General features: G+C 37.6%; 15 protein-coding genes across 25 annotated transcripts in view; 5 read left to right on the top strand and 10 right to left on the bottom strand.

Moving 5' to 3' along the window:
- Positions 1-5754, bottom strand: part of LOC107040646 — a 20350-nt gene extending 14596 nt beyond the window's left edge. Inside the window, exon 1 of the mRNA XM_015260811.1 lies at positions 4147-5754. Coding sequence (XP_015116297.1) covers positions 4147-5145 — 999 coding nt within the window. The 5' untranslated portion in view covers positions 5146-5754. The remainder of the gene's footprint in view (positions 1-4146) is intronic.
- A 2570-nt stretch (positions 5755-8324) lies between these two features.
- On the bottom strand, positions 8325-14760 carry LOC107040605 (pancreatic lipase-related protein 2). Its single transcript, XM_015260745.1, has 8 exons — positions 14741-14760; positions 14608-14679; positions 12736-13013; positions 10837-11311; positions 10190-10441; positions 9946-10060; positions 9241-9447; positions 8325-8624 (listed from the first exon to the last, which is right to left on the bottom strand). The coding sequence occupies exons 2-8, from the start codon at positions 14669-14671 to the stop codon at positions 8540-8542; spliced, it is 1476 nt and encodes a 491-aa protein (XP_015116231.1). The 5' UTR covers positions 14672-14679; positions 14741-14760; the 3' UTR covers positions 8325-8539.
- Positions 14761-25841: 11081 nt separating this feature from the next.
- Positions 25842-56944, top strand: LOC107040603 (rho GTPase-activating protein 100F). The gene is made up of 19 exons (XM_015260743.2): positions 25842-26039; positions 31959-32072; positions 32564-32746; positions 33738-33896; positions 34551-34780; positions 35742-36000; positions 40735-40746; positions 42149-42395; positions 43423-43689; positions 43829-43987; positions 44687-44850; positions 47002-47350; positions 48672-48890; positions 49732-50120; positions 52354-52489; positions 53699-53979; positions 54237-54429; positions 55048-55310; positions 56387-56944. The coding sequence occupies exons 1-19, from the start codon at positions 25842-25844 to the stop codon at positions 56687-56689; spliced, it is 4125 nt and encodes a 1374-aa protein (XP_015116229.2). The 3' UTR covers positions 56690-56944.
- Positions 56945-67361: 10417 nt separating this feature from the next.
- On the bottom strand, positions 67362-75915 carry LOC107040650. Of its 4 annotated transcripts, XM_015260822.1 has the most exons (7): positions 75644-75915; positions 72482-74098; positions 72102-72352; positions 69797-70951; positions 69132-69395; positions 68562-68790; positions 67362-68321 (listed from the first exon to the last, which is right to left on the bottom strand). In XM_015260822.1, the coding sequence occupies exons 2-7, from the start codon at positions 73992-73994 to the stop codon at positions 68299-68301; spliced, it is 3435 nt and encodes a 1144-aa protein (XP_015116308.1). In that variant the 5' UTR covers positions 73995-74098; positions 75644-75915; the 3' UTR covers positions 67362-68298. The 4 variants fall into 4 exon arrangements, with proteins under 4 accessions (XP_015116308.1, XP_015116305.1, XP_015116307.1 ...); XM_015260819.1 differs by having other exon boundaries at positions 72102-74098; XM_015260821.1 differs by having other exon boundaries at positions 72102-74098; positions 75769-75915.
- A 1359-nt stretch (positions 75916-77274) lies between these two features.
- On the bottom strand, positions 77275-79693 carry LOC107040658 (solute carrier family 35 member E3). The gene is made up of 5 exons (XM_015260838.2): positions 78738-79693; positions 78129-78281; positions 77942-78024; positions 77494-77632; positions 77275-77389 (listed from the first exon to the last, which is right to left on the bottom strand). Exons 1-5 carry the CDS (start codon positions 79227-79229, stop codon positions 77318-77320), a joined length of 939 nt encoding a protein of 312 aa, XP_015116324.1. The 5' UTR covers positions 79230-79693; the 3' UTR covers positions 77275-77317.
- On the top strand, positions 79525-84080 carry LOC107040655 (serine/threonine-protein kinase pelle). Of its 3 annotated transcripts, none has more exons than XM_015260834.2 (4): positions 79525-79800; positions 81724-82344; positions 82546-82985; positions 83517-84080. In XM_015260834.2, exons 2-4 carry the CDS (start codon positions 81732-81734, stop codon positions 83880-83882), a joined length of 1419 nt encoding a protein of 472 aa, XP_015116320.1. In that variant the 5' UTR covers positions 79525-79800; positions 81724-81731; the 3' UTR covers positions 83883-84080. The 3 variants fall into 3 exon arrangements, with proteins under 3 accessions (XP_015116320.1, XP_015116318.1, XP_015116319.1); XM_015260832.2 differs by lacking the exon at positions 79525-79800 and adding an exon at positions 80179-80722; XM_015260833.2 differs by lacking the exon at positions 79525-79800 and adding an exon at positions 80744-81263.
- LOC107040656 (arginine/serine-rich coiled-coil protein 2) lies at positions 84046-92401 on the bottom strand. Of its 3 annotated transcripts, XM_015260837.2 has the most exons (6): positions 92179-92205; positions 92024-92107; positions 90496-90576; positions 87753-87865; positions 86137-86755; positions 84046-84986 (listed from the first exon to the last, which is right to left on the bottom strand). In XM_015260837.2, the coding sequence occupies exons 3-6, from the start codon at positions 90508-90510 to the stop codon at positions 84687-84689; spliced, it is 1047 nt and encodes a 348-aa protein (XP_015116323.1). In that variant the 5' UTR covers positions 90511-90576; positions 92024-92107; positions 92179-92205; the 3' UTR covers positions 84046-84686. The 3 variants fall into 3 exon arrangements, with proteins under 3 accessions (XP_015116323.1, XP_015116321.1, XP_015116322.1); XM_015260835.2 differs by lacking the exon at positions 92024-92107 and having other exon boundaries at positions 92143-92401; XM_015260836.2 differs by lacking the exon at positions 92024-92107 and having other exon boundaries at positions 92179-92400.
- Positions 92402-94155: 1754 nt separating this feature from the next.
- On the bottom strand, positions 94156-95612 carry LOC107040613. Its single transcript, XM_015260755.1, has 3 exons — positions 95090-95612; positions 94767-94897; positions 94156-94661 (listed from the first exon to the last, which is right to left on the bottom strand). The coding sequence occupies exons 1-3, from the start codon at positions 95165-95167 to the stop codon at positions 94229-94231; spliced, it is 642 nt and encodes a 213-aa protein (XP_015116241.1). The 5' UTR covers positions 95168-95612; the 3' UTR covers positions 94156-94228.
- A 1132-nt stretch (positions 95613-96744) lies between these two features.
- Positions 96745-103206, top strand: LOC107040667 (nuclear pore complex protein Nup160 homolog). The gene is made up of 4 exons (XM_015260852.1): positions 96745-96945; positions 97982-102012; positions 102818-102923; positions 103030-103206. The coding sequence occupies exons 1-4, from the start codon at positions 96861-96863 to the stop codon at positions 103038-103040; spliced, it is 4233 nt and encodes a 1410-aa protein (XP_015116338.1). The 5' UTR covers positions 96745-96860; the 3' UTR covers positions 103041-103206.
- Positions 103207-103894: 688 nt separating this feature from the next.
- On the bottom strand, positions 103895-108363 carry LOC107040666 (endoplasmin). Its single transcript, XM_015260851.1, has 3 exons — positions 108145-108363; positions 106574-107475; positions 103895-106004 (listed from the first exon to the last, which is right to left on the bottom strand). Exons 1-3 carry the CDS (start codon positions 108191-108193, stop codon positions 104574-104576), a joined length of 2382 nt encoding a protein of 793 aa, XP_015116337.1. The 5' UTR covers positions 108194-108363; the 3' UTR covers positions 103895-104573.
- A 1688-nt stretch (positions 108364-110051) lies between these two features.
- LOC107040592 (guanine nucleotide-binding protein-like 3 homolog) lies at positions 110052-113237 on the top strand. Its single transcript, XM_015260730.1, has 4 exons — positions 110052-110185; positions 110629-110730; positions 111172-112273; positions 112680-113237. Exons 1-4 carry the CDS (start codon positions 110167-110169, stop codon positions 113173-113175), a joined length of 1719 nt encoding a protein of 572 aa, XP_015116216.1. The 5' UTR covers positions 110052-110166; the 3' UTR covers positions 113176-113237.
- A 1326-nt stretch (positions 113238-114563) lies between these two features.
- Positions 114564-120543, top strand: LOC107040664 (calcyphosin-like protein). Of its 4 annotated transcripts, none has more exons than XM_015260849.2 (5): positions 114564-114655; positions 117029-117192; positions 119487-119664; positions 119965-120174; positions 120300-120543. In XM_015260849.2, exons 2-5 carry the CDS (start codon positions 117041-117043, stop codon positions 120399-120401), a joined length of 642 nt encoding a protein of 213 aa, XP_015116335.2. In that variant the 5' UTR covers positions 114564-114655; positions 117029-117040; the 3' UTR covers positions 120402-120543. The 4 variants fall into 4 exon arrangements, with proteins under 4 accessions (XP_015116335.2, XP_015116334.2, XP_015116336.1 ...); XM_015260848.2 differs by lacking the exon at positions 114564-114655 and adding an exon at positions 114684-114902; XM_015260850.2 differs by lacking the exon at positions 114564-114655 and adding an exon at positions 116542-116705 and having other exon boundaries at positions 119965-120072.
- An 856-nt stretch (positions 120544-121399) lies between these two features.
- On the bottom strand, positions 121400-128024 carry LOC107040663 (27 kDa glycoprotein). Its single transcript, XM_015260844.1, has 4 exons — positions 127428-128024; positions 125368-125841; positions 122435-122600; positions 121400-121888 (listed from the first exon to the last, which is right to left on the bottom strand). The coding sequence occupies exons 1-4, from the start codon at positions 127462-127464 to the stop codon at positions 121651-121653; spliced, it is 915 nt and encodes a 304-aa protein (XP_015116330.1). The 5' UTR covers positions 127465-128024; the 3' UTR covers positions 121400-121650.
- A 2488-nt stretch (positions 128025-130512) lies between these two features.
- Positions 130513-133385, bottom strand: LOC107040615. Its single transcript, XM_015260757.1, has 4 exons — positions 133201-133385; positions 132866-132946; positions 132248-132498; positions 130513-130810 (listed from the first exon to the last, which is right to left on the bottom strand). The coding sequence occupies exons 1-4, from the start codon at positions 133247-133249 to the stop codon at positions 130706-130708; spliced, it is 486 nt and encodes a 161-aa protein (XP_015116243.1). The 5' UTR covers positions 133250-133385; the 3' UTR covers positions 130513-130705.
- Positions 133386-137706: 4321 nt separating this feature from the next.
- Positions 137707-141539, bottom strand: part of LOC107040582 — a 30317-nt gene continuing 26484 nt past the window's right edge. Inside the window, exon 4 of the mRNA XM_015260718.1 lies at positions 137707-137946. Within this exon, the coding sequence (XP_015116204.1) occupies positions 137707-137946 (240 nt within the window). The remainder of the gene's footprint in view (positions 137947-141539) is intronic.

The raw sequence follows: 141539 nt of genomic DNA, 5'->3' as shown, positions 1-141539 counted from the left end.
AAAGCCTAAATATGGCCCTTTGGCTGGGGGCGCAAAAAAATTTTTTTTTATTTCTGCATTTCTGGGGCAAGTGAGGGGCGCGGTGGCATTAGGCGGGCTAGAGAATACAGAATCAACGTTCACCGGGCGGAAAAATTCGATTTTGGCGAAAGTCGACTTTCCCCCCGAAAAAAGCCTAAATATGGCCCTTTGGCTGGGGGCGCAAAAAAATTTTTTTTTATTTCTGCATTTCTGGGGCAAGTGAGGGGCGCGGTGGCATTAGGCGGGCTAGAGAATACAGAATCAACGTTCACCGGGCGGAAAAATTCGATTTTGGCGAAAGTCGACTTTCCCCCCGAAAAAAGCCTAAATATGGCCCTTTGGCTGGGGGCGCAAAAAAATTTTTTTTTATTTCTGCATTTCTGGGGCAAGTGAGGGGCGCGGTGGCATTAGGCGGGCTAGAGAATACAGAATCAACGTTCACCGGGCGGAAAAATTCGATTTTGGCGAAAGTCGACTTTCCCCCCGAAAAAAGCCTAAATATGGCCCTTTGGCTGGGGGCGCAAAAAAATTTTTTTTTATTTCTGCATTTCTGGGGCAAGTGAGGGGCGCGGTGGCATTAGGCGGGCTAGAGAATACAGAATCAACGTTCACCGGGCGGAAAAATTCGATTTTGGCGAAAGTCGACTTTCCCCCCGAAAAAAGCCTAAATATGGCACTTTGGCTTGGGGTGGAAAAAAAAATATTTTTATTTCTGCATTTCTGGGGTAAGTGAGGGGCGCAGTGACATTAGGCGGGCCAGAAAATACAGAATCAACGTTCACCGGGCGGAAAAATTCGATTTTGGCGAAAGTCGACTTTCCCCCCGAAAAAAGCCTGAATATGGCCCTTTGGCTTCGGGTGAAAAAAACAATTTTTTTATTTCTGTATTTCTGGGGTAAGTGAGGGTCTCAGTGGCATTAGGNAATGTTTTTTCATTTCTGCATTTCTGGGGCAAGTGAGGGGCGCGGTGGCATTAGGCGGGCCAGAAAATACAGAATCGACGTTCACCGGGCGGAAAAATTCGATTTTGGCGAAAGTCGACTTTCCCCCCGAAAAAAGCCTAAATATGGCACTTTGGCTCTGGGTGCAAAAAAACAAATTTTTTATTTCTGTATTTCTGGGGTAAGTGAGGGTCTCAGTGGCATTAGGCGGGCCAGAAAATACAGAATCGCCGTTCACCCGGCGGAAAAATTCGATTATGGCGAAAGTCGACTTTCCCCCCGAAAAAAGCCTAAATATGGCACTTTGGCTGCGGGTGAAAAAAAAATTTTTTTATTTCTGCATTTCTGGGGCAAGGGAGGGGCGCAGTGGCATTAGGCGGACCAGAAAATACAGAATTAACGTTCCCCCGGCGGAAAAATTCGATTATGGCGAAAGTCGACTTTCCCCCCGAAAAAAGCCTAAATATGGCACTTTGGCTGCGGGTGAAAAAAAAATTTTTTTATTTCTGCATTTCTGGGGCAAGGGAGGGGCGCAGTGGCATTAGGCGGACCAGAAAATACAGAATTAACGTTCACCCGGCGGAAAAATTCGATTTTGGCAAAAGTCGACTTTCCCCCCAAAAAAAGCCTGAATATGGCACTTTGGCTGCGGGTGAAAAAAAAATTTTTTTATTTCTGCATTTCTGGGGCAAGTGAGGGTCTCAGTGGCATTAGGCGGGCCAGAAAATACAGAATCAGCGTTCACCCGGCGGAAAAATTCGATTTTGGCGAAAGTCGACTTTCCCCCCGAAAAAACTCTGAATATGGCACTTTGGCTTCGGGTGAAAAAAATTTTTTTTCATTTCTGCATTTCTGGGGCAAGGGAGGGGCGCAGTGGCATTAGGCGGACCAGAAAATACAGAATTAACGTTCACTCGGCGGAAAAATTCGATTTTGGCGAAAGTCGACTTTCCCCCCGAAAAAAGCCTAAATATGGCACTTTGGCTGCGGGTAAAAAAATTTTTTTTTTATTTCTGCATTTCTGGGGCAAGGGAGGGGCGCAGTGGCATTAGGCGGACCAGAAAATACAGAATTAACGTTCACCCGGCGGAAAAATTCGATTTTGGCGAAAGTCGACTTTCCCCCCGAAAAAAGCCTGAATATGGCACTTTGGCTGCGGGTGAAAAAAAAAGAAAATATATTTTCAAGTGTAAAAAAAGATTGATATATTGGAAGCGCAGAGCTAGAAAACACATGGTTCTTGGGTAATAATCGAGTTGGAGGGTTGAAATTTTACCTAGGGTCATACTGAATAAGGTACTAAAACTTATTACAAAATAAGAAAAAAATTGAAAATTTGGCGCCAAATAACTGAATGGTTTTCTGTAGAAAAGCCCATATACCAAACGCATAAGCAGAGCTAAAATGATGAAAAATCAGAAGACAAATATTTTTTGAATAGAAATAAATAAACGGAGAGAATGGCGAAAAGTCTCCGAGACTTGATGAATAAATAAGACAACTCGATTCGATCAATTACACTCAATAAGTTATTGAGTTACGATGTATTGTCCATGATAATCATTGATCTGTGAAGTTAGACAGACTCCAATGACTACAATGATTTGTCGCAGTCCGTTGATTTTAACTTTATAATAACGCATTCCGTAAGTGTGTAAAGAATAACATTGATGACCATTCAACATTGCAATTTACCAGGTGGGAGACGAGAGAAGGGGATACGAGTGACTCGACTGTACTGCAAAATTCTTACCCACGCAATCTATTTTCAAAGTGCCACCTCTATATTACCCATCACCCGTGCTCTCCTTGCTTTTCACGTTATTTTCAAATGTCTCATTTCAAGTTGAAGTCATAAACAAAAAAAACATGTACATACTTCATTTTTCAACCCAAAAATTTATTCCTCTCATTTATGATCCATATATCTGGAAATGGATAGCATGAGTCGATAAAAATAATTTCATCAAATTGCTGGGGAAATGTTTCATGGGTATCATACGAAGGCGAGCCATTGTGCCCCACAAGTTCATAAGTGGGAGTGACAAGTTCGCAAGTAGTATTTCAAATCGAAAAGTTTCTTGACTGTGTACTGAATTAGGTTTCATTAAGTTACTCCCCACCCATGTTCTTGAAATCCAGAATATCAATTCACTCCATGTTTATAAACGAAATTTTGTTTTGTTCGTAATTGCTATATTTGGAGCTGTACAAGCCGGAGGTTAATGAAAATTATTCAATTAAATAACCGGTAAAATCTCCGATGATGAATACAATACGAAAAACTTTTGTCAACAGTTTATCACAGCAGTCTAGGAGTTAGGGGTGAAAAACACTCTAGATAGCTCGAATGATCTTGTTCATATCGTCGTAGATAACGGCCAAGATTGGACTTAGTAAAGGGCTTTTTGAATCGCAATTTTTCCAATTTATGCCCCTTCTCCTCCTACGGAGCTCTGAAAAAACTGGGTACCTCTCACCACGAACCAAAAATTTGTGATTAGATTCTAGAGATAAATCCCTATCTTCGCGAATCTTATCAATGAACATTGATAACAATAAACCTACAATAAAAGTTCTCAAATTCCTAGAAAGAAAAATGGAACAGGCAACAGTAGAGCAAAACTTCAACTAAAACACTGATAAAGTATAATTTGTCAACAAATTGATGGATAAACATTACAAGAAATTTCATGCAAATCGTCTTGTAAATATTTTTACCAAGAGTTGAATCATGAAAAATACTAAGGGACCTTTTTCATGGGCCATAAAATTCTCCACTAAAAAGGTCTTTTGGGAGGTTTTTCTTATAGCATCCCGATCGCCAAAACGATCTCAAAATTGACGAAAATTTACATGAAAAATTAAATATTTATCAATTATGTAGAACTCACAGTAATGATAACTTTTACGAAAAAGATGTCGAAGGATCGTTTTTGTAGTTGCCAAAATTTTCTACAAAAATATCTTTTCGATATGTTTTTCTAAAATAATCCACTGTGAATGCGTTTTCGCAGGTGAAATGCCTTTCAACAATCACCTAAATTCCCCATTGTACAAAGAAAAATGAAGAAACTTTTTTTGCAGTGCGAAAAAATCATCACAAAGCTTCTTCACTGCTCCAGAATACCTGCCAAGTCTATCTTTCCACTGTGCTATTCCTCTGAAATCCACAAAAACTAACCTTATAAACCTCAGAAAAGAATCCAGCTCCAATTTTCTCCATATAAAAATCATCCAATCGATTCAACGACGCCACAGCGTGTCTTAGTGCCTGACAAGAAGCACCGGTCCTCCTTTTGCTGCCGTCACCCTCTCCAACACTCTTCTCCACACACCCCATGGATCCTTCAAGCTCTGTAGGCCTCCAAGGATCACTAGTTCTCTCCCTATCCTTGTAACACCTCTGGGAAGACTGTAATTCAGTCGGCATTTCCGAGTGTGTCAATAGATAATTACTAACACATTCTCTTGCTTCCTCACCCACTCTTCCCCGTAGTTTGTCCTCATCAACCCCTCGACCCCTCCCATCCCTCGTTATGAAATCATTCAATGCACATTGTCCACAATTGGAATTCTTAAAATTCCGTCCCTTGTGATCTTTCTTCGTGTCAGCCAAATAATTTACCACCAAATCACATGGATTCAATTCCCTCTCCTCCTCACCACACTTATCATTCACACCATCACTTGATTTTATTGTCAATGCCGATCTCCGATTTGGCACAGTATTTTTAACAATTAATTTATTCTTAATTCCATCGTTCGATGATTGTCTACTTAAAATGGAAGCACTAGGTGTTGAACTATTTTCTGTCACTATTTCCGTTGTTTTATTATTAATCATTCGGCAATTTGAGTTAGAAGAGCATTTCTGGAGAGCAGAGATTATAACCGGAGGTGATTTTGGCACTTGCTCGTTCAATTGGTTATGCTCGATGTGATGAACATTGTGGATGTCACTGGATTGCGGATTTTGGGTTTCGGGATTGGCTGGAGCCTCGGACACCACTGCTGGAGATTCTCGAGACCTCCAGGGTCTCGCTCTATCGTCTGGCGAGACTATTGTTAAATCATTTGTCTTGGAACATGGAGAACACGCACCGGGCAACTTTTTTGAAGGTTTTTCGGGGCTCTCCGGTGGGCCTGGTGTGTTTGAGGTACCTGACACGTTTGATAACATTGTTTGGAGTGGTTCGGTCAGTGCGGAATACTCGGTGAAGCCCAATCAGTGGTAAATCGCTTGGACTCTGTCATTTTCGATTTCTGATACTATTGCTTTTTTTTCTTGCGGAACAAAACAATTTTTTCTTGCTTTATCTACTTTCTTCTACTTAATAAATTAGTTTATGATGTTTGAGATTTCGACGAGTCATTTATGTAGATGTCACATGAGTGACTTTGTTTATCGGTTTTGGAGTATTGATAATGTATGTTGGGACTCTTCTACAGAGTTAATTACACTTTATTCACTTTGACCCATTTTTAGGAGTCTGGTTGTATGATAACACTTTCACAAGTCTGTCATCGATGTTGTTTGTTTATGGAATTCATTTTTAGGTGGAAATGAGCGTTCTTGATGCATAAACAGTGGAAGACATTGAAAGTAACACTGAGACGTCAAATCAAAATAATCCTGAGATTTTTTTTTATTTTCATGAATATCACTACGATTTTCTTTACACTTTGGAGGGTGAAAAAGTTTTTAGAATTTGGTTAGTTGCTATTAATGAGGAAGGATGACTCTGTGATAATTGTGATCGTAAACGACGGTTTCATCGACAACGCTTGACGGCGGCCATTACAATAGTGCGATATCATGAGATGTAGAAATGCGACGTCTGGCGAGTAAGGGAGCAAACTCCATCCTATTCCCACCTCACGGATCTCTACCGCGATTCGGAATTCTGTGTTTACAAGTTTACCTATTTTATAATTTTGTGCTAAGATAAATTCGGTGCAGTTTTGGCGGAAGTGAATGTTTTAGTTGTTGAATGATATGGGTACAGTGCGGTGATGGAGGGCAATTGAAAGGGAACTTTTGAGGGAGGAATTTACTTGATGAATTTAATTCATGTGTGGTTAAGTTAAAGTAGTGAATAACCTCCAGTTGAGCACGTATGAAAAAATCCCTAAAAAACAAGAACAAATGTTTTCATCACGCTGTGACGAAAAGTGAACTTTTCGGCACGCTCCGCGTGCCTAAAAGTCCAATTTCCGCCACATTGTGATGAAAAATATTGTTCGTAACTCGTGAAAAAATGTTTTTTACACTCGTTACGAAATATACTATTTCATGGTGCAGTTTTTTTTTACAAAATAGTATATTTCGTAACGAGTGCAAAAAAGTGTTTTTATCACGAGTGTTTTTATCGGGAGGTTTATATCACGAGCCGAAAGCGAGTGATATAATCCCACGAGCTAAAAAACATTTTTTCACGAGTTACGAACAATATTTTTCATCACAATGTGGCGGAAATTGGACTTTTAGGCACGCGGAGCGTGCCGAAAAGTTCACTTTTCGTCACAGCGTGATGAAAAAGTTTTGTTTGGTTTTTACTAAAAAGTTGAAATTTAAAAAAGTACAAATAAATGAAAAAAAAAGCCAAGTCACGAATGTCCAATAAATGGACATAGTGTGCAATTAGATTTCTGTAAAAAAATAGTTCTCAACAAAAAAACGATTTGACCGATGGCGGTGGCTGTGTGGTTAGAGTGTGGGATTGGCGTGCGGGAGACCCGGGTTCGATTTTCAATCCTTTTTCTATCAAGAGCTATATGTGTAGAGAATTCCAATAGACTTTTGTAGCGAAATCCCTAAGATTTTTAATTGAAATTAACCATACGTGAGTCGTTGGTGTAATGAGGAAAAATAAATTCAAAAAGGCAAAAAAAAATTACTCACCATTAATAATTTTTGCCTCGAATATTTTATTATGAGAAAAATGAAGAAAAAACGAACAATGAAATTCTTCAGATCGGCATATTTCATTCATTTTAGCATGAAAAAATGTAATAAAAATTGCAATGGATGGCTTATAGCAACATTATATAGTAAAAGTATAATTCAAAATGTGGTGTGATTTGAAATTTGTACGGAAAAAAATAAAATGGTTTTGGGGGTCGTGGAGGGAGAAGTTGGCTGGCATATATAACAGGCAGTCGCGCATTCGTTCCTGGCGACGGGACGCAACTGCGTCCCTTGATACATTAATTTTGTGTGGTTTTTTTGTCTTCAAATTATTTGGACACTCAGTTGTTTGGATGACTCAAAAACAGTCATATGTAGCTCTGTCGACTTGCCAAGCTGAGTGTGTCGCGATGAGCGAGGCAACTCAAGAAATATTATTAATTTACAACCCTTTGAGATTGATTGTAATCTCCGCTCCCTATGTTACTCTGGCGTGATAACAAAGGCGCGATAATTAATGCAGAGACGAGTGGAGGAAATAAATTGAGACATATCATAGATATTGAATCTCATCACATTAAAGAGTGTATGAAAAAAGGTCTGATTGAATTTAGATGAATTTGCTCAAAAGATGAAATTGCTGACGTGTTTACTAAACCTCTCGCTTTTGGCCTACACAAGAATTTAACTGATTAAATAATTAATACGAATAAATGATTGCAATCTGAATTATTTTCTTCTCTCTAATTTAGGCACTAATTAAAAGTAAAGAAAATCTGAGAGAGAAAAGGGAAGATGAAACTGTTACAATATTTTAATAAACTAAAGAAGAGATGAGATGAAATCGATGAAATAAACGATGAGAAGTATATTGAGACGAGACATTCAAATGAGAACAATAGACGTTAAAATGGGAAGAGGATAACACCAGCAGTCGGGATGGAGTGTTGTAAAAGCAGAACGTCTGCTTCTGTTCTCTTACCGACCTCCATAGTTCCTGGTTTCTACATCATGTGGCGATCTATTATAGTTCGTTCGTCCGCTGAGCGTCTATCGAGTATACTAATAAACACCAATAAAGTTTTGTCTAATTTAATCATGTTTTCTGCTGTTTTATTATTATCAATCTGCTTGAAACCCTTCAATATTACATGAAAACACATATAATTACTTCTCACATTATTCTATTATTTACTAATCGTAGAAAGACATTCTTTTCAATTACTTAATAAAAAGTTACACCACAAAATAGTATATTTCGTTACGGTGCGGAAAAGAGTTTTCTCGACTCGCCTTCGGCTCGTGCTATAAACCTCCCACGAGCCAAAAAACACTTTTCCCACGAGTATCGAATAATATTTTTCATCACAATGTGTGGAAAAGGGACGTTTCCACACATTGGAAACGCTTCGCGTGCCTAAAAAGTTACTTTTTCGCACAGCGTGATGAAAAAAATTATTTTCAAACAGGTTCCTAGCCTCTCGCTTCCAACCCCACTCCTACAGCTTTTTCTAGGTGGCGTCTCCCGCTTTTTTTAAAGGACCTCGTAATGCTGATTGAACCTACTCATCTCAGATGATGGGTAAATAGAAGTACTGAATATTGAGGCTGATAGAGCTGCTGGTGCATCGGCATGACCACAGTTTTCTTCGTAATCTACCGTTGATCATACTAATCTACAAAATCCTTCTTTCAACTCAATTGGAATTTCCTTGAGGTCAATCAAAAAGTTCTTTCTGCAGTTCTCCCACCTTGAAAGAATAATCAAAAATTTTATCATAATTTTGTTCATACTTTTTAATTAACACTCCGTTGGTCGCACAAAAATTACGAACGCTATTGGTCGTACCAGCATATATCGACATAATGATAAATTTGAAGGATCCGAAAAAAATCAAGAGTGATTTAGATCGTATACTTGAAGAAGTCCTCTTAGATTTGTCATGTTCAGTGTCACCCTTAATTACATGTTGAAGCTCAAAGTTGCCATGTTTTTCTAAAAATTCGTCTTATACACAGTAGACGGCCGGAGTTGTGGAATAAAAATTAGAAAATGTAACTACTTATGATATTTTTAGCGAATATTCTCATTGTTTCTAGACACTTCAAAATGAGATGTCATATTTGTTCATATTTTTCTGAGGCTTTACTGTAGTGTAATTTAAATAATAGGAAAAAGTGCGGCGCGGAACTCATAGGGCGACTAACGGAGTATCAATTGAACTTCTTTTACGTATAAAACAATTTTTTGAAGAGATAATTCCTTTCGTTGTCCAACCAGTTTGTTGTTTTTACGACTGATTAACTTCCACCATTGAGAATAATTTCAGTACGTGTTTTGATGAATATATTTGTAACTTTGCATACCTGTTGCCTTTTTGATCCTCGATAGCCAATTTATCGATCAATAAAGTGGATATTTGGGGTCGCCGAGTGGTCACAACATCCTGTTCTGCAGCAACGGACTGATACCACATCAGACCATTAATTATCTTTGTATCTTCAATGATTGATCTGAACTTCGATGTTGAAATGGCGCGAAATGTCGTTGACTCGGTATTCCTATCATGAAGACTTGGAACAGAAAATGATCGTCCAATTATTGAATTATTATTTAATTTAAAAGCATTGGAGAATGGATTATGAAATAAGTCAACAAGAAATTTTCAGATTATTTTCCGAACATCAAAATAAAAGGTAAAGAACGTGTGATAAACATATTGGATCCTCCTCTAAGTGTGAATATGTTTGAATGGGTGGAAGGAGCATGTCGTGATTTATCGACCAATATAACCGCGTTATGTAATGCACACGATCACGTTGGATTTTCGATAAATTTCGATAGATTAAATCGCAGTCCTGTTTGGTCAAGATTTCGCGATGCATTGTAGTTTTGATGATGTGCGGACCATCATCAAAGGTATTTCACAAAGTACAGGTGGACTACAGACTTACAGACTTATTCAACATGATTTCCTAGTAGAATTAGGAAATCGAAAAGTAGAACGATGTCAATGCTTCAATTCGCAAGGAAATGGGCGTAATTAAATCCACTACAGTAAAATGACTCACTTTATAGCAATTTTGAAAATTGTTGTGGCATTTGTATTCTCGATTTTTAAATAAAGACTTCCTTCAGTTTTCGGGGCACCTGCTGAGGTTGTCACAGTCGCTCTGAGCGGATCCCCTTGAAAAGTATAAACATTAATAATAGAAAAGTCTCAGACACTCCTTTCCTGAAGACATCATCTTGAGAATAAATAATTTGAATAAAGTTCAGTTTCTTCTATTCAAGAAATGAAATTGACTTGGTTACCGCAAAATAAATCTTCAGCCCTGGTTGCTAGGTAATAAATCCCTCTAGAGCCTTGCTTAGAGCCGTACCCCATTTCCTGCCTGTCAGTAGAATTGTCCATCGGAAAACAAGTACCACTCAAGAAAGCATTGGCCCCTTGGGTACACGGCCAAGCGATGAACTTGCATTCACTCAATTGGCTCTGGACACTCTCCACAAATAATTGCCATGCTCTAAGATGACTACAGGCGATCGCCCTGTCCAAAAGATCCTCTGGAGTTATGAACAGAAAATAAATGACAAACCCCGACGCCCTCCGTTTCTATATATTTTTTATATATTTCATGAAAATTTTGGTAACAAGTGACACATACGGCGTCGGAAATAGTATATTATCGAACGCCGAAGAAATTCTTGATTCAAACGTTACAATTAAATTCATTCCACGTTAATATTCTCGCGACAGGAACAATTCAATTATCATCATCGCGGAATTTCTTGTCCAGATATTATAAAATTTAGAGCAATAAAATGGTGGCTACTGAAGTGTTTTCAATAGTGAATTTCCCTTGGTAATCATAGATACTAATCTTTCTCGAGATATCTCTAAAAAACATGAGGAATTGAAGTGCGTGAAAATTTAAACTGAAAAAAATTCTTAAAATTACCATGGAAATGGCTGTAAATAATGGAATTCTTCACATCAGTGCACCCAGGCTGCTCCCGGCCACCATTTGGAAAGAAATCAACATGCCCAATGGGTCGTAAAAGTCCGAACCCATCTGTAAACACTTCTGAGCCATCAGTATGTATGATATCAACGAAGCGTGCATCAGAGACATCCAGTTTTCTTGATTTCTGTCTAAGTATATGATGACGGAAAAATGGTGATGCTGGATCAAGGCCCGTTATCCGACCTATTAACAGTTTCTTTTCTTTTAACACTTCTGATGCACATCCAGCAACGTGTGCACCGAGACTGAAACCCACGACATGGATGTCATTGGGATTTATACCTAGATTGATAGCATCTAGGAGAATGAGTGCTAGTTGACGTCCAACTAGCTCAGTGTTTGCTACTGCTGTTTGATAACTAGTACCTGCCCCTCTGGTCCAGTCCAGGATTATGACATTAAGGTCTTCCTAAGGGGATTATGGATGTATAAATTAGATTTGTGTTTTCAAAGGAGTGAGGAAAGAATTTGAGAGGAGGTCGATATCAGTGGCGATCGAAAAAATCACTAGAAAATCTACGGAGAAAAAAATGTTTACTTTTTTTTGAGGAAAAAAATTGTAATTTTCAGTAATTTTTACAAAACGACGACAACCAGAGGAGGAATATATGCATTTGACAATGTCCGGTTCTATTCCCGCAGACGTCTAAAGTACCCTAACTCCCCTCTAACTCACCCTAAGTGCCCAGAAATCAATAAAAAACAGGTGTTCTTGCACTTGGACAAGCAGGGGTTCAAGCCTATGCGACAGAAGACATGTACCGTGTCTTTTTGCGTTATTAGTCATTCCATTTTTTTATTTCTGCAAATTCCATTGGTAGTAAGCTTCCGAATGGACCCGTAGCAATTTTCTGTTCTTGTGACAGGCACACAACCGTAACCATATGCTACCGGGTGTTTACAGCAAGATAAATATCTTGCTATCTTGAAGCGTTCCACATTTTTCATTAAAGGAGGGAATTTATATGGCGTTCCACATCTTTGTGACGTCATTGGAAATTAGTTGGATAGAATTTGGATGAGGTAGGAGGGGATCCGGGATTATTCTCAATATGAATTAACAAGAAATATTTACTGAAAAAAATGGATGGTCCAGACCGGGATATGAACCCGGGACCTTCCGATTATGCATCGGGTGCTCTCCCAACTGAGCTATCCGGCTCCTAGCCATTTCTTTATTTCAAATTTCTTGTACATATTGAGCTCCGCCGTCCTTCATACGGCATTCATTTTTCATTAATAACCTTTTAACCTGTCAGTAAACGCGCTCTTTGTAGTATCTCAGTGGCAGGAATTTTGTTGCTCCGTGAAAATCTTTTTTTTGTCAGTGTTAAACAGAACTATTCACCTCGTCTACCTATCCCAAGTGTTTATTCTGTTTGACACTTGTAACTCTCCTGGCCCTTGTAATTACTCGAAAATTTTACTCAATACCTCAAATTTTTCAATTCTACCGCACGCGGTACCATGCCTTCTGGAACTACGAGTTTCAGAAACCATGGTTTCATTTCTCAAACTCAGTAATATTATCTTTGAAACTAGATGCTTTCTTTCTTTATGAAAAATTCTTTTATGTCGCGCCGTGCAATAAGTCGAGTTTTGACATCAAATATTATAGAGCACTCGGTAATAAATTTCGTTTTCAACGAATGTGTGTACAGACCTCGCCTTCGGCTCGGCCTGTAAACTACACATTCGTTGAAAACGAAATTTGTGCCCTTGTACTCTAATGTACTATTAATTATGAAGAAAGCTTTCTGACGACGGTTCTTCAAACTGTGCATTTTATAGCTGATCCTCAAAGTAGAATGAGTATTATAATTCATTGTTTACCAAGTTCAGGAGAGAATTTGCACCCCGGATGCCACCAACATCACTGCCACTGCCTTTGAATCCATGGACAATAACTTTTACGGCCCTTGTTGCATTAAAATGTGACTTTGTAATGGATTTGGCCTCGTCATCGTAGTACAAGACTTCCGGTTCCTCGTGTTTCTCACGAGTTTCTCTGGTGTAGAGTAAAAATTTTGTTTGGATTACACTAGGATCCTCGGGACGACGCTTCAAAGAAATGCTGGGACGCTGGGGGTCGGCGAAGCAGCCCACTAAATCTTTCAACCCAAATATTGTTAAAAATGAAATCACCCAATTGTACCCTTAATTATTTGAACATCACTAGGAATTTGTACAGTTTGCTGATGTTGTGAGGACACTGGAATTAAATGTATAGTATAATTGGTACTTGTTTATTTCTAAATTGAACTGTTAGCAATGATTTTTTTGTATAAGCTGACAAAGCATCGCATGGAGATAATGCGATAATCCCGGTGGCTTGGCGCAGTGGGTAAGTTCGTTGCCTCACATGCGAAAGGTTCCGAATTCAAATCCCGGCCGGGTAGAATGGTGCGATCTAACCGTTTAAAGTCTTGATCATCATCGCAGTATACCCTAACCGGATCGAAGCGATGTGAAATAACGATAAAAAAAAGATAATGTGATAAGGATCCACCCGCCTTAGTGCGCCCAGTCCAAGCGCAGTATTCGAGGTCATGTGACCCTTTCATGTCGGTTTTATTTTGACATTTTTCTCAATTCTAATTTTGACCAATCAGAGTGTAGTATTCGGGGTCACGTGACACGTTTCACACTGTTAAGTTCCCCGGCTGCAGGGAAATTATTGGACTGAGAATTTTCCGGGACTGGATTTTAGCCAATCGCAGCACAGTATTCGAGGACACGATACTCTTTTGTTATCAAATTTTTTCGGAAATTGCACACTAGCTTCTGAAAATTGCATCTGATAATCGTCATCGTGCTGCGCACTCGGGATTTTTATCTGTCGGGAGAATGCATTTATGCATCTCCACTTGAGAGCGGAAAAAGTGAGTTCCTCCGTCAAGTGGGATATGTCGGATTCGGATCTATGATCAATACCGACTAAACTCCAGACCTATTTCTTCTTACCCCATATTTTCCAGGGATCACTTCATGGGGGAGAGAATCTAGCTCAGGGATGGGCAAAGTCCAGGTAGCTCGGAGTAACCTCATAAATATGCATTAGGAACCCCATAAAGTTTATGGCCCTTCCAAGGGGTCTTAGTACGGTGATAGGGTTGCAGGGGGACCGCAGAGTAAATCTTTAAAACTTTGGGTGAACGGGTATAGATATTTTGATTGATTTGGATAGATGCCGCCGACACAAATATTTTGAAAGAAGACAAATTGAAATAAATACAGTAGTTTCTGGGATATTGAGGAAAAATGAAATTTAAACAAGTTGTTACATCTCCGGAACTACTGGACCGCTCGGATTAAAACTGCGCGCCAAAGTTAAACTTAATCGTACCGATCATATGCCAAAATTTTATATTTTTATCGATAAATTTCACTGCAGTTACGCCGCCTTTTCCAAAAATGAATCATTCAAAATCGAAATTGTTACACTCATTCATTCAGACATATTGTGAAAAACCCAGTTTCTTGACGTTTCATCACATTCTACATCATTTCCGAGCAAAATTTGAAAATGGAAAAATCCAACAACATACAAAGCTTTCATTCGGAAGCAAAAAAAAAATAATAATATGGGTTCAAGGGTGCCTAAGATATTTTCACAAAACCATCTTTCTGAATTTCTCATATGTCAGGAATCGCTCTATGAGTATAATAATTTTGTTGTTATTTTAACTTCGGTGGATTACTTACCGAAACATACTTTCGGTTTAAACTCTTGCCTGGGTTTCAGAATTTTTCCACTCTTCCAGTTCATGAATCTCCCTACAAAAGTATCACATAGAGTCATAATTTTTTAAGCCAAAAATTTTCCAGTTTGACTTACCATTTGAGAAATGAATCCCATTTACAACATCGGTCGTAAGAATAATTAGTAATAATAGAACGTGAAAAATTACATTCATCATGTTGAATAGTCCAGGACGCTGAAACTTTTATACATCTCCGTGTTTTCAACAATATTTTCTCCAATATCTCACCTCAAGTACTCAATTAATTCGGACCTAATTGCAAATACACTGACACATCCTTTCAATAGTTTTATTGTACTGCAACTGGTTGTTTCGGTGACAGTTGCAACGTCTTTATACGTACCGTTACAAAATGTACCCGCAGCTGACCATGCTTCTCCATTCTTATGCAATCGTATGTGTATCCATGCATATGTAGAGAAAATTAAAAAAAAACGCTCAGCTGAGGTTTGACTTTCGATAAAATTGCAATGAATCGTCTTCTGGATTTCCATAATAATCAATGAAATGCTTTCTACAATAGAAAAAGGATAATCGTGGGTTAATAATATCGATTTCTAATTCTGAAATGTTGGCGATTATCACAGCATACTAACGAAAAATGTGAAGAATTAAAAAAACTCTGATTATTCACAAAATTTGTCGAAGTTTTTCATCATTTTTCCAATTGCTTTAACACGGAATTTGAATACGTTTTCTCTTAGTATGTCTTTTTACTAGTGATGTAAGTTTTCGAATGATAATTCGAAGTGATTACTTCGACTACAGAGTCAGCGGCCTCTATTATATACCTTTCACCGATGTTCCACACACAAATTAACCCTACTATAGAGTAATACATTGCATTCACGTAATATTACTATTATAGGTGTCTTCTGTGTACATGAAATATGGAAATGTAGCTAACATTTATTTAGTTGAACGGCAGGAGACGAGTTATAGATTTTAAGCAAGATGAATGAGTAATTTATCTTAATGCCGCATTGACTTACTCTCATTCTAGCTCGATAGATGGTGGCGTACTTTGAGTGTTTCTGTTCTGGATCACTTCGGAGTTCAAACTACGGAAAAACCGGGTATACCAGTTTTCAGGTGGAGTTACCTAATTGAGTAGAGGGAATTCGCGTTTTGGCGACGGTCACGAGAGTTTCAGTTTAATGAGCGAGATATTGCAATGAGAAAAATGAAATCGACACATAGTATATATAAACTGTAGAAATTCTGATGTCTCCGTGATTTTACTCTGCTGTTCTTCCTCATACCGATTTGTTATTATCGAGATATGATCCAGGTTCTCCTGCATAGAGAAACGAGCAGGGGTTCGACCCTGTCGGACAGAAGGCATGTGACTGGTCCCTTTTGCATTATTAATCTTTCTTTCTACCAATTCCGTTCGTAGAAATCTCCCGAATTGATTCGTAGTAAATCCCTGTTTATTTGATAGACATACAATCGTAACCACATGCACGGAGAGAAATATTCAATAAAAATTACGTATCTTTTCCGTAATTCCGGAGCGAAATGTGGTTGTAGGAAATTTGACGGAACTGTCACGGAATTTTTCCGGAGCGTTCCTTAATTTTTATCTGAATCTCTTATGAAAAATTACGATACCGTCACTTAAATTTTCTGAGTCGATTCCGTAATCGGTGAGTGAAGTGAGAGTTCTGCAATTTTTACTGAACATTTCTCTCCGTGCATGCTACTTCGTTTTTGCTTCCGAGTGGAACGCGTGTATTTCATCGATTTTTCAATTTCCTAATTTTGATTGCAAATGGTCTAGAATGTTATGAAACGCCAAAAAATTATGTATGTGACAGTTTAGGTTTTTGGTGATTAATTGGTAGAAAATTCGTCATAAATACGGTGAAATTTGCGTAGAAATGCAATCTGAAAAAAATTGTTATCGGTAAATAGATCATCCAGCGCGCGCCAAATGACCTACGCCTAAAATAACCGACTGTCGACCTGAAATTTCCAGCTTTACCCACCTCCACTCCTAGGCCGATCAGCTCCCTTTCCTTTATTGAGTGATCCATACGGAACGATAAGCAGAAAAATTTCATAATTTTACTCATCATTTGAAGAATGAAAGAATCTGAAATTAAAATTTGAAGTTCACAACCTAAAAAACAGATGGAAAAATAGTGAATAAAAAAAGACAAAAATGGAAGGAAAAATTGGAGGGGAGTAATTCAGTAGTAGAAAATTTGCGTATGGGGGCGGTCAATGGTTCACGGTTACTCGAGCATCAATGAAAGGGGATGAAGGGAGGATTTAAAACATAGAAGGTGGTGAAGGAGAAACAAGAAGATATATGGACTCTTGCCAAGAGAAAAATCGTTTGATGCAAAGTTGGCGTGATAGATGGGAAAGGGAGTGCGCACGCATGTGCACTCATACATGAGTGTTGGGGATACGCATGGAGTCATAGTTATTTTCAAGTTGCTAGAAAATTATTTACTCTATTTTTTCCCGCCAGATTTTGGTGGCCGACGAGAAAAGTGAATGTTCCCCGTAGGCGCATATTAATGATTTTTAGAATTGGAGTTGAAGAGTCCGGGGGCGGGGTGAAAGATATGAAAAATTTTTCAACACGTTTTTATTTTCTAATATAAATTTTTGAACTTCAACTAGTTGTTACTGACACTGATTTCTATTCCCTCAAAGTTGAAAAATACTTCCAAGGACACGCCGCTATATTTTTTTCTTTATTTTCTATGATTTTCCTGCAATTCATACTTATTAATTGCTCGTAAGTGGTTGTAATGATGTATAGTATATTTATTAAGATTCTCCTGGGATATACAAGTGACCTCGATGTCAATACAGTCAAAAATTGATTGAAAAAAAACTAACATTAGAGAGGGATTTTGGCATAATGTTGTTTTTGAATAAAAAAATTGAATCCAAAATAAAGATGTGGCAACTCAGTACAGAAATAAACTTTTGCTAACTCTATGCTTCACTCTAAATTGAATTAGGGGAGGGTGGGGTAAAACGGACACTTTAGACTTTTTTAAAATTATTCATAACTCTGAAACAAATTGATCAATTGAGCTCAGTTTAGGCTCGTCCCAAAAGGAAAGAATTGTTCTTTGTATTGAAGAAAAAATTATTAAATTTTATCAACATTTCAACCCCTCATTAACATTTTAAAGAAAGCCAAACGTGTCCGTTTTACCCCAACCTCCCCTACAAATAATTAAAAAAATATAATCTTGAAAGAAACTTCTAACTTGAAAAATTTGAACAAATCGAATCTTGAAACCGCAAATGTTCTCCTCTACAGTCCATTATCACACCGCACTATACCACCGCGCCTTCCATCTCCTTACAACCCTCGATATAACCTCCACCTATTCTTGAGCCTGCGCCCTCATTTCCCGTCAAACATGTCCGCCCTCGGTCGTCGGTAGTTGAGGGATATACATCGCGCGCCTTTCGCTTACTCTTGACTATTAGCAAATTATTGAGTGTTTTTTCATCCAAGAAGCCCTTTCATTTTTATTTGGAACCGGCGTTGTGTTATCCAGTGATAATCGTGAGATATCCTATCATCAAATGTGTATAAATCCTTGTACATAATTTCGTTGTATTGCCAAAGGTGTAGAAAGAATTCAATCCAATCGATAGAGTGCGGAAATACGTTTGATAAGAGGCAGAGGAAAGATTAAATCGTTCGTCTTCATCCCTTTTTATTTCAGGTACGTCACAATACATAACATCATTTTTCATAATCATTAACTATTTGAGAGAAAATTATATAAATTTGATTCAATCTTCAAAACGTTCCCCTATTTTGTCCGTATTTTTTTGTCTATTCCCCTTTTTACCATCAGAAGGAGGAAAAATTCGAATTGCTTCACAGGGGGGTGGGGATTAGCAGAGGGGGTCGGGTACTCGAAGAGCACTGGAGGACCTCTTGTCTTCGACGCCGTCTACTCTTCCTCTACTTCCTCGTTCATTCGACGCACACCCACACCATCCCTTTTCCGTTCTCTTTTTTTACCTCTGCCTCTCCCTTGTCCTGTCTAGTATGAAACTGTCTTCACACATCCAGGAGAGTTTAGGCCCCTCATGAACGCCCGTAATCTGTATTTTTTTATTGAAAGGAGTAGAATTTTTTCTTTGTGTATTTTTCTTCTCTGTAAAGTTGCGAATGAATCATGGATCATTTCGATTTTAAGTTCCGTTAAAGTTCTGGAATTTCCTCGTGGTGGTGAGATGAGGATGGAATAATGCCCCTCGCACTTCTGAAGGCTGGAGGAAGAAGAAAGAGGAGGGAAGAAAAAAAAAGGTTTATCGATCCGTCGGCTGGTCCGGGACATCGGCGTGCACGCCACCACGAAATCGTGGAAGGCTCCTTTGGTGCCTCAGGCGCGCGCTATTCCCCGCCATCCTATAAACTTGGTTATAGCTTTTTTGGAGTTAATAGGTAGAATTTGACAAATTTCCTTCGACTGGACAAGGATTAGGTCTTGGGTTTTAGGAAGAAACTCTTGAGATGATTCTTCATTAGACTTTCGGTTTTATTTCATGATATGGGAATGAAGAACCGGTTTGAGATTTTGGCGCCACATTATTTATTTATTTATTTTTTAATCGTAAATGAAATCACTGAGCGATCCTCGAGGGGTCCGACTTCACCTCGAAGATCGCCCAACAAGCCAAGCGATACAAACTTTTCCTAACTGCTCTACAATACTGCTCCCTCTAACCAGAGGATGAGCTCTACTGCAGCCCAGACTCATGGTGCCTAACTAGACGGAGGGATCCAAGGATGAGAGCCTTCTACATTTGATCAGCTAATATGAAAGCATTACGCCTACAGACCGGGATGGTTTCGACCGCTTCCTTAGCTGTTATGTTACTATCATTATTATTATTTATTTTTATTCGTAAATGAGATCGCTGTCCGATCCTCGAGGGCTCCGACTTCACCTTGAAGACCGCCCAACAAACTAAGCGATACAAACTTCTCCTAATTGCTATGCAATAGTGCTCTCTCTGACTAGAGGGTGAGCTCTACTGCAGTCCAGAATCATGCTGCCTAAGTAGACGAAGGGACCCAAGGATGACAGCCTTCTGCATTTGGCCAGCTAATATGAAGGTATTAAGTCTACAAGTCGGGATGATTTCGAGTGCGTATGTGAAAGACGGTTTCGTTCCCCCCAAAGAGCCAATAATGAGGACAACCAATTTTGCTCTGAAGCCTTGGTTCAGTTGACGTAGCTCAAACAGGAGTGATTGATACTTGAGCCGCTTGTGCTCTTCTTTAGCTGTTATATTGCTTTCAGCCGGAGCCGAGAACTCAATGACAGATGATTTTGTCATCGAAATCAAAGAGGACAATGTCAGGTTTGGTTGCAGCGATAAGCCTAATCGTCGCGAATGAGAAGTCCCAGTAGATCTTACACCTCTCATTCATGACGACGAACTCAATATCTCCTGCAGCATAAAGCAGTACCGGCGTTCTGTCTATTCTATAGGAGTACCGCAAATGATAATACAGTACTCTCAAAGCCGCATTATGACGATGAATATAACTCGTAATTGCATACGTCGGACAAGCCGATAAAAGATGAGTTAGAGTTAGAGTTTTTGGGGACTGTCTACAATCACCGTTCCAGGCACCTGGCCTAATGGAGTCAATCCTAGCCGCTCTGCCTTTGATAGAGGCCACCGTTTACCAAAATGCAATGGGATCTCTTATATTGGCGAATCTATCCACCACTTCCTTGTCGTGCACTGCTTTTTTTCTTTGTTTGTTCTTTTGTAATTTTTTATTTTATTGTCGAAATCGATGGCCGCTGGTTTGTCAAAACTAAGTTTATATACTTTGCCGTAAAACATACCAGGAAGATCAGCTGAAACCCCCATGTCGATAATTAGACCTGCTTTGTCAAGGTTTACCCAGATTAGATTAAATGTGGTGGTACTCTTGGAGCTGGTGTACCTGGCTGGAGAGTCTGAGGTTGTCCTTCCGTTGAGTAGAATTAAACCGTTTTTAAACATGAAATTCGTCAACGCCTCTCCCCTCGGATCCGTAAACTTCGCTAAGTGCTTGGGTTCATAGTTGCGTCTGGTACCCTGGAGATCGTCTGGGCAGAGGTCATCGTTGAATTCCGCCGTTGTAGCATTAATATCACCGCCCGGAATGACGATATCGTCGTTGTATCGAAGTAGAATTATATCCAGTGTCGATTGGAACACGTTTAATGTATATGTTGCTCAGCGAAGATCCTTTCAACTTTGCCTTTTCTGTCATGAGTCTGTCCCTAACTTTGGTATGAGCAAGTTTAACAATGGCGATACGCTACCACGTATCTCAAATCTATTTTTTTTCCATAAAAAATTTCTATCGTCTCTTTATTTAGTTTAGGATTGTCTCCGATTTTATGAAATAAAATTGACAATCATTTACGAAGATACGAGCATGTGGAGCGTGCGTAGTGGGCATAGTGATCTGCGGACACTCACGAACGCTAAAGGCAAGCACGTGTGTACACGGATTCAGCGACGCGACAATGTCGGTGCAGTTTATTAGTACAGTACCCGAAATATTATTTCCGTAATATTTTCTTTACGATTTAAAAGAAACCAACAATTCAAACAGATAACTTCAAATCGAATTAACGTGCTTAAATAAATTATTCAATAAACGTATAAAAAAGGAGTGAGATCACATGGAACAAACAGATCGTGAATCTGTTCAAAAACAGTGGCCGCGGGATCACTAAATTTGGAACAAAGGTGGGAACACACACGGGGCCCTATAGGTTGATGCATTCAAATGTCAATGACTATTGAAAATAAACAATAATAATAATACTCGGATGCATTCGAACGCATAGATAGGGATAGATAGAGGATAGAAATGATAATTTCCGTTCAAGACGTTGAACGTACTTTATCCATTTGCGATTAACTGCAGGTAAAGTTGTAATTATCTCATTGATATTTTCTTCGTCCATTCATTCCTGCTCGTAATTGCGACAGTTGCTCATTTATGATTTTCGTCTTGATTTGTTACAGACAAGTGGGACAGTTTCTACTATTCTCGAGAATGAGAATATAGAATGGTGTGAGGCTTCGAGCGGGGACCTTTCCAGGAGAGATGGTTTTTAGAAGGTATATTAAACGATAGAAAGCTGATGAAGGAATAGCGCTTTGAGATTTAAGTAAAAATTCTTAATCATACGGCGGAAAATCATATGGATTATCACTGTAATTAGTGAGTCTAGGAAATGTGAAATAACTTCGCTTGTAAATAAATAAAATCTGCACAAGACAAGTTTTTTGACGATTCAGTTTACAATTATTGTTCATCAATATACTGAAACAGTTGATACACTCCCATCAAATAATGAAATTCCTGCCACTGGATATTGCAGATAAGAAAACCTGGAAAAATGCTCTGGAGTATAGAACAGGCGCGATATTTTGTTAAAACTACTAGATTCAGGCGTACTTGAAGAATAATCTAATGACCATTCACAACTCATTTTTTTGTTTTTCATAATATATCTCTAGAATTACAGATATATATCGAACCCCCACAAGGGTTCCGAGAAAAATGAGAATAGACCTGTTATTAGTAACAAATCTTATGATAGATGTCGAAATCTCTGGATTGCGAAGCTATTCATGAAATAATCTAGAAAACCAAGTGTAATAAAAGAGATACCACACGGTTGATTTTGTTTTCTGATTTTTCCCTGAGTAGAAATTTCATCGGATTCAAGTTAGGTCCCGACAGGATACGTCCGATGGGAACGCCAGGGTCCTTATGCAATGAACCTGATTGGGTCCTTACTGCAACATCACGTAGCCTCCCTCATAAAGAGATTATCGAGGACCCTCGCTGAAAACTCGATGACCTTTTTCATAGTTTGAAAAGATTGAAAAACGTTAATAAAAATTTAACCGCGAAACGCTATAAACCTACAATAAAACAATAACGAAATATCAAAAGTAGCATGGGAAGTCAAATTAAGAAAAAGAAATGATTCCCGTATCCGGTATTCGGACCCGTGATTTGTTTATTTTCGTACACTCTTCCACTCGGCTATCACACCATTTCTGACAACATTATTTCAATTTCTTCCGTATAAGCAATCCGCCCTGCATTTCATACATATCTTCATAATAATGAACTGCGGTGTTATTGATAATCATGCCCACCATTCTCAATTGATCACTGATTCATCCGGTGGTTCCGATGATTTCTAAGGATGTGCAAATCCTTTAGCCGTTTTTCCTGCGGAAATCCTTTTCTTCACATTAAATTAAATATGGAAGCTTCCATTTAACTCCACGCGATCTTAAGTCTTCGAAAATTTTGCAAGGATTTTATTATTTGAACTCTAAAGGTTTAAATTTGATCTTTTTTAAACCGTTACGAAACATTTAGAAAATCTAAAAAAAGACGAAGACTATTTTTGGAAATTTTTTTTATAAAATACGTTTCGTGATTCGATGATAAATAATTCAAAACCGTGTCAAATTCATAGCTTACTTCCATGTATTGAACGCTTCTTTTACATCGAATGGGAGTTTGAGAATTAGAGGTCCCCCCGACCGTAGAGTACCTGACAAACAACCGCTCATGCCATCGTCTAACATACCCCATCAAGCTTGATATTTTTCATAGCTTGATATATTTCATAACGTATCAGGAGAATCCGACGATGACCTGACAAGGTCCCAGTCCGGTTTATTCTTTCTCACTTGAATTTTTCGACTGGATTCTTTTCGTCACTTTTGTACACGAAATCAGGGTTATTCTTGGCACTTACCCATACCACACTGAGGGGATAAAGCCACTTGGATTAGAAGAAAAATGATGCATTGGAGTACCCCAACAACATTTCTGATCGGGTCCTTGACGAATCCCGAAAATTTTTATCAAGTGAAATTCCTACTAAAATTTAAGGGAGTTGCATCATTAAAAAGTCAATTATTTCATTCATTTTTTCATGAAATTATTAGAAAATCAATGAAAACTGTAAATAGAATGTCAATTATTCCATGAGAATTCAGAGGATTTAGAAAAATTTAGGTGAAAATTCTAGTTATTCTGGCTCGAAATCTTCCTGTTCAATTGAAAATTTAAGTAAGTTGTAAAATTTTTGTTTTAGATGTACACAAACCTTACGAATTCCCTTGAATTCAACCTAAAACCTGAAATTCCACAACCATTTTTTCCTTAAATCAAATTCGATATTACTTTCATGGTCTCATGGAACTTACTATCAGAGATTGACCGAAAAACCCAATTTCATTTTAACAGTGCATACATGTTTTAATTATAACGTGTTCGCGATTTTCAATGGAAAAGAAGAAAAACAAAGTATGGAATACATTTTTTAGTCGTTCGTTTCTTACCTTTTCCTTTTTTTTGGCAGACATTCCGGACGAGCAATTCGTGATGAGGGAGGGTTCTTTGTTCGAGTTTTTTTAACGCGCAATCGGAGAACAAAAGAGATAAGAATTAAAAGAGAATGAGAAAATTGAAAAGAAAAAAAAGGTGGGAATGTAGTACACTGGTGTCATATGAATAGGACTAATGGAAATTTAATTGAACCTCAGCAGAATCATTTATATGATTGAAGGAACTAATTCAGTGAGTGCTCATCAATGTTTCAAGAGTAGAAAAGGGATGCCTAAGTCAGGCATATGTTTCCATGACTTTCGTATACCTAGGAGTATAAGTCAAGTGCACCGAGTAAAAAATTGTAGAATAATGACTGCACTAGCTCGGAAAAATTGATTGAGCATTGCAGGATTTTTCTTCAATTTCTATGACTATTTCCTTGTTCAGAATTTCGACGACTAGAATCATTGCATTCGGGAGTAACATGGTGTTATTTCGATAATTTTCGATTATAGCCTATTATCCATGGCAACGAAGAAAATATTCGCAAACAATCCGTTTGGTTGAAATTCTGCAGAAGGAAATAGTCCGCCAAATACCAGTAGAGCTTCAAAAAGAATCGGGTATTTCCTTCAAGCTTCCCTGGATACAAACGAGCGTATCAAGTTTCGCGTGAAAAATCCCCCGCGTAAGCGCTCGGGATTTTTTAACCTGCAAAACTTGACACACTCATTTATTTGCAACGAAGCTATCGGGAAATAGCCGATCATTTTGGAGCTCTTATGGTATTGTAACTGATTATTGCTTCCGAATGGAAGGTTCCCGATAAAAATTTTCAGTGTATCGGATCTCTCCAAGACTGAGAGACTAAAATCAGTCTGCCTGGATCTTCTGTAACCGATTTCGCGTCTCGGAGACTCGTTGGTGAGAGTTGAATCGCTCTGAATCTTCGCCAACACGGTAGAGGCTGGAGTCTTTCATTGAAAATAGGGACTTAGAATTTTCAGGACTAATAGTATGGAAAGGGGGGTTCCCAATTTGTTTGGTTGCAAATTCTAAATGCACAACCTCCCCTCCCCCCTAATTTTTCAGTAAAAATTCGCTATCTCGTTTAGTTTCAGAGATATCCTCGAAAAACTCATCGACGAGCTAATTTAACTACGGAAGGACTGTACATCGAGAATTCAGTACAACCTCCTCCCCCCGCTCCCATGCACCCTGTCCCACACAAAGATCCCGTTATGTAAAACCCCATTGCCGAAGTCCCACAGTCCGAAATTGGCTTGAATCAAAGCGAAAAATCGATTTGCATCAGACCGAAATATTGGCTTGAATCAGACCGAAAAATCGACTTGAATCAAGTTGCTATTTACTATACCTGAAACAGGCAAAAATTTCGACGTTAATCACTCCGTTTTTTCGGTTTGATTCACGCCGATTTTTCGATTTGATTCAGACTGATGTCGGCTTGACATGATGTTGATACGTGAAATAAACCACTTTTCAACTTATATCAAACCCGGAATCCGGATTGGCGTAATCCGAGTCACTCGATTTGAATCAAGCCGGAAATCGATTAGAATCAAGTCGACGTCGAATTGAATCAGCACTTTTTTTATTACTCTGACTTTCCAATGCCTCCAATCGTTTCCCAAGCCATTGCCTGTTCAAGTTGAAAGATTGAATTGGAACATAGTTTGGAGCCTTCCTGTTGGTATTAATCAACAATTTGTCAGTGGATCTTCAGTGATTGATGATTAATTTATTAAAGGCAGTGGGCATGACGGACCGAACTAATGCAGTGGCGAAAACACGTGCGCATCAAGTACGGTGGTCGAGTTGGTGTCGGTCAAGGACAAACCGAGCAGGGCCAGCTGCAGGTGCGCGTTGTGCAGCTGCACGGGGAAAGGGGTGGCCGGCTGAGCTACGTCTGTCATCAACCTCAGCCTCGCACCGACAGCCCGACAATCATGCTCTGCTGTGGCCGAAGAAAAGTAAGTAATCATTCATCTTAATTTGTAGTTGTGTCCAACTGCTTCACCGAAAATAAGTTGAAACTCCTTTTTTCTGATTCAATTTTAATTTTTCCTGTTCCTTTTTCTTGGAAAATACTCTGTTCAAATAATAATGTCAAGAGGACTCTTACGTAGATAAATGAGTTTTAAGAGAATTTCCTGTAACACTGTTCACAGGTCTAGGCTGAAAAGACAATAAGAAAACTTAAAATAAGCAATTTTCAAATGAAAAAGTATTTTTGAAATTCTTCTCTAAATATAATATTTCCAGCGAGAAATATGATATCATAAGTTACTTGATGCTTTGGCTTTTGTTTCTTTTCGGGCGATTGAGTCTACACTGTTTGTATGAATAACAGTCGATGGACATTATAGCTTTCTAAGGCAGGGATGGGCCATGTCCGGGTAGCTCACAACTACTGCAATAAAACTAATTAGGAAGAGTTATAAAGTTTACATTCCTTTCAATTATAGGAGTCCCCTGTGATCATAGTGGGGGTAACGAAGTGAGTGTAGGAGGGATAGCTTAAGGGAAATTCGAATGTGGATATTTTATTATGTCTCCACGTTTCATGACCCCTAGAATCATTCTACGACGTTTTTTGAGGGGGATATGTGTGTGTGCATTTTTTTCTGAGGGTTTTGGAAAGAATGCCTAACGCACAATAGTGGACTTTTATCATACCCTGTGCCGGACCTGCCCCGGCTAAAAACCTCACCTTGAAATTCTTCTAACCTTTGATTCCCTCGCAGGACCACCGTTAATTATTACTATTTGCTCATCAACATTGTTTTGTCTCATGTACGTCCCCCTGCCCTAGTAAGATGTTGGGTGTAAGCAGGAGCTTGCAATAGGTTCCTCGTTCATTCTGCAGCTTTGCTCTTGCGTCCTTCTGAGCTCCTTCATGAGTTCTGCCGCGAAATTGCTTTTTACGCCCCAGACTGCATGCGATGACAGCATTGCTTCCTCCAAGTTCCCAGGCAATACCTTCCTTCCCAGGGCAGACTCCCAAGTATTCCGGATCTCACTAAAGCGGGAACATATGGAGAATACGTGCTCCGTGTCTTCGTCGGCTTTTATACAGATCGGGCACTACGGAGAATGCTCATGTTTGAATTTGTGAAGATACGCCCGGAAACACCCATGTCCCGAAAGCATCTGTGTCAGAGAGTAATTGACTTCTCCATGGTTGTGATTTAGCCAGACATCCACCTGTAGAATCAGACGGTGAGTCCATCTCCCTTTGGTAGAGGTGCCCCACTCCAGCTACCATCGTTGTAAGCTCACACGCCTCTCCTCTGCGCTGAGTTCTTCTGCGCCCAGTGTTTCCAATTTCCTTCGCCGATACAGAGACATTCGCTCTTCGCCTAATACTTCTATAGAAAGCATTCCAGCAATAACGCACACAGCATCCTCGGACACCGTACGGTATGCATTCGCAACTCGCAGACCACTCAGTCGACAGACCGGTGCAACCTTCCGCCGTGACTCCGGGTGATCACCCCAGATGATGCTCGTCTTCTCTGCTTAAGTCCTCCTATGTTGGGCATAAGGCGTGATAAAGTGAATCTGACTCCAGACGTCTTGGTACCCAAGTACTCAGTTTGCTGCTTGAAGTTTAGTCGGGCGTCGATCATCACCCTCAGGTATCGTATGAACGGCTGTGAAGTGATTCCGCAAGACCCGATCTGTAGCGTGATTGTCTTAGTTTTCTTCCTACTAGTGATCAGCACAGCCTTTGTCTTATGCTCCGTCAGCTTCAGGCCTACTGTGTTCATCGAATGGCTGATCGTCTCGAAGGTCATGTGGGTGAGTTTGATCTCCTCCAGATATTTCCCACGCTGACTACAGCCATGTCATCTGCAAAAGCCACGAGTTTAGTCTCCCGCTGTAATTCCAACTTCAGCAGCCCGTCATACATGATGTTCCACAACAAGGGAGCAAATACTGAGCCTTGAGGTACACGTCCGGTGGTTTTTTTCCCTTTCGGGAATAGTACTAGTCTCTGCTACTTCCACATGACAGGGAAGGTGCCCTCCCTTAGACACTCGTTGTATACGTTCACGAAAAGCTTCGGCATCGCATGGATAGCTGACTTCAGCGCGATATTGGGGATTCCATCTAGACCAGGGACCTTGGTGTTACCCACTCTATTACAAGCTTCCATCAACTCTTCCTTGATGATTGGTGGAACCACCATCTCTTCCCCTTGTTCGCCTGTGCGATGAAGCTCCGGTTGTTGCGGGAACAACACCGTGACATTTTTTTTTAATAGCACAGGGCAATAGCATTGGAGATGGCACTGATTGACTTTTAAGTCTCGACATCACTACCTTCTATGGTCTACCCCACGGATCGCCTTTTTTTACTGCCCTTGATAGCTTTGCAGAGTTTCCAGCGTGCTTTTTTATATCTCATACACAACTCCTCATAGTGGTACAATTTTGGCGAGAAAACGAATCCAACCGATGGTTTTTTTGCAGATGTTTTCATCAATATGTCACACGAGGACGAAGTGTTCGAAATTGCATACAAATATTCGCCCCTTTTTCACTCCCTTAGAGGATGAATTTCCAAAAACCCTTCCTTAGTGGGCGCATAAACTCATCCACGTAGCTCTAGTAGTTCGGCCTGAGCGTTAATACCTAAGTCAGGTGAAAACGGGCTTCTCCTTTATATATAAAATTAAGTTCTTTATATAATAAGCTAAGTTATGCCGAGAAAAACGGTGACAATAAACATTACATTTTTTTTTTAAAGGGATTGGTGAAGAGAAAATGTGAATTTCAGAGTGGGAGATCGCATTGAAGCGTTGAGAAATTGAAAAATGTCTAATAACTCCGGTAAAATGTTACTGAAGCGTACTTAAAATACATGATTTTTACAGTTGGAAATACTCTGCGAAATCATATATAACGATTCCCATTGATTTAGAAGACTCGATTTTAAGAACATGAATAATGATGCCTAGTAAAAGACACCAATCTTGTACTGAAGAAGGCAAAAATATGATAATAGTTCTAATTGAGTGATTCTGATGATTCGATTTTTTTTTACATTTCTGTGAACTCATCGATTCAACTATGTAAATTTCACAAAAAAAAACTATGAATAATTGAAGGATTTGCATGTAAAATGTGAATATATGCTATTAAGTGCTGAGCTTAATACGAGTTCAGTCCCTTCCCAGTGCAAGTTAGTTTGGCCGGCAATTATTTTTGCATAGGCCCAATTTCTGTGTTTACAAACATTGTAAAAATGCAGGATGAGCCGAATACCTTTACTCGAAAATCTATCAATTTTCTTTCACATTTTTCTCGGTATTCAATTGGCCGGGTTATCTTTATTAAACAAGAAACTTATGAAATTCCATTTTTTTATACATGAGCCATTCTAATGATCCCACAAATTCGAAAAGAGTTAGATCTTTATTCTTCATAATCTGATAATTTCACTTCTCATGGAAATACATTACCTGCCAAAAAACCATTCATATCCATGAATGCCCCGCAATCCGCCTACGGCAGTGTATCCTCAAGGGCCACCTCACCCGGTCCTTTACTCATGCGCCATCATCACAATCATCTGCCCTCTCCCACTCCGCCAAAACGACCGTGTGTACGCTTGCGTGTACGCCATTACTACGACTCCACTTCTGAACACCAATGTCTGACATCACGGTTACCATTACTACTCAAACGCTACATCTGAATCATGGAGAATACAGAGAATTCTCTCTGATCCGAATGCCAACTACCCTTTATAATCTCCAAACAGAATTCGGCAGGAAAATCACTCGATATTAACCTGAAGAACCTAATAATTCGGACTTTCGAATCTTGTTGAATACAAAATCAGTGACGAAGGTGTGAAATAATTCAAGTGGAAAAATGTAACTTTTTTCAGGAGAACCGAAAAACTTATTAAGGTTATCTTGGCAGTCTATTTTAATGGAAATCTAATTTTTGAAAAAAGCTACTTGGATCGTTTTACCTTTCTTTCTCTCCCTTATTTTTTTTAGCTGCAAAAAGGATCTCTTGGTTTTTTTTCATGATGTGTGATTTAAAAAAAAAATATGAAATATTTTTTATTAGAAATTCTTTTCTATCAGAAACAAAACCAAGATTTTCATATTGAAGAATTTGAACTCTTTCAAATTCATTCAGTGGACAGAAAAACAATTCCTCCTTTCTAACCACGCGTCGACCGTTATTGAAATACATGCTTAAGTAGTGGAATTTTCCCTGTGGAATTTCCTGATCATAAAAAAAATCGATCCACCTCTTTTCTCCATAAGTTCAACGTTTGTAGGAATGGCTATTGAATGACCGACTCGTGACAGGGTTAATAATGCAATCGATGAGTTCTTGTCGGGAAGAGGGGGGGGGGGCAGTCCGCTCGTTGGAGTCGTACCACGCGGCAGAGGGGGTTAACGTAGAGTGAGTGGGGTCGGTTTGCCGGGTCGTTGAAGGTATACGATACGGTTTGTAGATTCGGTAACGGCAGAGAGAGAAAACGTGGTGTGCAAGATGACGTCACTAGCCGGTCGATAGTGAGTACCTGTACTCGAGTTATTGTGTGAGGTTATATACACATGTATAGTATGTAAGAAGACGCCTCTCAGCTCTTAATGCTAGGGTACGATAGGAAAAAAATATGGAAATTTAGAAAGACCTCGTAGTGGAAAATAATTTGTTGGGTAGGCAGACGTGGGGGCAGTGTTTTTTCTTCTTTTTTGAGGGCTTCCCGCCATATTAGAAAATGTGGAGGGGTAGTTAGCACGATGTGCGAACGAGCTACATCAGGTTGCTTCTTCTCTCGAAAGGTAAACTATTGATTCTCACTGATGTTCACAAAGGTTTTGTACTCTTTTCTCGGATTTCTAGTAAAGTTTCGTGGGATGATTTGCGCTGTCTAAGGTTTGTGATGGTTTTCTTCCGGATGGGGACGTTTCTTTGAACTTGTAAGGGGATAACAGATATATACTAGTGGTGGTATGAGGAGTGGTGGAGGGCCGAGGCCGCGTGGTGGTAGCGATTCCTGTGCAGAATGAAGAGTGGTATGCATACCATCATTCCATGGCTATGTGGAGGTTTGATGGAATATTTGACCGAGGTTTATGAGTTTCGGTATTCGTTATAACGAAAACAATGAAAACTATATTAGGTATTCAGTTGGGATCAAGGGAAAATTGGAAAAATAATACAACGTTCGTTAACTTGGCATAGCTGCGACGTTTCGCTGAATATTTTAGCTTCTTCAGGTTCTGGGAAGAAATTACTAAACCAATAAAATACCTGTCTGTGGAACTCCCAATACAACTTCAAACCGAAGATCGAAAAGGTGAAAAATAATACCTTAACATTATCGACGTTTTCATCCACATATTAACTAAAGAGATCATGCAGAAGACATCACTTTATGTTAGGTATAGAATTCAGTATAATTTTTCTTGGTTCTAGGTTTGGGTGGGAATTGAAATATCAAGGAAAATATTATCGTTAATCATACAATCATTTGGAAACCTAGTGACATTAAGGAAGCCTGGCAGGATTTTTCTCTAGTAGCGGAGTCAATTTTCTAAAGAAAATAATCAAGTTTATTACTTCTATTGCCAGTTGAGTGGATTTTTTAATATATGATTATTTTTAAAAATTTTGTAGAGGGAGAAAATATATGGGATCACTTTTCCGGTTCAGAATTAATGATAAATAATTACATTGTCTTCTGCATACGAAATACAGCTGCGCATGTACACATTTAAATTTATCTCTCGTAAATTTCTTCGGTTTATATTAGCACTACGGTGCATTAAGCATGCATTTATGCAAATTGGTTTTAATTGAAATGTTGAAAGTAATGAATGTAACGAGAGTTTTTGTTTTGTTCGTTCGCAGGAGGGTCGGGGAGAAGTAACAGACATAAGTGCAAGTCCTGGACGTCAAGCACCTGCCAACCAATTACGCCCCAAGGAGCCACCTCCCATGGTCATCCAAGGGGATTTCAGAAAGGTAGACAACATTTTAGAATAATTGCCTCTTATTTTCCCAGAAAAAAATTCTTCGTCGATTTTTCCGGAAAAATTGAGTTCAATCAGTACAGTGGTGCAATAGCTGAGTGATTGCTGAAATGAATAATTTCTAGTGATATCTCGTATTACTGACATAATCCGATGATTGAACTAATGAATACTATTTTTGTTTAACGAATTATCATCCCGGATCTGAGTAATTTAGTCGAAGATGCCTAGAGATTTATTTATTAACTAAGAAAAGAGCCTACAGAAAAATCCTCTGATAATTTCTTTTATCATTGGCATTATAGTACATTCCCAAGACAGTACAAAGTTTTACAAATCGAATGAGGTTTGTCGACTCTAACCCATCGTTCCACTACTCATCCTGAGAACTCATTAATGTTATTTTTAACAATAAAATAGACAATCTTGTTCTACACATCAATAATATACAAACTGCATAATTAAATAAAGCGAATTTCACAGGTAAGCGGGATAAGTACAGAGATCTTCAAGCAGATCGAGACAGTAGAGAACGACCATGACGCCTCGACAGCCGCTGCCCTCGAGGCCGTTGAGAGACGTGGTGAAATGGTGGTGCGTGTTATTGAGCCCCGACAAATGGGTAGACAGGCAGTGGAGGCTGCCAAGAAGTTCATGACGTTACAGGTAAATCTTGTTAATTGCTTAGGATTCTTTAACCTCCATAATTCTTGACCGTCTGCCAACTTGTGACTTTATCTACTTGATCACAAATTTATCAATTTTTAAAAATTTATTTTCTAACGTCGTTTGCCGCAAAGGGGTTGCAAGGGCCAGGCAAGGACCAGGGAAGACAATCTCGTAAAAGATCCCTCCACAAATTTGTGGGCTACTCACTAATAACTAAATGCAACAAACTTATAATTCGGAGGAACTAGTTAGAAAATACTAGGTGGCGCTCTACAAAGTCGCGTTCTCGGATTATCAAAAATAAGGGTGCCAATCCGCTAACATTTTCACAAGGAGCTTCGCACTCCATGCACAACTAGTTGGTGAAATTTACCAAATAATTTGCTCTGTGTAGTCTGAATTATAATTGTCAGAATCCAATTTGTACAGAGTATTCTCCATTTTTTGTGGCCCCCTTTGGTACATCTCATGCGTTGGTGAGAAGATACACAAATTTCCGAGGTTTTATTTTCCGTGTAGCTCCATTGCAGATAAAACTGATATTGTCAAGTTTCGCTAGTTAACAATTTCTAGCGAGCAGCGCGCGGACTCTTCCAGCAATAGATGACAAAATTGTTGGTTTTCACGAAAATTTGAAGGAAATATCCGATCAATTGTGAAACTCGAGGGGTATTTGAGAAATTATTTTTCACGGGCGTATTTTGGTCTGTGAGGATGCAGTATTCAAAGTCGCGTTACAATTTCATGAGTTCACCGAGAACAAATGAATAACTACTCTGGAATAGCTAGTAATGTCTAGAGGCCAGTGTACAATATCGGATATAAAACTTCCTGAAACATATCACATGACGCGAAATACTGCTTTGCAATTGACCGAAATGCGTACGGGAAAAATCATCGACGATATTTGGAAACGGCTCTTATGAAAATCTCATTAAAAACGATAATAATGCAGATAAATAACTTTAACGTACTTTGAATGTCACAGGATTCTAAGCATCCAGTTCACTTTGTCGAGATAATAAAGCGGCCCGGTCAGACACTGGGTCTATACATTCGAGAAGGAAATGGCGTTGATCGCAATGACGGCGTATTCATATCAAGAATAGCACTGGAATCTGCTGTATACAGCAGCGGTTGTCTGAAGGTTATATACTGTTAGAAAATTCTTAAAATTTCAGTCACAGCTTCATGTAAATTTTCGATGTTGTGAGATTGAATTCAATTTCGAATGAAAGCGTCCATTTAATTTCTGATTCATCTCGAAAATTCAAGAAAATTGGATTTTTCATGTTGAACAATCATTGATTTTTTAATGAAAGTTTGAATTTTCAAACTCATCGTAAACATTGAACATCTCATACAATTCAATTTTCAATAGATTGAGAATTCAGAAAAGTTATTGCCTGAATTTTCAAAATTTTTACGGTTTTTTAGTGCCATATTCAAAAAATTAACTGATTCGTCAATAAATAAATATACCATTTCATGTAACTTTGTTAAAGTGAAAAATTTCAACCTATTTCACTTGAAACTTCTAGAGTTATTTTCTAACAGTGAATTTAACATTTTGAACACTGGATAATTGAAAAAATGCCATCACTCATTTTAAATTGAGGAGGAAAAAAATCCAATATTCTTTTACGATTTTTTATGCTGAGAAGATCAAATAATTTTGATACAAAAAAGGCAAAGTGGTCTGCAGTCGTAAAATTGTGATTATCCTTTTATTGACCATTATCCTTTTTTATTAAGTAATTTCACTGATTTCGATACATTTTCTACTGGTTTATTACGGCAGGTGGGGGATGAGATTTTAGCAGTAAATCTTGTTGACGTGACGCACATGAGTTTAGACGATGTTGTCATTATCATGTCAATACCGAGGCGATTAGTTTTGGCTACACGACATGGCTCCCATCAGCCGGTTTCACACAGTCGGCAGACTGAGCACAAGGCACCACCAGTTGTCGTTATTAAACGGGAACTTAATGAGGATGAGAGTGATCACGCAACGGGTAATCATATAAGGTAAATTTTTCGTTATTTTCAGAATCTTAATATTCGGAAAATAATTTGAAACTTCTGAAATTTTTTAAGCGTTCTCAACTGTTTCATAGAAAAAAATGTTAATTGCTAATTTAATGGATTTGTTGCTATTATGTGAACATATTAATTGTAAATTGACTTCCTCTCCACCACAGAAATAGTATACACACACCCAAAGCCCCTGAGTAGCTAAACGAATTTTACATTTATACCTACACACAAGCATCATTCACTCCACCACTGGTAACTGCCAAGATAAAACTTTTCAATAGGCGATTTGTCCGAATTTGGAACACCTTTGTCACTATTTCTCATTTAATTTTGATGGCATATAAGATACTTTTTTAAGGAGTTATTTTATACCTGTAAGGTCCAAAAACCAAAAATTACTTTTACTGCCAATAGATAAACTTTATAAAAAAAAAATTTATATATATACCGGGGTAACCTGCGATCACTGAAACTAGGCAGTAGCCAGTTGGGTTAGTAAAAGGATGGATTACTGAAAGGCAACACGGTGGACCGACCGGGAGGAAACATCTGGAGAACCGCTGAACCGCTTTTTTTTATAATTGTTGCATTCATGAATAACTACATTAATATAATCAATTATTTTTCAACCATAAAATTGAAACAGTTATCAGAGATTAATTAATGATTGAGATACGTAAGACACGCGGAGTCTCTCGTCGAGAGACGCTCGGTAGCAATCTCTCGACAGTCTTGTCGCGGCTCTCACGCAGTCTTTCAAAAGTACGGCTACTGGCGCTAAGCCATTCTTCTCTCTCATAGACGCAGACGCGAGTCTTGCAGACCCGAGAAATATGTCCTCACGAGAGATCAATCCCTTCCTCTCCTTCATTCCGCTGCAAAAATCTTGAATTTTCTGAACCTTTCAGCACGGATTCACATTCTTATTCCTCTTTTCTTCTATTCAATTAAGGGACAGTAATAGACGGAGAGGTGATGGCAGAGAAATGCTGCCATCTCGGTCACGACTAGGTCTTACCGGTTTGGGCTCGAGCCAAGATCTGGGCTCAAGTAATGGTGATCTCTACTACAACTCAAGACCGGAAGTCGGGTGGTCTTACCAGCCTCCACCTCCACCCGTCATCACTAATCAGCCAAAACCCTCGTCTACCCAACACTTTCAACCTTACGAACGTGGCTATCCAAAGACATTGGAGAGTTTGGCTGAGAAAGTAAGCAGATTTACTACCTCATTTTACTCTAAAGAACATGAAATTCGCATTACTCACGTCGTGATCAATGCAGAATTAAATTTTTATCAGGGGAGAATCAACCAGTGAATCATTTCACTTACTTCTCGTCGATATCTTTCCAATATTGAAATGGAGGTGGGAGGGTTGAAACGAGTTGAGTTGGATAGCCAGGAAAATTTCCGATGGAAAAATCCAGTAAGGCGATGCCCTTTCCTCTAATACTTGAAGTGATATGGAATAAATAGGTTTCCGTGACGAAAACATTCATCCGCGATGTCCCACGAACTGTTCAAGTGAAATAGATCCATAAGGTGGATTTTAAATTGAAAATTCCATCTGTGAAGTCCGCAATGGTATAGATTTATAATCATGAAATGATTGATCTTTGAAAGGCATAAAGTGGAATTTGAGGAAAAAATACCTTTTGAGAAATTATAGGGTAATAGGGAATGTAAACTTGGTGATGTGAGGTGTAATGAGATTAGTTGCAGATGGTTGTACTGAAAAACTCTTATTTCACAAGTAGTGATTGAAATGTCCATCATCTATTCCTAATTTAGGGGTAAAAGTAATAGGATCGATTCTTCATATCTTGCCATGTAAATATGGAAATTTCAAACACTATTAGAAACTCTTTTATGCGACTGAAATAATTTCAATCAAAAAATATCTTTTTAGATTTTCTATTAAATTCGCTCGATTTCCAGATTTTTGAAGAAGTAACAAAAAGATAAAGTTTTGGCGATTACGGTTATTCGAAAACGTGATAATCCTATTCTAAAAAGAACATACACTTAAAGTCGATAATTATCGAAATCTCGCAAGTCTGTCACGCTTATTTCTCATTGGTTTCAGTCGTTTGAGGCGGCAAATTTAATTCATGATTAATTTAATTTTGAGATTTTCAATTATGATTGTTACAATTACAGCGCGCTGTAGCGCGCGTTGGGTCTCGTGGATATTAAATAGACGACATAGGGGCTGTCCATAAATTTCGTAAGACGGTCAGGTGCAAGGGGAGGGTGAACTATCTCTTACGATGTTTTACGTGGAGGATGAAGGAGTCCTTAAGAATCTTACGTAAGATTTCGACGTGGTCGAAGACAAGAAAACTGGGGATATTGTTAAGTGGGTGAAGGAAAACGATGTTTCTGTCGATTCCAGAAGCGTCGCAGCCTTGATTGAACAAACAATACGAGACGTCACTGCAGCTACTTCTCTCTGGGACGTTCCATACTACTTCGATCAAATCGAAAGACTTTTTCAAACTTCAAGAAAAATTTAAAAAGTTGTTAATTTTATTCCATGCATGCCTCGGATGGTTACTAACAAATCAATTTTTTTTCCGCTATGCAAAATCTAAACTTTTAGGTTGGCCCAGGTGAGTTATTTAAAAAAAAATTATGATTCGATAAATATCAATTTTGATGCAATTAAGTTGAGACGATTAAACCGATGGTTTCAGCTACGCACATAGTTACCGCAATAACGACACCGGGTTGCTCGAAAATGTAACGACAGCGCTCTCATTCAAATGGTGACATAGGAGCGAAACCCAAGTTGTAACTAGATAGTCAGCTGTTGTAAACGAAAAGCGAATTCCGGAAATGACGTCACTGTTCGTTTACTATCGTAAAAGTTAGGAAAAGGGCCACTTTATGCACAAAAATCGGTAAACTAAAAGGGACTTTTCCAAGCAAGTGTTTCAAAAAAGGTCATTTGATCTACTAGTTTTCGAGATATTGAGAAAAGGAAATTTTCTCGAGCGAAGTGAAGTAAAATTCAATAAAAAGTGTCAATCGTCACGTGAATTCTACGATCTGTTCCGTATAGAAACAATTACTCATCCGCCCGACGCCTCACGGCTAGCCATGAGTCACCGTGAGAGGGAGATTTTAACAACACGTTCCGTAATTTTTCCGGAACTTTTCGTAAAAATTCTTAAACATCCAAGAATTTTCATGTTCTGAGGCATAATAAGTCTTGAAGTTTCTGTTAGATTTTACAACTTCCAGAAAAATTACGTGACTTTTTCGTATTTTTTCGGTGACAGACCCGAAAATTTACTGAACGTTTCAGATTTATTCTCTTATATTCCTATAGAAATTTATTGAAAACAATTCTCGCTTGCGGATTACGTGAAATGTTCCGTAATTTTTCTTGAATATTTCTCTCCCTGTACCACAAAAAATAGGATGTGTTACACGTGCATGTGAAAAAGTGGAACTTTACGCACTAGTAACACAATATACTATCCCGCAATCGTATCGAAATATACTATTTTACGATCTGTAGGTGAGTCATCAATACTTTACTAGGTGCTATTAGGAAACTCTGATTTTCAGTGAACGACCTGCCCTGATCTTACGTAAGATCTTGAGAGAGGGAGGGTGTCGCCAAAATCTTACTATTTGTTATGTGCGGGAGGGGGGAGGGTAAAAATCGTCTTAGGTAATCTATGGACGACCCCAGACCTTCAGTAAATTAATGTCAAACTGAACTAATTGGACCTCATCTGTGTGGTCATCTTCTTTTTACACTAACAAAATCCCACAATGTATCCCCCCCCCCAAGATCCATCCATAGTTAGAATTGGAGTTGGTTTAATCATGCATTGATCGCAGGCTTGGCTTCAACTAGATGTCCTAGACGATGTTGATAAAGAGCACCCTTTAACAATTCTGTCTGCACCGTTCAACACCATTGTTTTCCCAGTGTTTCAATACGGTGACACCCAATCTATCGATTCAATCAGAACTTGTATTTCCACAGTTGACTAAATCAAATAATAATCATGAATATTATCCTCATTTTTTTCAACGAATATTTTAGCTGTGTGCACTTGGAGTCGAAGTTTGATAAATCGATTGTTTTTCTTATAGTATCGATTGTACTCAGTGAGTACCTGAAAGTACTACATTCATTTTCAGTTGTACCCCGCACCCCTAGACGTAAGGGGTGCGGGAAAAATCGTGCAAATAAAACCTATTCCATTCGATTCCTGAGGAAATTTGGGTTCCCTATAGGCAGATGGACGGCGCAGAATTGCGTTTTTTCACTTCCTACACTCTATACAAGATTAATTAAATTATTATTTTTTGGCCATTTCGTTTTTTGCGATTATCTCGGAAACTATGAGAGATAGAGCCTTAAAACCTATTCCATTCGATTCCTGAGGAAATTTGGGTTCCCTGTAGGCAGACGGACGGCGCAGAATTGCGTTTTTGCACTTCCTACACCCTAAACAAGATAAATTAAATTTTTTTTTTTTGGCCATTTCGTTTTTCGCGATTATCTCGGAAACTATGAGGGATAGAGCCTTAAAAGCCGATTTGGGGTCCCTATAGGAAGATGGACGGCTCAGAATTGCGTTTTACCACTTCCTACACTCTATACAAGATAAATTAAATTATTTTTTTTGGCCATTTCGGTTTTCGCGATTATCTCGGAAACTATGAGAGATAAAGCCTTAAAACCTATTCCATTCGATTCCTGAGGAAATTTGGGTTTCCTATAGGTAGATGGACGGCTCAGAATTGCGTTTTTCCGCTTCCTACACCCTATAAAAGGTAAATTAAATTAATTTTTTTGCGATTTCGTTTTTCGCGATTATCTCGGAAACTATGAGAGATAGAGCCTTAAAACCAATTTTGGGTTCCCTATAGGATGGCTCAGAATTACGTTTTTCCACGTCCTACACCCTATACAAGATAAATTAAATTAATTTTTTTTGGCGATCTCGTTTTTCGCGATTATCTCGGAAAAATTCAGAAAAACGTTTGTATCATTTTTCTCAATAATCTACGACTGTTTTTGAAGCTCTGAATGGTTTGTACTTGGTCTCATTATCATGTACAGTAAATTGTTCCATTTGTACTGCGATGGGAGTGGAAGTACGGAAGATGAGACGTTTGTACCCACATCGAAACTTCACGAACTACATATGGAATCCATTACGATGATTTTACGGTTGATAAAAATGGAATCAGGTGATTTGATGAGAATAATAATAATAATAATAATAATAATGAATAATTTTCGTTGGTACAAACGAGTACTAACGATTTAGAAGCTATCTGTATGTTTTCCTGGCGTCCTTCATACATTTAAGATTTTAGAAGCGGGTAAAGTATTGAAGGGGTTGATAAATGAAATGGAAAAATAGAGTACATAGAAGTCCTATCCATGCTGAATCTTTGCTCATGAAAATTTTTTCCGTACCTTCATTTTCGACGCTGCACGATTTTTCCCGCACCCCTTACGTCTAGGGATGTGGGATACAAACGAAAATGAATGTGGTACATTTAGGTACTCACTGAGTACAATCGATACTATAAGAAAAAAAATCGATTTATCAAACTGCCACTCCAAGTTCACACAGCTGAATGTTTTATCTAATACCGTGAGTTAAAAGCCTCTCCATTGATTTATTGATTAATAATTAGTCATTGAAATGTGAAACTTTTGAAACAATTCATTCCATTTCATTTGAATTCATCTATTGTTCAAAAGTGATTGGATTTATATCGCTTTTTTGTTGAAATTAAAAAAAAAGATTCCCTCTTGTTTCCCGAGGACTTATAAGTGAATTGATTAATTGGAAATTTAAATTATCTCAACTGATTTGAATACATTCGTGCTTACACGTAAATAACGAGATTTAATAAACTAATTCTCGGTGTCCTCAATGAATGCTACATTTTTATTATCCAGGATTTCACAAAGGTAAATAATGAAAAACAAAAAATCAATAAATTAAAAAAAAATGCTTGATAAAAAATAACTAGACCTCGTTCAACCGTATGTTATTTATAATCTTGAATATTTGTTTAAAAATGATATCACGATAAATATTGTTAATCGACCGTTGTGTGGCGTGTCACCCTGATTTTTTATGTGAGCCAGATGCTTTCTCTTTTTTTTACGTTTTGAATGAACAGTTTTCATTGAAGTTTTTTCATGTATATTTCATAATTTGAGTTCACTGCATCGTTTTCTATCCTCTGTGGCATTCTCTGTGCTAATGAGTATTTTCGGTGGTGATACGATGAACATTGAGGAATCGAATAATAGTAAATTCGTTGAAACGAGTTGTCTGAAGTAAAGAATTTTCATTAATTATGCGATTATAATTGAGGATGAGCGGTTGGAAAAACCTTTAAAAACCTTCTTTTCCAGAAAATTTTCGCCCTTGGAGAAAAATTCTTTGAAAAAGATCTAGCGTTAACACTGGAGAAAAGGCGCAACTTGATGGCCGAGTAAAAATTCTAGTGTTAACATTTATTTAGAAATTTTATTTGGAAGCAAGTTAATTTTCCACCTATTATATATAAAAATTTTCCGGAAAATTCCCCAAATAACCAGAAATTTTACTCAACAGCCCTAGAGTATTTTATAGCCGGTAAGATTGTGCTATTTTCCTCGTACTAGTACTAGGATTTTGCTAGAGAATTCCTTTCTTGTGTAGCTGCGACAGACTACCCATTACTCAAATCATTTAACAATCAATCGTCTACGTATACTCGGTTCATCATCCTACTACATCGGTATTACCCCATTACTACAGTAACGTTTTATAGGAATGCAACATTGAAGTGTCTAATCTTTGCCATGTCAATTCCTGAGTAAATTTACACCCGTAAAATTGGAATTTGTAAGGTATAATTTCACGAAAAGTTCAACACTCGGAAAAATATTAAAAATAAAAAAAAATTCCATTACAAAGTTTTTCTCGTAATTCCGTTTCTATTGAAATAATCCGAAATATTTAAAAGCTATTTTCGTGCGCAGAGTACGTACTCCATAATAAGAAATGAACGATGTTGATTTAAAAAATGTGTATTAAATATCAAAGATTCGATCCAGTTTAGCTTCAATCTCGCGGGTAAGCAATTTCATGTGCAAATAACAAATATCGAAAAGGCGTTTCTTGGCAGATAAAATTGCGTATGAAAATATACTTTCCTACTTATCTTCAACACTACCTAGATGATTCAACAGTCGAAAATTAAAGCGGAAATCAATTTCGTGGAAAAATACCATCGAAAATACTCACAAATCCTTAGATAACTTTTCATGAATTCTTTGGATCGAGAAAGAGATGTTTAAATTAAGCCTCATGATATAGGTTCACTCATTCTACACGGGTCCAGTGATGCCGACAAATGGTAGCCGAAGGATGTCGGCAGGTACTGGAATGCAGTCAGTAGGACCACGTCTCACAGGTCAATCGCAAGGCTACGGCTATTCCCAGCACACATCGAGTGGAAGAATTATACCAAGAAGTGGATCAGATCAGCATTTACCAAGAGTAGATTATACGAGCATCACAACCCCTGCGCGCCACACACTTCTGAGATCGAGTTTAAAAACAGGTGAATCAATATCCCATCTAGAGACGATAAATAAAGATCTCACGTTGAGGTTGGTAGAAAGTGAGAATGCATTCTATGAATTTTCTATTTCGAAAATACCGTCAGCAATTCCGTTTCCGCTGCTTCAATAGGACCATTATTTCGCAGATATTTTGCGGCGATCGGAGCTTTTTCAATAAACGTGCAGGACAGATTTCAGATGTTTGTTTCGGCATGATCTGTTTGAGAGGGACGTTCGAATTTTTTCGAAACCCGACCTGAGCAGCGCAGTATATTTTTGAATCGAAAGTCGTCCGTGACGAACGTGTTGTATTTGTATCGATTTTCCATAGTTATCACAGATGAACAGGTATGAAAAAATCGTATAGAAATTTTCTATACGGATTGCGTATAGGATTTCTATAGGATTTTCTTATATGATATTCGGATATTTTATACGGATACTTTTTATACAAATTATTTCTATACGGTTTCTATAGGTTTGATCCTATACGACTCACTGCCACATGTGTAGAAACATTTCGTATATAGTTGCGGCATTTCTGTACGTTTTTCTCTGGAGCGCTTAAACATCTTTCGTATGAAAACAAAAATTTATAATATGTATAAAAATAATTCGTACAGAAAATATTCATATCGAAATATCCGAATATCATATACAGAAATCCTATAGAATTTCTATACGCAATCCGTATAGAAAATATCTATACGATTTTTTCAGACGTGAATGTGTCTCCAAGAGATGTATTATGTTTTTACAATTTTTTCTTTTTTTTCCTTAATAGTGAATGTTTGGACGTTTAGGAAAGAAAAGCCGTTGTGTAGGGTTGGTTCACTCCGCACAGAGAAATCTACCCTTGTCTCATCATCTCAAAAAAATATTGTACGATGCAGTAGACATCATTTATTTTCAGTGTTGTACGAACGATATCAGATCTCAGAAGCTTCCGGATTTCAAATGCAACAATAGATGCGGGAAATGGGTCGTTGGAGAAATCAGCCAACAATTCAATTTTGAATCCTCCAGGTTCTTCAGCTTTGAGGTACAGTGGCAGATATGGCGCACAGACAGACGGTACATCAACAGCTCAGAGAGGTCAAAGTCAATTTGGCACCCTCACAAGGCGGCATCGTCCATCGCTTGACTATGCGTCGGACACCGAAGCAACATGTTCAAGCTCACCAAGGTCGGCTTACTACTACTACCGACAGAATATGAGAGATCCGCCACCGAGTAGTGCAGTATCGCATCTAGCCACCCTCTCACGAACGCAGATTGGTCAGAGTTCAGCTGGTAAAATTCCTGAATTATTCATTTTAAATTATCAACTCTTTGCATAATTAATGCGGGGGAAAATTAATCTCTTTAATTGAGAAATTTCATTGTATTAATTCGAGACTAATTATGAAAGTATTTTGATTTTCTTATCAAGGTCTCAGAACAAATTCACTTCCGAGAAGTGGTAGGGCATTGCCGCAGCAGCCCAGTCTTAGGGCAGGTCTTATTACTGTCGCTTCTGGGCTTATTGATCAGGAGGACAGCGATGGCGCATTATCGGCACCCGAATTGCCTTCTATAAGAAGGGACAGAGGTAAATTTAAAAACTTGAGATGAAGATTATCAATTTTTAAAAATCAGTGAATTAAAAACCATTGAGCCATAGCGATCTTCCAGAGAGATTTCATAAGTGGAATTGGAAATTTTCGAATTAATTATGCAAAGCCTATATCAACTAAGGTTATCGAAGTTCCATGGTGAATAAGAAAATTCAAGATTCCTCGAAATGGATTATATGCCCTACATATTTGTCCCTGTAATTTTTCATGGCCCAAACTTCCGAAGAATTCATTTTAGATTTTTGGAAATGATTCAGTTGATTTCCGCATAATAAAACTAGTAAATAAGTATGTATTGCTCCTTTCCACCCAAATCGCACGGTTCTGTCAAGATTTCTGGCTAATTATTGATCAGCTTGATGAATAAATATTCAGCACATAGGATATCGATTTCGATCTATTTTTACCAGTATTTACCACTATTGGAACCATTGCACCCTCTATAATTGTCTCAAAATTACATTTCTACCATCTCTGAATATTACGCACATGAGTAAGAAAGAAAACAGACACTAGTACGCGATTGGTCGGTCGGTCGATTTGCGAGCACTTTTTGGGGGGTGTCCCGCAGCTCTAGATAAAGGGGCTATCCAGGAACTTGTAAGACTAGGAGAGGGGCAAGAGGAATCCCTGCTCCAATATCCACTGCCATCAAATTCACGTCTAATTTTCAGGGAGAATACCTTCCTCACCGAGTGTATTCACTTCTGACGAGTATCGGGCGTGGTTGAGTCGTACCCCCAGCACCAGTGCGCTTTACGAGCAAATTAGAGCGACAACTAACAGGCCACCGAGATACACGTACAGCGCAGAAAATATTCATGCAGCTGTCAATCAAGTAAGGTTTCAGAAAGTAGCTCATGAAAGCATACTAAACTCAGAACACTGAGAAATATCTGATCCTCGTTCAAGGGCGCGGGGCTTAACTCAAGGCATTGTGCCCGTAAATACACTCAAAGTCCTGCGACTTTGATTTATAGCAATTTCCAAAAAACAGGTGCTTGAATCAAAGTCAACAGAATCTTGGTTTCAAAGGCCTGCGAATTTTACTCATTTTTTGGAAAAACCCGAAAAAATTGAAAGAAAAATATCTCAGCCTAGTATTGATTGAGGGTGAAGGTAGAATACTCTGAGACCACTCTCAGGAATTCTTCAATGACACCCATGCCCTGTATCACTAGCGGCATACACCGGAGAGTTGCTTTTTCTTTGATGTTGAAGGGCGCGCAGTATGCGTCTGTCGTTGATTTATTCCATTAACCCTTTGTTACTCGCGTCCACGGCAATGCGACGGTGAAATTCCATTTTTTAATATAACTTCCGAAAAAAACTCATTAAAAAATATGAAAAAAATTGTCTGTCTGACTCATTTTATCTAAAAGCATATTTTGCAATTTCTGACAAAGGTCAAAGCCCCTGATTAGATAGAATTCACTCTTATTCAAACTGGAAATGAAAAATACGGCGGCGTGCCGCGACGCGACTGATCGTGTGGAAATATTCATGGAATCATGGAAGTGTTTTACACGGCATTGTCACCTGTGGCTACCTGGATATCAGAATAGTGGAAAGACCTCCGCGCGACTCCAATCTTCGAATGAATTGGGGCAACGGCGCCCTCAGATTTACCTTTCCTTCAATTTAACTTCGGAATATGTGGTAGGTTGCACGGTGAAATGAAGTCAATTGATATACTGTATTTACCGTACAAATACGGTACTGTCAAAGTACGGGTGAGTACTAATAGCAACAGCCAGTGTTTCGTTTCCTATAGACTCAACGTCATTCCAAATTTCTCCTTTTGATTTCATATACGGAACGATAGGACAATGAAGTTTCATAAAATAATGTTTTTACATTCTCTTCGCAATGATCTAAGAAATCATCTGCAAAATATTCACGTACTTGAAAAAAGTCATGTACTCCCCCCGCCCCCCTCAATATTACTATCTAAGAATGTGTGGCAATCACGCCTAGGAAAGTTTTTTTTTTAATATCCGAGGAACGTTAACAGCGTGAACCTACCGATGAGGTGGCGGTGTAGTGTCTCGCTGCATCCCACCACAAGGGCTCGCGTTGACCAGCGTCGACCGGGACGCACAAACACCTGCCCGAGTCGAATACTTGACAAGTTCTACTTAGTTCTTTCCGTTCAGAACTGGATAGGTCTTGGGGCTTCTGAGACCTTTCTCCCGTCGCTTAAAATATTGGAATCAACGTTCACCCGGCTTAAAAGTTCGATTTTGGCGAAAGTCAACTTTCCCCTTGGAAAAACCAAAGATCTGCCACTTTGGCCCCTGGTGAAAAAAATTTTTTTTCAGTTTTCCCTTTTTCCACACACTTTAGAGAGTGCTGATAGCCCGTCGCTGAAGTGGTTGGGATCAATGTTCACGCGGCTAAAAAATTCGATTTTGGCGGAAGTCGACTCGCCCCTGGAAAAACGGAAAATCTGACTCTTTGAAAATCTAAAAAAAAAACTTTTTTAGTTTTCCCTTTTTCCACATACTTTTGAGAGTTCTGAATAGCCCGTCGCTTAAATAGTTGGAATCAACGTTCACCCGGCTAAAAAATTCGATTTTGGCGAAATTTGACTTTCCCCCTGGAAAAATCCAAGATCTGACCCTTTGGCCCTCGTGACCGTTGTGACTCTTTGACCGACCTTCCCCCTGAAAAAATCCAAGATCTGACACTTTGGCCCCCGGTGAAAAAATTTTTTTTTCAGTTTTCACTTTTTCCACATACTTTTGATAGTTCTGAATAGCCCGTCGCTTAAATAGTTGTAATCAACGTTCACCCGGCTAAAAAATTAGATTTTGGCGGACGTCGACTCGCCCCTGGAAAAACGGAAAATCTGACCCTTTGAAAATCTAAAAAAAAAAACTTTTTCAGTTTTCACTTTTTCCACATACTTTTGACAGTTCTGAATAGTCCGTCATTGTTGATGCACAGTAATTAAATAATTTAAATTGCATCCCTTTTTGCTTATTAGGCGGATTATGGGAGTTATGGTGGGTACCGACCACTGTCAAGTACTCTCGATCGTCTATCAACGAGATCAGCATCAGCACAACAGGTTAATCTTGCTAATTTGCGTGCTTCCACGGCAATAAGCTCAACGGGTCATCGGCCAGTTCCTGGACCGAGGCCAGCATCAGTTGCTTCCAGTGCTAGATCAGCATTAGCTAGTCAAAAATCATCACTAAGCGCTGCAGCTAGTCAGCGCGCTAGTTCAGTGAGGAGAATCAGAAATTTATTAGAGTTGGAGCAGACTAGAAATATACCCACACCAACGCCAACGAGAACTCAGGATCAAAGACTGCTAGATATTAATCCTGCAGGTGAATCTCTTCAGCTCGGTGGTAATGATGAATTTTAGTAGTTAATTTGATAATTTACAATCCTAATTTTGTAATGCATCATTGTGAATGTATGATAGAGAGTGCAATTGAAATTGAAGACAGTTATCTCTTAATTTAGAAGCTATTCAATCAAATTAGTCGAAGAAAAAGTCGTGGAATACCATCATAGGTGAAAAAATAATTACGAAGAGAAGTGGTGGAATGGTTTCAAATGCCGTTGACTTTCCCAACTTTCATTCGTCCAACTGAAAGTTTGTGACATCATCAAATAATTTTTATAATTTTTTGGTTTTTTGGAATTCATATTCATTCAAATTTTTATTATCATTTAACTCTAGATTCGTCACTCTATGGGGGAAACGCTGCGGCGCTTCGTTTTTTGAATTGCCATTGACTGGCTAGCCGGAAAAATTAAATAATTGTCTTTTACAATTGAAGTGTGTAAAAAATTATCAAAGTTTTCCAAAAAATATAATTCTTGAAATTCATAAAGAAAACAAATAGTTTTCAACAGATTTATCTTTCCGCATGTTAAATGAAATCGCCCGTTACGCGACGTTGTCGGAAACTGGCTGAAAGTACTCGAGCAGTGTCGAGTGAATTTGGCACCTCGAGAGACAAAATAACACTGCGACGAATTTCCGCGGACGTGACCAAAGTTCCACGGTCATGTATGGTGACCAGACTACGGTTATTGGGTCCATCAACAGGCGATTCAAATTTGGCCTTTCTAACGGCTCACGAAATATTTCGCGAGTATAGAGTACTTAAGGGACCCCTCAATCCTCAACTATTAATTGCATCAATTATATGATTGAAAACGTAAAAGTTTTACCATGTAACGTATCATGGTCCACTCCCATAGGCAAGAGTTTGAATAACAAAACTAATTTCTAGATACCAATTGGGTATCGAAGTTAGTTGAGAATATTCTTGCAGGGCCTCTGCTATAGAACATTGTATGAGGTACGACACCTACTGAACTTCAGACAGATGGTTCCACGCAACGAACCTTTCAGAAAATAATGATAAATTTCGAAGTTCTTGTGGTATTATGAGTGCTAATAGATGATGCAATGGAAGAATCATGAAGCGAACGTTTCGTAGACAAAAATGGTGGGCTACCAAAAAATTCTTTAGGCGTTTTACGTAAAAGTTCTTTTTCCCGAATTTTGGCATTATTTGAAAATATAAACGTGATGTGCCATTTCACCACTGTACTAGTAAATTTCTAGATAATACAATTTTTTTGCTAAAGTACTCACCGCCTTAGAGTGATGTTTGGTTATGAATTTTTCAGAGTTCCTCAAATATAAGATAGAGAAGCCACCAACTGTCGGGACACCAAGCTCATCGAGTTCCTTATTGAGTTCTCTCGGTGAAACTGCTGGTAGTGATTTTTCAAATGGCGTCAGCGGTTTACTCTGGGTCCATTTGCTCGCTGGCCGTGGATTACGTTCTACCACATCATCCTCAGCGGCCACAACGCCCTCCACACCATCTGGTCAGCCTAGTTTGGGTAAAATTTCTTTCATTTTACTTTCCGCAAACACATTAAAATTTACTGTGGAGCGTGCGAATAGATACTGCCATAGAAAATTAAAGAAAGATTGAATGGAAGAAACGAATTAAGTCGAAAAATCTGGAATAAATAATCAAAAATTGGTGGAAATGATGAATCTGAACTGTTTGCTTTGATGGTTAATTCGAAAGATGTTCTATCATGTGACAAACAAATGAGTTGAATGGAATTGAAAATGCAAAAATTCAGTGGATATGCAAAGGATTCTTTGCATATTTGGAAAAAAATAATGAAATCCCCCCCAAAAGAAACAAAAAAAAATGTTTTTGTAAAAAACTGCGGCAATAAAATTTTGTTGGATTCTTACAGAGAAGTAGAAATTACAAAAAAATGCTGTAATAAAACTCAAGTCAACTCGTCAACTTTAGTTTCTTCAATTAAAAAAAATGGGGCGGCGGTAAAAACCTCACCCCATTGATGAAATATGAACCCTCTACATATGAGCCCGTCCAATACATAACCCACCCATGTATAACCGTGTAGAGTCGACTTGAATAAAGCCCAAGAATCGACTTAAATCAAGCCGAAAAACCCACTTGAATCTAATCGATCTCAATCTGAATCACGTCAAAAAATCGATTTGAATCAGACCAGTATGCCGGTTTGCATCTCACCGAATCAAGCTTAATTCATACTGACGATCTGACGTGAAATAATTCGATTTCCAGCATGATTCAGTCCGACTTGATTCAAACCGACTTTTTGGTTTTAGTCAGGTCGATTGCATTGGATGTATGCATCAATAAAAAGCCACTCCTATTTATATCTGTTCGAGCAGGTAGTTGCGGTCTAAGAGATTTATATTGCGTACTCGAGTGTGACCGAGTCCACAAAGCACGAACAGTGGTGCGTACTGGTGATCTAATGTTCGATTGGGATGAGACATTTGAACTTGATTTAGTGGGGAATCGGCAACTCGATTTACTTGTTTACTCTTGGGATCCACAACACCGACACAAACTATGCTACAAAGGTTCTGTCCACCTTGCAACGCTTCTTAAAGAGTCCCCAGTTCATCAATTGGCGCTCAAAGTCGAACCACGGGGTACCATTTACCTCAGACTCAGATATACTGATGCCCACCAGACGTTCAAACGACGTGGATTGCCCGTTATTTCTTTAGCCACAAGAGTCGCACCACTTTTTGGTGTTGACCTCGATACAGTGGTGAGTATTATCCACATTTTCAATTTCAGCAATGAAATGACTGACAAATACGAGATAGTTTGGAGGTATTATCAAGGTATAAAAGATGTGATAGATCAGTTGGATTGAACCATAATGAACGCAATCAATTTGGAATAGTGAAAATATGCCACTCCACAGATATTCATGAGTTATTTCTTGGAATTGAAAACTGGTAGTCAAAAAGTTCCATTCATTGTGTTTTTTTTGTCCACCGGAGCGAAATTGATGGAGTCATACTTAAATGATGAGTTAAAGGAGCCATGTAGCCTTACCATCTCAGCCGAAACTGCAGTTTTTTATGTTCAATCAAATTTTGTTGTCCAAAACTAGTTTGTCTTTTCCATTACTGAGACATTTGACGTCAACTCAGTCACCCTGAATTTGTTTGATTCTGAGAATCCTGAATTGGTATGCTTACTCTCAAGTAGTTCAGAAGTACATACTTTCTTTGAAGTTTTGCTCCTTCAACATCAGTTGCTTGCTTTAAGTACCCCGAAAAAGTTGTGTGTTATTATTGTCCATCGAAGAAAAAATAAATCAATTGATTTTCTTCTGACCCTTACGTAACGGTGACATTAAAAAAATTAAAAAACTCAAAATCAGCTATTATTTATCGTCATGGTACCGTCGTATTTTTATTCGCAAATTACATGAAAAAACTAAAAATAAATTGTTGATTCATCAACATCTATCAATGTATTCAGAAGATATGATTTTTCAAAGATTTCAGCTTTTGTCATATGTCGTAGACAAACAATGGATATTAAGGGACCGAAAATTTAAAGACCGTATGTACTTATGAAGTTGTTGACCGTGAGCATACCAATTCAGGATTCTGAGAAATAAAAAAATTCAGTGTGGCTGAGTTGACCTGGAATGTTCCTACTATGAAACTCACACGAAACAATAAACCACTCGTAAAATAATCGACAACAGCAACAGTATTAGTCACACGGGTATCGTATGACTCCGTCGGTTGTCCAAACTAACCAGGCGTTTAGTCTGGTTAGTACTTGGATGGGTGTTCGCTTAGCCCTACCCATTCGTGTGAAACTGCTGCCTACAGACGCGAATAGAGAGACCTGCGGTACCCATGGAGTCAATGTGATCTATCATCCAGGAGTACAATTAGGCTCATAAGAAAACGCCACCTAGGATCTAAGGCGCCCGGGCACTCACACACACACACAACCAAATTTTGGGTTTGTGTAGGCGCGTATATGAGCGCCTTAGAGCAACTATATTGACGAAAAACAGCGCCCTCAACGGTATTTGGCGAGTCCAATAAGACCCCCCAATGTCACCTGGCTGTACGACTGGGGTTCCCCGTAGTTTCTCTTGCAATCTTAGTCTGAATGGGATGCAGTTGGGTAAAATATTTTCTGTCATAACGGCTACAGGCAGTAGCGTCCGCGAAATATTGCCTTACGGTCGGAATGACAAAAAAGAGTAAGGCAGTCCATGGTAACGCAGATGTACGGGAAAAATATGAAGAGAAGAATAGGAGAGCCATAAAGGCTGATGCGAAGGGGCACTTATGAAACCATAAAGGTAGTACGAATGGAAACATTAATTGAAAAACAAAATATTCAATAATATCGACTCACTCGGGCATCAGTCAGATATCTACTGAAGGGCATATTTTCAGTACAGCTATATTGGAGACCGTATTACGCACCCCGCAAATTTTTAGTCTTTTTTTTTTACATAACATGAAGATTTTGGGCCCTGTGGCTTGGCGCAGTGGGTGAGTTCGTTGCCTCACATGCGAAAGGTTCAGAGTTCGAATTGCGACCGGGTGCGATCTAACTATTTAAAGTCTTGATCATCATCGCGGTGTACCCTAACGGGGTCCAAGCGATGTAAAATAACGATAAAAAAAATAAATAAAGATTTTGGAAATATTTTCATCATCCAAAACGACTTGATTAAAACAGGATTGTCTAGTTGGAATTCTATGAAATATATCGTTTGGGCTCAATCGAGTAATTTTACAACGATTTTTACCCAGGTTATATTCAGTCCCCTTAGATGTTTGTACGGTATAAATTATAATCTGATAATCTTCTATTTGGGACCTAGAAATGATTAATTAATAATTAATTTATACCTTGTAACCATCTAAAGTGACCGAACATGGTCTGGCTAAAATCGCAAATTAACGAAGCAGTCGTGTGAATATCGTGAATATTCGCTTTTTTCATTCATCCAGGTAAGTCGAGAAAACAAGACTGGTGGAGTTCCTGGGGGAGTTTCTACAGCACTGGCGATGGCTGGAGCTCAGAATGTTCCAATAATTGTATGGAGATGTGTAGAGGAAGTGGAAAGAAGAGGCTTGGACATAATTGGTAAATTGACGGATACAAAGCATACCAAAATGAGCTATTTTTTATCACCGAGAACTTGAAAACTGTTGTCTTTTTTACAAAGCCCACTGAGCAATTCCATGTCAAATCCGAAATTTAAAAAAGGCCATGTTGCCGATTGTCTTGCCGATTTTTTTCTTTGAAGAAGTATATGAGACTAAGCTCTCATGAAATGTTTGGAGCGATTCGATTTTTTTTTCAACGAGTTATGATTTTTCAAAAAATTTCCCTTTTTTCATTTCAATTTTGATTGTTTGAGAAAAAGGCGAAATAAATTTCAAATTAAATGGGGAGGCTGGAAATTCACACATAGCTTTCCACGGGTCTCATGTAATTTCTGTCAAAATTTAGTCCAGGAGTGTTTTCACGCCCACTTTGCCTATTTTTACTGGACTATAATACTCGGGCGGATTTACGACTCCTTTCACGACGAGACGATTCGAGAACCCGAAGCAATGGGTCAAGTGTCGCCTCGCTCATTGTAACACGTTCAGGTGGACTGTTATATGTTCTCAATTGAAATATGGCTTGAAATACCTCTTTTTTTCAGTTATTGCTAGTCATTTTTTTTTTTCGTTGTCATTTACGCGTTGTTCCCAGAAACGAATTTTTCGAACAAAAATCATCCGTTTAACGAAGGAAGACTGCAAAATAATGACTGTCCGTTGGTCCAAATAATGGTACTTATGTCCCCAAGTTACTCCTAAAATTTCAGATAAAAAAAATAAAGTTTTCGAGTAATTGCAGATGGAAAAAAATTTGATTTCGCCATAACAGCTCTAAAAATTGAATAAATTGAGTTCAATTGCGCTCGGTTTGAAGTTTTTTCAATTACTTTCCAATGTGTGAGAACGAAAATTCTATTCCTAATGATTAAATTCATTTATTTCACCTGTTTCTCAAAGAATCAAAATTCATGTGGAAAAAGTGAATTTTTTTGAAAAATCATAACTTTTTCGAAACAAAAATTGGCAGGGCAATCGAAAACGTAGCATTTTTTTCATTTCGGATTTGGAATTGGGTTATATGTTTTCGAAGTCCCTTTTCTTGCTGTTTAGAATAACGTCAAAAATTTACTGGAATCTCATTACTAGCTCAGAAGATATTGTATAATTGAGAGGGTCATCTTGTATTTTTGTTCTCCCATCTTCTACTTTGAGTAGCTGTAGTAGTAAAAAGAATCTTTTGCAGGCTTATATAGACTCTGCGGATCAGCAACGAAAAAAAGAATCCTCCGGGAAGCGTTCGAACGCAATGCAAGATCGGTCGACCTATCACCTGATAATGTCCCAGATATTAATGTCATAACTGGGGTACTGAAGGATTATTTAAGAGAATTGCCAGAACCGCTTTTCACCAAGTGCCTCTACCAAATGATGGTCGACGCCTTGGCAGTTTGTTTGCCGGACGATCCTCAGGGAAATGCTAAACTTATGTTTAGTATTCTTGATTGCCTGCCTAAAGTTAATAGGGTGAGTAAATAAAAATTAAAGAAATATTTCATACAAGAATGGTAAAACGTGTATATAATGTGAATTGTTCATCATCTCAGTGTTGAATGAAGACGAAATAAATTGTTACAATACCTCAGAAGAAGTTCACAATAACTCAATTCGTTTCTATTTTGCCGTTCCATGGAATTGATTTCTTAGATTATGAATGGCAAATTTGATCAATCTTCCTCAGGTTACAACTAAAGGAGAAATTATAGTGTCGATTTTCCTTCCAGTGTACACTCATCTACCTATTAGATCACCTCGCTTTGGTCATCTCTCAATGCAATAAAATGTCACCAGCAAACTTGGCAGTTTGTTTTGGTCCAGTTCTAATGCTGCATGCCGAAGATGCGAGTCCTCCTCTCGACTTCCAACAGCCAATAGCAGTCCTCAAATATCTACTAGAAATATGGCCAGTTAAGTCAGGTAATGTTTTCGACGAAATTCTCATGACTTATCTTATTCCTTCAATTAATTACTTGAAAGTCTTAATTTTAAAATGAGCTCTTTGAATTTACTGTATTAAAGAAACACGCAGGGGTTCGAGCTTATCCGACTGAAAGCATGTCACCATTACTTTTTCCGTTATTAGTCTTTTTCTTTGGGATAAAAGCTTTGCATTTGATGGATTTTTATATTTTCTAAATGATAAGAAATGCTACAGAATGTTATGAAATATGAAGACATAATTTTTATTAACAAAATATCTATACAGTGTTCCCAAGGTTCCTTGGGAACAAATCTATACAGATGGGTCCCTGGCAGAAACCGATGCCATGACGGTAGTCCTTTTTCTGTGAAGATTTCTAAAAAAATTTCGAAAAATTCGCGAACACATCTGGACATACATACACACATTTTCGAAAAATATATCTTCACGTTTCATGATATTATACGTTATTTCCAAGTAAAATTAGAAGATCGTCAAAATCAACGATCACAAAGCTTCCATTCGGAAACAATAGCAAAACTCTATCGCCCCAATCAAATCATTAGTTGATAGAATTCAAGAACTGAGTAATCAGCTATGTATTTCACAGACAGTTCGGAAGATTTCTTCAATCGGTTCAACAATTACTCGAGTTTCGCAAGTAGGACTGGCCAATCATCAGCTCCAGCAGTCTCATCAATCCTCCCCTCAGTCATCTCATCAATTGCCCCCTCATCAGCCCACATTGCCGCGAGCCGGACTGCTCTGGCAGCAGCAACCCTCACTTCATCATCAACCCCCCACGTCAACCACAACAGGAGACACCAACCCATTCGGTATTACCATTCGTCCACCGCCGCCGGTCAAGCCACGTCAGGTATTTTATGCTTATCTTCAACTCTCATCAATCATTATTATTCATATTCAAATTGAAATTTTGATTAAGTGAAATTAGAAGAAATGGACAGTTATTTTTCCATTGATAACTATGAATCTATCAGGTTGAATTTGCATTGGCGAGTAAAATTTAGTATTTTTGACTTAATCACAAAATTAATTTGAATAATTGCATTGTTCATAAATTTATCCATTTCTGCATGATTACCATTGATTCATATCATCTGATTGATTTTCAAGCATTTAGCCATAATATTAATGCACTGTTTTTCTCTATTTTTGACAATAATATCTTGGACGCAATTGCTCTTGATTTCTTTGATGTTGAAATCGGGTATTCATTTTCAGTTTCATTCTATAATTTATTCTTCATTATCTACAATTGTGATCATTCACTTAAAAACAAGCAAAAAACAGATGTAGCGTCATCAATTTTTAATTGCCATTCTTTTCATTTTTTTTCGCACTTTATTCAGAGCAAACGCAAATTGCCGACTGTTCCAAATCGCTGACAGCACAGAGACAACGCTTCTCGCACAGGTACAATCCTTCTTGTTTTTTGTTCTTCAATTGAATTCTCTGAATTTCAATTTCGATTATCCTTCGATTAATTAGTAGTATGAGTCGTTTTCGAGTTATATTCATCATTGGCAGAACGGAAAGAGTACAATTGTGTCTATATTTTCATTTTATTTTTTTTCATTTGCAATTCATGTATCACGAACCATCAATACATAAGATTAACACGGTTCACATTGTTGAAGATTCATTTTGAACAGTCAGTATCGGAGTGATAAAATATTACAAACACTTTTCTATACGAAATTCCCCGTTATAAGGAACCCCCTGAATAATTTTCCCTAGTATCACTCATTGTTATGATGCAATCATTATTAACAGGAAGTAAATCAATTTGAACTATTTTTTATCACTTTTCTAGTAAATTATCTAGAAAATTCCTTTAAAATGAAACTTTAACAATGTAATAGTAAACATGACGCTAAAAAATACTGATTACATATCTCAAGAGAAGGAAATGGCATAATTTGTCGACAGGTGATAGTATCATCCCCAGGTTCACCTAGCAGCGAGGAGTCTGCTTCACCTGAGCCTATAAATAAGGCTAATCGTAATGGTATTAGTTTTGAAAATGGTGGGGAAGTCACAACCCTATCAGTGACAATACCAATAACAACATCAACAACGGTAACTCCTACGACAATGGAGCAGATAACTCCAACAAGCAGTATTGATACTGAGGAAGGTAATATGAGACAGCTTGACGAGGGTGAAAGAGGGATGGAAGCTGATGTCGAAGCCAGTGATGATGACCTCATTTCGAAAAGGAATAAATCATAATGCCGCGACAAGTTCTCATCAAAAGAGAACATAAAAGAGAAAGATATGTATTAACAAAGAAATCCGGGCAATCTATAACCAATATTGATATTTAATATATTTACCAGTAATCATTATGAATTACCATAATCATTAATAATAGCTGTGAAAATCGCAAAGAAGTGGTCATCAATACAGATTAAAGTCATATCAATGGACCCCGAAATAAATATACTCTTTTCGAATGATTACTCAAATCTTAAATCACTGATTAAATGGAACAGTAATTAAATTTTTCAATTTTTTAAAGTATTTTTTGCATATACTGAAAATTTCGTAAGCATAGCTTTTCGCAAATTCATTATTTATTCTCACGTTTTACAATGAATTTTTGATCGTTTATATAAATATATACAGTGTATTTTTAAACTACCAATAAATCTCGCGTCCAGAGATAGATTTGAGTCCTCTGAATGCGGGAAAAATGCGAAAAACATCGATAATTCTATAGTTTTTGAATTGTTAATATATAATAATGACCAGTTGGAAGTGTGTATTTTACTTGCTTTCATTTCGAGGATTCACAAACTCATATCGCTAAATCACATGAAACTCTCCCTTTATCATCTAGTGAAGTGTACCATACTTACCTTCACGTCACTAGCCTTTCTTTCTCTACCCATTTTGTTGCGGCAAAAAAGACGCTCCTAATTGTTCTATACTAAACGGTAATAATTTAAAAAATATTGAATTAATCATTTTTTTACTTTCTCCTGTATTCAGGGGACTCAAATCTATCACTGGATGCAATATTTATTAGTAGTTCGAAAACATCCTGCATATCAATAAATATAAATACATACATATACACATACATATACATATATATATATATATATATATATATATATATATATATATGTGTGTGTATGCGTATATGGGGGAATATTTTTTTATTTGAAAATTAAATGAACGTCCGCGATCTTTGAAAAAATATAAATTGATCCCTATCGCACTTTTTTAAATACCTTTACAAACCAATCTCATATTGAAACAAGTCTCCTCAAAATTAAATAGTATCTTTGACAATTTTTCTGAAAATTTTTGTATTATTTTTTTTTTACTGACAATTTTTGCAATTATGGAAGAAAGTGTTGTATACATATTGCCAAAATGATGAATGGTGATGATGTTTTTTCACCTCTTCAGGAGAATCTCACTGTTTTTAAAATCTTCTCCTTTATTATTAATTATTGATGATCAATTTTGGCAATCGGATTATGGTCAATCATCATCCCGATCAGTATTTGGAATTATTTCTTTCACCAAATAACTGTCAAATGTACCGACCGTAATGGTTGGGTGAGTTAATTGTTGCCCCGGGAGACATCCGAGTGCAGCTGCGTTTAGCGCGGTTAGTACTTGGATGGGTGACCGCTTAGGAACACCTTCACCCAAAAACTTCGGAAGGTAGGCACGGTGTAGCGGCCTAATGTACCACTCTAGTCAGTGTGACAGAAGAGCACATTAGGGCTCTGCACAATTGGCCGGCTGTACGACTGGGCTTTTCCATGGTTTCTCGTGCAGTCCCAGCCCGAATGGGGTACAGTTAAAAGTAAGACGGCCCATGGTAACGCAGAAAAAATCAGAAGAGAGAACTGGGAGAGGAAGGCAGACAAATGGGGAGCCTATAAAACCGTAATGGTAGTAGAAAAGAAATATGAATAAAAAAACTCAAATGTCGTGATACTCTACTTGGCTGCATCCGAATGTCAAAAATAATCATCCGAATACCACTCGACCTTCAAAATTAATTGAATTCTCCTCAAGTTTCCCTGCAAATAAATGAGTGTGTACATTTTGCAGAAAAATCTCTCGGGATTTTTAGTCTACAAAACGCAACGAAGGTTTCGAGAAATATTCGTTAATTGTGGAGGTCTCGGGCCATTACTATTAAATACAGGTACAACGCTGTTAGACATTTTCTGAAAAATCATTCTGAGGAGCTGAATCAATAATTTTGTGAAATTATTAAAATTGTTTCGACTAATTTATAGTTTTTGCAAAATAGGAGCTAATATGTTATTTATCGAGGATAAATTTGAAAACTAATGTATTCCCTACTGCAGATATTCCGTATTTTCGTACTATTCAAGATACCTCGAAGGTTCGTTACTACAAATAATTATTCAAGTATTTCGTGCACTTCAGAAATTTCTGACAGCGTTCTGCGTAAAAAAATGCCATTTATTAGATAGGCACGTAGCAAAATCGTTGACTGCAAAATTAGGAAAAGTAGTTGAAAAAATTAATAAAAATGCAAACGAAATGAACGAAAAAATATTAACGATCTTAGCTGATCCAACGAACCAAAGGAGAGACGTTTAAACATAAAAAAAAACCTACGACCTCGCACGAAATATAAAAGAGCGATTCCACTAAATACAGACATGATATAATGTCTCAAAATTGTTGGTACTATTGATATTTCCTGACCGTATTTCGTGGCGTTTTGCAGGTCCCTCGACACGAAAATTAATATACACACCTCGCCATGGAAAACATATCCCCCTCTATTTCGAGATCGATTTCCTTTCTCCTTTTTACGATAGGAGGATGAAATAAAAATAATACTAAAACTTTGGAGGCAATATTGTAGGTCGGTATTTGGTGAAACCGCTCAAAAACATGATACAAAAAGTACTAAAGAAACAAGGGTATAAGGCGATATAGAAAATGGTCGATTCTATTCAATAAACGAGGACAACTGATCTATACATATTATATATATGTAGAATAGTGCAATATACATTTGCTTTTTGATAACAATTATTAAATGTTGAGAAATTCGATAAACTCCGTTACACAATGAATAAAATAACGGAAAGAAAATATTGAAAGGTGAATCGGGAGGAAAATATACAATGGTCAAGATTTATATAACTCTATAATACATGTATATAAAATATGTACGATGAGAATAGAGAAACAAACGACAAAAACCATAAAGAGGGAAACAACATTCGAATACAAAATAGTTGAAAGAATCACTATCGTTGAGTATTTAACGTTAGACGTATGTGTGAAATCACCGAAATGATAATAAAAATATTATATTCTAAGAACAAAGAAATGTTTTACCATTGACCGTAATAGCCAGTATTATTATGCGTTCTAAGTAACAAATAACAAAGAAATTCATTTACCTATGAAACATCACTAATGAAAAATGAATTATCAAACATCAACAATTGTAAAATGAATTAAAATTCGCACAGTTAGTTAGTTAATGCAGAAGAACAAGATAGGAATAAGACGTTATAGTAGATAAAATGTCATTGTATAACCAGTGTATATTATTATTATTTTGTAGCAGATGACATTTATTATGGTGAAACAAGTTGTAAATGTCTCTTCTCAAGTGTGTGCGGGTTGGAAACGTTATGCCTATTGTTTCTTACTTGTCATAGTTAGGCTTCAACTAAATTTCTTTTCACTACAGAGTCTCGAATGTAATGAGTATTTCAGTAATTTAGCAATTGATTGAGATGAAGATGATGGGCTTTTTCTATAGGTTCAGATATGGATTGAAATCAGAAAATTAATTGTGAGCAACTGGAAAAATGCTATCATCGAGTAATTTCATTCTATTGCAAAATTTTGAAATCACTTCCCAACTTGACATAATATAAATAATTAACAATGATTGATAAAAAAAAGGATGAATAACGTATATACGAGAACGTACACTGCCCCTACGTCATAAATTTACTGTGACTATTCAATTCATAAACGTAAAATTATATTCGACTGCGGAACGATGTTCTTTGATTATGCCTTTTGATACGATCCTATTTTTTTCATAATAAAATGGGAATATAGTCGAGTACATACCTTCAATTTGGTTAAAAAAATTGGATCAAAAATTACTAGAAAGCCAAAGTCACGTTACATTGAAAAAGAAAACAAATGATCAATTGAGTGAAGACATGAGAGTGGAACAAGAACAAGTTAACGATAAAATTCGGACATGGTTAAAGACCCGATCGCCTCGTGCTATATTTCCTTCCCGGTAGGGGAGAATGGCGAGACTCATCCATTCAAAGTCTTGGTCAACGTCGCGAATCCAAGCGGAAAAAGTAGTCAGAGCGATGTGAAATCGCATTAAAAACAGCTAATCAAAGTGGACCGACAAAATGCTGGACAGATAACACAATGGAACTGCCATCAGAACGTAAATAATGAATAATTAATCTCTCATTTACGAGAAAAAATGCCGTTATGAAAACTCCTTAAGACATCATATTCGAATGAAAAACGTACATATTTCTGGAAAAAAATACAAATATAACTTTTGAATAATGAAGCGCTACTCGGATCGAATCAATTTTGTTGCACGTCATAAATCAATCCATATTTGATAAATTTTCAAAAATTAACGAAAGTTATGCATTTATTGCATTTTTTTAAGTTTAAAATTCTAAACAGTGCCAGTATATAGGTAATTGAAACAATTAAATGACTAGTAATAATTGACAATATGAAATTTCCTCCTCATTCGTCCATAAATTTTGATCTTGTACTGATGATTTTTCGTGAAAGGCTTTTTCGAGCTTAAACTCGTAATATTTTTAACGTATGCAAGGTGTCCCAAAACTCATCATAGATGTGGTAACGGTAGTTCAGGGAGGGGTCATTGAAAGACTAAAACTGTAATAAAATTTTCATCCCCCCATGGTATTATGAGTAAGCAATAAAAAATAACTGCCATCAAACGTTTTTCTCGATGGAGAAATTACATCCCCTTTCTCATTCAAGGCGGAGTGATGATTGCATTGAATTTCCAATCGATCACAATCAATTTTATCCCTTAATATTACATGAGAGTAGAGATATGAATTTTGACGTCGACTCTAATTTTCAGGTTCACATTGCGTGTTGGAATGAAATGATTTTTATGCCGCGGTGAAATTCATTGCGCGTTTGCTCGCTAGGCCATGATGATAAAAAATTATTGTTTTTCAGATCATTGTGCATTAAATGGTCAATTGATTACCATCATTTCCGTTTCTCCAGCCCAAGTAAGAGGGGAGATATAAATTTTCAAAACGATGATTCACGGTGGATTTGCGCTTTGTTGCCGAATAACGCCTTAGTAAAGCGCCGAAAACCAAAATGTTATTAGTTTTCGTCTACAAATAATCCCCCGGAGCTACCCTCACGATATATACCCTGAGTTTAGAAACACGCTGCATAATAATATACGATGGACCACGTTTGTCATACGCCACCATAAAAAAAAAAACAATGCAAGAATGAGAATAGTATTAGCAATGAGTGAAGAGCAAGTCAAGTAATTCAAAAATAAGTAATTAAACACCAAAGGAACTATTCTAATAAAGTCATGAAAAATTAAAGTAAATTAAAAAAAATATTGTACATGTTTCTCATCAAAATAAGATATGAAAATAATTAAATCGCTTTCATTAGAAAATGCCGCGGTACCGGCAAGTACAGCGTCTCGCAGAAATGAATTTTTCCACATTCGAAGGGCTAAATAATAAAATTTATGAATTAATGAAATCATATGCTTGAGTAAAAGACTATTATAAATGCTACGTTTAATGTTTATATAACAATATACATGTCGTGGAAAAAAAATCCATGATATCCAGCTTTTTATACGTGTCTGTTTCCTGCAATCAAAACACTTATTTTCCAAAATACATATCTCCGAATTTTATCGATTGCAATCGTGTTTTGAAAAACTGAATGATTAAATCATTGGAATAAATCGGAGTGTATCGTGAATGCAAAAATAATGACTGGTGAATGATGATGGTTGATGAGAGACGAACAATTTATAATTGAGTGAAGAATCATTAATTGATTATCATAAATAATTGCCCATTCTTATTAAGACATGTGGGAATGAATTGGAAAATGTAATATGGATTACATATCGATGATTGTAACTGGAAGTTATCGAGGAAATTTGAAGCTTGGGGAAATTAAGAATGTACAATTCTCAGTAATAAGGCGAATGAATGAAAAATTCGCATACACAATTAATGGATATTCGACTACAAGTCCGGTAATTATTCCCATTGCTATGAATCCTCGTACGTTTTTAAATTTCTTCATTCAACAAACGGGAAAAAAATAACACAGACTATGGGAATATTCGGATGATTTGAGAGAGAGCTTGAAATTCGTATGCTGCGGTTGATTTTAGGAATGTTTAACCCTACATTGGTCGCCATATACGAGAAACGTCCCGCGCGTCGTTTTTCATTAAGAGGAAACCGCGGTGAAGTTTGTCTTCACTCGGCCTTGAGAGCCGTTGGAATATTGGGGTCATTGGACGACTTTTGATATATAAAGGAATATATTAAAAAGTAAAAAAAAATGTCGGACCTGTCCCGTTTTGCCCCGCATATGAACCAAAAATGTAATTTTTCACGTTTTTAGCGTAAAAATGCTCTTTGCACCACAGTTTTCATCTAATTCCAACTTTTTTTTAAAGGTTCGTTATACTTCAACGAACAAACCCAAGTTAGTCCCAAGTATTCGTTTTACTTCGTTTTGATCGGCTAACCGGAGAAATAAAAAAAAAACAAAATAAAAACAATTGGAGTATCAAAACAATGGTAGCTGTTTTTAGAACAACGTAAGTCTCGAAATTCTTAAAGAAAGAAACTTGTTTTCAGCAGATGAATTATCGTTTCCCATATTAAATGAATTTGACCATTACGCGATGTTGCCAGAGACTCACTAAATGCGCCCGGGCAGTGTAGAATGAATTCGGCAACGCAGGAGCATGAATAAAATGGCGGATAATCCCGCGCAGGTGACCAGTCGCAGGTCGAGTATGGTGACCAGACTACTTAGGGTTAAAAATAGCAGTAGATGTCACATTCGTTAGACATAGAATATCCTACATATCATAGAAGAGAGGTGAAATGAATAAATTGATTAAAATGCGCAATAATACAGCCCTACTGCTGATATTTTTTTCCCAGCTTTAGCCACTTGAATGAATCGAACGCTTTAAATGGAGAGGGAAACAAATTGAAGAATTATTTTGGACGAAGAGTATTAAATTTGATGTAATAATTTACAAACGCGGGCCTACAGTGAAATTCCACTAAGCCAACATCATTATTCAATCGCTGAATTATCGTACTCATCAATAACTAACATATCTGAACTAATCAAGGCTCAACCTTGACTTATGTTTGTAATTTTGTTCACTAGAAAAGAATCGGCACCAGACAATTATGAATGACAATAATTAACACACCCGCAGCCCATTCCATTCATTTGAATTTCCATGATGAAACACATTCAGTGAATTAAGAATACGAATAACTCTTTTCCTATAAGCAATTGGAAAAAAATTATTTCATCATCTTACTTCGCGACATTTAAAGAAATTATCTTACGCCATTCGTTGCTTCACGACACTGAGAATTTATTAACAGATAAAACAGCGCGAGAATGAATAGATTACTAGAATCGGCAATGAAAAGTAGGGCCTAATAATTAAGATGAATCGGGATTGAAAATAATTTAACCTAATGAGAGAGAGTAATTTTCATAGAAAGAATATGGGCGAGAGATCGACAAGCCACTTAATGCGCAGAACTGCATAATAAACTTCATAAATCCATGTATAATATATCACATTAAGTATCCGCATCATATTCACACTATCATCGTCATTACCATGAAGTACGCAAATAAAAGCGCATGATCATGTATGATCAAAGGTTTGAAACTAATGATAAACAGAATAATATAAATTTAATGGGATGCAAGGGGCAACCGGTCTATACCCATTGAAAAAAAAACGAATCATTAAAAGTAATAGATAATTGGACAATACTGGTCTCCTGTTCGCATCACGTGTCGTATCAATTTAGTATTAGTGGCAAATTTGTGACGAATGAATGAGTAGTAAAAAAATCAAGTAAATTAAATCAATGCAATATAATTACAATATGCTTCGACAGAGAGGAAAATTCAAGTTGTAATTCCTCGACGAAATGAAAACATAATAATGAACAAAGTATGAATAATCGTGGCGATGAAAAACGAATTATCGATATAATCGAACGGAAAACTGCTAATAGTAATATGTTAGGATGATATGAATTGATTGTAAGTTATGAGATTCAAATCAATTGTACAATGATTGCGTGTAGCACATATGAAGTGATTCAAATGTGAGAATGGAAATAAAATTTTAAAAAAATATGCGACAAGCCAACGGTAGCAGAGATATATATATCTATTAGTATTTAAAAACCAATTGCATTTCCATGAAAAAAAAACATTGAGAAAGAGAACAAAATGAAGGGAAAATGCTGCCGCATATGGGTGGTGTTATTAGTCAGTACCAATGTAATGTAACGAAAGAATTAACATATTTAAAAAACTGGGCTAAGGAAATGTGAAAATCGATCCACCGATCGCTCCGAATTGAATAAAAAATAATAAAAAATTAAAGTGATTAACGGGAGTTCATCAGTAGAAGGAAAAAAATATAAAATGTCAGAAATTCAAGAAGAACACTGACGAGATGGATAGGAATACTTTAGAATAAAATATAGTCATCCGCGAGGAATAATAACATGACAGAAGAGTGGAAATGAGAAAGACCTTAGAAACTCAAACAATTATGGAATCTAAAATGCTTGGCATTGCATAAACAGACAAAATGAATAAATAATGCAATGGGATGTTTAGAGACGATGACGAGTGCTCTTACAATTAGTCGATTATGTCATTATGTGTAGTAACTAGTGCCGCGTGAAATAATAACCAGTAAATGAAAAAATACGTGAAACGAAAATAATAATAAATTTGAATAAAAGATATAGTTAATATCGTTGTTTCGTTGATTGTTTTTCATAGAATTTATTGAATACCGTCTCCACGTCTCGTACGAATTGATTGGCAGATCGTTGGCGCGAGAAAAATAAAAAATGTGTATCAAGAGGACACTGAGCGCATAATAGGAATTTGGGAAACGGTGCTACTTGATGTAATTAAATAAATATTAACATTAGATGTATTTGTAAAAAAATCGATTGGAATAGAGTCACAAGCTAATTAATTAGATGATTCTGATTATCTGAATTGATAATCGTCCAATCTTCACAAAAATCGGTCAATTTTAATGCGCATACCGACTTATCCGTAAGAAAAAGAATTTATCGCTAGTGAATAAAGATGAATGAACTTACAAAAATATAATATGGTAGTCAATTTGTCAAATAATTAATTGAAACTCGTTTCGATCCGTAATTAAATAATTATATTGCAATTGTTATTCCTTTATTGAAAAAATTTTATTGAAATGAAATGTCTGAAAATAGCTTTAGATGACCTTATAAGTACATTGTTCGATTGAAAATGAAAACGAAAATGAGACTCGGGTCAAAAAGAATTATATCCACTCTATTTATTTTCCTTCGAAAAATAATGAATAACCTGCGTCCTTTATTGTAAAGATGAATAGTGATTTCAGTGCAATTATTTTGATGCTCCAAATGAAAAGAAATCTGACAGAAGAAAAAAGATGTAATGCAAACTCGTCACGAGACGCGGCAGCGGGCGCCATATGAGTATTTTTCTAAGTTGCAAAGTATAATAAATTATTGAAGTTGCATTAATCGTTAGTAGACTAACACTAAAAACAAAAACTATAATGATATATGTATGTATATACATACATATATATATATAGTTTTTGTTATATTTATAGTTTAGGAAAAGAATGTTAAAAGTAAAGCTAAATGAAGAGAATAATGTTTGATTACTTCCAGAACGCTCGGTGGATTGATTTTGAGAATTGAATAATATAATTATTAATTAAATGCGAATGGAAAGATTAATGAAAATAAAATGAGAAAAAGAAATATCCGCGAGTTTGCGGGAGTGCAGGACACGGAAGGATTAAAATGTTGAAGAGACCGTGACCTATGGTCACATTAAAAGAAACTTAGCAATGAGCATAATCGTGAATGTGCAAATATGCGAGATAAATAACCGCAGGCGTATATATATGAATCATATATATTGAAAATTACGAGAGAGAGAGAGAAGGGGACACGAGGAAGTCTATCATTCACCTCATCTATAATATACGATGTCATAATAATATGCTGCCATAACATATAAATGTCTACACTAAGGAGTATAAGATAAAGTAAATATGTTACAATGAGTATTGCTATTCATTTTATTTGTAGAATTTCTTAATTTCCTTATTTTTCGCTACTTGAGGCCTTTTTGGCTCCAGAAGTATTCATGTAGCTCTCAATATGAAACAAAAATCCTGATCAACTTCTGCGGTTTGGAGTGGTTAAGTGAAAATGAGGGTCATTTATTCTTATTACTCACAACAGTAATGTGGTATAATATCCCACTCAATTGATTTGACATAAAAAATTGAAAATTACCAGTAAATTCTTAGTCAGTGCTTATATCACCAGGTCCGAAAAACCCCGATTCTACCTTCGCTTTGCTCGGTTAGATTGCAGTTTTCAGGCCCAATGACATATAGTACATTACATGCCCCCACCTTGGAAAACAGATCACCGTCTCCCACGTGCAAGATTGCCTCCCGAGCCGAAGGCAAGGATGGCAAGCACTTGGGGGAGGGTGAGGGTAATATTTCAAATAGTTGAGAATAAGAAAATTTTCATTTATTTGTTCTTTGTTTTAGTTTTTCGAAGGCGATATGGAGAAATATAGGAATATATTCTTTTTTCGTTTCTTTTAGAAATTGGAATATTGATTTGGGATTCCTTCTCCCTTTTATTGGAGGTTACATGGGCCAGTGGCAGGATGGAAAAAACATTTGGATCTCATGCAACGTTGGATCTAAACATGAACTCATTTCCGGACATGAAAATAAGTTGAGATTTAATACTGAGCTTACATCTAAATGGAGTTCAAAATATATATTCATGAAAAATGAAACATATGCCACCATACTCTAGGCTGAGGCACGCCTAGCGCGCCCCATACGCTAGTTTTATAAAAAAATATGTACAAACATGCCTCGATCCTTACAGACAATCAGAATAACTGGGAAGGTCAAGTATTCAACCCTGAGGGTCAAACGAATAAAATTAAAACTACGTATTGATCCTTGCGATTACTCTGCCAGTGACTTCCATTTGACCCTTGAGAACGTTTCACACTTTTGGGATTATTCTGCTCGACTCTCCCGTCTGACTTTACCAACGTTTGACACTTAGGATAATTTTCAAAGTGGAAGTCGAGCTCTTCCGTCTTTTCACATTTCATTTTATGTCTCTTAGTGCAGCTAAAATATGTGGGATATCCATTTTACCCGATTTATTTATAACATTGTAAGATATCCATTATACTTCGTGTTGACTTTATTCTTCCTTTCACTCTACGTTGACCGAATAGGCTTCAAACTGGAGTCTTATATGTGAAAAAACATTGAAACATTCAAATAATCGTAATTACAGTCTTAACTGGCAGACATAAATTTATTATTATGACTTATTACAAAAAGTCATAACCTCGATTATCCGCTTTTCAAGTTGATTTCACTGTTGTTTAGTGATTTCTCTCTATTATTCATCTCAGAAGTTGAAAATGAATTTACCTGTGAACAGAAAAAATTATAAAACTGTTTAAAGCGGATTTTATGTTCTTGCGTATTCCAAAATACATTATTAGCGAAATGGTACAACGTTATTGGGATAACATTACATTTTTGTTGAAAAGGGAATTATTCTGGTAATCAAAGACAAACTGAGAAAATTTCACCAATAAACGATAAGTGACGAATCGAATAGTGATTTGTTTACCACTTCACACAGTCTTATTTTATCGTTATTCTCACCGAAGGTTTTCTTTTTCGTCTTCTTCGATAACAAATTCTCCTCATTTAGTTTACGAAATTCTGCAACCCTCTGTTTAAACAATTTGATATCATAGCTTTCACCGACAGTCGTTCCTTCCACTGATGCAATGTAATCAGTGATGAATGAGTTGAACATTATTGTTTCTACGAACCACTCGAGGAAAAATTGTACTGTTTTTGACGTACAGGCTTTCACGAATGACTCTTTCTGCAATGAACAAAAATAAATCATTAATTATCACTTTCTGGTTCATTTAAGAGATGAAGGCAATGGGAGCGGACGCGTGCATAGGAAAATTGTGAAGACTTCGTGATTATATTTTAGAAATTACATTAATATCTTGAGAGAATAAGTGGTTTTACTACAAATAATTATAGCTCTTTTGCGCCCTTACTGCGGCAATGAGTGGCGCAAGAAAAAACCTATCAGATTTTTCGCTTGGAATGAAGGTTGCAACAAATAGTATCTTTTCACACTTCTTCTTAGAGTCGATAAATACTGATATTTGCACGTTTCTGTACGATTCATCAGAAAGAAAATCATTTTACCTGAAGAATGATCTTTCCATCCTGTTGCGTGGCTAGATGAGTCTCCAGATGAGCACAAGTCTCGACAAAGACCCTGAGAAAAGCCTCAGATACCAAGAAATTTCTGATAACATCTCCATGCTCAGTGTTATTAGTAACAAGTTGCAGAGCTGAACGAATACCTTCTTGTAGTCTCTTGGGAAGGATTGATCCTTCATCTCCAACAGCAGTGAGGACCTTCGAAGTGTCCAAATCAACTACGATGCCATCCTGAATTGATCCCACCTGGAAAATAAAGAACCAAATGTTTTGATATGTGATAGTAACATTATGATATATGATAGTACTATGATATGAAAAAATAGAAGAAGAGAATAGTGAAATAAGAATTTAAAAAACGAGAACCCACTCAAAAGCAAATTGCTAATTTATTAGCAACAATTACCATACTCATTTATTTAAAAAATGCCATTGTCCAGTTGTTTTCATTTTAAGGTCCTGATTCTCAGAGCTCGTATTTGCCGTAGATACGGGTCAGGACACATTTTTTTAAAGCAGGTATACATCTAAACAAATGTCTCCCAGTGGTCATTTTCAAATTGCAGGATTTTTGGAACTCATTGGTGTTTCCTCTTGAAGAATTAACTTTTTCTATTGAATCTACATAAAGCCAATTTTACCCTCACCTGTGCATTGCTCCCACCCTTCTCCTTCAAAATCCCAATCACAAACGGCGGAGGCGCCCCGAGAATCTCCTGCAATCCCTCAATATCCGGTAGCACCGGAATAAAGGTATGGGGCCACCTAAATGGATACAATAGACTTTGGAGAGCTTCCACACAAGTGCTCAGTTTACTCAATTTTCCTCCCAGCAACACAACTTTCCTCTCCAGCAACAGACTTCCGAACAAGAAAATCAAAACCTTGTTGTTGACAGCATCGAACAGCTGGCTCATATCTCTCTCTTCCAACCTTGGATCTGCAGTTCTCATAATCAAACTCTCATAGCCCTCTCCCTCCCTCAATCCCCGACCGCCCTCTTTGACAACCGCTTTCAGCCTTTCGCCCTCATTATCCTTCTTGTTATTATTAATAACGAAATTTGAAAGTGCCTCAAATTGCTCCTCCTTAATCATCCTGAGACTGTTTCCAGGTTTCGGCATCGAACTGTTATACAATTCCTCAATAAAACCTCTTCGATTCTTATCGGAAAGCCCATGCCTGCCCTCCAACTCTTGAAGAACTTTATGATAGAACCCGCTGGCCCGGTGTTTAGTAATTAAACAATAGGTTAGAGGTAAAACAGGCCCGCCTTCTGGTTTAACTCTAATGCAGTACCCAAATCTTCTGTTCCCTTTTTCGTCCATCAAACACAGCGAATGGAATTGATTATGATTGGAATCATCAGGGGGCCAATCCTGTGCATCTGGAAAGCAAAAATTTTCTATCCACGCTGGTACTTCAGCGTAAATTGGATACTTATCCTTGACGTAAGGAACTTTAGTGCTCAGATTCAGCTCAACTAGGAGACAAACGTCGAACAAACGATCTGTTTCTCTTCTGAGACTTAGTTCGTTGTTCGGGGCGTACTTTGTCGATACTTTTCGCACATAATATTTACGTTTTTCTGTGAGGGAACGGTGGAGTTTTTCCTTAGATAGCTTGTGGGTGTTCTCATGGTTCTTAAAGAGGCGGAGTTTGTCGCTGAATGTCGTCAGCTCTTCGGTCAGGGAGAGGGTTGAAGCGAGACTGTCCGTGTCGGAGGACGTCGACGACTCGGTTGATGGCTCCGTCGATGACATGGGGAATTTTCCGAAAGCTTGGTTCAAGAGCTGCTCTGCCTGAAATGAGGAATGAAAGATTGAAACAGTTTAGTGTGAAAACGTAATTTCTTACATTTATCAGAATTTATTTGTTGATATCTCCTCATGTACATGAATGAAAAGCATTTCCCTAAGTTTTAAGGCTTTCGCGGTCATGATTAATCACTGGTTGTGGGTGCACCGAGGCGATTTTTACACTGCTCTCTGCAGTAGAACTTCAGCTTAGACCAGAGAAGGGCACAGAACGCTCATCGAGTGATCGTTGCTCGCGGACCCAATTAGCTCGGTTACAATAGGTTGAATAGGCCCCTTTGTACCAGGCGTAGGACTTCTACGACCCCCTTTATGGGGCGCCCTCTGACTCACTTAGCCCGGGAAGGAGTAGGGGTAGTGTGATACTCCGTAAAATTGAAACTTCTAGAATATGTACTTTGTTTTTTAAGAGCCTTTTTAAGTTAAAACTCTTGAGTTGAAAAAAATTATTAATAGCATTTACTGTGAGGAATTGAAGTAGATATACATGAACATGTTTTTTTTTGTAATTAAAAAAAAAAGTATGCCTAACGCAGGGATGGGCAAAGTCCAGGTAGCTTGGAGTAACCGCGTAAGCTTGTATTAGGAAGCCCATAAACTTTATTGGCCTTCCAGTGATAGGGGTCTAGTACGATCATAGTGGGGGTAGCAGTGGGGGCCGCAGTGGCAATGGAGTGGGGAATGTTCAAACTCCATAATAATTATTTTGCTTTTTTCATGCAATTATGTGGTTATGAAATGGCTTTCCATACCCACATGATACAAGAATATTTAATGGAAAAATCTCACATCTTCTGAAAAAAGTTTAATTGAATTTGGAAAGTAATTTTAAATAAAAAAAGGTCTTTAAAATTTGTTTACATCACTAGTTTATGGAATAAACTTCTAAAAACATTATATCTTCACGTTTAATGACATTCTACATAATTTCCAGGTAAAATTAGAAGATCGCCAAAATCCATTACAAAACTTCCATGCGGACGCAAAAACAAAAAAAAGTAGAACATAGTACATAAGAGTCGCATAAGCAAGGAATAAATCATAAAGTTTGTAACTATTAAACATCAAGTAAAAAATACATCATAAGGCCGACCAATCGGGAGAAACTAAACAAAAATCAAATAAAAAAAATTACCAAATAATGCACCTCTGCACTCTGGATCCTTCCACCTGTTTCTCCCCCCACCACCACTTCCTCCTGTTTCTTGTTTCCCTCATCGCACCAGCTTCTTGAGAGATAATTACACTTCGCACTCGAGAGATTTCCAAGCCCAGTGATATCAGTTCCGGAATTCGTATCGAATGAGAAAGGTTCAGCGTAAACTCTTTCCTCATTCCTTCTGTCTCCACTGTCTCTTCTTCTGCCCTCCAAGAATGTCGAAAGTTCTGTAGAAAGCCTTCTATCATCAGGACTGAGCGATTCTTTATAATATCCACTTGAGTTGAAAATATTCTCAATAGAGAAACTCAGAGAATCCTCTGACTTCGACTTTATATTAATTAACAAATCCTCACCAAAATAATGTTGAAATGTTGGTTGTTCATAAACAGTGCAACTAGCACAGTTCAAATATGGCAGACAATCAAATGTCGAATGTTTTCTACTTTTCGATTTATCAAATTTCCCCAACTTCCTATCACCCTCTGTCGTCCTTGATAATCGATTACTAAAGAATGATTTTTTATCATTTTTCTCAACGCTGTTTTTTATATTTAAATCACTCTGCGATTTGTTAGAATCGAACCCAATTGAGATTTCACTCCTGTCTCGTCTTGGCATTATTACTTTAGGTCCCAATGCCTTCTGATGTTGAATTAGGACGGTTTCTAATTTTTCCAGCATCTTTTGCGAATTTCTAGGTTTATGTGTTGATTCACTTTGATGAGTTAGAGAACAAAAATTCATGGGGATTTTTGGTTCTTTCAATTTATTCAATTCATTCTGTTCATTCTCTTGTTCTCTCGTTTTGTCCGAAGTTGTTGGAAACTTCGGAAAGTCCTTGCAAGACGAGAAATCGTCATCACTTGTGCTGGTGGAAGAGAATGAATTTTTAGGAACTGAATCAGTTATGTCACTTTCTGTTGTTTGTAAAACGAATTTCAACGGTTTACTACGGGATTTGGGGGAGACAAAAACGGGAAGGTCTGGATGGCTTCTTTGGACCAAGGGTGAGTGTGCGAACGTCCTGGGGGGCTTTTTCGGAGGTGGACCAGAAGGTAAGGGAGATTGGAGTGCTGCCTTGAGGCTTTCTGTTAGTTCTAACGATAAAGAAATGTTCTTTGAGGATTTCCTCCGAGATAACTCTTCCCTCACATCTACGTTTTTCTGTACGGCTTCTTGGGAACTTCTAAAAATGTTGTCTGGTGATTTTGAAGGTTTCACCACTCGCGTGTATTCAACTCCATTCATCAGAAACTTTTCTATCTCTGAAGAATCGATGTTTTCACAATTTTCGATTTTTTTGTTTTGAACGAGAGAAGAAAAATCAATTTCATCTCTTGATTCATTTGTATCTTTTGATTCCTCTTCAGTTCTCAGGGGGTAAATGTTTTTGTGACGTGAGATTACAGTTGTTCTCACTGTATTTTCCATTATTTTTGCTGATATTTCTCTTTCTTTTGATTTTTTTTCGTTTGATTCGTTGAAATTCGAATTCGATATGTAGAAATTTGTTTTTTTCTTCACACTTCCTATTTGTCCATATTCGGCAGTTTCTTCAAATATTTTCACAGTCTTGTGAACGAGAGAAGGCGATTTTTCAATGGAGGGGGAATGGAGATGCTTTACGCGAGAGAGCTTGTCACCTCTGAACGCTGGAGTCCGTTTGATGTTCTTAGAAGGATTAGAAAGCTGACGAGTGACATTGAGCTTGAGATTCTTCTTCACTTTCACTGGTGAGGCACTTAGAGATCGACGGAGTATGTCCTTTTGGTCAGGGTTGGAAGGAGCTAGATCACACATCGTGCCCTCGAATTTTTTTTTAATGAGGGTGACTTTTGCACCGTTTTCCGAGGGAATGTGTGACATTTGGAAAGATTTTTAGGAGATTCTACTCAAAAAAGGATTAAGGAGTTCGTTGAGATAGGGAGCGCCTGGTGCAGCTGACTTGAATGTTTTTTTCATGCATTTTACTGAAAAAATAAAAAGCAAAATTTTCTTAACGAAGTAACAGAACAGTTGTTCCTCAGGAAAATGAGAAAATTAGAAAAATGCGAAAAGAAATAAATCGAAATGGAAAAAAGTCGGTAACAAAAATTGTTGTAATACTCAACTGGAAATTGTGTAAATTTTAAAATAAGAATGAGAAAATAATGCTTCTTCAGTGGAATGAATTCATAAACAGAGAAAAGAAAAAAATTGACCGAGCATATCATAACATGTGATTTTAAGGGGATATATTAATAAGATCTATTTTGTCAGAAATTCCCTTAATCCAATGATAGATTCTTCTGCCGCTTTCACATGAAGCTGAATCTAGCGAAAGATTCGACAGCAGAAGAGTTGTCTTAGGCGACTCTAGGAGCGTACAGATGTTTTTAAGTAATGTACAAACTCTTTCGAAGTTGAAAAACATTTGCACATATGATTATTTGACTCTCCTACACTTAAATATCCTCTAAATTCAATTTAGAGGATATTTAAGTGTGAGGATATTTAAATATCCTCTAAATCCAATTTTCCGCTGACGAATATTCTGCTAGTTTCAGCTTCATCTCTTTCACCTACAATTACGCAAATTGAGACGAAAATCCTTGCTTCCAAGATGATACTGAATCACTCTTAAAAATGAAAACAAGTTTTTTTTGCTTTGAAATGAAAAAAAGTTTCTTCCCCATTGATATTTGTGTTTCATCGATTTAGTACTAAAGTGAAACACGTAACAAATCAAAGTTAACATTTCAATTGCTAATTGTGATTCGGTATCTGTAAATTGGGTAATTCTCTTTGCAACGATTCAAGCAACAAATTGGGAGGTATCTGCAAGGATACCAAAAAGACTGTCTAATATCCGCCTCCAAATTTATCTTCGCAGAAAAGTTACCTTAAATAACCCGAAAGTTATCTTGTGGCTGCAAAATACCGTTCTGTGCTGACATTACTCAGCCTTTTTGATATACTAGCAGATACCTTTCGCGAGTGTGCTCCTTGTTTATATAATTCTATTCCTCGAATCTAATTCTCTTCTTAATTCATGATGAGAATGAAACCAAAAATCTTCAATCCAGAAATAACATTTCAAATTGAAAATTTACAGAAAATAATTTTAAAATGCTCGAAACGTGCTTGAGAGCCACTGTTTTTCTCCACACCAGCTGTTCGATCTATTCACCAACGTCCACTCAATTCTGTGGCATTGTTTGCTAAGGTTAAGTTGCGTTTCAAAATCCAAAACTTGAAACTCATCAATTGTCATGGAAAAAATCTAATTAAAGAATTGCTATTTCCGATTTGTTTACTCATCGCTGAATCAGCCGCGTATTAACGCCCACGCCTTAATGACGAGCATCGATAACGGGTGTCAATAAACCCGATTACCGCCTGCAGTCTTCAAAATATTTTGTTCCAAACGTCTAACAATTTTTTCGCAAGAATTTTAAAAAATCAATCGAATTACGTATCATTTTTAACGGGGTTTGAAGTAAAGGTTAGAATGTAAAACTTGATCGAATTCGTACTTACAGACTGATTTTGCTCGTGGATCACGATCCGGTCGTTTTCACTTGCACATTCACTGGGAAATAAAACATAAACCACTGACGACTACCAGACAAAATTATGTTTCACTTATTAAACAAATTACATTTTTCTCCACCTGAGTTATTGGAGAGTAATTTCTGATAATGACGGGCATCCACCAAGCCACATGAATTGAATACTATTTTCGTGAACAATAAGTGCATTTACTGCGCTTCTTTAAAGGAAAGCAGAAGAACAATCGTGCACGAGTTCTGCCAAGCTACTGCTCGACACTGTGTTGAGTGCATGCAACAAGTTTCTATGCGATCCACATGTAAGGGTATCTAAGAGGTCATGAGAGAATTTTTGTTACTTTTTATTCCTATGCTACTCATATTGATTCTTGCAATATTTCTCTCATTTTTTTTTCAATTTTCTCTATGAGGGAGTAGTCCATCTGCTGCGCACTGTTTATATAAACGGAAAATTTTCATTCATCAATTAATTCATTTATTTTTTATTCCCGTCAGTAGGCGCGCTCACAAAAATTTTCGTAATGAGGTATAGGTAACATACCTTAAAATTGTAAATATTGAAAGAAAGCATTTTCATATGCCTTAAGTAATTATCTCGCTTCCTCCTGGGGCAAGAAAATCTCCCCCAGAGTGCACCAATAAATTGATTTTTATTAATAATATTTTATTTCAATAAATTAGGAGTCAAGATTAATTCTCTCATCGCGCGTCTAAAGTCAGTGGAGAGATACGTTCTAGCATTGGGTACGCTGATCAGTCGTGGGGACTAGAGTGAGAAGACCAGAGTACGAACCTCTCTCTCTGTATCTAGTACACTGAATTCTGCCAAAGAAGTAACCTCGATCGGAGTGGTGGGGAGCACGCGCACAAGTGGGGATTTGGATAGAGTGGGGGTATACGACTGAGGTTACTCCTTTGGCAGGAAGCACCTTACGCACTTTACGGGAGGATTCTCCCTTTTGCGCGCTTAAAGAACGGCGGAGAATCGCGGGCCTCCTGACGGGTCAAATAAACGGACAGTATTGTATACATTTATATCACATAAAAAATTATCGTCGAAATCTTTTCAATTATGACAAAATATTCGTTTGTCTGTTATCTCGGTCGAGTTCGAAGGTAGTTCGAGGTGGGCCAGAAGGTAAGAGAGATTGGAGTGCTGCCTTGAGGCTTTCTGTTAGTTCTCAACAGGTTCATGGTAAACTGTTGGTCTATTCCATAAAAACTGAAAATTATGTATCATATCGTTATGAATAAAATAGAAAGAAAAATTCAGTATTTTTATTTTATCAATGTCGATTCTGAGAAATGACCCCCGGAGTAAGCGCGTGGTGGTGGATACAGTCGCATTCTCTGCATTCACTTCTCCAACAGCCCCTTGAGTGTGACTCTAACGGGAGTCTACTGTAGTGATCTTTCGGAGGACGCGCTTCGTACAATTACGATTGAACTTCATTTGGTAAGCCCCATCAATTAAACGAACTTGGCAAGTTCGATCAATTGCACGAACTTACCAAGTGAAAGTCAATCGTTCAATTAAAATTCAATCAACTGAGAATCGAAAGGTGGAATAAGAGTTTTCAATACATTCTCCGTAAAAAAAATTTATTCATGAGCACTTGAGGTTTGCAATTAATTGTATTATATTTTGTGAACGAGTGGTTTTCCCTCTTCCAGGCCGGAGTCCGATACAGTCGATCGATTATCCTTCATCTGGAACAATTGATGAAACATTCAACAATAGTTTTTGGGCTCATGGTATCTATGAAAATCCCAAGGACATAAGGAATGTTATGTTATTTAATAACTGAATTTACCTTCACATGTGCGTATAAAATGATCCCTCCTAATGTCAAGGCAATTCCAGTCGCCTGATTAAAAGCCAGCGATTCGTGAAAAATCATAGCTCCTCCCAATAATAAAAGACAAAATTTGCAATGTCCTACCATATTATACCTGCATTTTTAATTGAGGAAAAAACAAGGAAAAAACATGGTGTAAAATATTATTGAGAATATTCAATAGAAATTTTGTTAATGAAAAGTTCCATGTGAATTGATTGATTCAAATTCTCAAAAAATCGCAATTTCAGACGCTCAACAATAACATGAGGCTCCGAAACCCGCCCATTTTCGGCGTGCTATTCGAAATATGAAATCACGGATTAAAATGCGATAATTCCACGATTAAGAAATGTATATCGCAATTTTTTGAATTTTGGAATGCTTCAATTCCGTAAATAGTGTTCTAGTTATTGAAGGATACGTTAATGGTGATGTATACCCAATGATCCAATAGGATGTGAGGTTCACGAAAAAAGCAACAATGCTTGATAAAAGCACCATTAGCTGAAAGAGACAACAAGTTTCTCAATTATTATAAATTAAAATTTACTAATTAACATTCTTGAGATGGAAAAATTCTAAAAACTTGGTGAAAAAAATATCCTTACAATGTCCAAACTAGTCCAATGGTGAGTGATAGTGTTACCAACGGGTTCCAAAATTGGTATTATAACAAACAGCATTACAGCAGAAATGGGAGCTTGGTAATATAATAGTTGCATGGGATCCATTTGAAATTCCTTTTGCTTTCTATTCACCCACTAAAAATCCAATAAGCATTATCAAACAATTGGAACACACTGAACTGAATCCTTAATGATACATATAGAGACAATCCCTTAGACCAATGGTAGACAACAAGGAATATTAGGAATATTAGCACATATATATCTGAATTTCGTAAGTGTATGTACGACAATCAAAATACTATTTTCATAAATGTAAAGTCTGCAGAATAGGCACGCTTGGAATTTTCTCCTCAAACAGCTCGTTGCTGACATAAGTACATTGATAACATAGATATTACTTTTGATTGAGTGAATCAGAAATTCATTGTTTAATTATTTCAGTAACGAAACATCCCACATCAAACTGGCATGAGACCTTCTGCGAAACAGAAAATATCTTACAAGATATACTTCTTTTGCTTCATTTTCTATACCCTGTTTCGTTTGAGATATATACAAAATTGACAACTTTTTAAAAAATAATCTCACAACTTGATAAAGTGATGTGATGATCACTCCTAGTCCCGCATAAATTGTTCCCCTGATATTAAACTGCAGATCGTAATAAAAGTTGATGATAACGCCCAAAACAATCGGTATCAGGGTTAATTTGACCATCACACTAAAATGTTTTTCATAGAAACACATCTGGATGACGATGACACAAGGCGTAGTCAGCATCTTGGCTACCTGATATGTTCCAATAGTATTATATGCCAAGCTCAAATTTGTCAGCACCACAAATCCACAGAAACTTGTGGCAATTAAAATCATGTCCTTGGCTGCTACACTTTTCACACAAAACACATCGAATTTCTCACATATTAACAAACCGAGAAAAGTTACAGCAAAATGGATCATAGACAAAGTTATGTTTGGAAATCCAATATGAAGATAAATCCATTTGTTTAATAACACAATAATGATAGAAAATATTATGTTCAGTATTAAATAAAATACTGTCTTTGTTTTCTTATGCATTATGAAGAACTTGACTCATATATTTGCATAACTGAAAAATATAAAAAAATGACATTCTTTATTCTGCAGTCAACTTATCAATCTATTGCAGTTGCATTATTGAAAGTGCGTTCACTGTTTTCTAACATTTCCAATTACAATTTCCTTTTGAATTTGTATGGTTCTTTAAATTATTTATGAATTGTTTCATGATAAAAAATTCCTTCATATTTTTGATCGCTAAAATCCCCAAATTTGTTGGGATTTTTATATACTGCTTGCATGATTTTCCATTTTTTAAGTTGGATTTGAAATAATTTTTGATTGTTTGCTGATCACGTCCCGGGATTCAATTATCATTTATCATTTTTCTAGATTCTTGACACTTAGGGACGGTTTCTCTACGTTCCCTTTGCGTTGGAGACCCTTTACACTAGTCGATTTGTCAATTCGGCCATTCGGCTGAAGGTTATGAAGAATTAGAGTTTTTCGGCCAATTCACAAACTAATGGCGCCCTGTTACGATCGACTCTTCAATTAGAGAGTTTTTGAAAATATGAAACAGATGGCAGCAGGACGTTACCACTCCCAGGTACTTAGCCGACATCAGTCACTAATTAGAAAAACGACCTTATGTACTCAATTATACATCGTTAGTACAATGGACATTTTTTTTTGTATATTTACCCATTAATTTAAAAAAATTAATGAAGTTTTTGCATGATGCTAGCTGACAACAATGAAAAATCGATCGATTGACCTAAATTAATGGTCAATTTGAAAAGAAATCGTTTATATATTAAGAATTTCATGTTTTTATCATTTGTACATTCATTGTTATTTAGTTAAGCTACTGTAAAAAATTATGATCTATCCCCACCCCCAGTATAAGTGGTTCCTGTTTTACCGGGACGCTATAAATGCATGCGATACCTGACGGGCGTTGACCGAACTAAAAAATACGTACATCAAAAACAACATTGTAATCGATCATTATCATCCTAAAAACACGCGAGGAAAATTAAAATTTGTGACAAACAGTTGCGGTTGCGGTTTTACCACAACCGGTGCCGTGAACCAAATTGAAACCATTCGTCGACCATTTGACACGGCCAGCGCCGCCATCGGTGAATAGCGAGCTCAATACCTCGTTACTTTCGGGTTTCAAAAGTAACAATATAACAGTAACGAATGATTACTACGCGCATATCTTTAGTTGTTATGTGAACGCCCGTGCGCCTTAGAGCCTAGGTGGCGTTTTCTTATTTAGCGAGCCCAATAGGAGAATGAGGAAGGATAAGGATATAATAATTGCAAATCAATATGGTGGTTTATTATTGTTTTTATCGGTCGAAGGACCTGTTGCAGTGCAGTTGTTCATTACAAAAAACATTTAGGAATGTCTCAATCCCTAGATGATACTAATATCATTTATGTCTACGACTTACCGTTTTTTGAACGAGACGAATTGTGTAAATTATTAAACCAGAATAATGCGTGGGAGGAACTTGCTGGTAAGAATCTTTTCCTCATCATTTTTCCAAGAAATACTGAGTGACAGTTAATGTGGAATTCTGAATGGAATGGTTGTAAAGTTCAATATGAAAATTCTAGATAAATTTTGACAAATTCGAAGAAAACATTTTTCGTAGAAAATAAATGATCGTCCTTAGAATATTTTTTATATCCGGCTATATCTCACAGGTTTGACTGTATTACCCCCTTTCTGCCAATTTTCATGTTTTTTTTTCATTTTTCTGGTAAGCTGTTGACCATATTGATGTGAAATAATATACCGTTCTCGTGGTTTACCATGATTCAATGATTTACGAAGTTTCATCTTTTTTTTTGCGTTCTGCTTCCAAATGGAAGCTTTGTAATTAGTTGATTTTTTGAGATATGATATTTTTAGAAAACGAGCGCCGGTGTAGCCGCAACGTTGATAGTATCAAAACTTGGTACCTATTAAACGGCGCTTTTTTCCGGTATTTTTGAAAAACGTAAAAATTATGTTCAAAAACGTAATATGCGAACGAAGTAAAATCAATAAAAAGGGTAAGTCGGAACTGAAATTGTCCGAAGCGCCACATAAATTTTACAATTTGTTCCGTAAAGATTAACCACCTGTCTGATGACTCACCGCCGTGGAAACAAGAACTTGTTCCGTAATTTTTCCGCAACGATTGAGAAATTTTACGGAATGGAACGTAGAAATAACTCACCACCTTCATAAAAATTGTTGAACGTTCAAGAATTTTTTTATTTCGGAGGCATAATAAGTCGGGAAGTTTCTGCAAGATTTTACCTCTTCGGGAGAAATTACGTGACAACTTCGTACTTTTTTTCGATGATGAATGTGAGAATTTCCTGAACGTTTTAGATTTCTTCTCTTCCATTCCTATCAAAATCGCCAGGAAATGATTCCCCATTACGAATTACGTGACTTGTTCCTTAATTTTTACTGAATATTTCTCTCCGTGTACTTTCTTGATTAATATACAATTGATTCACTCAGGGAAATGGATGAAGTACCCTCATTCAACAATATCATCCCTCCAAGAGGAGAAAAACCCAACGGATCACCTCTTAGATCTGTGGGGTCGCCACAATCACAAAATATCCGAATTATTCGGTTTATTATCTCAAATGCAACATTACCGTGCCATGTTGATACTCAAACCCTTCGTGGATACAAAGTACCACGTGTTGATCGATCGAGGTGAGGGGAACGTGAAGGCCGTCCTGGCCAGAAGAAAAAACCCCCAAAAAGATTCGAAAATTGAGGCGCAGAATTTCAACCAAATCACTTCCCAACTCCCTGTCGAGCAAAAAATCATCCGGAATTACAAAGGGGCTAAGGATAGCATTAAGATCATCAACAAGTCGGAAATGCTCTGCCCACCTCAAACAGCACCCAGCAATTCCAATAATCTACTGGTGGTTACCCCCGGAGCAGGCTCGAGAGTATCTCCTCTTCCAGAACGCGCTGGAACATGCTCGTTGCGGGGAAATGGATTTTCCTTTGGTAAGGAAACTACATTGCCCCAAATTTCGTATCAGGACCTCAGTATCGCAACTGGTGGATGGAATCCGCAGTTAGTGCTAGGGAGAGGAGGATTCGGGACTGTTTTCAGAGGTAAAATTTAAATAAACCTATTTATTGGTTGATTATTAATTGCGTGAGGTGTGAGATCCATTGCCAATGTAAGATCGATGCAGCGATTAAGATCGAAAATGTAAGACTACTTTAGGGTCTAATCAAACACTAATAATTTTCAAAAATTTATGACCGGAAAAGAGTGATCAAATAAAAAGACATTTTTTATTGTATTTCCAGGACTTTGGAAAAATACTGAAGTTGCAATAAAAAAAATCGAGAGGAAAGGTCCAGAAACTGACGAGAGCTACATGCAGCAGCTCCAACAACTATTAAGGGAACTAACCATTTTGAATTCCCGTCCTCATGAGAATATTTTGTCTCTCTATGCTTTCAGCATGGGTGGAGATGCACCTTGTCTCGTGTATCAATTTATGGCAAATGGATCTTTAGCTGATAGATTGCAGTTGAGGCACGGCACGCAGCCTCTAACGTGGCTAGAGAGGCATGAGATTGCTAAGGGAACGGCGAGGGGACTGCAGTATTTGCACGAGATTGGAGAAAAACCCTTAATTCATGGCGATATCAAGAGTGCTAATATTTTATTGGATAAAAATTTCGAACCCAGAATTGGAGACTTTGGACTTGCTAGGGAGGGCTCTAAGGAGGATTCGATAAAGGTAAATTATTTTACATGGATCCAGGTACAATTTCTGTGGTGAATTGATAAACTAGGTTACGTGCATTTTTTCCAAAAATGCGTTTTTTATCGTGAAATCTTTTCCCAACCATTTGTGGAAACAATTTGGCAAAAAAAAAAAGTTTTCCAAAAATGCACTTATTCTAGTTTACCAATTTACCACAGACTTTATAAGGTGTTGAATGATTCACAGAATTTCGCAAAGAGACAATCTAATAGCACATTAGAGTAGTAGGCCTGCCCTCACATTCGTTGAACTCGGAATTTATGCCTCTGTGGTTATAAGATTGTCTAATATGTGGAAATTTTTTTTTTGAGAGTAAGATAGGTAGCACCAGTGGGTTGATTTTCACTCGTAAAATCCTCATGGATATAAATGTGATGGAATTATTTTCCTTTAAAGTCATATTGAACTCATAAAGAGAATGTTAATTCAATTAGGCACGTTCCAATTATTTTTCGAGAATGATAGAATAAATCGTTTCAACTTCTAATGCCAATTTACTTTTAGATCAGCAAAATTCAAGGAACAAGGCCCTATCTTCCTGACGAATTTCTGATGAATAAGACATTATCTAGAAAAATCGATACTTACTCATATGGTATCGTAATGTTTGAACTGGCCACTGGGCTCCCAATTTACGATCAATCACGATCTGATCACAAATACTTGAAAGACTTAGTTAATCACTGGTTCGAGAAAAACTGGGACTTGTCGCAGTTGATGGACAGAAAGGCTGGAGTGGCTAACAAAGAGGTCTACAATCATTTAATTCTCGTTGGAAACTGGTGCTCAAACGGACTAGCTAAGCATAGGCCAGAAATGGCTGCTGTCTTCGAAAAATTGAATTTCAATATTTTATATCAAAGAAAGTAACAAAGAAACAAGCAAAGCTGATCAAACATCTTTATGCAAATGTGAATTTTTCTATGAATCATTTTTAATTGAATTGATGAAAGGATCATTTAATCAACTGGAAATAAATTGTTCCCGTCGGCTGTAGTACATTGTAAAATAAAACTCTAATTGTAAACGATTATAGTAAATAAATTTTCAAATTTATAATAAGATTATATGGAGAATCTACAAAAGGTGTTTCATTATTATTCATTTATTTAATAGCTTTTATATGTTCCGTAAGCTCATTGCCCACATAACTGTCATTTAGCAGTAAAAGTGAAGTATTCAAATCACACTCACGCATAAATTCTACCCCTCGTGTATTTTGCTCTCAATTGTCTTAAATTGCGTACGGGTAGGATAAAATACATCGAGGTTCAAGGTGAAATTATTGTTACTTGTAACTCATTAATAAGTGATTTCATGGCAGAGTATCAGTACAAATTTTTATCTGGAAATTGAATTCCTCATGTCTTATTAATGAGATAAGTTTATATTCAGGATTGAGATACATAAAGTAGAACAATTTTTCCAATTTCCATTCGACGAAATTGTATCATCTTTCAATGCTGTTTTTGACATCATAAGTATAAAATATCCATTCACATCAAAAACTCGAAAATTGTATTTACCTGTTCTGCTTCACTTTTGAATTTACAAAGTTCCCCAATGACATTTTCAGTCAGCTCATTTAAACACTTTCTTCAAAACATTTCAAACATTTTTTCTCACTCATTTCACTAATTATAATTTATCAATTAATGAAATAGTTATTGATATCTATCGAGGGAATTGATAACCCCCACTTGCATACCCCAGCCCCACACCCCTCTGGGTATGAGTAGTTGCCCTAGCCACTTCGTATTGTTGTTCCATATTAGTAAACATTTCCTCTTGTTTCTTGAGAATATCTGGTTTGGAACCTGTGGTCTGAGGAACAGAGGAAGCATCACCTTTTATCCCCATGAGTCTCTTAAACTTCGCCGTCATCTTCCCATCCTGATCGTGAGTGAAGGTCGTGCCCACCCAGGTATTTGACCCAGTAACAGTTGTCGCTTTTTGTCCTTCATCTGGCTTTGACTAAACGTATTACAACAAAATCAGGAATTTTTAATGAATTAATCTGTGGATGATGGGAGAATGAAAGTACAGCATTTCTAAAACTGTACTTTTATTCTCTTTTATTCAATAGTATATCTCTAACCTAGGGAGGAGGTAAAATAAAGGAGTCGTACCCACGTGGCGATGGTGGTAAGCACGTGGGTAAGAGTCCTTTATTTTACCATCCGTGGTTAGAACCGGATTTTGTGCCCGCCGTGACGAAAAGATGATTATTCGAACGTGGTAATGATAGGATAGAACGGGGTAGAAAAGGATTTTTAGGTTGAAAATAACTCAATTCATACATTCGGCCAAATAAGTTAATTCCTAACTGAAGTTGGTTCCCCCATTGAGCTCACACGGTGTAGCTTCACATGGGACAGACTTTATTTCACCGAGTGTATGTTTACTGAATTACATCAGTGTTTCCGTCTTGCTTGGAGACCCTCATCAGAACAATACCCTACATTTACTATCCTATAATTAGCTGGAGATACAAAAGGAACAGTTAAAATAAGAGCTCAGCACTTACAAGAGATAGACTAGGTTGTGAAATGACAGATTTCAACTGTGTTTGTTTCCCATCATTGGGAGATCACAGAAATGTGAATAGAAGACATGTTCCTGGTGGGGATGCTCATGTTTAAAAATAAATACAATGTAAAACAGTATCAGTAACAAAAAATGTAAATCAGAAAACGCCGGAGTTCATTTGTAATAAATTAGATTCGTTATGAAAATAAATCTTCCACAAATTTTCGGGTAAGATGCGTGCTGTTTGCCGAGATAATTCAAGAATTACAAAAGATAGATCACATCAATTTATCATTAAAGTCACCTTCTGCTGGATGCACGATTTTATTGGGAAATGTTAGGGGACTTTTTTATCCCACAAATTTGTGGTGAACCTTTTTGAACCGTCGTGACCTTTACGGCCATTAGGGTTACTGGAGTCTTTAGGGTCATAGAGACTACAACGAGCACAGAAATCAAAACGGTCAAAATATCCTGTTTGATACTGTTATGAGTGATGGCGACGTTAAGATAAAATTCCAACTAATTGGCACCAAGACAATTTAACAATAACGATAATCTTAATACACATGGAATTTTTAATTTCTAAAATTACCTTATTCGCCCAAAGGAGTTTTCGTTTCTGTATTTGTTCAGCGTACTTCCCTTGAGTGGCAGTAGCCAGAGGATTGTAAAAACTTTGCTCCATGTTACTAGGTGTCACAGGATTACCCTCAGGAGTTTTCAGCTCGATCCCCAGCTTCTCCAGTTGTGCCAGTTTATTCCTTCCTTTTTCTTCTCTGTAAGACATCGATCTGAATGGAACAGCGGGTGGTCTGTCCTTCGATCTAGATCTTGATCTGATTCTCTCCCTATCCTTTTCTTTATGATGTGAGGATCTGTCGTCCCTGTGGCGATCCTTTCGATCAGTTCTCGAATGTCTTCTGTCCCTCTCTCTTTTCCTGTTTCGTCTACTATCTCTGTGATGATCTTTATGATAGTCTTTGTCACTTCTGTCGCGTTCATCTCGTCTCGACTCATCTCTTTTCGAACTCCTGCGATCGTCTTCACGTGGTCGACGATCGTCATCACGAGACTTTCGGTCTCTGTAGTCCCTGGAGTCTGTATCACGTCTTCTTTCGTCTGTTTCACGTCGGGAACGTTCCTCCTGGCGAGAACGATCCGATTTTTCACGCTTTGAATCATCCCTGGAAGTATGGTGATCAGGTGTTCGCCTGTAACAGGATTACCTTTCTGCAGGGATCGACCACACAGATTTTCATTATTATTTGGATCTTTCAGGGGCTCTTGTGGTAATTAGGTGAACGGTCAAGTGTGGGCGGAGGAGGTGGAAGTTCATGTTTTGCGTTTTCTAAAGTATTGTATAAACCACGAGTGAAGTTAGGCGACAAGTTCGTATGCAGTCTTTGAAAATCAGGAAAAACTAATCGGTGATCTTCACGTTGTTGTTCAGTAGTAATACCTCGAGAATTTCATAATAAACGGATATTTCCCGATAGCTCCGTTGTAGACAAGCGAGAGCAACATGATTATTTGTTTGCAGGGAAAGTTGAAGGAAATATCTCATTATTTTTTCAATGTAAATTTCAGTCAATAGAATTGCACCATTTGACGTGACGTTGTCCAACTCACATGGTTTTTAACAGAATGTTTTTTTAAATAATTTTTTCTGGTAGTGGATGTATATAAAACAAAAAAAAATTCAGTTGCGCGAGCCTCTCGTCGAAACTGGTATTCGGGTGGGAAAGATAATCTTCAGAATACCACTTGAGCTCGTGATTTTCTAAACTGAAAAACTCGACTCCTTTGTTTGTTGGAAACAAACAAAGGAGTCGTGAGGTTTACAAAATACCTCAAAATGTTTTTCATGTTTTCCAGGGTAGTTGAGAAAAGTGATGAAAAGTTGTAACAGGCGGAGGGGGTTATCTGAGGTTATCTCCTGATCATTTTTCCTAATATTGCCTGTTATTGACAGGCAATGTTAGGAAAACTAAACTAAACAGGCCAACTAAACAATCACTTCACCTTAAATTCAACCAATATTCTCTAATTGACAATCAATTGATCTCAAGGAAACAATTTTTCGTGATGGTTCCATCATCTCAACAATTGGTCAGTCGTGTTCGGAGGAAAAAAGATTGTGATGTACTATTTTTTTTCCTCATCAAGATTCGTATTCCAAAATGACGAAACTTGAAGAAATCACCATACCTATGCTCCGGTGAGCTTCTCCCCCTGGCACTCCTTCCAGACACGTGAAAGTCTTGTGGGCTTCTGCCTCTCTCACTCCCAGAGTTCTCAGTAGAATTGTTGTTGTTGCTGTCCTAAAGAAACGAGAATAAATCTAATCAAACTAACTGCAATGACAATAACAACGACCAAAAAACACTTGAAATGCGCGAAAACCTCCCAAAACCCAAGTGGAACGGTTCATGGTAGCAACTGGGATTTTAAAAAGAAACTTTTGTTCTCGTAAGTCTCGTCTTATTACCTGATTAACAATCTCATTGGAGACTAACAGGGATCGAACGGGGGCTATTTGCATACTTACACATTTTCCGATTTGCATATTCGAGTCCGACATACCTTTTTTTTATCATTCCGGCCGTCATACGACCGTCATGACAAAAATAATGTTCGTCGCATGGCCGCAAAAAATTTTTTTGCCTTATATGATTGCAGCAAACTCATTTGACAGAAAACTTTCATTCGGCGTAGTGATGAGAAATACTATTTAAAATATGTGTCTCAAAACTTTAATTATTTGGCAGATATATACCTCCTCCCTTGCCTGGACCTTTAAGCCATGATTGATTCCATTTTGACAACAATTTTTTAAGTGATCATTAAAAATCGATGTTTGCAAAAATGTAAAATTTTTTAGAATCTTTACCGAAAATTAAAATTTGGTGAGTGTCAATAGATTGTGCTGTTCAAGTCCATATTCATGAATGAAATCATGAAATACAAAAGATCTTCTTTAACCCTAGTCTGGTCACCTGACGGGAAAATGCGACTTTAGTCACCTTCGCGGGAGAGTGCCGCCGTGTTATTTAGGCTCCAGCATTGCCGAATCCACTCTACACTTCCCGGGCGCGTTTACCGATTCCCAGCAACGTCGCGCAACAGGCAATTTCATTTAACACGGGAAAAAATTGTTCACCTGTTGGAAATAATTTTTTTTCTCCCAGAATTAAGGATACAATATTGAAAAAAAAAATACTAGAATTTTCCAGATACTTCAATTGACGAATTCAATTTTTCTCAAATTTTTCCGGTCAACCAGTCAATGGCAAGATGAACCAGTCGACGGCAATTCCCTCGCATGGTGATCAGTCTAGGGTTAAGGAAATTTTGGGGGAAAAATATACCACACACGATACACACACCATCTAAAAATCGCATATTCGGACTTTTTAGACCATATTTAGTTATCCTAACACAAAAAATTCGAAACTTAAATTTGAATGATTACAAAACTTCCATTCGGAAACAAAAAACATTGAAAATTGATACATCTTTGAGTAACGTGTAATTAATCCCGTTTAATTATAAAATGATTCTGTATTGGCAGTTATGCACGAATGTATGAATTATGATTGCGATAGAATCTGCTAGTTTGAGTAGAATCAGTGCAAATACAAATGTTAACATTTTTTACCTACTCACACATTGCCATCAGTAAAGTAACTCTGCGCAAATTATTGTACGTGGGAATGAACTTAATTCATTTCAGAAGGAAAATTATCGACTTTTGAATCGCCTCCAATGTGTAATTGTGGAAATTTCGATGTGCGACACTGCACATCTGAAAATGGGAAAGTATACAAAATAGCCTCGAAACATTTCCCCAATGACCAAATTGGTTAATTCAAATTTCGGTTAATTCTCGTTTTTTAATCGTTTTAAACAATGTTTTCTGCATTTACTGATTATACTTTCTTTTGGGACTTTTTGTTAGTGTTACCTTGCTGCTGTCTTCCTCTACTCACCTATGGCGCTTCATTAGGACTTGGGGGGTAGAGCTTGAGTTATGACCCTCGCAACAGCATTGACCATTTGCCGAAGTTGCGCAGATATTGTATTCATGTATTACCAACAGAGGCTACGTGTTAATATTTTCTCACGAAATGGCAACCATTCCCATTTACTTATTGATATAAGCGATTTTATACATTCTTTGCTGGTGCTTTCTATGTTTAAAGAGGGTAATTTTTTAACGATTTTCAGAGGTAATGTTTGGTTCATTCAATAATGATGATTAACGTACAAGGGATGAGTCAAAAATTCAGGCACAAATCGATTTGTGAATATTTTTGGAAAGAACGGTTTTTGCCAGGTAAAATACCTTCGCAAATAAAATATGAGGTGAAAAATAGAGAGAAGGCGAGGAGTGGCCAACCACACGAGTAAAAAACCCCATCGCAGAAGCCCGGGACAAAATTTTTTTGTAGTGATTTTCAAGTTTTCAAGTTAGGGAAGTATGCAATACCAATTCTCAGACGAGAAATCGTGAGAAGCAGTACAGAAAAGGTACTTTTCTGTATTTTCTCCTTAATCGACTATATGCGATAATTCAAATAATAATGTATTGAATTTAAAAAAATGTTCCTTCTTTTTGCCACTTGACGTTGAAACCCGAATTAAGTGAAACTATCGGTTGAATAATGTCAACTTCGCTTCAGTGATTACGTTGAAATATTCCCATATCCCTCAACTTTATATCGATTCATAAATGAAAGAACAATGAATTCTATGAACAAAAAATAGTCAATTCAAAATGAACACAAAAAACCTCATTACTACTATTGCCTCAGTATATTTCCTAACACTCTTCCCCCAACCCTATTCCATCAGTTTCGATTAGGATATCACTTAAACTATACTCCTGAGCTTAATGACTACAATAAACAAGAAAAAGTATTTCTCAGTGTTCCATGCATTATGTTCATACCTCACTCATGTCCATTTGAACTGGGTCATAATTCACGTCGCTAGCTCTTCTCTCTGTAACTTCAATTCTCGTCTGGGGTGTCTGTAAGGCCAAACATCATCAATTAATTCCTGAAATAGATTAATATACTCCAAAATGAATAGAGTCTCTATTCCCACACTCCACAGTAAAATTTACCGTAGGTATACGGGAAATTTTCCCGCGGATTTAAAATACTTTCTACCGTGGATATAAGGTAGATGGGCAAGTGCATTGGGTCCCTTTTTACCGTGGATATAAGATAGGTGCATATGAGGTATTCCACGCCAAATGAGTCAACCGCTGACCCTCACCCTTTTGGAAATTGATGGCGATTTTTTGTGCGATTGGGGAGGTTGAAAAACTATATCTCAAATTTTTTTAGACTTTTTCGGCAGCCCAGTTCGGAGATATGATTTGTGTTTCGTTTTTCCGGTTTTTTTCAATAACTCGAGTTCTATCCATCCGATTTTGATATATTAAGCGTCAAAATTTTTCATTTTTTACTACCCATAAGAAAATAGTTTTAGTGAATTTTTTTTTTCGATCTCTAGATGCGCATAATAACGACTTTTCGAATAAAAAAGTTGAAAAACTTGAATTTTGCAAATTACATCACCTATGATTTGTTTAATTTACATTTATTCATTCAACTCATATCCATGGTAGAAATTACCTTAAATCGACGGGAAAACGTCCGGTGTATCCAGGCTAAAAGTTACCGTGGGACGTGTGAATAGACACTATCAAATAAATAAACAATGGCTGCTATCTTTTTTTCTTTTCCCAGTAATTGTGAGAAAAAAAAAACTTATTGTCGATTGAAACTGCCCTCAGACTAGTTTTTGATTTATATCTGAACACTCTCTTAGAGGGTTGAGAAGATAACAGAGGAGTTTGAAATTTCTGCACAGTGAATTTTGTAGATACTTCTAAAAGTTGTAGATTCATGATGTTTTTTACGTCACAATATAAAAGAAAGAAATTCCTCTTTAATTCTTTCGCAATTCACTCATTACTGAAATGATTCATGAATTAACGTCAATATGTGTGTGAAATTACGAATTAATACTAAAGGCGAGTTTTCGGTTCAATTTAATCACAGCTAATCTGTTGTTAAAGTTAAGACCCCTTACCACTGAACCTAACCAATCAAGGATCTTAATCCGGAGTTAACTTTAACCGAGTTCAAACCGTGGTTAGCTAAACCAAAAACTGGCCCTAAATACGTAATTATCAGGAAAATGAGTAAGCAGTATTACAACCAAATAGCAGGAGGCCCTATTGCAGATCGCTAAATCCCAGCAAAAGAATGACTTGATAATTTCCTTCAGGACGAAATGGTAGGCAAGAAAAATAGACCAGGAAAAAATGGCCCACTCAAGCAAAACATGGTAAAACCCACCGAACTTAGAAGTTTCCCTTGGCCTATTTTTTCCATGGTCTATTTTTTGCGGGATTCGGACGAAATATGACAAGACATTGAACTGATTCCCTGAGAGCAACTCACATTGACTAAATTCACGAATCCTTTGGTCCTGTACTTATCTTCAACTATTTACGATTGATTAATTCTGTGCAAGCGTCGTCGAGCCTTGAAATTTTCGATACATTGCCAGTAATACTCACTTGTGAATGTTTTATGGATTGCAATGATGCAGTTACCTTCGTATCCTCTGAATTGTCACTGTTTTCACCATCACTTCCATAATTGATTAATGAATCCATGTGGATTTAAAAAAAAATTCGACGTGTTTTTTAATAGAATTCGTTCTTGCTTTATTATTCGTTATATTGTACTATGTACATTCTGCGGTGGTATTTTTATGGCATTATTCTTTGTTTAATCATTGCGCCTGAAGAGGGCTACCCAAAGGGATAGACCATGGTGAATAGAGGCAAGGAGGCTGAACAGGCTGAAGTGAGGGTAACTTTTGTGGATAGATTCTAAATTGTAATTTTGTACAGCTGGCATGAGGGCGCTACTATCTAGATTGTCGGTAAAAACCGCTGGGTTTCGATATAGGAAGTTCCCGCTAGGGACACTCTAGTGTCTTTCCTAGAGATATTTAATACTCCAGAATTTCTTAACCTGTCGAATGCCTTACTCATGTTCACTCCTTTCCAGTTCTTTACATCGTGCTACAAACACGTGGCCGAAGTTGTAATTTACAATTTTCAAGTGAATTACTGAGCTAAACACGTGAGTATCGTATAGAAATCCTTCCTAAGTATTTAATAATTATATTTTCCATTATTTTGATAGTTATTTGTCTACGGGAAGCTTAGAATTTCGACCCGGGAGTGCCCGAGAGTCACAGCTTCCCGGACAATTTCGTTTTCAACAATTTCTAAATTTCATTGACCATTTCTATTGATTTTATTTGCAGTCCTTAACATTTCAGCTAATTACGATGTTGAGGAATTGTCTCGTTCATTTTGGTGATCGACTCGGAGGTTTGTCAAGTAGATGCTCAAACATAACCTAATGACGAATGTCATGAAATTCTCGAAGCATTTGAGGGATTGAAATGAAAGTTCTAGGCAATTTTTGCATTTACTTGTGCAATACTTGAGATCGTATCTGAGAGTTCGAGGCAGAATTTTTTAGAGCTTAGTATTTTTCAACTTGATGAAATAGACTAAAAACTCCAAGATAGAATATTTCTGCTTGGAATCCAAGGTTTCTGTTTACTTGGTCCTCTATGAAGGAATATTTCCAGGGGTGCGGGGAGTATATTTCGTGTTGGAATTAATTTTTTGAAGGTTATTCCATTATGGAGACTTTATTTATTTGATGGTTATGATTTTGTAGAAAAGACTATTTCTGTTTTTTTAATAGTTATGAAAATTCTCAAAATAAAAGTTCTCAGGACATTTTCCTCTAAACCTTGTCTCGAAAATATCGACGAATCCAAAATGAATTAATCAATTTCATCAATGCTTTTCACTATAAAATACATTGGTAAAATAATACAATCTATCGATGCAAATAATTCACTTGTTTACTCTATTTATTTGTTGCAGAATGCCACTGGCAAAAGACTTCCTGCATCCCAGTCCAGCTGAAGAGAAGAGGAAGCACAAGCTGAAGCGACTGGTACAAAAGCCAAACAGTTATTTCATGGATGTCAAATGCCCAGGATGCTACGCAATTAAGACCATCTTCTCGCATGCCCAGAGGCCCGTCGAATGCGACGGTTGCCGCACCATTCTCTGCACCCCAACAGGAGGCAAAGCTCGTCTCACCGAGGGATGTTCGTTCAGGAGGAAGGTCCAGTGCTAAATAAAATGTCAAAACACTTTTCATTAAAACAATAAAAAAATCAGAGAAATTCACAAAAAATATGGGATATTTATTTTAGAAATGTATCATTTCATGTTTTAATTCCCTTTTCAAATTTTTTGCTATTTTATCTTCGTGCCGATAACCATTCCAAATATTTCAATAATTATGCGGCTATAATTATGATGTGAACAATACATGGTGTCTTCAGTCTAGAAATGAAAGATTTTGGAAAAAACGGCCTCTGCCTTCCGAGGATATATATAAAAAATTCGATAGTTGTGGTTCATCACGTTAATATTATTAAAAAAATGGTAAATACGGAACAAAATTTCGCATGTTTCTCTTCTGTCAACTTTTATTTTTCATGTTTACAACTAATTACATTTTTTAATTTTTACATTTGACGCAATTAATGACGGAATCATTTCATATACTTTCCAATTTTTCAAGTATTTTTTTCAGAATTAAAGTTCCATCATTTAGTTTCTGGTACTTGAACACTTCTCGAGGCCCTGAAGAATTTTTTGAACGGATCAATTGAAATGTTTTTTTATTTTCCTTTTCTAGGTTCCAAATTTGATCAAAATACAAATGATAGGATGATTTTTCAAAGTTCTGTGGGGTAACTGACGCCAACAGGTGAAAGTTCGAATGTCTCTTCGAGACATTGGAGCAGGCGTTCATCGTATCGTGAAGGATTGCACACAATTTTGCAATGTGAATATTCAGTATTTGTTCAGTTACTTTCGGGTGATTGATGTAGGTGTCTAGTTGGTCGACTAAAAGGACTCCTGGACGTGTGTGGTGAGAGTGAAGGTCGACAAGAAGCTCAATCAATGCTTCATAATCCTTCAAATACCTTTTAAATTAAATATTCAAGTCAAAAAATATCTTTTCAGACATAAAGACAATTTTCCAACTGCAGAAAAAACATAAATGATAAAACTCATGATTTTATATTTACATAAATTTGACCATTCGAAATGACTCCACCACGAGGGCATCTCTGTCATGATATTTTGCGGGAATTGAGTCAAGGGGGGTCGGTGTGATGTAGAGAACGTAACGTCCTTCCAGAGCCCAGTGCATCGCCGCCTATGAATGAAGTCAATAATAATTTCTTTTTATTGTTATTTTTCCATCGCTACAGGGTATACTGCGATGATGATCAAGACTTTAAATGGTTAGATTGCACCATTCTACCATTCTATAATGCAATAATAAAAAAAAACGACATCATCATCGTGAACGAAGCATGTTCAAAACAATAAATCGTTTTGTAATCACCTCGAATGTAAAAAACTGCGTGAGATCATAAGTTCCAGACAGCAATGTAGATTTCGTCGCATTTTTTACACGAAACATCCTCAAAATTGCAAGAATTTCTAACTTTTCTTTCCCTCAATCAATTCATAACTTCCGGGGAGTTCTATTATTCAATTTTTAGTAAAATAACGCACTCAGGACAAAACCGGAAGCCCCAGCGTGAATTACGATAGTTCAAAAACAATGTGGGAAATTCGATAAAATATCAAAAATAAAGATTCTGGAATTGTAACCAGTGATTTTTTCTATCTCTAATTGTTGATGTGCCAGATGTTTATCAAGAAGACGAAATGCTACCGCATCCTAAGTTGGAGATTTCAACTCAGCAGAATTGTTGTACCAAACCGTCGCAGTCCAGCAAAAGTAATCATTTATCAATATGGATGAATATCCAAGATGAAATAAATATCTTTCTGTTCCAAATAGGATTCCTATTAAAAAGAGAGCACTATCATGGCGGCCACCACAAGTGTCAGTATATAGATATCAAGGTCTTCCATACAGGTCTGGAAATTCCTCTGGTGGGGGAAGGCTTTTTCTTAACGGCGTGTATTTCACTTGGCGGTCGCTAGAGGCGCAACGTGACGAGCGGATTTTCGTTTAAAAAGCGCGGTCAGGGTTTTACCCATGAAGAATAGAGAAGAATAGGTCGGAATACCTCTCAGTCAATGAAAAATATACTGTCGGACTGACAATTCCATTCCCTTCGTTTTCAGAGGTGGGAGATATGGATGTGCGTGGAGATTAGCCAAAGTGGGGGTAGCTACGAAGGGAATGGATTCGTCAGTTTGCTTATACGTTCCCCATGAACTAAATAGTCGTTAAATACGGTGTGAAAACAATGCCCAAAAAAAGGGTGAAATGTCCAGTCGTGGAGTGGAAAACAGGTGAAACTGACACAAAAAAAAATATACTTGAATTGAGTATAAAATATACTTTAATCAAGTATATTATTCTTGATGCGAGTATATAATATACTTGATTCAAGTATATTTCATACTCAATTCAAGTATTTTTTTTTCCGTGGATGTGTTTGTGAAGAGAGCTTGTTTTAAAGTACCACACAATATTCAGAAAAGAAGAGAATGGGAAAAATCCATCCGGAAATGGAAGAGAGGAACCAATTTAAGGATTTCCCATATAATTTGTGAGACATTTCTGACCAATAATGAAATAAATGTTTGTCTAATGAGTTGTCATTTCAAATCTCCACATTTCGGCTCTTTTCATCCACAATTTGAGAATTTATCAAATACCGCTGTTAGAATGAGGCATTAAAGACGAGAGAGATATTCGAAAGACAGCTCATATTATCATGAGCTTCCTCTTCAATATAATTCTTAGTTTTTAGATTTTTAATTGTTTTCGGTCTCCGTTGTTCTTAATCACAAAAAATTGACATATATGGAGTCTTGAAAACATGCGCAAGCGTGGTTCTGAACCTCCGAAGGCGCAAACGCGAATGTGCCGCTAGCCGTCGCGCGTCAAGCGGCAACTGCTGGTACTACGAAACTGTCGCCGTTAAGGGAGCCATCCCCACCACCAAAAATTAGGTGGAGTTCCAGAGCTGTATTTACGACCGTGGGTCTGTATTATATATATGTCTATGGCTCCGAGCAACGGACGATGCCAAAGTGTTCGTCTATTCTGTTTATGTTTATTACATGTTCAAGTGAATAGTAACGTTTTTAATTTGATGAACGATATTTGAGTGATTTAGCAAATATTTATAATGATTGAGTTCCCTTTGGGGTATCGGGAGGTAATACCTGATCAAACGCAGCCAGAGAAATGGAAGGAGATCACTCTCGATACCGGTAAATCATTTTGAATAATATAACCTCATGTGGAGGATATGTAGCTGATAGATTGTGGACTCGGTACTAAACATCCGAAGCTATTAAGGATATCAAGTACTTCGTTCAAGTGAACAATTTTTTTTCAAGCAAGATTGCAGTTTTGCCGAACATTTTGGCATTCCCATACTTTGTTGGATTTTTCATTGGTGAACACATTTTTTTGTAGATGGTTGAATTTGTTTACTTTGGTTTTATTAGAGAAGAAAAAAACATGTGACCGCATCCGTTAATTCTGTATACGAAGAATTGCCATTGAATGTTAAAACTTTTCCTGTATTCTCCATCGGAAAGTTCAGTTCAAAACAAAAAAAGATCGCAACCGGAGCTCTCTAACGCAATTATTGACGGAGATATCGAGGATTGGTTTTTTTTTTCGTTTTGAAATTTTTTTTCTTTCAATTCTAATTAAGCGCTGCTATTGACAACAAAAGAAATATTCAAAGATATAGATTTTGGGAGAAATTTTGTCCACTCTTCGAAAAAATCGTCGTTTTTTTATATATCCAGGAATTTTGGTATATAAAACTAAAAGATAATTTCAGTCTCCCATTTGAGATCGTTCCCCATTTTCTCTCAGCTTTTTCTTTTGTTGGAAAATCAGAGATAATGGAACTTGAGTCAAACAATCATAATTTTGAGCCTAAACCGTTACATGCAATTGTTCAAAGACCTAATTTAGTACAAAATGTTTTTCTTCGGGACATATAAAGCACATTATTAACACATTATTAACCGCCACTCGAAACCCCCTGATGTTGACCGTGTTTCGCCGACTTCACGTGGGTCATGTCGTCTCCACTACTATTTTCGTCCAACTCTCTTCTCCTCCAGCTCGCAGTCGAACCAATGCTCACTGATTGAATTTCTCCAAGGCTAATAAATTTTATGAGCTATAAGAAAGCACTCCATTTTTTTAAGCTCAATGTGCCTTAATTTTCCGACAAATATTTTATACACAAACTAATCTTCATATGTTCCCATAATTAATTCCTAGGTGGAAGTCAGAGTACCCTCCAAGACATTAAAGTCCCGGAGCGCGCAGGTGGCTACTCCTACAAAGACTCCTACAAGTACCACACTCGTAATCGCTTCATCTACTGGAGAATCTCTCACGACATCCTTGAGCTAATCGAGCACTCCTTGGACATCAATCTGGTGGGCTGCAAGGTTCGCTACAAGTTCACGGACACACCTATATTAGACGGCATCACGATTCACGAGACGATCAACTCAGTCATCATCCTGATAGCGACAGTCTCCAGTGTGCACAAGTTAACCTTCCCTCACCCGGACAAAATCCACAAGCAGGACCATCTGCTCGGCTCCCACCCCAAACTTTCAATTCAGTCAATTCTGGGAGAAGCATCTACCCAAAATGCTCGAGATCCTCACTCATTTCACATAATCTCTACTCCAGGCACCACAAATACACCAGTATCTCATGCAGCCGCTTCTTGGCTCTTACTCCCCCACGAAGAAGCAGTATTCGCTCTCGCCTACTCCTCAGGAAGTATTCTAGTCCTACGACTAGATTCAATAACAGGATTAGTCCACACAAGTGAATTAAAACAAGACTCAATCGTGCCTCGATTCCTTTCTGGTATCGCAACGGCTTTCAGGGGCAAAGGTACTGAAGGACAAGTTGCTATGTCTCTTGTTATCCACAATTTTGGTAATGATACGTACCTTTTTGCACTCTGTCGCGAAGGGAACGTGAGAATGTGGTCGTGCAACAAGAACCAATGTGTTGCTGTCGCTGATGTTGCCATTGACAATCGTTTAGCTTCTCAGGGAACTCATGGACATATGTTAAGGAAGGTCCTGGGGAATGATAGTGACCTGTATTTAGGGACGTATTTGAAGTTTATTAATGGATGTGAGTTCAGTATTTTGAAGCCAGTGGAGGATGCCGGGCTATTCAAGTTCATTAGGGTGTGCACGCTGTTTGCTCCTGATCAACATTTAGTGGATTTTGAGTTCACGACAACGAGATTATGGGCGGTTTGGAGAATCACTGAGGTGGATAAGGTCGCAGTTACTCATGCTCAACTGCCTTTGAATGGAGCACAGGTGAATTCTGAATGGGAAACAGCAGTGCTGGAGCAGCTCCCCGACCGCGACTACATTCTCACGGATACAGGTACAGATCCCCGTCAATCCTATATAAACTACATCTTCCACCCCGGCCAATTCTCCCTCGCTGATATCACGCGAGCCCTGAGCATCTACCGTAGATCGAATCTTCTCTCCGATGTCACTCTCTCCCCAGCAGTTCTCAAAGAACGAGTGTGTATGGCGGTGGAGGCTGAGATTCAGTCGGAAGTTATGGACTACGAGATGACAGATGAAGACTATCTGGAAATCGCCAACAGGTGCTGGTGGAAGTTCTATTCTTGTGTGATTCAATACCATATAAATGGCAGTAGACCCATCGGCCTACTTCTCCTCCCCTCAGTCTATGGAGCTGCATTATTGAAGAAAGCGTCTTTCTCCTTATTGAGACCAATGGAAGCTCTGGAGCACCTGATGTTGTCCAACGAGAAATGCTATGCCGCGAGATTCAAGACAACTCCGATTCTTTCTGATGATGAAGATACATGTCAAGATCTTATTGCGTTGATGAGTGCTCTGGTAATGCTTGAGGAACAACTGTCAGAAGAAATTAAAACTGGAATTGAAAAGGATTTGTATCATTTGAAGAGTCCAGACATTGTTATTGAGGATTTATTTTCAAGGTTGTCGTTGGAACCTGATGATCCTCTCTCAGATTTTGACTTTCAAATGGAACTGCATCATAAACTGCAGAATGTGAAGGACCCATCAGCTGCAATGGCGATGTTGCTGGAGGCTTTGACGTACGATCTTGGACAACCTGATAAAATGAAACTAGATAATGAGCCTGAAGCATCGAGATTAATGCTAAACCTTGGACATTTGTTTTCGAGTCAATTGGGTATTTCCACGATTGCTGAGAGTGTGGCCCAGATTGCATTAGTGAGGTTTTCGATCTGCAGGGATCTATTAATTCTACAAAGAATTGTTCTGAGCAGGTCTGAGGCTTTCGACTCCAGAATGTTACATTCAATCAAATCATCTCTGGCACCACGAACTGTGGTGTTAACGCAAGCGTATTATGTGGTCACATGGATCAGTGAGAGCACGGCATCTCCGACACCCCCACAAGCACTGCTGGAGACCAGTGTGCAGCGGCTAGGGGTGTTGAGGCTGACAGATACGAGGAGGAATATGAGTAGGCAACAGCGAACCATGAGTTTGCTGGAGTTGTTCGTGCAGAGCGGAGGAGCAAAACATGCACACACCTTGATGGCCAACACCCTCGACCTTTCTCCCACGTCTGTCGTCCCTTGGCACTTTAGCCTCCTTACTCAAGTAACCCTCGTCGCCCAACTTGTCTGGCCTATTTCCGGCAACTTCGTTTTTCCAGAATGGCTTCTCTCCTCTTGTCAATTCCTCCTGGTTCAAGCTTATGTCCGGCTGCTCTCAACCTGGTGCGAATGGAATTCTGCCTCTCGTCGCTTCATTCTCGCCATCGCTCTACTGGAAATGGGCGAGCCACTCAAAGCCTGCGACCACATCCTCAGGGCCTCGAGTGGTATCCTTACCGATAATTTCCTTGTCTCCACCATACTAGACTCACCAATGCCCACAGAGTCTCAGGCTCTTGTCTGCTATTATTTGAAAGCCATAGAACTCTTCTCCCAACATAACGCTGCAGACTGCATAATTGAATTGGCAGAGACTGCTATCATAGTAGCTGATAAAGAAGATCAGAACCTTCCAACTCTTCATTCTATTATCTTTACTCAACATTTGAACCTTGGACATCATAGAGAGGCTTATCACTGCCTCAACTCGAACCCAGATGCTGCAAGACGGAGTGATTGCCTTCGCCAACTTGTCGTGACTCTCTTTGAAAGGAAAAAACTCATCGATCTTGTCTCGTTTCCTTATGTAGACATGTACGAAGACCTTGAGAGGATTGTAATGGGACGGGCTAGAAGTGTGGACTTGATGGAGAACAATTACTACAACTTTTTGTACAGTTTTCATATCAATAAGGGGAACATGAGGAAAGCAGCCTCTGTGATGTACGAGCAGGCGATGCGACTAGGTCAGGAGTCTCACTCGGTTGAAATTATCTCTAAGCAAGCTCAATGCCTGCTGGCTTGTATTAATGCCCTCAGTCTTGTTAGTGAGAAGTATCGGTGGATTGTGAGACCTGTGGTGGAGCAGAGTTATCCGAAGGAAGTCAATCCGAAGAAGAAGAGAAGTGTTGATGGGAGAGAAGTGCTGCATTACAAGGTGAAAAAATTTGTGGAAGTACTGGAAATCAAGGACATCAAGAAAGAATACTGGTTAGTCGATGCTAGATTGGAGCTATCAAAGATGAATTCAGAGATACACACAGTGGCACGAGCGGAACCTTCAGAACTCATCGCAGTTCTAGCTAATATTGGTTTATATATAACAGCTCTCCACCTCTGCAAAGAGTTCAGGATTTCCAAGTCACCAGTACTGGAGACACTGACTTCACAATGTCTAAGATTAAGTCAGAATGAGGATAATGATGCCTGGGATTGGTTAATTCAGAACGATGTATATGATATCGTTGGCTGTGGGAGTAATGTTGCTGATGTCTCTTGGAGACTTTTGGAAAGATTGACGTTGGATCATGAAGAGGGGGAGAGCAGTGAATTGCATAAAGCGGTAGCGAAAAAACTTTTGCATTTAGGCGCATTTATACCGCAGTGGCTGATGGGGTCATACAAAAAGAGGAATGCCGCTGAACTATTGAGGATTATCGTTGGGAGTGGGAGATTGCTAGAGGCTTGTGATCTTGCTGTAGATTATATCAATGCTGTCCTTGGAGAGGGTATGGAGTACTTTGGATTAAAGCAGCCAATCGTGGCCACAGGTGCCCCTGTCTGGCTACCACTGAATACCATTGAGCTGCTTTTAATGGAACTTGAGCATGCAAAGAGGGAAGACAACGTTTATGTTGAGGTTAGTGATGCTAAATGATCAAATTTGATTCATAGCTTTATAGACTATTTTTTAGAAAAAGTTGGGACAGCTTATATCTGCAACATCTAAAAGAACTATTATACCAAATTTAATTTACTCATTAATACTTAGGGGAGGTTGGGGTAAAACGGACACTTGACTTTTTTTTAAATGCTAATGAGGGGTTGAAATGTTGATAAAATTTTTTTTTTTTTCAATATGAAGAACAATTCTTTCCCTTTGTGACGAGCTTAAACTGAGCTCAATTGATCAATTTGTTTCTGAGTTATAAATAGTTTTAAAAAAGTCTAGTGTCCGTTTTACCCCACCCTCCCCTAAATGACCCGAAATTTAGAAAACAAGACGAAATTCGCAGACATTAAGTATCATTGTCTCAATAAAAACTGTAGGATTATTGGGAAGTATTCTTCATTTTCAATCATAGTTCAACCAAAAGGAATAGTAAATATTTAATCTAGGGAGGTGAAATGAAGAAGTCGTGGCCACGTGCGAAATTGGTAAACACGTGGGTACGAGTCCTTTATTTTACCTTTCGGTGTTAGAACCGAATTTTCCACCTTGGCTCGGGCGCAACATCAGATTTGCACTTTATAAAGTCAAATGTGCACTTTGCACCATTCGGGACGAAAAAGGAATTTTAGTCCGATTATATAAATACTGAATATATGCTCCAAATAAGATTAAAAAAATGCGGTGTACACTACATATCTCGAGTTGTTAATGATGGTTGAAAAAAAAACATTTAGATGGGCGTAAAATAATGAAGACTTTTTTATTTGTATAGAGCTATGGACGGCTCAAGAAAACACTTGATCAGTATGTTCAAACAATGGTGAGGGTTTCTGAAGACATGGTGCGATTCAAAGTTAGTAAATTAGAAATTAAACACAGTAAGTACTCAATTGATTTACTTAGAAACGCCAATTCCATGTGACATTCATTCTGAATGCATCAGCATGTTAAACGATACTGATAATATTCGTTCATTCATTTCAGAGGACACTTGACTGCCGTAATTGGTCCAGAATTCCGCAAAAAAAACTTGAGAATTTAATAAATTAAATTTGTTTGTTTTTTTCCTTTTTGTACACTTGTAAAGCTAAACATGTTATCCATACAAGAACAAAGAACCTTTTTTATAAATAAATAAATAATAAATAATCTGAAACAAAAGTCAGAATGTTATCATATTTTTCAACTAATAACGAATGACTTCGATCTCCCCAGTGGGGATCTGGTGATAACAAAACGCTGAGTATTATTATAGTGATATACTTGTTTAAATAATTTGATACTTTTTTTTCGATACTTCAAATCGGAAAAACTTTTGACACCAGTCAATGTAGAGAAAAATGCCACAATTATTTTGCATCATTCTGTGCGTCAACTGTCAGGACCAGTGCTGGTCCAAAACACTAAAATACAGTTGACGCATGCTATTTCAATAGGCCAAAATAATTTTTTCTTGATTTTTGCATATGTTGTAGAAAAGGTTCAAAAATGTACAGAAACGTGAGCAAAAAAATAGAATAAAAATTGCACAAGTATAAGAAACCAAATTTGATGTCATCAGATAAGTAATTGTTTATAGCCCCCCTTTTCACACGTGTAACGTATACTATTTTTTGAAATTCGTGTTTGAAAAAGACTCATAATTTTTTTCAACTATTAAACGGAAACTACTCTTCAACGGAAATTTTTTTTAATTAAATTATTTTGGGATTGCGGTATGTTAAAAGAAAGATTTTGTTAAAACTTGTTTTTGGAAATTATATTTTATTGAAGAAAAATTATTTTCAAATAATCTACGCCTTTTCCCTTCAAAAATATTGGCATGAAATTAAAATAAAAAATGATGAACTTCAATTTTGAACTTCTCTTTTTTATTTGATACAAATTAGAATAGCATTTACATACAACTCTGATACATTCCTTACAATTTCATATTCACAGGGCACGGAAGAGCTCCACACATACAATTTTCCAAGGAATTCTCCATCTCTTGAGAAATAAATCTTGTAAACTCAATTTGAACACTTGAAATGCAAAAATTCTCCGTCTGGAAATTTAAAAAATTGAAAAACCATGAAAATTCAATTTTAATGGCAATTGAACCAGAGATATAGAACTACTAAAACTAGTTCTTTAGCGATACAAAAATCGCTGCTGGGAATTAGTCTGCAGCGATTTTCAGTTTGGTAATCGAGTGGCGGAACTTATTTATAGATCTCGTGAATGAATTATTAGGCGAAGAAATCTCAAAATCCTTTGGGAGTCTTTTTTTCTGTTCACAGAACAGGAGGTCCTGTGATCTTTCTTCATCAAGCCCCTTATTGGCGAAATGACTGAATGATTAATAAAAAATATCCACCAAGTATAGAATATCTTGAATATTCACTTATATTGAGAGAGAATATCGAAAGTTGCAGAAATTCCCGATCAAAAATGTCTCTTTGAAATTTCTCATCTCACTACTTTCTGCAATATTCCAACTTAAACAATTTGCTACAGAGTTTATCACTCATTACCCCCTCAACTCTTCACAGTTCATCATGTTCATCATCTTTACTCTCTTCCCCCTCAGCATCTACGTCCTCTTCCGCAACAGTTTCTTCACTTTCTCCTCCCAGAACCTCATCATCCTCTTCCTCTTCAGGCACCTCATCTAATGGAATTCCTAGCGTCTTCCTCATCAGCAATTCGACACTCTCAGCAAAACTGGCAGTCTCTCTCAGCATGTACCCACTTCTCAGTGTGGCAGTTTTGAACATCATCAGTGCAATATCTTTCGCTGTAGCATCTTCCGTATCAACCTCAACACGCCTCAACAGCTCCTTAATCAGTGGATGCCTGGGGTTAATTTCCAAAGTCTTCTTTTGGTTTAAGTAGTAAGTTTTCTGCGGATCATCAGCCTTTTGATGTGCATTGGAAATTGCCAGTCTCTCCATATTCCCAGTCCAACCGAACATGCTAGCCACCAGCGCACAGGGGGACTCCGTCAATCGTTCAGAAATGAGCACTTTGTTAATGTGATCACTTAAAACAGTATTCAACCACTTCGTTAGCGGTTCAAACGCAGACTTCAACTCCTCCATCTTCTCTTTGCCCTTGTCACTATCATCGAATACAAATCCTTCCTTAGCTACATTCTGGAATTTCTTTCCTTCAAATAAGGGGATAGCCGAAATTGCGTATTCATCAACCGCCTCAGTCAGATAGAGAACTTCGTGTCCCGTTTTGTCCAATCTCTCAACGAACGGCGACTTCTTCACTTCGTCTTCAGAACTTCCAGCAATGTAGAAGATCGCTTTCTGTTTTGGCTTCATTCTGGCAACGTAGTCGTTCAGATTCGTTAGATTCTTTTTCGAGGATTTAAATTGAAGGAGTTTGGAGAGTCTTGCACGATTTTGAGGATCTTCAATCACTCCCAGTTTGATGTTGGTACTGTACTCCTTCCAGAAGGTATCGTAGTCCTCCTTGGGTAGCTTCTTTATCATATCTAGAACCTTCCGGACAAGTTTTTTCTTGATCACTTTGATTAGCTTGTGTTGTTGAAGGTTTTCTCTTGAGACGTTAAGAGGGAGGTCATCTGAGTCAACTATTCCGCGAATGAAAGAGAGGTAGTTTAGCATCATGTCATTGATCTTATCGGTGATGAAGACTCTGCGGACGTAGAGCTTAATATTGTCCGCCTTGGTTCCGTATTTGTTGAAGCTTTCACTTGGTTGAACTTTTGGGATGAAGAGAAGAGCCTTGAAAGAAACTTCGCCTTCAGCAACAAAGTGAACCTTAGCGAGTGGCTCTTGTGTGTCTCCAGTCAGGGTCTTATAGAAGTCGGTGTAGCTAGATTCCGTAACCTGAGAGGGTTTCAGAGTCCATATAGGTTTCGAATCATTTAAGAGTTCCCAGTCCCAGAGGGTTTTTGAGATCGTCTTTTTCTTCTTTTCGGACTCGTCAGATGCTTCTTCAACCTGGAATAATGAAAGAGTTACTATTATAGGACAGAACGATCGTAGCGGTATATTAATTGAACTGTGAAATGATGGCAAACGATTTCAGCTGATTGTTTCAAGTTTTCTTGCATGTGAAGTAATTTTTGAATCTGTAAAACTTGACACCCTCATTTGTTTGCATCAAAGTTATCGGCAAATATGCGATAATTTTAAAGCTCTTCAAGTATTACGATTGAGAACTTTTGATAATTCGACTGGCAATTTTTCATGTTGATATAAAGATGAAAAACAAAAGATTTCCTGGTCGAGTGAGCCCCTCATTGAAACTGACAGATGGATTTTGTCTCACAGTGCAATTCCCTTGGCCGAAATTTGGATGGAAAAATTCTCTTCCGAATACCTCTAGAACTTCAAAATTAATCAAGTATTTTCCTCAAGGTTCCCTGCATACAAACGAACTCGTCTACGAATTAACAGGGAAATCCCTGACAATTGTGAAGCTCTTGGGGTATTACATACGAGAATTTCTAAGATAAAAACGTGAATATCCCGTAAACTAAAATCGGCAAAGTCAAATAATTACAAACCTCAACATCTTCATCCTCATTTTTATCCTTAATATCCTTAATTTCCTCGGTTTTCTCTTCAGATTTCTCGACTTCGTCTTGTTCAACTTCAATGGTCTTGCTGCTCCACAGGTAAATTTTGAAGTTAATGAACTGCGAGTACTTTTTAATCAACTCCCTGATCGTTTCTTGCTCGGAGAAATCATGAGCTTCTTCCTTTAGATGCAGAGAGATTGTTGTTCCTCGTTTCAATGAGTCTCCCCTTGGGTCTTCAACAATACTATAACTACCACTATCAGATTCCCAGATATATTGCTTATCATCATTATGCTTCGTAGTGACAACAATTTTATTTGCAACTAAGAACCCTGAGTAAAACCCTACACCAAATTGTCCGATCATGTCATTCATGTCTTGACCATTCTCTTTGTTCTGCATTTTCCCTAAAAATTCAGCTGTTCCTGACTTGGCAATTGTTCCCAAATTGTTGATGAGATCTGACTTCGTCATTCCAATACCAGAGTCTGTAATGTGGAGGATTTTATTCTCAGAATCTGCTTTTATCCAGATTGCGAGCTCCGGATTTGCATCCAAAACAGTTGTATCAGTCAGGGACAAAAGACGAATCTTGTCAAGGGCGTCTGATGCATTGGAGATCAGTTCTCTGAGGAAGATCTCCTTATTTTGATAGAGGGAGTTGATGATCAACTTCATCATTCTATTGACTTCGGTTTGAAAGGTGAATTTTTCCGCTTTCTCGCGAAGTTGTTGAATCTGCGAGGGGTTCAGCCCATCGATATTGATGGCCTCGCTCTCTCGTTGGACTGCTTCATCATCGGTACGGGACGCCTCGCGGGAGGAACCCAGGTTGTTATCGACGGTGGGGACATCGTCCTCTTCATTAAGTTTCGCTTGTGCTAATCCTGGAATTGAATTGTGATGGTTATTAGTGAAAATTGTCGAAAAATGACAGAATTTCCAAGTTTTTAGGAAATTTTTATGGGTTCGGGGGTTCTCTGGGGTTTTGAGAAGAATTGCATCGGGGAGCGTTGTGTGGACTGCGAAGATCTCTTGATATTTTCAGATGGAATTAAACTTCTGAGATAATCACGTAATGATCACATCAGTTTGATAATGAGTACAGTGGTTACTCCCTAACATTTCGCTTTCCTAATATTTTGAAAGTGTTTTTAATTAATATTGAGGAAATAAACTATTTCAACTGGAATCATTGGAAACAAATTGTTGTTGGACATTTCCTCATCTACAAAAATATTTTCCATTCTCTCTTCACATCCCTTACTCCCAAGTTAATCACTCCCAATTTACAAATTTTGATTGAAAAAACTCCTCGTACTTGTTGCAATAATCTGAAGTTCATCACCCATGTGAGACCTTCATGAAACGAAAAAAAAATTCCACAGATACAAAAAAATTAGTAGAAAACAAACGACAAATATAATGAACTCCGATTAAATTTATCAGTGTTTTCCATTTTATTTTTATTATTCATGATTAAAAATTTTGGAGTAAATTTCAGATCATCTACTCTGATCAGAAAATTCTTCATAATTGCCCTCGAGATTACTTACCAGAAAGAAGTAGAAAAGCAAGTGCAAAATGAATAATGAAATTCTTCATTGTAATTAAATAAACATCGACTGAAACATCTATCGAATTTGTTCTACTTCACACGAGGATTTAACACTTCCTCGGACACGTCTGGCGATCTCTATATACTCAGTATTTTCCGGCAACTGACGGCGATGTTTTATGCTACGGCGTGTCAGATTGAGATGTAAACGTGTCGATTGCCTGGTAACCAATGGGACACGACCACGCAGTCTGCGTGGACCAATAAAAACCCCTCTGGTGGATTTCACACTCCAAATGGCGGAATTCTATTGGTACAGACCATATTCGTGGAAAGTGCAGATAAACAAAAATGGATTTTTTTTTTGTAAAAAACACAAATTGTTAATGTTCATTTTCGATTACGGTCAAGAGCTTACTATTGAATAATTCATCAAATAATCAAATAATAGGGAGTTTTTCGGCCAATTCACGAACTAATGGTGTGAGGTCGCCCACAACTTTTCAATGGATCAGACACAGAGAGCATGTATATGATCATCTTTGTTCAATGCCTTTGGTAAATGGAGTGGGTGCGCCTCTGCTGCCATCTGTTTCAATTTTGCAAAAATTCCCAATTTCAAAGAGGTGTAGAAGATGGGCTTCTTTGCTAAAAGATCTTCCGCCGCTTCAAATTATCTGAGGGCGGATTCATTCAATTATTTTGAGTGCGTTTCGGAATCAACTACCGTAGCTGCAGTCAAGCAAAATTGGATAGGGTTGCAGTACTGTTACTGCGATTACCTCGATTGCGAACCGGGCCCATTATGAACAATTAGAAATGAGTAGTAGTCATTTAAAAACCAAACTTCGNGTAGGCAAATAATAGACAATGATTGACTATAAAAATAATTTGATAGATTGAATTTTTTTTTAAATGAATTTTCAAAAAATTGTCATTAAAGATAGCCCCTCTTTTTTTAAAATTTAATGATAGAAACTTCTACTTGGGCTCATTCTACTGTTAATATACTACCTATAAACTCTGTCAATTGGGGACGCTAAGGTATGATACAGGGAGGTATGGTGAAGCTTTGATGTCGCCGACACCGAAACAGGGGACAAGTTCCAACGNTTACCTCGATTGCGAACCGGGCCCATTATGAACAATTAGAAATGAGTAGTAGTCATTTAAAAACCAAACTTCGAAATACTCAAGAGGGTCAATTGGCCTACATGAATATAATTTTTTTTCTGTACTGCTTCTCACGATTTCTCGTCTGGGAATTGGTATTGCATACTTCGCAAACTCGAAAACTTGAAAATCACTAGAAAAAAATCTTGTCCCCCGCTTTCGCCTTATAACGTTTAAATGTTTATAGATTGTTAAAAAATGACCATTCACATGGAATGAATTACACATTTTTCTGGAAATGATTAATTCCAGAAAAAAATATCATAAGATCTTTTTTGTGGCTGGATAAATTTCTGACAAAGACAGTCTTTTGACATTTTCTCTCAGAATTCCCGCCGGGACTGCTGCTGCCGAGTTGCCGGCAGCTCTAAAAAGTTAGCCCCTAATTATTAAAAATTAATTATTTTGACCGTGGGAATCCATTGATAGGCGAATGATAGACAATGATTGACTATAAAAATAATTTGATAGATTGAATTAAAAAAAAATGAATTTTCAACAAATTGTCATTAAAGACAGCCCCTCTTTTTTTTAAATTTAATGATAGAAACTTCTACTTGGGCTCAATCTACGCGGAATGATTTGATAGACATTGATAGACACTGAATCAAAGTCTCGCCCGGCCGTCAGATTCGACCGTGGCGCCATCCCTCCGTTGGAGTGATACTATTTTTGGCTTGGGATCGCCTGAACCCCGAGATCTGAGCCTCTACTTTAGTCTATCCTCTTTGGTGGTCGAGGCGGAACACGTGAACCCTTGCAGGTTATGTTGAAGTTTATATTTTCCATGAAAAGTTGCCGAGTTCATGGATATTAGTTGTAAATATTTTGAAGAGCATACAAGGAAATGGCGAAGTTTTGTTTAAGTAAGTTAATCAATATTGCATCAATTATTGAGTGAATATGTTTGAAAACGGGAGCATTGTTGATAAATTATTGTTAACCCCTCACGTACTGGGTCGATGCATGGTATCGACCCATGGGAATGTGAACGATTGTTATCAAAATTGATTACTTTCAAATCTATGGAAAATAACTTTATCAGATAAACAAAATTGGAAACCGGAATACTGCACCTTCCATTAGGTACCGAATTCATAATTTTCCATTCATTCGAAATAATCGAAGTCGAGTCGTATTGAGCACACACTTCGCTTGATAATAGAAGGGTCCGGCCTCGAGGAGTTAAAATTAAATATTTTTGAGGGGTTTCTATTGATTTTGTTACACGATCAGAAAATTTGCAATAATTTATTATGTCAACTTCTTGAGTTGTATGAGATTATCATACTAATCATTGTCATTACAGAGAAGGGGAGTAAAAGGGTTGAGGCTCGTAAGAGGTACAAGATTGAGAAGAAAGTGCGGGAGCATAACAGGAAGAAGCGGAAGGAAGCGAAAAACTCGAAGAGTAATGAGAAAATTTTGTTTTGATTCTCGTTAATTGTTGTTGTTGGATGATCTCAGCACTAAATGATGTTAGAAAGAAGCTATGAACAGAGCTTCTTGGTATAAAATGTTTCAAGCTACACGAAAGCTTTTTTGATATTTATTTGTAAAACCACTCAATTTTCTGGATAATCACCTATATTTATAATTTAAATATCAATAAATTGATAATTAAATATCCCCTTCCACTGTTGAATTATGCCATTAATGACTGATGCTAAAAAAAAATCATCGAGACATTTTTTGTAGCCAAGAACATTTCCTATAGAGAAGGATTGTTGAAGCTTCTTCTTGGAATCATTGATGCTGCAGATAATTTTCTGATTAATCATCACAATTCGTTTAACTTCACTGCAAAATTCACCCATCTCATTAAACACTGAATTCAAAAAATGTTTTGCAGAGAAGCCAAAAATGATGAAGATTCCCAATCAGTGCCCCTTCAAAGAAGAAATCCTTCAGGAAGTCGAAGTCCTGAAGAAGCAAAATGCGTTGGAAAAGGAAAAACGTCGCGATGCAGCCCAAGAAGCCAAGAAGGCCAAGCTCACCCACACAAATCTCCACACTTTAGTGTCTTCCGCAGAAGCTAAGGCCCAAGCCCACAATCCCGAAACCCATTGCACCTCTTCCACCTCTCCAACCCCCCATGTCCTCCGAGAAGAAAATTCTCTGAAAGCCTATTACAAGGAATTCAAAAAGGTTCTGGACTCTGCAGATGTCATTCTGGAAGTCGTCGACGCTCGAGATCCCCTTGGAACTCGGTGCAAACAGGTGGAAGAGGAAGTTCTATCAAAGGCCAACAAGAAGCTTGTGATAGTCCTCAACAAAGCTGATTTGGTTCCGAGAGAGAATTTAGATGGATGGTTGAAGTATTTACGAGGGAGTTTACCTGCAGTTGCGTTCAAAGCCTCTACACAAGAGCAATCGAAGAAGATAGGACGAAGAAAATTAGGGTTTAAACGAGAGGATATGATTCAGAATAGTACTTGCTTTGGTGCTGAGCTATTATTATCTCTGCTTGGAAATTACTGCAGAAATGCTGGGGGAGTTAAACAGAGTATCAGAGTGGGTATCGTAGGCCTTCCTAACGTTGGCAAGTCCAGCATCATAAATTCCTTGAAGAGGAGCAAGGCTTGTAATGTTGGAAGTACTCCCGGAATCACAAAAACAATGCAAACTGTTCAGTTAGATTCGAAAATTAAGTTGTTGGACTCTCCTGGGATTGTTTTTGCTGATGGAGGGGACGGAGATGATTTTTCTGTTGCTTTGAAGAACGCTGTGAAGATTCAGGCTCTAAAGGATCCGTTCACTCCAGCCACTGCAATTCTGAAAAGAATCTCGAAGAAGCAGATTATGGAACTGTATGACATGCATGATTTCGAGACTCCTGAAGAGTTTTTTGCAAAAAAGGCTGAGAGAATGGGAATGTTCAAAAAGGGGGGAGTGGCTGATGTCACCGCGGCAGCGAGGAGTGTACTGAATGACTGGAATTCTGGAAAGATTAGGTGAGTCGGTTTTTGGAAATCCTTTTTTGTAGGAATTTAAATTTTATGATAGTAATGACATATTGTAGTGTCCAACATATTATTATTCACTTAGTTTATTACTAGATCATCGGGTGTTTACTGATTTGAGCATGACCAATAACGTTAAAATCATTTTCTTTCATGTCAAATTTTTTCACAAAAGTTTTTTCACCATAACGTTCATGATTCATCTAATTTTATCATATACATTTTTCTTGGATCGACGCCTTACGTATATCTATTTTACGTCAGAAAAAAAGCGCACATTTATTTAGTGAAAATGAATGATTTATTCACCGTAAATCGATTCAGTTTTCTAATGATTGTTCTGCTCATAACGAATCTAGTCATATATTCCTTTTGCTTTATGTTTCCATCTTTCAAGGTATTACACAGTTCCTCCAGAGTTACCATCTGGGCAAGTATCAGCTTCAATTATAACGAAAGACTGCGAAGAGTTCGATATCGAAAAATTTGCATCAGAAGAAAAGATGATGCTGGATAATGTAACTGAGGACGCTTCTACAAGGATTCCAGTTATTGATCCCCTGATTATTGATAGTACAGGTCCAGTAGATTCAGCAATGGAGATTGAAGTAAAAAAGAAAGAATTCAAGCTCCAAAAACTGAATGAAAGACGAAATACACAATTAGCAAACGAAGCAAAAAAAGATTACAGTTCGAGGAAGAAGAAGGTGGAGCCAGTATTTGAGATCGAGGGGAATCAAAAACTGAATAAACTCAATAAACTTCATTTCAAAAAACAGAAAAAGGAGAAGGTCAAGAGGGAGAAGGCGGCAGGAAAATTGGCAGATCAGTTTGGAGCTGTCGATTTGGCTACTGGAGATGAATATAATTTCGAAACTGATTTCAATATGTGAGCAAGATCGAGACAGATTTATTGTAAAGCAATGATAAATAAAGTTCACAAAGTGTTTCAAAACTCGAGGGAATTATTTTGAGACTAAATGGGGATGTGGGGTATGTGGAGACCGTTTATGTGGTATAATAGAGATCTATGATACCTTACATTAGTCTAATTACATTTAATCCTGAGATGACCACTAATTCACCTCTCTCACACACTCACACCTGAGGACTACACATACACCTCAGGTGTCGTAATCACTCCCGCTAGAACAAAAAAGGTGACACCAATTTTTTAATAGAGGATTTTCAAAATTTTTGAAATTTTCTACCCTGGACAAATTTTAAAAAATCCCCCCCCCCCCCTTTTTTTCAATAAAAATTCGTTATCTCCCTTAGTTTCGGAGATATTTTTGAAAAACCCCAACGATAAGGCATCCTTTCACAAAACACCTCTCTTTGCAAAACCCCCACCTTTTACAAGCTCTCTTCGGATACCACTACTCCTCTTTTTGCAAAATTCCCGTTCGAAAAAATTTTTTAGATTAAAAAAAATATTTTTTCTAAAAATTTTTTAGATTTAAAAAAATATTTTTTCTAAAAAATTCCCTATCTTTTCTCTTAAATTTTTCACAATACATATGGATGAGAGTAATTTTAGTTTAGATTCTTATCTTCTCACCGACAGACCGATCACGAGCTTTACTTTTTAGAACTTTTCCATACAGTTTGATATAGTGATAACCCCATTTTATCCACTGACCTGCGTCGACGGTGATAAGGTCAGGGTACTTTTGGACACACAAACGGAGATGACTAATAAAATAATCGAAAAGGGATGTGTAGAATTTAGTCTAAGTACGAAGACTCGTTAATTCGTTCACAATAATATTTCAATTCTCTCACGTGAATAATATAGGGTAAAATAATGGTTGGATCACCGTCCGGGAGATAAAAGTAGGAAAAATGTCACTGTGAGGGAAGAAACGACCACGGGGGATTTCACTCAACTTCTATAACTCATCCTTCCATTTAGTGTGGGCAGGCTGTATTTCTTCGGCGGGGGCATCCGAAGTTATTCGGGCTCTGGTTCTAGTTCTAGGCGTTCTTGGTCTTCGGAATCCGGCAATCAGCAGCCTCTACTTTGGTGTACGGAAAGGGGGTGGGGGACAGCGGGGGAATCTGAGGTAACCAATGGTAGCGGTTTAGGGGGAAAATGTGTGGTGCTCGAATCACATCGTCACAGAATCTAGCAAACTTGGGCAATAAAAAAGGACTTGTTCATTTTTTCTATATAACGCATATTTATCGAGTTATGATGCTGTAAACAATTACCTAATGACATATTAAATTGTTTTTTGCATAGCTTGTATAAAAAAAAAATTTCCTGGCGTTTACAGACTTTTCTTGATCTCTTATGGAACATATTCAAAACCCAGGAAAAAAAATATTGCCCTATTGAAATAGTGTGGAATGCCTCGTACGTGAATACAGGTAACAAACGTTATATCTGCTCAACATTTTGCTATAGTAGATTCCATACGAGTAAATTGCCTACAACTGAGGTAAATGTTGTCACTCCTCACCGGACATTTTGCCGAGTCACATCAGACACACCCGGCATATTCCGCACCCACCTGCGTTATCATTTCCTTGAAATCATCTCTGAAGTTTCCATCAGCTTCACTCATTATCTACCGTTTTTTGTCAAAGTTATCAACCTGCTGTGAAACCGATCTCGGTGAGTCCTTCATTAATTTTTGAATTCGCCTTTATCAGTCAATAAATAATGATTCCCTTCGCCTACTAATAAAACAAAGTAGATTATTTTTCGTGAGAAATAAAAGTTCACAAAAAAATTATTTCAAGCTTGAACTGTAATTGCATTCGTATTTCACGTACAGTGTATGATATTGATAGATAAAAAAGGGTATCATCGACGAATGCGAGTTAATAATCCAGACCGAAGGCGAAGATTTTAATAACCTTGGTCCAAGAATCCCTTTTTTACTCGGTATTATCAGCCCAAAAACTGTTCTTTTTGCTGAGCGTAACAAGTTAAAACATGAGATATCACCGCAGGGAAATATCACATTTTTTAATCTCAGTATTCTGCAAATATCTTAAAAACCCATTAAATCGAGCGAAAATTATCAGTAGACATTTATTTTAAGAAATAAAATTTACATAGTGCCGGTTACAATAAGCCCTGCTTACGAAATAAATTCTGCGAATAAATTTACGTCTCTTCGATATATGAAAAATCATTAATGGAATTCACAGCAGAGCTGACATCCCAACTCCACCATGCTATGTCATTATCAATGTGATTGAACAAAGTAAAAGATGCCTCGCAGCAGTAATTTTATTTTATGAAAACCAAAATTCCAATGAAAGTCTCAATTTCGCCTCGCAGGCCCCTATTACAAACTAACTTATTCCGCATTTCTAAATGGACGCACAACTTCGAAAAATTCTACTCTCATTTGACGCTTGACGGCATCACAATTGCACTGTCGCATATATTTTATCCACGGGAACTATAAAATGGAGCATAAACTTGAAGAGCGAGTGATATACTGAAACATAAAAATATCATTGATGATTGTTCAGACTAGGGGACCAGAGAGTTTGTATATGTACTCTACAGAATGGATGTAAACGAGTTGAGAACGATCGATTGGCCGATGATTTATGCATGCTAGCCTTAGTTGAATACATAGGGCATTCGCGGCTGTTTCTACCTCCTCCCTAGATCGATTACGGATACATTGGGTTACATCACTGTATTTCCATGTTACACGCGACGACTAATGTTTCATTATTTATTTCTGTTTTTAATGCAGATAACGTAGGAAAATAAGAAATAAATTAAATATTTTGATAATGAGCGGCTTCGGCAGCAGATTCCACTACACATGTTTCCGATAGGGAATCTTCTTTTCGTGTCACGGGACCTGAAAAACCCCATTTTCGTGGCGCTGCGCGCCAAGAAATTGGCGTTTTCCAGGTCCCTCGACACGAAAATTAATATACACACCTCACCATGGAAAACATATCACCGTCCCCCACGTGCAAGATTCCGAGCCGAAGGCGAGGATGGCAAGCACGTGGGGGAGGGTGATATGTTTTCCAAGGCTCGGGCATGTAATGTACTATTTCGTGTCACGGGACCTGAAATAGTATATTTCATTACGAGTGCGGAAAGAAGTTTTTTAGCTCGTGGGAGGTTTATAGCACGAGCCAAAGGCGGGGCCTTCGGCTCGGAAGGTAATCTTGCACGTGGGGGACGGTGATCTGTTTTTCAAGGCTCGGGCATGTAATGTACTATTTCCGTCCTGATCTTCTCTTTTCCTCGTCCGGGGATTGACTTAAGATTATTTCCATCCTAAATCTTATATATGATGAAAAAAGAATTAAAATAGGTAAATGAATATATATATGGTCATAAGGGTCCCAAGGGTCTCACGGTACACCAAGGCTACAAGGATCAAGAGGGTCAAAATCCCTCATTGGATTATAAGTTTATATGTATATTGTCAAGGTAATTCAGTGATACAGAATATTGTACACATTTCATAATCGATTCTCCAAATAATTTTTTATTAAGAAAATAATGATTTTTGTTACTATCATCAATATCATGAACATTTGTTTATGATGAGCAGTATCATGGAAAATTTTATATTCAAGCCTCGGGTTTTTCCATTCATAATACGAGAACAACATTGCTATTGTCCGATGCTTCAGCTTCTGTTTTTCCGGGCACTTCGCTGTATGATCGTCAGACAAATGCGAGATTAGATCGTTGCAATAATAATCAAAATAACAACCCTCAACTAAACATTTTCAATTTTTTTTTAACAGACAATAAAGAACATGTTTCATAGACCGGTGAGCGCTACGACGAGACAGGAGGCTGAAATGGTGAATTGGGCCCAGAGGGCTATTCATGGGGCAACGGATTCCATTGAAAAACTTCGGCTTCTCTGTCTCGCACGAGGAGCAAACGGTATTCTCGGGTTAGCCAGGTGAGAACTGCGAATATATTACATACATTTAAAAAAAGGATTCATGGCGACATGTATAAAACAGACTGGGATAACCAAAATGAATAAGAAGACTAGAGAGTTACCCACTTCTTTATTCATCATTCACAGATTTTATTTTGCAAATATCTCCGAAATATCCCACGTAGAGTACGTCAGGGAAAAACGTACTAAGTGTGGTATAAGCTCGAGCCTGGCCGGTTCTGACGCCCAAGCTTGGTCGCAGGTTTGGCCATCCCAGGCAACCAGTGCTTGAGCCTGGGCGGAAGGACGAGTGAGCGATTTTTGGCTAACAAACCTGGTCCAGCGTTGGTTCCAACATTAGAATTTCGAAGTTCGATAACCAAACTCCCGCTAATAGCGCTTGAAGTTTGGCCATTAATTCTCGGCCCCTAGATTAAGTTGACTAGAACACCTATTTGAATTAAAAAAATTTCCCGCAATAAAGGGCGTTTTGAAGCGTCATCTGTGAACTATCAAACCACTCAAGTCCGATTGTGGTCCGATCAACACAACCTGAAAAAACACTAAAAATGGCGTTCGACAAGCAGCACTTGAGACACTCCCTTTCACCTTCCAACTTGGAAAAACTGCTGCGGAAGCACCAGAAATGATTTGTTCGGCCTTGGAAGAGAGTGCCGTATCTTATAACACATGTAAAAAGTGGTTTAAAAAATTTTGGGATGGAAATTTTGGTGTCTAGGATGAAGAACGTCCTGGGCAATCAAAAAAAAGTTGAGGACGAGGAGTGGAACAATCTACTCAATGAGAATCCCTGTCAAACACAACAGGAGTTTGCTGATACTCTCGGATTGACTCCATCAGCTATTTCGAGGCGTTTAAAGAGAATTGGGAGAATACAGAAGGAAGGTTGTTGGGTGCCCCATCATCTTACCTCAGAAAACAAAGGTCGACGCTGTGATCTATTATGAGATGATTGAACAGGGTGAAATCGTGCCTGCTAAGCGTTATCAGGACCAACTGGTGAAATTGAGTGATGCTATTGAGGAAAAGAGACCTTTTACTGATAGTGGTACGAGGCAAGTTATTTTGCTGCAGGTCAACGCGCGGCCACACACAGCAAAAGAAACCCTGAAAGTTATCTCCACGTTGGCCTGGGACATTCTCCCACATGCCGCGTATTCTCCAGACCTTGCGCCTTCTGACTATCACCTTTTTCGCGCGCTACAACATCACCTGGTGGATACCCATTTCCAATCTCCTGAAGAAGTCCGGCAGAGCATTGATGACTTCATCCAGTCAAAACCTCCATCTTTTTTCCGAGCCGGAATCCGACAATTGCCCGATAGATGAGAGAAATGCGTGGAAAGTGACGGCGGTTATTTTCAAGATTAGATCTGTATTCATTTTTTTATAAATAAATGTCAAAATTGTCAAAAAAGGCCGAGAATTAAGTACATACATCTAATATTTAATTACTTCTATTTCAATCACTCCTATGATCTCTATATAATTAAGTAATTATCTGTTGAGCGTGGCCAACAACTGTCGACCAACGCTTGGCCAAAATCTGCATCCAAACCTGGCTCCATATTATCAATGCAGATTTCAACCAGGTGAGCTGGGAGCTCCAGAGCCTGATCGCACAAGCGTGGCCCATTTCGCATTCCTTACCTGGAAATTTGAGGGTTTAGAAAAAAAGAATAACAAGATATTCTTTTTGTGCAAAATTAAATGCCCAAAATATCTCCCCTCCCAAGATATTTGCGAAATAGTTTGCGGAATCATTGTGGGCCATGGTCCCAACATCTGATAGCAAGCATGAAAAAATTCAATAGAAAACCTAGCGAATTCGCTAGAAAATTCTATTGCATGAGGCTTCTATAGGATTTCTATTGGAATTCAATTGAAAAATTCTACTTGTTTTTGTGCTGATTCAATTGTATATTTGATAGCGAAAAGTCAATATATTTTGAATTTTTCTCTTGAGATTTTTTCTGTGACAATTATTGGGCACAAATTTTTTTCACTGGATTTTGTTTTGTTTTGCCTTACAGAATCCGAGTGGAAAAAATTTAGAAAATTGATGCCTAAGCATTCATATAGAAAAAATCTCAAGAGAAAAATTCAAATCGAAATTTGAAATCTATTGACTTTTTCTTATCGAATATCTGATAGAATTAGCGCAAAAAAACAATAGAATTCCAGTAGATTTTTCTAGTGAATTTGCTAGGTTTTCTATTGAATTATTCATACGTGAGATCGAATCCATTAGTATATATTTAAATGATTGAAATAAAACAATGATTTTTAAGGGTCTTTCGTCGAATGGATGAGGACGGTAATAAACAATTGAGCAAAGAGGAGCTAATAGATGGTCTCACTGAAGTGGGCTTCGAACTTAATGAGGGTGAGATCGATGAGATAATGAGTAAACTGGATGTAGATGGAAATGGAAGCGTGGACCTCAACGAATTCATTACAGCTGTTCGTGTAAGTTTTATGGACAAAACTAATTATCATGACATCGTTGAATTCTATGAATGTTATATCAACGAATATTTCAAACCATATCATTTTACAAATATTCTGGAAGAATTTATGAAAATTAATCAAGAAACCTCTTTTGTGGAAAATTTAATGGGGTAGAAAGTACAGATCTCTTGATCGGGTTTCTTTAGCCGCTCACTTTACAAGATATTTGCAAAATATCATGTATCATATGAGTAAATTTTGAAGATGTTTTGCCTCTCACAGCATTATCAAAAGGATTGATTCGTCGTTCCATTTTAGCCACCTATGTCAGAAAATCGACGGAAAGTAGTGGAGCAAGCCTTTCAAAAGCTCGATAAAACTGGTGATGGTGAGATAACCGTTGAGGATCTTCGTGGTGTCTACAATGTAAAGTGCCATCCTCTTTACATTAGTGGGGAACAGAGTGAAGAGAGTATAATGAGAAAATTTCTTGAGAATTTTGAACAAGATGCAACCAAAGATGGCATTGTGAGTAAGGAAGAGAAATTACCCAAGGATCTCATGGATGTAGCATTTTCCAAGAAAATTTTAAAGAACTTTTCTTGTTGTTCACAAAATTCTCCAAAAAAGTAGGAAAATGATTTTAATTACAGGTAACTGAAGAGGAATTCAAAAATTATTACAGTGCGATCAGTGCAAGTATCGACCACGATGCCTACTTCGATCTCATGATTCGCAATGCCTACAAGCTGTAATGCAGCCAATATCATCGCTTTTTCTTCAACTAAAGCCATATGGATGAACCCTCTTCGAGTATACATTGAAGCATTAAGGCCCTACAAGTATATGTGTATCGATATAAAATAGCGGTGAAATTTGCCCCCCCCCCCCCCCCNCCCCCCCGTGGGCAAACTCCATTTAATTTTTGATGATGGAGATGGCTCTTTTAATGGCAACAAATTTCGTAATATCAGCAGTAGCCGCTTGAGACGCGATGTGACTCTCATTTTTTAAGGAATGATAACGGGAGATATCATGTATGAAGCCAAAACAAAGGGATGAGTTCCGGTCAAATTTAGACTTGAAAAGTATCGGTGCGACAGCGCCGTGCAGTGTCCGGTAGTACATGTCCCCGTTTTAGTGTTGTCTCCCTATTAAGGATAATTTATATGAGGATCGGGCGAGGAGGAAATATAGGAGGTAAGGCGGAGGGGTTTCTATTGTTTTCCTGCAGAAAACCACTCGCTGAACAAAATGGTATATTTCCCACCAAGGGCGTTCAATTGAAGGCCCGAGTTGTAGACCCGAGTTTGTAGCAGCGATGTCAGACAAGATATGAATGTTTTTTTGGGCTCAAATGAAAAAAATAAAAATTTGGAATATCTATACATGAGGGGCTAATTGATCGGATCTCCTAATGGGTTACCTTGCGTCCCTTGTCACGTTGCGTCCCTAGCGGTCGTCAAGTAAACTTCAACATCTGTCGACTATATGTATAGCTTTCTCTCGTCAGTGGCCACTATAAGAGTTTCTAGATCTATAACTGACCTGTATAAGACCCTGCTACGCGCCAATAAATGGGATAAATGAGATGAAATTAACGTAAAAAAATTAGTTTTTCATGTAGGTTGTGGTTGGAGTTGTTTTGAATTTTTTCATCGATCATCATAATCATCAGCAACAAATCAATTGACTTTTTCCTCGTCTCGCAGATGTGTCGGTAAAAATTGTGAAATAATGAATTATTTTATGATGAAGATTATTACTCAAACATATATTTTGACGCATTTGAAAAATAATCAAAAAACGCTTCTTTGCAAAATTTCCTCAACTTAAGATACGGTCTTTTGACGTTTCACTGAAAAATTATCAATTGACGTTTTTGAAAATTATCTTTCACTAATTCAATGCAGAACTCAATTTCAGGCGATTCAAGAGTTATGAAAATAGTTCATCTACTTGAATATCTAACTGAAAATCTTCATCAATACGGATTTCCGACATTTAAATTAAACGGAAGATGATCGATGACAGCAATAAAATATTGGGATGAGTTATAATGGAAACTGCACTGCTGGGCACTTCTTCGGAGATTGATCTTTCAACTTTGGGTTTCAAAAGTCCTTCACAGGGTGTTTTACGTTTCACGAAGGTCATTAAGGAATCCATCAAGTTTCCAGGCGTTGGATCCTCGCATTTTTCTAATTCTTTGACGATGCAAGCTTGAGTGTTCGATGCATCGCTGAAAAAGTCGAAAGAATTACTGAGAATATCAAAATATCTATTAAAATATAATATAAAAATGATATCTATTGGAAACACGCTGCGTGTTTTTGATAAAGGATTGGCTCATTACTTCTTCCTCGTGAGTAAGGAGCCATTCAAATTTCAATATGATTTCTGCAGTATTATGGGAGAGGTCAGACTGGGTTAGACCATAAAAGAAAGACAGAAAATACTCCACGCTATAATTACAGGAATAACCTATAGGGCATTGCCATGCCTCTAATGTATTTTAACATCGCTTCAATAATTAGGAAAACATCCAATAAAAATAATGTATTAACTTGATAATTGAGAATTTTCGTGTTCAGGGATTGCATCAAGGCTTGATAACAAACTTTTCCACTCCCCCCTTTGAAAAATACAGACGAAGCACTTTAATCAATGAATGTCTTGTTTCTAAAAAATTAGATATTCAATTGAAATCCATGTTCGCCAATACAACAAGTTTCCATAAGCTGCAATATTGTTTGACATTTTATTTATATTTTCCCCATTTCTTTACCTGCATGTTTGGGCATCAAATGTAAGAGTTGGAATTTTTTCGAATATCGGCATTCCAGGCTTAGTATCATTAGTTCGGATGTATTTGCTGTATGTTGCGTTTATGCATTTCGCTACATCAATGTACCTCTGCTGGAAGCATTCCTTGCCACCAGAGCCGATAAACACTAAAACGATAATTCAAAACATTTTAAATCGGTGTAAAAATCTGTAATTCACATCCCGCAAGTTATTAGTCTAAGTATACACGAAGAAGTAAAAATATAATGAAAATTCCGGTGGAGCAATATATGATAAAATGGGATCGTTTCGACTCAATCGACCAAATGCAGTTGCCAGCAAATCATGTTATCGGGCTAACACAGTCATTTTTCTTATATTTTTTTCCATGTCGTGAAAATCAATGGAAGCAGGTAAAATAAGAGCATTCCAAAAAGAATTTATAACGCCGAAAAATTCCCGAAAATCTCAATTCTATTGAAATAGTTTTAAATAATCGAATTTCCCACTAGTCAATTAGGTGATCGGAAAAATATATTATAATTACTAATTCGAAGTCATGAAAGACAAGTATATTGGTGATTGTACCTTGCCGTTTGCCATAGGTATTATTATAAACAATTTGATTGTTTAAATTGTTGTAACATCGAATCTGTGAGAGTTTTCGAAAACATCGTTCAATAAAAAATTTTTCTTCCATAAAAATACATATTTTTCGTTTTATGACTTTTTTTGGAGGTGGGAACGAGACCCGTGGCTTTTCAGGGTGTTTATTCTCCGGTTGTATGAACATAATTTCACATGCGAAAACCAAGATTTCACAGATCTCATGTAGGAACGTCGATTGCTGCACCAGAGATCTCTATTTCACATATGACTATTTTTCGCCGTCGAATGTCAATATTTACGTACCATTTCGTCCATTATGATTCACGCACACAGTGGATATTTCAGTAAATTATCCATTTTCGCAAACCATAATAATAGCCGCACTTTTTCTGAAATTAATTAACGCAAAATGAAGGTGTTCATACACACATGCTGGAGGTCAAGTATTCTCGTACGAATCTTCACATGTGTGAATGCCACTGGGAAACAAGATCCGTCGAAGAAAAATGCAGCAATAGTTGGCTCGAATTGCTGATGCTGTTGAATCTGTAGACCATCTCTCGGCGTCCCATCCGCGGTCAAATGTCGGTTGAAAGTCAAACGGGTCGGAGGTTTTCATAAAAGGTGAAAGGATTGCTTCACTTTTTGAAAATGGCAACTTTTCTGCTATACCATCAGAACCAAAAATCCGATTGTGGGACCGCGTACAGATAAAGTTAAGGACCACAATTTAGAAGGTTCGGAAGAATGGCAAGAATGCTACAGAAAAATGGTTAGCAGTACACGGAGAAAAAAATACATCGTAATTTTGTGAGAATCCTTCCAAAAATTAGTGTGCTGTTCACCAACGCTGGGACATAACAGGGAGTCATCGGAGAATTCGCATGTGGTACACTAATTTTTACGGGAATCCCCCGAAAAAGTGGCCACGACCCCATGTTATGTCCCGGCGTTGGGGGACAGCACACTAATTTTTGGGAGATTTTTTTCTCAGTGTAGTCCTCATCGTGGATTATTAAAGAAACTACATAAATAGCGGATTTCGAGTGTTTGATGCCAGTTTTGCATCCAGAAGAGAATGGAAGTCTACAACGAGATTTTCTCGTTACGGGTAAAAAGTTTACCCATAACAGAAAACCATAATTCAAATATAGTGCGTGTGAAGGAAAAAGTAGTTAGTGACATCTACTGCCAGGTGAAGAAGCAGAGTATAAGATAAGAGTGCCATAAAGCGGCTAGGGAAGCCAATAGACCACTGAAATAATGTCAAGAGGCGTGGTTTGGGTGACACCAAACATTATTATTAGGTTGTCGATATGCTTTTGCTATATTTAGAAATCCGTCCAGCTGTGTTTGGGGAAAAGAGCCGATGTACAAGCTTTCCAACTTAGCGATTCTAAAGGCCCTACCGACTTAGACTAGGGACCAACGGCTAGGTGAGGGGATTAACCTCCCCTCGATGCCTGTCGAGCTGATTGGTGGTAGTGGGTTAATCGATGACACACCGCCGCTGAGATGTTCAGACTAGAAGAGAAGGCGCTAGGAGATTTCGAGGCACTCGGTGAGAGACGCCGAAGTCGAGTGGATGAATTATGGGAACTCGATGGCGGTTGCAACTGGCATTAATCCATAGTGGATTACGTAGGTGCGTTGTGAGAATAAGATTTGAAACAGCGAGGGAATGGGACGCGTAAGCGTCCCATACATAATGAATGGGTCACTCTACCCACTCTACCGTTTCATGCTGATGCTGGCTCGGCATTGTGAATCCCACCACTAGAAATCCTCGGAGTGGACTAGTTTGCGTCCGAGACTGGTTTCCGTCAGACATTCCGTCGAAGTTTGGCTGGCCCTCAACATATTGAGCGATAGAGAAGGTTCCAAAATAGCTTGGGATCTCTGCTGGTGAAGAACCAGTAAAAATCCCTTACAACTGAAACAGCTAGACCGAGATACCGCAAGCTAGTGAACATCCACGCTCTTCATGCTCGCGGTTATATGTGTAACTGAAGTGTCTAAAAAATTCTAGTAGTTTTGAGAAAAATATGATTCCCGGGATTCATAAAGGAAACAAATTATTTCCAACAGATGAATTATTTTTTCCCGTATTGAATGAAATGTTCCGTTGCTCGACGCTGCTGGAAACATACTAAACGCGTCTGGGCAGAGTGGGTCAATTAGGCAACGCTGAAATCTAAATATTTGGGAATTCACAGCGGTGAATTCTCACGGAGATGCCAAAGTTACGGTTTCGCGTATGGCCACCAAACAAGGATTAATTGAGATTAATATGGAGGGAATAATTAATTTAACTGTTCAACTCACAAGCAATTCTATCTCCTTCTTTATGACAAATGAAGTTTAACACTGAGTGTGTAGCTGCCTTCACAATGGATTCATTGTCCTTCTCGACGGGTTGTAAACAGGGATCCAAAACATCAGTAAAGTTCGAAATGCACTGTTCGAAAATTCCTCTTTTATCACAGTACTTCTTGAAGACAATGTCAAGATCTCCAGTAGGTTTTGCAGCCTCCATCTCCTGGTTGAGAACAGTGAAATTTACGAGGCCCTTCACGCAACTAAAAAGCTCGTCTTTGGCAGCAAAGACTTTATCAAAGGTTCCTGGTCCACCATTTGTATCACATTTCTCTTTCAATAATGTTTTCACCTCATCGATCTTTCCTAGGGCTGCAGTTTGGTTAATGGCCGTGAGATTTATGTCTTCAAGTCCGGGGATACTATTAACTTTGGTTAGAACATCGGGGGGGATCGTTTGGGCTCGACAGAAGTAACAAAACCCTGAAAAAATTATTGACAATTTTCGATCAAATTCTTAATTTTAAAGCTTTAAAAAGGATACCGATATTTTCTGATGTACTATAATCTTGTCAATTTTTTCATTACAGATTGTTTGAAAAATCAGAGATTAGCTCAACAAATTTTTGAATTTACCGGGCGGAGCCCCGGTAGATGAGTAGGGGTTGGGGGGGCGAAGCCCCCTCCCATTCAAGAGAAAAACATTTATTTTATTTATAAACATAATAGAAAAACTGAATCCTTAGAAGTAGATGATAATTTCATGAAAACCGAAAAAAATAGATTTATTTCAGTCAAAAAAAAAGAAAAGTCCTGCGAATTTTTTTTCAAATTTTTCAGTTTTTGCACCCATTAAAATAACTGATTTTTTCCCCCACCCTTAAACCGCCCAATCCCCAAGATTGTAAGGTATAAATTGGGAAAATATGATTTTTTTAGATTAAAATATCGAAAATTCAAATAAATAATCAAAAAAGAATTTTTTTATTATTTTTCCCGGATTCCTGAGGCAAAATACTTCGGGAAACAACCGTCAAATCGGGGCGCCAAAGGAATCGGAATCGTGCCCGGGGAGTGTTCCAACTCACTGTCTATATAGTATCAATCTAAGCCGCCATTTTTTAATCAGCGCTAAGGACGTTGGTCCTCCTACTAATTTTTTTTTAATCCTTATTCGATTTGAAACTATTTTTCTCATAAAAATCCGATTGTGCACAATGTTCATTCATTCAACATTGCTGACTTGGCTTTCTTTTTCATTTCTTTGTATTTTTAAAAAATCTCTACTTCCCTGTAAGAAGCAAACCAAATTTTTTCTTGGCACTGTTTTTTTTACAAAAACATTTTTTTTAATTTTTTTAGGGAGACCATTCATACAAGACAATGCCTTTTCAAGATAAATATATCTTTTATAGCGGGAAGTTTATCAAGTAATATTTTGTCCCTAAGATACACAATTGCTGTCATATCATTATTATTATTTCATTTAAGAATTAATTTTGTGTCTGTGCTCATTGAATATCCGAAATGATGAGCTACTATCCCTCATTCGATTGAAAATGCATTCTCAATTCATGTAAATGAATTCGCTGACGAATGGCGAATTCGATAGCGAATAGTTTGCGTTATGAGTCTATGAATTTCATGGATTAAATATTCACTTTCACAATAAACTACATATAATCTACTTGAAATCTAGAAGAATAATAAGGTTCGTTAAGTTTTTGTAGTTATGGCTATGCGACCTCAGGAAGCAATGAAGCGAGGATCTATTCCGTATATCGATGATTTATATTGACACTGACTTTATGGAAATCGAAATAAAGGCCTATTAACAGAGATTTCACTTATTTCCATAAACAGCTCGATAATTCATCGAATTTTTGCTATAACGAATAATTCTATTACGGATATATTATAATTTAACTTCTAATTTGATTGTCTATAAATTTCTGTTTATCCAAATTCAGTTTACTTTTCTTTCATTCCCATTATTTAATTGACAATAATAATGGTAATGGTAAGAATAGAAAATATGATAATCTCGAAAGAATGAACTTTGTACTCACCGATACAGATAAATACTACAAAAATCATTCCCCTCATGTTGAAACTCTAATCTCTTATCAATTTCGTTTCTCCAGAACTCCTCTAATTTGGTTCTTCAGCAGAATTCAGAGTTCAAACATGTAGTTTCCACCGAACAACGAAACAATGAAATTATTTCATTTAAATCGCAGAATGGAAGCTAGTAACTGGTTTCTCTCATTTACACAGCGGTGAATATTTGAAGGAATTAAAGAGTTGTACGACGAGTTTTGACACTTTTGAAAGTCGAAACTCAATGAGAATGTTTTGGAATGAAATCCTATGTGAGTTCCTTTGGTACAGCTGAATGTGAAGAATTAAAGACTGAAGGTATCTTCTTGTTCTTCCTTGTGTTGATGTGTGCAGCTGGCCTCAAACTCCAGGGTACTTAGCAGTACTCAGCGAGCTTCAGACACTGATTGATTGTCAACAACAACCCGATGTAATGCGGGATCGCGTCTACCCCTCCACCTCGATACGTCGTAACATAGAATCGTCCACGTAACTCCTCCCCACTCTTCACCTTCCTTCTGGACTTTGAAGCCCTGGTGATGATGAAGCCCCGTAGTAACCCTGTTATTATGGGGCTATTACGGGGCTGTTATAATAACAGGGTTACTACGGGGCTGTCATATTTAGGGCTGAAATAACGTTTTTTGTCATTCCTGGCGTAAAGCAGCGATTCACGGACGCTAAACTCCCCGTGAATCATTGCACAAGGCCTATATAGGCTGTCTTCCAGAAGAATATCCGTGGAGTTTTGGAGTGGGGGACAAGCATATGTGTGGAAATTACGTAGAGTGGGGGTACCCTCCGAAGGATAAACTTCTACTAGAAGGCCTATATACTCGCATTGCATTCACGGACGCTACTCGCCTGTGAATCATTGCACACGGCCTAAATACTATATTTCAATACAAGTGAGACAGAATATTCACGAGTGTGAAGTTGGCGGCCCGACGCAAAGCCGGGGGCTGCCAATCACACGAGCTGAATATTCCCGTCTCACATGTGTTGAACAATATTTTTTGACATCAGTGATATTACGTTCAGCGAGTGGCCAAACTGTGCCTTTTTCGTTTATGAGTAAATAAAAGATAAGACTTTTGGGTTACTTTTCGTTTACGAGTAAACGAAATGGCACTTTTCGGCACGAGGTTAACGTAACAGCAGTGTGAAACAACTTTTCCAGCTCATATGATTACAACCCTTGCCTTCGGCTCGGGCTACGAACTCATTGTTGTCGGACGGATTTTGGGTTCTCTATATTTTAGTTCAGGAAACGGGTTCGTTTGCCTGTGGAGCGCTGAAGCACTCTGTTCAGTGAGTGAGGGATATTTGAAATAAGTTGTAAAATACACATTTAGGTCACACAAAATTCTTATATTTCGTTGAACATTGGAAAAAATATCACTCGAGTTTTTATTATTCACAAATGCACCAATCGATAACATTTTACAATTAAACTTTTTTCAAATTTATGATTCTTGATAATTGTTGACAAATCATTTTCTCTTGTACTCATAATTCTTCGCTCGATCTTCCCGGCTCCACGCTTAGACTAGAAGTTGCTAGAAGTGATTATAACTTCTATTTCCGCTTCAACTGTCCGCTCAATCGAGCATCCATGGGGTATCGCCAATCTTAGGTGTAGAGGGGGTCCAAAGAATGGAAAGCGGTGGTTAATGAGGGTCAATGAGGAGGGGTGGGGGTTGTCGCGCGTAAATTTCAGGTAAAGAGGCCCCGCGTCTCAGATAGACCCTTGGGGGATCCCGCGAAGGTAAAATGTTCGGTCTTGGGAACCCTTCTACTCTTTCTGGTGACGTGGCTTGTGACATCAGGCCCAACGCGTTGACAAGAAGCGGAGAGGTTTTTTTGTGGGAAAATTTGAGAATAGGGAAGTGAAGAAGGGGAGGACGTTCTGCCCCGGATTAGGATTTGAGCGAGTGTTCGAATTTAATGAGAGCAATTTTGAGGGTTTTACGATATGGTTTATTGAGGGAGAGCGTAATGAAAAATATTTACAACGGGATTAGGATTTTTCGGGAAGTGGCGAAAACTTTACAAGAGGTGACCATTAAGCAAGGAGCCAGGCGAGATATTTTACGAGATAACAATTCGTGCAAACAGTAAAGATGGGACCTTTACGAAGGGTTTTGGAAATTTCGAATGAATTAGTTTCAAGGGGAAATAGTTCGTGTGTCCATGTGGTATTATTAAACAATAACCATTTGTCGCCGTTTTATTCGGCGGTCGCTCGCTCCAGACACTCGGGAATATTCTACTCCCTATTTAATTTCACTTATTTCTAATTTTTTTCAATGATTATTCGATTCGGTTAAGTGCGCGACATTTCATTCGAGATTTGAATTTTATTGTGCGCCACTAGGGAATGTCTAGGGAAATTACGCACTACGCTGGTTTACACAACAGGCTTTTTTGGAACTTTATTGTGACAATGTTTGTAGCATTAAATGTTGCATATGTATATATGAATAATGTATCAAATCTTCGTAGGATTTTCTAGTTTTCAAGTACAACCCACACTTTCCGGAAACCTGCAATACCTGCGGGTCGGGTTTCTGCGGAACCTACTACATCGACGGGGGCGAAACTAAGCGTGCGACCGCTTCCTTTACCCCCGGAAAAATCTAAGTAGAGCTACCCTCCGCTAGATGGGTAGATACCAACCGATGGATGGCATTAGATGACCTTTTGCGCTAATTGCTGGCGATTGCTGGAAAATTCCAGGTTTTTAGCATCGACTATACTTTTTTTTTCGTGAAGATTTATAAAAAAAATTCCGAAAAATCCGCACAAGTACATTGACACACGCAAACATATTTTCTAAAAACATCATATCTTCACGTTTCATGACATTCTACATCATTTCCATGCAAAATTAGAAGATCGTAAAAATCGACGATTACAAAGCTTCCATTCGCAAGCAAAATGGATCAACTCTTTAAAAAATAGTAATTCCCCGATCTGCAATGAATAAGGACCGAGAAAATGTGAGGGAAATGAATATTTATCACACTCAAAATTCATTTTTGGGTTACAAAATATAATTATTTTAAAATATGATTTCATCTCGGAGAATTCGCACCGTAGTATACGGATTGATGTCGTGGACGGAAACCTTTCTAGACTGAACTATTCTATTGCCCAAGATTACGAAAAAAATACTTTCCCATATTATCACACATTATTATTATCCAGCACAGTTTTCATTAACATCTGTTTTTTAAATCTCCGACTACATCCGAATCCGTTGAATTTTCGAAATCCGCGGGGGAATACCGCTGTTGTAGGCTTTGGCTATTTCTTTGCTCCATTTTCTTAACCAGTCATCTGGGTCATCCTGAAAATTTAAGAGTGGAAAATATTAATATTCACTACATTTCGGTGACATCAAAACTACAAAATCGATCAAAATCGGGAGAGTGTTATTAAAGTCGCTCTACGGAAGCGCAGTGGAAAACTGTTCGGAAAAATCCGATATCTTGACGTAACGAAAATGGAGAGTGGACATACAACGTGAATGGTGTGGGGGCATACACACGTCCATCGAAAACTGTACTGGTTGGTGCATCGTAAAGATGAAAACTAAAAAAGTACCAAGTATGCAAAATTGTGAGCTGAGGCAAGTATGACGTCCTGACGTTACAACATGGAGGTTATCACTTTCAAACCGCCAATACTGTTCGTGAGATTACAATCGTTAAGAACAATTCAAATAAAGTCCAAAATTAAAAATGTATGGATAATATAGGAATGAAGAAAAGCCTCCAATAAAATCTCAAAGATTTCCGTAGTCCGTAACTTAACGTCAAACTTCATGAGGATCACAAGACAATGGTCAAATTTCACGAGAGTCACACCGGAATGATTAAATTTCACGAAGGTTGAATGTTACGAGGGTCAAATATCATAAGGATCACGAAGATCACAAGGAGAAGGTCAAATTTCACGAGGGTTAAGCTTCAGGAGGGTCACAAGGAGATGATCAAATTTCACGAGGGTCACGAAGGTTAAAAGGGGAAGATCATATTTCAGGAGGGTCAACGTTACGAGTCCATGAGGGTCACAAGGGAATGGTCAAATTTTACGAGGATCAAACATCACGAGGGTCATGAAGGTCATAAGGGGAAGGTCAAATTTCGCGAGGGTCAAACTTCACGAGGGTCACAAGGAGATGATCAAATTTCACGAGGGTCACGAAGGTTAAAAGGGGAAGATCATATTTCAGGAGGGTCAACGTTACGAGTCCATGAGGGTCACAAGGGAATGGTCAAATTTTACGAGGATCAAACATCACGAGGGTCATGAAGGTCATAAGGGGAAGGTCAAATTTCGCGAGGGTCAAACTTCACGAGGGTCACAAGGAGATGATCAAATGTCCCGAGGATCAGACATCACGAAAGTCACAAGGGAATGATTAAATTGCCCAAAGGTTGAATATTCCAATGGTCAAACTTCGCAAGGGTTAAACATCACGCGGGTCACAAGGGAATGGTTAAATTTCACCAGGGTCACGAAGGTCACAACGAAAAGATCACATTCCACGAGGGCCAAATAGTCCATACGCTAGCCCTGTTTCTGTATGCACTACGAAATTAAGTAAATGCTTAATGGTTATACCATTATATCATAGAAACGGTTGCGGATAGGGAAAGAGGTTTCAAACAAAATCTGTTTGTCATGTCAAAATACACATTCTTTGCCTTGAAACATTTTTCGGACATGGAAAATAATCTGCAGAATATAAAACAATGAATCATATGAATTCATCACCGACCTTTTTTCCATCAATATACTTCAAGTTAACTTCTTGCTTCTGCTTCATTTTAGCAATATTGAATTCCGCAATTGACTTCGTCAACGGTCCCATGTCGCCCCGTATTGCCGCGTCTAACATTGCTTGTCGTCTCTGCTTAGAATCAGAAGGACCAGTTTTTTCAGTTTCTATTTGTGGCCCTAGTTCAACCAATGTCTGAAAGTCGGCATGTTGGCCCAGTCGGAATCCAACTCCAAGCTTCGAATCAGTTCCTGGACAAAGAATACTTATCTCTATAATTGATCTCTTACGGCCGGTAATCTATGTTTTACGGATAACAGTGGGCTATATGTATTCCTATGAGCTAGGAGTTCACACATAGCTGAATGAAGATTGTTAAATATTCTTATTAAATGAGTCAATAGGTTCTTTATGAAATTTTACAATATACGATTTTGTTCATAAAAAGTGAAACTGAGTGATAGTTAGATTACATGTCAGTACATTAAATTATTCAGGAAATAATACGCTCTGACAAAGTTCATGATACTTGAATGAAAGTGCATATAACGATACACATTATTGTCTCTAACGCAATAGTGTAGGAGACATTAAAGAGTAATATATGAATATCTTTACCTGTCCGTATTGGTGGTATATGCGAATATATCAGAGATAAAATGGTTGGCAACTCTTCAGGTATGATTAAGCCAGTAATACCTAAGAAGTTCATTTTCAATAGATTAATAAAGTCCATTTGGGTCGCCGTCGTGGGTGATGAAGAGTTGCAAGTTCGTGCAAGAAATTATTAGAATTTCATTGAACATAACTCAATTTAATAAATGAAATGAATTTCCTTTCGCTTTTAAATGCAGAAGTTTGAGGAAATATAACATTTATTGTTGGAACGATCGCATGTAATGCTGAATGCAAAAAAATTTCTGAAGCCCGGGAAGGAACATATTTATACGTACCGGAACACGTAAGAAATAAAATACCGAAGAACAGAAAATTATTTTCCATTTTGTGACTTGCACGATCCTTTATTTTAGAGAATCATCACAACCATAGTCAATACTGACAGTTTAATAATCACTGATAAATTCTAGGCAAAATTTGGAATGGACTGGTGGAAAGACATTCTCAAACTGACGAGATATTCCTCGAGAAGACGGGTAGCTCTGTCATCAGTATATAAAGACACTGAGGCAATACTATTGGAAAGAAACGGTTTTTCAGTGAAAGGACTGAATGAACGCACGAGATCGAGGTCAGCGCACCCGAGTAGGCCACTTGTAGCTTAGCGAATTTTTACGTTTAGAATTGAAAAATAAACAGTTGTTAGTCTTTATCGCGCCTTTATTTGGCTATCTATTGATATTATTAGGGTAAAAAAATAAAATGGAATATTGAGGTCATCGATAGAATGCGCAAAAACGTAGAGTTTTTGGTCAAAAACTCTGCGTATGTAAAGACAATTTTAAAAAGAGAAGAAATCCTATAGAAACCCCATATTTAGTTCAATTCATCAACTACGTATAATCTCTATGCACATACCTATGTCCCCAGAAGTTGTTTTCTAGGAAATTCGGAAGAATTCAAAAAGTTCCTAGGAATCTAAAGAGAAATCAAGAGGTTTCCATCTGGCGATACAGTCAAGGAACGTCTACTATTAGTTCGGGTAATGGATTTTGTGGTGTTGCATATTTATGTAAATATAAATGAATAAATAAATGGATTAAATGGTGAATTTCATTGCCAAGTAGTAGATTGATCAATCAGTTTTCTCTAACTACATTGTTAGAAAAAAAAGAAAAACTAATTTTACGATTTTTCAAATTCGCATTCTCCATTCTTGATGTTTGATATATTAGCAAAACTTTGAGATATTGCTATTTCATCGTATTTTCTGAATACTGTATTTTTTAAATTTTTGGTGACTTATATTGCAGTTCAATTAGATTTTCTGCATTCTGTTGAGTGCTCTGCATTGTCCCATAAGCTGAGATCATGATTTGTACCTCATATAGTTGACGTTCTTTTTTTACCATGCAGATTGAATGCAGGTGGGTATAATTGTGGTATGGTTCAATATTTTTCGTCAATTCTACGCAATTCCCTTCGACAACCTATGATCGTAATTCCATTCGCTTAAAGTTTTTTTTATCAACTCGAAGAACTAAGTGGTGAAACGGAAACCATAATAAGTGTGGTGGTTACGACAGTCTGTGGAGGTAAGAGGCACATTTTTTCAGTATACACACACATTACCCAAGTGATTCACCTCGACCTGTCTCTTATTTCCATAGTAAAAAGAAAGATAAAAAATATACTGACTTGACTCGATTACGTTTATTAAAACTGTAATTAATTTTTTTGTTCTTCGAGGATAGCGTAAACTAGTTTATTTATGTTCCATAGGAAGATAAAAGCACTTTATGATGAATTCCCAAAATTATCCAACTGTGGAATAAATATTCTCCAGAAATTTTTTTTCTGACGATTTATTTAGTTAACACTGCTTGGTGCAACTGGCTCTCAAATAATTTGAATGCAATTTCATTCATCTTTGATAAATCTAATATAGTTACCAGCTACGAATATTTAAAGCACTATTTTATCCAGCTCGGAAGTAAACTATTTATTTGTTGCTTCCAAATGGAAGCTTCAGAAATATGTTCTTTTTTATTATATAATTTTTTTTATTTCCAAAGAGTTGGAAAAGATTAATAAAAACAGGAGTGAATGCTATAATTTTACGGGTTTCATTCTAATAAATTTCATACTCTAATTTATAGAGATGAGGATTTACTTGATTGCGATTTTGTTAACATGACTTATGTATAAAAATACTCGTAAAATCAAATTCAAATTTTCATTGGACAAATTGAAACGATTGATAGTTGCAGACTATGAATAATTATATAATGAATCAATAAATAATTCATACCAATAATATCGATAAAATTCCTACCTGAATTCTTGAGCTGTTATTACCTTATTCATCCATTAATAATAATCAATAATCAGGTCACACTATATTGATAATTAAAACATTTCCGACACTTTAACATTCGAACTACGACCCCTGGCGGACCTGTCGATTCACAGAATCAACCGGTTCAGTATATCGATCACCATTCGATTATTGGTCGATAACCAACCGGTCGACTGACAATCGAATGGTAACCATACGATTATTGGTCGATAACCAACCGGTCGACGAACAATCGACGGGTTATCGACATACTGAACCGGTCGGTTCTATGAATCGACAGGTCCGCCAGGGACCTCAATCGAAAATTCCTTTGACTATTTCTAATCTTGTCTGCTAGGTACAAAAAAACATTTAAATATACATCATGTATTACGAATATGTATTAGGAAGTGTTATGTGGTGATGATCGTTGAGCAAACGTGATGTAAAAAACCTAAACGAGTAAAACGCAATAATTCTAAAGTATACATTTTCAGTAATGCGTATCCACTCACTGCGGAGACTGGTGATCAGGTGCGTACCCTCAACTTGATCAAGGCCCTCTAGATGTGACCCCAAGAGATTGCTCTCAGGGTCTCCTCTTCTTTTTTCAGGGCCTCTCCCGAAAGAATCACAACGGAATTAGAGATGTTCTAGTCATTTCCACTGACTGTTTCTGGAAGTAATTTTTAGAGGGACAGGGGAGTGTGAGCTCCCCTCGAGACTCGAGTCAAATTTTAATTTTGATTCATTTTTCAGTATGCACTGTGACAATGATAATCGTCGCAAATGCCCTGATACCTTTTTCCATCATTTTTTTCAATTTTTTTGATCTTTATAGCTGGGTAGATTGCTGCAGACAATCAACATTGGGTAATTAGCTAATACGGCAACTCAAGATAAATTGCAATTTAATATTATTATTATTACTTCAACAAGTTTATCTCGATGGGAAATGTCCGAAACACAAGTGGGGAAAGCGGAATAAAGCCCTGGAATACCTGTGAATTGTTCAGTTTAATGCATCGCAACTGTTGAAAACATTGCCATACACGGACGTCTCGACTGGCGGGGTTTATGCAGTAGATCAAATCCGTAGGATTTGGCCAAGACCCTGTGTGCTCATCGCCAACATCGATGACCATACGCAACCATCAGGTACACATTGGGTTGCCATCTACACCAACCCAAGAGGAGAGGGAGTCTACATCGACAGTTTCGGACTACCGCCTTCCGACCACCGATTCAGACATTTATTGCGACGAAATTGCCGATTATATAAATTCAATATTAAAAGACGTTTTCTTGACGGTCATGCTTTGCGGTCATTATTATATCTGTATATGTTACATTGGCTTTGTAATGATAATTCTCTACGTTCATTCCAGGAGCGATACTAATATTATATTAACTATGTTTAAAAATATTGCTGAGAAAAATATAAATAAATATCGAAAAAATAAAAAATAATTCACTATACTATCTGATAACGGTAGAATTGAGAACCAAATTTGTACTTCTCAATATGAATCCTAAATTTTTTATGTTGAATAAATTTTCTCTTCATCATAAATTCCTCTAATCATTTCAATCGCCCCACCCACTATCCTCCACCACCTCATTTCTATCCTCCACCCACTACCCTCCATCAAGCAAACCAAGCCACCACCACCCACCCACCAGTACATGTGGGACTTTCCCCCTCTTTTCCCCGCTTTCCGACAAACGGTCTAACCAGACACCCTCGCTTTCGCACTGGCGTCAGACGGGGCGGAAGGTGGAGGGAACTGTCCTCCTAGTCTGTGCACCCTCTACTCTCCACTCACTCACTAACACCTGCCTGTAAAGTTTACTTTTCTTGGCGGTTGAGTGCGCGGAAGGTGTTCATTTTCCGCACATCGTGCGTAAGGTTCAGTGGTCGCTCATACAGTGAATTCTCGTGTGTAAAGCGAAGCCTTATTACCGCTGTGAACAGTAAACTCGACTTTTATCCCAAAAAATAATGTGTATTACGTATACGTCTCAAGTCCCGACTTATGTAAAATAGTCGATCGCGATTAGACGAAAAGCATGAACATGCAGAAGGATAAAAAAGTTTTCGTGAAAAAATTGACTATTTATGCTATTTTATTGTGTTCCTTTATAGTAATATATCACCATGAATAGATGAATTTGTTAGCCTTTTTCATCCATTTTCCAACAAAATCACATTATTGATCATTTTTTTCACTCAATTTCGCGGATTATACATTTTCCAGAGATATTCGTCTTACAATTACAAATTAAGAGACTTTCCTGACGAATTACACCGATCCCTAATTACAATATATTACATTTTATTTATTTGGTTTCAATCGTTAATTTGTTCCGCATTCATAAATTACATCTACGGAATCATAAAAAATCAATGATGTATTTCATCGCTCAGACCAATTAGTGCACTGAGCAGAAAAATGGGTGCCGGAAATAATTTTATTAAACATGAAATTTTAGCACATTTTTATCACGTAACATTTATTTCCTCATTTTCTTCATTATCAGTGAGATCCGTAAGACTGTTCAGAGTAGAGACATCGCTATTCAGATCCAATCTACTGGACCGATCATTATCAGTGTCGCTCAGATCTGGGTTTGGATTATTTTTATTCGGTAGTGTTTGTTCACGGGATCCACCAGCAGCCATTAGTTCTCGTTCTTTATTATTTCTCCATTTCATCCGACGATTTTGGAACCAAATTTTTACCTGAAAACACAAAACGAATATCAAAGGAATGACATTACATAATCAATCATTATGTTATGATATCCCATTAGGGAAAAGAAAAAATAGTCATGAACTCAATTGAATACAAGAGTCTCCCTCGGGGGCAATTCTATACCCCCACTCCTCTTTGTTGAGTGGAAAGAACCGGGAGATCCCAAGGGCTGCCCATTCAGTTGGAGGTAGCGCCCTTATTTCCGGGATTAAAGAGCATGCATTATCGAACCAGCAAACGTCAAATGCACGACCACAGTATTCTCCTTCTTTGCATGTACCCCCTTTATCTTTTTATACACTATAAACACAAGAGTAAAAATCCTTCTTTTCCAGCCCTGAATATATAACATTTGACATGGTATGAAGGAAGTAAAATTCCAAGACAGACTATAGTATAGGTCTACATATAATTGAACATATAATTGTGTAATACAAATAAACATAACGTCGTTTTCATCACACTGTCGGTAAACCGGTGTTTTGAAGATTGAGAATAAAAATTATGTTCGTCACTCGGCCGAAAACAACTGCTCCGAGACGTGTGATTGCATTTCTTGGCCTCGGTCTGCAATCCTGACACTCGTCAGAAAAGTCGTTTTCAACATTGTAACGAAAATAGCTATTTCTAGCGAGTGCGAGTGTATCAATTAAAAACAATTCGATCATTTCTACTCAGTTTCTACACTTTTAAAGGCAAAATCGGTTTTTTGGAATTCTCCGCCATTTTGGATGGGCTTAGGTGATTCAAAATATTTTTTTTGTGACCACATGGGAAAGAAATCTCACGGAGGCCATTTTTTTATTGCAGGACTTTCAAATTTCAGCAGTGTCCGCCTTTAAAAGGAAAGGTTCCAGATTTATCTCACCGATTTTTTTCATTTTGACATATGTTGTTCTACATGAAAAATTATTAACCACGTATTTTATCAATTTGCTAAGAATTCGGACATAGAGGGCAGAAAATGGCGTTTAAAGTTTATTCCAAAAAATAATTTTTCGTGATTTCCAAAAAAATACGTCATCTTTTCACAATTTTGTTTCTGCATTCAGTTACTCATTCGAATGGGCCTTTATCGAAATAGGTTTCGTTTACAACGAAGATAACTTAGACTTCATTTACACACGGATAAAAACACCACGCCATTGCAAACAATCAGGAAATTGCATCAATATATTATTGCTTCCAAAGTTTGTATTTCGTCGTTAAGATCCTCCTCAAGTATTGTAATCAATGTGCGACATCATCGCCCGGCGGCCTCTTGTCGATTTGAATTCCCTGTTCATGTTTACGTCAGTATTTCAAATATTGAGAATGCATGAGAAAAAGAAGAATCGAGATCCAATGCATAATGTTGTTTTTTATGGATGCTTTTTTCCAATTTCCATATTATTAGTATGACGCAAGAAAATTGATTTTAGTGACAGACAGATTCACCCCGATCGATGGAACCGGCAAAATAACGTTATTTTTAAATACACTATCGATACGCATACGGGCTATAAGTAGTCTTATGATAACAAAATACATATATTTTCAAGTTTTCGTGCCTATCGGACCGGGCTAAATCCACGTGAATTCTCATCATCACGAATACTATTGTAGTGCAGTGCAGTCAATAGAGAAGAATATACTGTTTGCTTGGTGACTTCAGTTTATGATACATGTCGGACATATAAGGCAAAACGGAGTGAATTCGAATGGCGGGGATAACAAAGAAAAAGGGGAAAATGGCATTATCAAACATTTATTTGGACGTTTTCACCACGTAATTATGTGACTAGGATTCAAATCTAGCCAGGGCAACCCGTAACGATGTAACGATGTAACCCGTAACGATGAACGAAGCGGGAGAAAACCATTTGCGTACTGTTAGTTAATTCTGCTCCGCCGATCGACTTTGCTGTTTTTTTCTTCCATGTCATTTCATATGCCCTTCATAATTGGAAAAATTATAAGTGTTAATTATGAAAATGATATATTTGATGAACACTTGCGTTTTACGACGGTACATCTTCTTCAATTGTTGTTGGTGACTTTTCAACGATTGCCATTGCAAAACACTCCAGTAACACAACGTGATGAAATTAAAAGGAAAACTTGAACAAATTCTACTCGAGGCTATTATTGAATTCAGTGGGGTAGACAGTGTTGACGAGGAAACATTTGCATTCCAGGAGCCTTATAAGGATGTATCAATAAAAATGGTAGAGGATAATGACAAGATATGGGGTTAAGATGATAATGACGATCAATGTTTAATTGATTCAGTAAGATTGAGTCATGATTATAAAGCAAAAGCCGTGGAATTCTGAATTCTATTCGGAATTCTGAGGAGCAGGTAATTGAAAAACCTGATATTAAAAACGGTTCAAAATCGATTTCGCACATTCAAATCAATAACCCAATTCAAGCGTTGGGCTCATACACTCAATAACGGAGCCAGTTCGTTCATTGGCATTTGCCAGTTCGTTCTGGAAAATTTTAAAAACTCCGTTGAAACGGGATACATTATACATGATATAGATTTGCAAAGATGGGCTTTGCAAGCCCAGAAATAAATTAGGGATGTGACGTATGGACCCAGTCTATACGGGGATTATTTTACTATGAACAAATAATATTTCGAGTGTTATTTCCGTTCGCGAAACTGAAAGAATTTCAGTTTCCATAAGCACGGACTGCTTTACTTAAGCAGTCTCATGGTGAAACTTGAGCCCAGTTTCCGTCCAAAAACTGTTCGACTGTATTGGAAACTCAATGACAGCAGCATGGCTATGTTAGTTTCTAAAAACTGTGAGAATGCTTAATTTGCGTTGGGCTCGCACTGGCTTGTAGCCCCACGAGGAACGCAGATCACAGTTAGAGGCGGAACAGGACAGTCGGTCCTCCTTCAAAGAAATTTCCGTACTTTTAATCACGCGTACACTAGACCCAATTTCACCATTGTCTTGTAGACATTAAACATCACTCACATTATATTATCCATTTTATTATGCAAACGGGAGTGATCATTTATCGACCTTCTCCCAATAAAAATCCCAATTTTGAGCTGACTCTCCTTAGGCTCTGATCGCACGAGCCAGCCGGAAACAGAGGGGTCAACTTAGCGACCCGAGGGTTCATCACAGGTGTTACAGCCCTGAGTGTCTCCGGAACGGGGCAACTAAAATTTTGGTATTTACTCTCTCGGGAATGAAATGAAGGGCAATAAAATAGGGACTACCAAGGAACAATAATTTCTTATTTTCTACAAGGTAGAATTTCGATCAATTTTTTAATGCTGATAATTATTGAGAGGGTTCACTCTAGGTCATAACATCAAGGTCATCTTCTAGAGCAATATAATTGTCATAATTGAAACCTAATGAGTACCTAATGAGCCTGGGAAATTATTAATCCATAGTCAAATAGTCACTAACATCATCAAACATTACTCAATCAATTAATATCATAACTTTAGATTAATTCATAATTCATACGGAAGATACGAACCTTGAATTTTCAGAATCGTGTTAGTCTAGTGGTTAGGCCGCAGGATTAGTATGCGTAAGGTCATGGGTTCGAGCCCATCATAGGT

Source organism: Diachasma alloeum, unplaced genomic scaffold (genome assembly GCF_001412515.2).
Source record: "Diachasma alloeum isolate Michigan unplaced genomic scaffold, Dall2.0 Dall_scaffold_00339, whole genome shotgun sequence".
NCBI classification, from domain to species: domain Eukaryota; kingdom Metazoa; phylum Arthropoda; class Insecta; order Hymenoptera; family Braconidae; genus Diachasma; species Diachasma alloeum.
Note: the sequence above shows the minus strand (reverse complement) of the source record. Positions and strands in the feature narration are given on the sequence as shown.

Bases quoted from the DNA above. Each gene is read 5' to 3' on its own strand.
- LOC107040664 (XM_015260847.2), top strand. The intron at 117,193-119,486 runs GTGAGAACTGCG...ATGATTTTTAAG, and splicing joins GGTATTCTCGGGTTAGCCAG to GGTCTTTCGTCGAATGGATG. The intron at 120,175-120,299 runs GTGAGTAAGGAA...TTTTAATTACAG, and splicing joins ATGCAACCAAAGATGGCATT to GTAACTGAAGAGGAATTCAA.
- LOC107040613 (XM_015260755.1), bottom strand. From the start codon at position 95,167: ATGTTTCGTGTAAAAAATGCGACGAAATCTACATTGCTGTCTGGAACT. The intron at 94,898-95,089 runs GTGATTACAAAA...CTTCATTCATAG, and splicing joins CGCAGTTTTTTACATTCGAG to GCGGCGATGCACTGGGCTCT. The intron at 94,662-94,766 runs GTAAATATAAAA...TTAATTTAAAAG, and splicing joins TTTCGAATGGTCAAATTTAT to GTATTTGAAGGATTATGAAG.
- LOC107040592 (XM_015260730.1), top strand. The intron at 110,731-111,171 runs GTAATGAGAAAA...AATGTTTTGCAG, and splicing joins GGAAGCGAAAAACTCGAAGA to AGAAGCCAAAAATGATGAAG. The intron at 112,274-112,679 runs GTGAGTCGGTTT...CCATCTTTCAAG, and splicing joins TGGAATTCTGGAAAGATTAG to GTATTACACAGTTCCTCCAG.
- LOC107040650 (XM_015260819.1), bottom strand. From the start codon at position 73,994: ATGTCACACATTCCCTCGGAAAACGGTGCAAAAGTCACCCTCATTAAA. The intron at 69,396-69,796 runs GTGAGGGTAAAA...TTTATTTTCCAG, and splicing joins AGGGTGGGAGCAATGCACAG to GTGGGATCAATTCAGGATGG. The intron at 68,322-68,561 runs GTGAGAATAACG...TTCTGTTCACAG, and splicing joins GACGAAAAAGAAAACCTTCG to GTAAATTCATTTTCAACTTC.
- LOC107040603 (XM_015260743.2), top strand. From the start codon at position 25,842: ATGCAGTGGCGAAAACACGTGCGCATCAAGTACGGTGGTCGAGTTGGT. The intron at 43,690-43,828 runs GTAAAATTCCTG...TTTCTTATCAAG, and splicing joins GATTGGTCAGAGTTCAGCTG to GTCTCAGAACAAATTCACTT. The intron at 55,311-56,386 runs GTATTTTATGCT...ATTTGTCGACAG, and splicing joins CGCCGGTCAAGCCACGTCAG to GTGATAGTATCATCCCCAGG.
- LOC107040667 (XM_015260852.1), top strand. From the start codon at position 96,861: ATGATTGAGTTCCCTTTGGGGTATCGGGAGGTAATACCTGATCAAACG. The intron at 96,946-97,981 runs GTAAATCATTTT...ATTAATTCCTAG, and splicing joins GGAGATCACTCTCGATACCG to GTGGAAGTCAGAGTACCCTC. The intron at 102,013-102,817 runs GTTAGTGATGCT...TTATTTGTATAG, and splicing joins AAGACAACGTTTATGTTGAG to AGCTATGGACGGCTCAAGAA.
- LOC107040615 (XM_015260757.1), bottom strand. From the start codon at position 133,249: ATGGAAAATAATTTTCTGTTCTTCGGTATTTTATTTCTTACGTGTTCC. The intron at 132,947-133,200 runs GTACGTATAAAT...TGAACTTCTTAG, and splicing joins TTTATTTCTTACGTGTTCCG to GTATTACTGGCTTAATCATA. The intron at 132,499-132,865 runs GTAAAGATATTC...TTCTTTGTCCAG, and splicing joins TATACCACCAATACGGACAG to GAACTGATTCGAAGCTTGGA.
- LOC107040663 (XM_015260844.1), bottom strand. From the start codon at position 127,464: ATGAGGGGAATGATTTTTGTAGTATTTATCTGTATCG. The intron at 125,842-127,427 runs GTGAGTACAAAG...TAATTTTTTCAG, and splicing joins TGTAGTATTTATCTGTATCG to GGTTTTGTTACTTCTGTCGA. The intron at 122,601-125,367 runs GTGAGTTGAACA...TTATCGTTTTAG, and splicing joins AGAAGGAGATAGAATTGCTT to TGTTTATCGGCTCTGGTGGC.
- LOC107040655 (XM_015260832.2), top strand. From the start codon at position 80,608: ATGTCTCAATCCCTAGATGATACTAATATCATTTATGTCTACGACTTA. The intron at 80,723-81,723 runs GTAAGAATCTTT...TGATTCACTCAG, and splicing joins TGCGTGGGAGGAACTTGCTG to GGAAATGGATGAAGTACCCT. The intron at 82,986-83,516 runs GTAAATTATTTT...ATTTACTTTTAG, and splicing joins CTAAGGAGGATTCGATAAAG to ATCAGCAAAATTCAAGGAAC.
- LOC107040658 (XM_015260838.2), bottom strand. From the start codon at position 79,229: ATGCATAAGAAAACAAAGACAGTATTTTATTTAATACTGAACATAATA. The intron at 78,282-78,737 runs GTGAGATTATTT...TTGGATTTTTAG, and splicing joins TCACATCACTTTATCAAGTT to TGGGTGAATAGAAAGCAAAA. The intron at 77,633-77,941 runs GTATCCTTCAAT...TTAAAAATGCAG, and splicing joins GGGTATACATCACCATTAAC to GTATAATATGGTAGGACATT.
- LOC107040666 (XM_015260851.1), bottom strand. From the start codon at position 108,193: ATGAAGAATTTCATTATTCATTTTGCACTTGCTTTTCTACTTCTTTCT. The intron at 107,476-108,144 runs GTAAGTAATCTC...ATTCAATTCCAG, and splicing joins TGCTTTTCTACTTCTTTCTG to GATTAGCACAAGCGAAACTT. The intron at 106,005-106,573 runs GTTTGTAATTAT...TCATTATTCCAG, and splicing joins ATGAGGATGAAGATGTTGAG to GTTGAAGAAGCATCTGACGA.
- LOC107040605 (XM_015260745.1), bottom strand. From the start codon at position 14,671: ATGAACTGGAAGAGTGGAAAAATTCTGAAACCCAGGCAAGAGTTTAAA. The intron at 11,312-12,735 runs GTAAACAATGAA...TAATCCCCTTAG, and splicing joins CAAATTCTCTCCTGAACTTG to GAAGACCTTAATGTCATAAT. The intron at 10,442-10,836 runs GTAATTTTAAGA...TCATAACTCCAG, and splicing joins TATTTACAGCCATTTCCATG to AGGATCTTTTGGACAGGGCG.
- LOC107040656 (XM_015260835.2), bottom strand. From the start codon at position 92,241: ATGGATTCATTAATCAATTATGGAAGTGATGGTGAAAACAGTGACAAT. The intron at 87,866-90,495 runs GTATGAACATAA...TCGTTTCTTTAG, and splicing joins TTCAAATGGACATGAGTGAG to GACAGCAACAACAACAATTC. The intron at 84,987-86,136 runs GTAATTTTAGAA...TAATACGTTTAG, and splicing joins AACTCCTTTGGGCGAATAAG to TCAAAGCCAGATGAAGGACA.